The sequence below is a fragment of the Echiichthys vipera genome (assembly GCF_963691815.1).
Source record: "Echiichthys vipera genome assembly, chromosome: 7".
Lineage (NCBI taxonomy): Eukaryota > Metazoa > Chordata > Actinopteri > Perciformes > Trachinidae > Echiichthys > Echiichthys vipera.
The window spans coordinates 25,082,832-25,191,604 of NC_139832.1; the positions used below are offsets into that span (position 1 = coordinate 25,082,832).

At 40.5% G+C, this 108,773-nt stretch overlaps 3 protein-coding genes across 8 annotated transcripts; 1 reads left to right on the forward strand and 2 right to left on the reverse strand.

Annotated features, from left to right (window-relative positions):
* Positions 1–26,625: 26,625 nt before the first annotated feature.
* Positions 26,626–29,238, reverse strand: olfm4l2 (olfactomedin 4-like 2). The gene is made up of 5 exons (XM_083917514.1): positions 29,124–29,238; positions 28,776–28,934; positions 28,256–28,468; positions 27,927–28,059; positions 26,626–27,646 (listed from the first exon to the last, which is right to left on the reverse strand). Exons 1-5 carry the CDS (start codon positions 29,151–29,153, stop codon positions 26,793–26,795), a joined length of 1,389 nt encoding a protein of 462 aa, XP_083773640.1. The 5' UTR covers positions 29,154–29,238; the 3' UTR covers positions 26,626–26,792.
* Positions 29,239–32,174: 2,936 nt separating this feature from the next.
* LOC310948878 (olfactomedin-4) lies at positions 32,175–38,234 on the forward strand. Its single transcript, XM_083916160.1, has 7 exons — positions 32,175–32,287; positions 32,437–32,562; positions 33,552–33,770; positions 34,914–35,070; positions 35,419–35,646; positions 37,150–37,318; positions 37,548–38,234. The coding sequence occupies exons 1-7, from the start codon at positions 32,234–32,236 to the stop codon at positions 37,984–37,986; spliced, it is 1,392 nt and encodes a 463-aa protein (XP_083772286.1). The 5' UTR covers positions 32,175–32,233; the 3' UTR covers positions 37,987–38,234.
* Positions 38,235–40,205: 1,971 nt separating this feature from the next.
* On the reverse strand, positions 40,206–96,828 carry ndrg4 (NDRG family member 4). 6 transcript variants are annotated; one of them, XM_083916866.1, is made up of 18 exons: positions 96,694–96,828; positions 71,292–71,382; positions 67,919–68,074; positions 63,991–64,029; positions 52,509–52,614; positions 49,496–49,616; positions 49,128–49,190; positions 48,428–48,488; positions 48,225–48,311; positions 48,067–48,123; positions 47,864–47,967; positions 47,596–47,652; positions 47,183–47,234; positions 45,204–45,251; positions 44,729–44,764; positions 44,549–44,600; positions 44,276–44,314; positions 40,206–42,293 (listed from the first exon to the last, which is right to left on the reverse strand). In XM_083916866.1, the coding sequence occupies exons 2-18, from the start codon at positions 71,367–71,369 to the stop codon at positions 42,139–42,141; spliced, it is 1,311 nt and encodes a 436-aa protein (XP_083772992.1). In that variant the 5' UTR covers positions 71,370–71,382; positions 96,694–96,828; the 3' UTR covers positions 40,206–42,138. The 6 variants fall into 6 exon arrangements, with proteins under 6 accessions (XP_083772992.1, XP_083772991.1, XP_083772994.1 ...); XM_083916865.1 differs by having other exon boundaries at positions 67,919–68,077; XM_083916868.1 differs by lacking the exon at positions 67,919–68,074.
* Between the last annotated feature and the right edge of the window lie 11,945 nt (positions 96,829–108,773).

Genomic DNA, 108,773 nt, shown 5'->3' on the forward strand with positions numbered 1-108,773 from the left:
TGAGCCCTGCAGGGCTCCCTGATGGCCTGGGGCTCAAAGTAGTTGTCTGCCTTGGCTACTGGCAAGCGGTGCCTTTGCTCAGAGGAATTGCTCCAGAAGTGGATTCAGTGGATGGGTCAACAAACACAGGACTGTCACCCAAGAGAGTTTGTGTCTCACATGCCACTTTAGTTACAAATGTACTTACTTATTCCTATACAAAATCTTTTTCTAAACGTAACCTCGTTGTTTTAAATTCACAACTTTAACCACATATTTAAAGTAGCAAAAACAGTGGAGCGTCATGACGCCACAGGGTTCAGACAAAGCTGTCTGTGATGAGTCGGGATAATATCAGGTTGCAGAAACCCTACAGTAAGCCCCCTACATCAAACTGTGCATTAATGGACATACAACCACCTAACTCACAAAGAAACCAAAAGGATCTGTAAATTATTACTGTAAAGTTATATACATAATAATACAATAACCAGCACTGCATTATTTCCTAGGGATTAAATCTTTAGTGTTCTAAAGGGGTGTACTGGTCAAGTGTAAGGAGTTCAATTCACCCAAATTACTATTGGTGTTGATTAATGGGCTGCTGGATAGAAGGGTCGGACCGGGACACCACCGGGTCACAGAGGAAGATTCAGTCTTCCTCTTCAGAGTTTTTGGGCCAACATTCGTCATTAATCCTGAACACAATTGAACTTTAGCCTGACGGTACTTGTGTTATAGTCTGGATGGCTATGTTTTGAAACTGTAATTTCAGTATTCTAAGCTACAGGAGTCTGTTTGTTATCTGCATGACATTAACACTGGCTGGCTCGATCACAGCCCTAGCTCACAGTGGCGCGGTCGTGGAGAGAAAGCTTTTTATTTCTCCCTTTATGATAGACAGACTGTGTCATTTGAGATTATGAATCATCATCATCCCAGATAAAACCAAAACTCTCCATGGATTGACACCACTAAAGGTAAGAGCCAAAAAAAGTCACCCTTTAAATGTCAGTTTCCTTCTGTGTGAAGTGCAAATAACAAAACAGTGAAAATAACAACAAAAAAACAGAACAAAACAAAAACATGAAAAACGATTGATGATCTGTGTCTAAACATTGATCACAGTGAACACACAACAGTATAAGATGTTCAGTCATAGCTCTTTGTCAGAAGAGATGCTGTCAGTGGATGTGAGTGGGTTTTTTGAAGATAACATATCAAATAAAGACTTTTCAGAGCTCAACTTTGTAGTGAATTCACTTAAAGCAATTTTTTTCACCTTTCCGGCATTATTACACTTTCCTTATAAAATCCTAAAATGCTCCTAATACGCATATGACCAATCATTTTTTTCGGCTGGCTTCCTGTCCATCATCCATCGCAGCGCCCCTTTCAGTTGCCTACCACTGTCACTGCTTCTGAGTAGGGGATGGGGAGCGTCAGAGTCAGGCAGGGGCAAAAGGGTCGGAGGGAGGCGCAGTTGTTCATGCTCAAATTTTCACTAAGTGCTGTGTAACATGCCAGAAAGATAAGAATCGCTTTAAGGTTGTAACTATTCTGATGAAATACGACACAGACTACAGTAATGACAAAGCCGTGTTGACTCATCTAACAGTGTCGATCTTCAGACAGACACTTAAACAGATGCATCACTCCCTCAAAGAGCCAATATATAAATTTCATATGCAAAATATCTGTTTCTGAGCCGACGTATGTCAGGGAGAGATAAACATCTTGTCAGTCATAAGCTGCTGCTCCACTTTGCTCCTCTAATGTAGTCTATTTATGTAAGTGGATTTAGCGGGGTTTAAATGATATTAAATACAGAGACTGTGTCATAGTTTAGGATTTAGTGAAATGAAAATCCTACAGTGAAAAACTGAATATAGGTAACATAGTAAAATACAATCCCTTAACTTGTCAGAGGGAAACATATGAAGCAGCAGAAAATGACTCAGCAAAAGACAACTCGACAAAGTTACAAAGAGACACATCTGGCAGAAGGCCTGGTACCTAAATAAATCCCAGAATATATTCCTAGGAAATGAGCCTTGCTAAATTACATGTTGCATATGACATGACTGCAAAGATGTACAACTTTTGCCCCTCTATGCGTTTAGTTGGTAAGAAGAAGCAGCAGCGATATAGAGACCTACAAGTACGTTTATCATCATGTTTCACCTTTCATAAATCACACGCAGGGTTTTCTTATTGTTTTTTTTTTCACCTTTATTTATTCGGGGGGGGGGGGGGGGCACTGAGAACAATGCTCTCTTTTTCAGGAACACCCTGATCACATTCACACAGTTACACATTCACACATGGAAGCTGCACAGTACAACCGCAGTCTGCTCCGCTGGCCACTGAGCAGCTCCACTGGGGATAAGGATCTTGCTCTACGGCACTTCAGTGGTGGTAATGGGGGAGGGGAAACACTGCTTATTAACTTATTATTCACTGCTTATTCACTGCAATAAGACCTAAGAGAGAAATAAGAGAAAACAGTCATGAGAATGAAATTCATACATCACATTACACAACTAAATAATGCTTTATTTACAGTAGGTGTGTATTGTGGGACACTGTATCATGTTAGTGCATTGTGATGAATCATGTGCATGTGGATTTCTGTTTTATCACTGTGTAAACAGTGTGGACCTCAGGGAGGCAAAAAATAATGGACATTTTAATAAACAAACTACTTTGGCAGTTGATCAATCACTGATTATTGGATGGGATGGTTCCAATTTAACATAACTGATGTGAGAGTGCTAATGTTAACTGATGTGAGAGTGCTAATGTTTTTGAATTTATCTTTTATATATATATGGATAAAGCTGAAATGACATCCAAAAATACAACTGTGGAATATCCTGTAGGCATTTAAGAGTTAAATCTCATATGACTGGATTACTAAAGTGAACACTATACATGTGAAATATTATATATAGCTGAAATACACCTTCACCATTGCAGTCTAAAAGCATCATAAATGTGTACTGAGTAATCAGATAGAAAACCACTGAAAAGCCCTACTGAAAAAGGCGAGCTCATATTTTCTTTCATTCATCGTTGTGAGCTAAATTTGGTTTTGCCCAAGCGATGACATCTTGTTAATTTCATGCCAACAAAGCACCTTTGAAAGGAGCTGTGAGATGGTGAATACAGACAGGATAAAGGAGAGGGAGGAAAAAGCCAGAAGCTGTCTTTGTGTTGTTTTCCCCTCCAGTGGTAGTAAGGATGGATGTATGAGCCTCCTACGCCCTGTCGACTTTCATCCCAGACTGTAGGGCAACTGGAGTGACTTCACTGCCCAACAGGCTTCATTTAATGTTCCTACAGGTGCACCATCCTGTAGGTTCATAAGCATTTGTGAAATGTTTATGGTCACACAAAATAGTAGAGTAATAGAGTAGAACACTATTTTCCACTAAACTATGACTATAAAAGAGTACTCCACGGATTCATCATCATATCCTTAGCACATAGAAATCAAATAGGATATTAAGGACATTGAGCCGTTTGTTGTTAGTTGTCATGGTGACAACACACATAGGTGGGGCCGTAAAGTGTGTCACGGCTCGCTTGGAGGAGAGCAAACCAACGCAGGTGTGCAGGTCAGGAGACCGTTAGATCCAGTGGCAGTGGGTCGACTCATATTCAGTCCAATGCAGCATGAAAAAATAAGCGGCTCCAGCGAGTCAGCAGCCAACCAGCAGACAGCTGGCTAGTAAGCTAGCTTGCTAATTCCGCCATGACCCCACACAGAAAACGAGCCAAGCAATGCTGTCACTCATCTGGTGATAGTAATGAGTTTCCTGCATGGTGACAGAAGTGTGTGGTTGAAGTCTAAGTTATTATATTCAAGATTTAAAGTGTTTATTGTCATCTGCACAGCGAAGAAACATGTTTACCTGTACAATGGAATTCTTCATTTGCTGTCCACAGAATGCCAAACAAAGTATAAAAAAGAAAGAGAACTATAAAAATACAAAAAAAGCTATTTTCAAAGGCAGCTTATTTGATAAATAAATAAAAAACACAATATACATAGTTTTATGGTACTCATTTAGTGGCTGGCTCTAGTAACATAGACACTGCTTGTTTGGCCTTGTTACTGCAAAACCTCACCTCCGCGACATTCCGCAAATCGGTTTATACAGCACAGATATGATGCGTCATATTGAATACCTACAATAGAGCTGGCACTAAATTCAACCCAAGCTGTTGCCTAGCAATGCAATTTCATTGAAAATATGTATATATTTAGTTGCATACAGTTTCACCTAAATAGCCTTTTATCAAGTTAGAACAATCAAACAACAGACAGACAATCAAAATGATATGACAAGTGGATGAGCTCATATTTACTGTCCGGCTACGTCCTCTTAACAATATAAACTCAGACAGGAGCAGCCTTCCACTATTATATTAACCAGACGGCAAAACATCTGACGAATTAATGTTCGGATGGAGAGGAAAAGACAGTCGCCTTGAGAGTTTGTTCCTATGAGATATTTGAGATTTGAGCCTCCTCAGCAGCCCAGCAGACAGAAATATGGGAGATTAGAGGAAGAGAGCTGTAACTATAAATTTGGGGCAGGAGGGATTGTGGGGGCTTACATCATTGTGGTTGGCTGATATCTGAGTCAGATAGTGTCTATGGTGATTTTCCATGCAGTATATGAGCAGCAGCACCTGGCTGCAGTGAAGGGCTGAGGGGATAATCCTTCACAAGACAATCTACTCTGTCAAAGAAAACCGTGTGACATGTCAAAACTCTGAATTATGAAAATTCTCTGAAAGGAAAGGATTGGACCAATATATCTTCGAATGCTAACAATGTCGGGACTAGGACAAAATAAGATAAAAAAAAACTTTAATTTACTGATAATAATCAGACCAACTCTCTACATGTTTTCATTTTTCATTTATTTCAACTGCATGGGTCAATACATGAATATCCACGTGAGCAAACAGGAATCGAACCAAGGTCCCAATATTGACATTTTTTTATTCAATATCTGAATACTTTCCCCATCAGTGGGTGAGTCATGAGTGTGTCTTATTCATAATGGTCATTAGGGCTTCAAAATAAGTTTTAAAAACCCATTAGTGATGCAGCCTGCGAGAGAACAGTCTTCTTACTCGCATTTATATTTTTGACCCACTGTCTCTGTCTCTGCGCCCTCTTGCACCAGGTGACAAATCTGGTGTCATGGGAGCACACGCAGCTCATTCCAAAAAAGTCCTGTCTGGATAAAGCTGCATGGATATCTTAATGAAAAAAAGGCTCTTAACAAACAGACGCAGCCAGCCATGTTACATAGTCTACAGATTACCTGGCTTTGATAGGGTCAAGCTCCCAAAACAATGGATTCGACATTTCCCATATTGCTCCTTGATATGAACTTTCCATTAGAGCAGATATGTTTTAAATCAAACTGCAACGTACAGTAATTTCCTGTATCTGTGTCACGTGTGTTTCACCACTGCCCCACCTCTTTAGGAGACTAGATGTATTGATTTCAATGTGAGAAGTGAACATGAACACATATTATGACCAAACATCAACTAATGCTCAGATAGCTCATTTTTGTAATGCTAATCATTGCTGTTAGCTGTGTAAATACATTATGGTAGCAAGAGAACATATAAATAAATTAAGGCCATCCTCCAACACTTTCAAATAAGACCATGCCCACTGAGAGGACTGAAATTGTAAATCATTTCATTCCATTGGCACAGCTTGAAATGTGCAATCTTTAGTATAGGGAATCTTTGATTTGACCCTTCCTGCCTGCTAAATGCCCAGATCTTTCAGGCTGAGTAGTACTCTGACTTGTAACCCGACCTTTATGTGTAAAGTGGTGGTGAATAGAAAAAGTATTTTTCTTTATCCCATCCGTTTGCATACAGTTAAAATGTCTTCACCAACAGGATTTGTGAGGGAGTTCAAGAATATTTGCAGCTGCCAAAGCACGGCATGCTTTATTGGCATGAAATAAACAAGATGCCAGATTGTAAATGTCAGACTGTGTACTGCGGGATGACTGGGAACACTAGCCTACTTTGATGTGGTCGAAGGTGGGATTTCTATATCAGCCACCTGTCTACTCCTGCTCAGCTCTGGCTAGTGAGGGTGCGCTTATTATATAACAGGAAGCTCTTTACTATCAAAAAGCCATTGCCATCTGGCTGGGAGTCAAACTGAAGCTTCTTGTTAATTTTTTAATCCACCACCCAGCCTGACAGTGAGCTGAGAGCAGCATTTGTGGCTCTGTTTATGTGGCGTACTGACTCAAGAAATACCGTGAAGTGCTTTTACATTCTTCATTGATGGTTTGTGAAGTGCAGACATCTTTTTAGAAGGCTGTGACACACACACACACACACAAACACACACACACACACACACATGTACGAGCGTAGGCAATGAGCATTGATGGCAGTCCTGATGTCTATTTAAATGCGTCCGTTCCGCGCAATGGACATTTAAAAAGATGCCACCAAAAGGTTTGCGGTAGTTTGATGTGGAGAATAGAGTGCACCCTAAATTACTAGATGGCTGATGGTCCACTGTTGGTTATATAAACATCTATGTGTGTGTGTGTGTGTGTGTGTGTGTGTGTGTGTATTTGTGTGTGTGTGTGTGTGGGGAGAGAAATACCATTGGCAAAGTTGTCAAGAACATATTTGCTTAGTAGCTCATATTCTGGCCACAGAATACAGCCCTGTTACTCTCGGATTGATCATCAGAAGAAGTGCAGTGCAGATTCAAGATGAGGAAGTTAAATTCAGTTCAAGTCAAGGAGTGTACCTCGTTGTAAAGACAGCCTCACTGCTATGGTTTTGTTTAAGAACGTATATCTTTTGCTATGTTTACACCTGGTGTTCACACTACTCTGGTGTTTCCAGGCCCCTAAAACTGAGACATGTGGAAACGCTGCTGAACTTGTTTTACAAGTCCATGGGGAGTTGAATTTTTTGCATTCTAAAGTTTTTTGATGTGTCACTCTTTTCCCAATGCTGAAAAGGGGTTGGAAATCCGTCCAAAGGAAAAGGGGACCAGATACAGTACATCATCATGAATAAAACATGGACTTTCAGTTAACTATAGTAAGGGCAGGTGGAAGTGTGCAGCTCACAGTAAAGCAGACAACCAGCTGTTTAATCATCACACTCTATCTCTAGTGTACCCCTCCAAACTCTTATAAAGTAAAGTATCACTTTTACTACATCCTCATGCACACCACACTCAACAGAGGTGCTGTGCAGTTGCTAAACAGCTGGCAGACGCAGTTATCCCCCCGAAAACATTCCAGCAGTTCAGACTTATTTCTAAGTCTTTAGAAGAGCCGTGCTGTTTTTACACAGAAGTTTGTCAAGGTGAAGCCTGCCTACCTGATGTGCTCTGATTTCTCCAGTAGTCATTTGGTCCACAAAGCTGCTTTCGATGCCCAGCTGCTGCAGCTCGCCTCATGAGGCTGCTGATCCTCTTACACACAGACTCCATGCACACACACACACACACACACACACACACACACACACACACACACACACACACACACACACACACACACACACACACACACACACACACACACACACACACACACACACACACACACACACACACACACACACACACACAGTGTTTCCAGGTGTGTCTTAGTGTCCTAACACATGGCGGACCCTCAAGTACAATAATGTTATTAAGATGAAAAGTGAATTATCATTGTTGGCTAAGTAGAATCTGGGGGCTCTCAGTCCTCTGTAAGGCCCCACGGTTTAGTCCACTCATGCAATATTTTGACAGGATACAGGAGGGGCGAGCTGAAGATTTTTAGGGGACTTACGTGCTGGATATTCAAGTCTGCAGGTACCATTTTGGATCTGGTATCCAATTTTCCTAATGCCTCCATTCTCCAAATGTGATAACTGTGCTGAGGCCCAAGAGCACTTCCAGGCTATGATATATTTAATGAGAACAACAATAATTTAACTTAAATCAGGCTTCTAAAAGGGGAAGGAAACCCAAAAGGGAAAAAGGAAGCAATCTAAGGGAAGACTGCTGAAAAAGTTTTAAAAGAAAGGTGAAAGAACACAGCTTGCTAGCCCTTTTCATAGTTTATTATTGATATGGTAATTGAAGCTCGAGAGCATGCTCTTCGCACAGTCAGCGAAACAGAAATCTATGTGGAGCAAACTGTGAATCGTTCTTCAGTGCTTTCACACAAAATGCATCCAATGCACACATTTCCCAAAATCCATGAAATCTTTCTCAGTAACACTCCACCACCTGCAAAACACTTGTGGCCAATGCAAGAGAGAGGGAGTATGAATGATTATACAATACATGTTGCTGTTTGTTTTGTGATTATATTGCAATTCATTTTTTTGTTTCAACTTTACATATATTCTTTGAGTAAAATTAAAAGGGCTGACACTTTAATGTGTTAATTGTGATTAATTAATTACAGAAAAAATAATGTGACACAAAAAACGTGACACATTAATTAATTAATTATTAATTATAATGCACAATTAATTGCAATTTATTTTTGCACTGTGTGGAACATTGCTCATTGCACGAGTTCCCGCCTGGCCTGTAATACTGACGCACAGGACGCAACACGAGAGAAATGAAACCGATGAGAAGCGAGATGAGCTGTTGCCGGGCTCAGTGGGTGGACATTTGAGTTCTAAGAAATGACCAAGTGGAAACACGGACAAGGGCACGGCTGTGTTAAAGTTGTGCAAGAAAGAATTCACCTCCCACAGAGCTCTTCAGCTTCTGCTCCCACCCCAATGCCAAACATGTTGCAGCTAACTTTAGCACGGAGGGACTGTCATTAGTTGATGGATCATATATATCAAAATCCATTTAATTGAAAAATGTTGCTTCTTGTTTCAAATATTCATATGCGATTAATCGTGATTAATTAGTTACAAAGCCTCTAATTCATTTTTAACCGTGTCCCACCACTAAAAATGAAGTATGCAAAGTTTACAAATCCAAAGATATATACACACACGAAATAAAGGAATTTGAAACATTCTAAAAACATGATGATATGAAATATAAACATATTGTGTTATTCTAATGGCGTTCTATAATGAAAAACCGGATTTATGTAAAAAATGATTCAAAGTCCAGAGATAAAAATGTATCATTTGATTATTATTAATCTCCCTGCTGTTAGTGTTTTTAGGTTAGTGTGTTATGAGTGGGTGTGTTTGCTGAGTTTACAGAGTTTGAAGTGTTTTGGTGGTTTGAGTGACCTTTATAGGTGAGATTAACGGTTTGGCCAAGATGTATGTTGGTGAGGCAGGCTGTACGAAGTCAGCACTGACTAATGCTGAAAACTGTAATAAAGCAGCAATGTCCTCAGTTTCAGAACCAGCTTTGAAATGTTGAAAAATGTCACAGCGAGCTACTGGGAAAAAACGCTGCTCATACTGATGATTTATAGCATGGAAATACAACATCTCTTCTGTTGGGCCCAACTCTGATCAGACTTTATTGACACTGTCAAACCTGATTTGAGTTTTGCTGTTGCCGCGTGTAATCTCATCGCGCTCTGCCCTTAGAGATTTCCTCCCAGAAAATGAAAGGAAGGCAGCTAACTCTCCCGGCTCACTGTGTTCACTCTGACTTTACTGGAACAAAAACAAATATTTGACACAAGGAGAGATTACAGTTTTTTCCAATAGCTAAAACACAATTTCGCAAACTCATTAAAATACTTAACACAATTCACAAAAGCACACACCCAAACTGAAAAATACCACATATATCCTGCAAAATAAAGCACTGCAACCAAAACTACATATACGTAGCATTATCAAAATCAAACTTTTGCACTAAATGGCACACATTTCATTCATATTCACAACTATTGTGCATAAACAAAAGCACTCTCATCTTTAGTATGCTTTGTCATAAAACTAAAATAGCAAAAATTGGAGAGAATTCTTCAGATTGTTCACATGCACAGAAATATTTGCAGATACAGACACATGCTTTTCAAACATTTTTATTTTTCACCGAATACCATATAGTTACATTATAAATGGCAGTTATATGAAATTGCAAACATGTGACTTTATGTCATGTTGTTGTGTCTAGTGCAGAGAACCGTGTTCAGTGCGTGTAAAGTGCCATTTTGAATTGCAAAATATGTTTAAAGCCGAAATTCTGTTTCTGAGACTGAAGAGGTTTTGCTCTCTGTGTGTCAGTTTAAATATTTGTGCTATGCATGTCATTTTAGTGTGTTGGCAATTGGAAAAAAATGTATTCAAAAGAATGTTCTTGAGAATTTCAAACAAAATATCAAAAAAATTGATTTGTGTAAAAATATAAATGTTCACTCTGATAGTGCGACAGGAATTTTAGTCCCTCTTGTTCTTTTGTGTAGAAAAGATAATGAATTAACCAAAGGGAATATAGAAAACATCAACAGATATACAGGTTTGTAACAGCAGACCACCCTCACCCAACAGAACTCATGTGAACTCTCCATCTCGCTGAGAGTCTATGAATGAATAATGTCTCTGTGGTAATGTGTGGAGCGGCCTCCCGCTGTTGGCTGATGGAAGTCCTCGTCAGAGACGTGAATGATACAGTGCTGACCTCAGGGGAGCTGCAGACATTAAACAGGACTGAAGGATAACTATGATTAGATGATAAAACGGGCAAATGAGGAGGGATGGGAGGACCGGGATGTGTTTAACTACTTTCGTATGAGCAAACAGAGCCAGTGATTAACAGTAATGAGACAAGAGAGAAACAACAGCAAACATGTTATCTGTGTTAGCTGTCTAAATGATTTAATTAAGTCAAGCATTTTTCATTTTGGATCTAGTGTGCAACTGGAGTTTGTCGGAGCTGGTATTTGTCTCATTTTATCAGACTGTAGCATCAGTATGTGTGAAGTGTAAATATGTGTGTGTTGCTGGAAATACCCTGTGCATGCTGATGTTATGCTAATGGACAGGAAGAGCGCAGCAGGGGCATCCTGGAGTTTGCCTCTCGTGCCAAAACCAGCTACCAAGAGGGACTCTATCAAGATTACAAGATTAAAGAGGCGTGGAGCCAATCCACTCCCCAAGGGCTCTCACTCTTCTGCCCACTTCAGCTTATCCCTAATAACGGACCCTTTGGTAAAGGAGGCGGTGGGGTCAAATTGGATGCTGACTGTCAGCCTACTGTGTATTTAGTATGGTGTAAATGGTTACTCATCTGCCTAATTTATCTGCACTTTATACAGGGTTCTGTAATCTGTACAGGATGTCATAGCACTGTCTGGGTGAATACTCTAGTTCTGATTGGCTACAGGGTGTCCATTAAAACGTGATATAGGACTAAGTAGTTCTGGTGAAATTGTCGGTTAACATTCTGTAAATGAAGCAGAAAGAAAATTTGAATCTGTTGTTTACAACACTGAGTGTAGTCCTGCAGTGCCTCATCATCTGAACACACAGGATGGTTACTGTTTACACTGCCCCTCTGAATTGTCACGCTGCGGGGAGGTCTTTCATGTATTTGTTTTTTTTTTGTCTTGTGAATTTCCTGTTTTATTTTGAAAGATAATTCTCCTCTCGTTCCAGGTCACTTGCTCTTCCTCTTTTGTCACCGGTCTGACGTCATTCCCTGATTCCCGATTCCACCTGTGGTTCCCCTTCCCTCAAGTGTATAAAGTCTGTGTCTTCCCCCCTGTTCCGTGCCAGATTATTTCGTACCTTGTGTCAAATATATCCAGCGTTTTTCCCATAGTCTTGTTCATGCCCTCGAGTTCATTGTTTCCACGTTCAGGTGATAGTATTTCTTGTTTTTCAAGTGTAGTGTTTTTGAATTCTCGTTTTTCCATTGTTTTTCCCTCCTGGTTGGAGCGTCCTTGTTTAATTACTTATTTTGTTCACTTTGTTTTTTGTTATTCCTCCTGTACGGAGCGACTTTATTTTGTACTTTGTTTTATTACTGACGACTTTCGTTTTGTTCCTCCTGTGCAGAGTGATTTTTTGTTTGTGGTTTTTGCTCTGTGCCACGTTCTTGTTGTCAAGGAATAAATTCAGTTTTGATCTGCGAACCTCCGCATCTGAGTCCTCTTTCCTGCCTGGGCCTGACATAAATCTCACATCACATTCGCTGTTCAACTCGTTACTTCAGGCTGTCGGCCGGGCTAGCATGCATAAACATTCTCTGTGCAAATCTTGATCTTGATTTAGGGCTAAATGACATGGCTGGATAGCTAACTTGTGAACCGAACACAATGCTATTGGATTTAAATTTCTTGCTAGCATAATGTTAGTGTTAGCTTTCTGGCTCGTAGCTGAGGTTCTGTGAGCTGAGCGGACTGGAAATAGCTCTCATTGCCAAGTATTATCTAACGTCCTATTTATTGGAGTGGTGAACAACGTTTTCATTACATCTTTGGCAATTGTCCGTGATATTAGTGTGTAGATGCCCTTCAAGATGTCTTATATCAGGAGTGAATGGACTCCAATGGAGGCAACAGTGGCCTCCCCGCTGACATTCAGTGAAAATTCAAAATTCATCAGGGGCATACTTCCCCCAACCAATAAGTGAGCATTTACACCTCAATAGCCAGAATGGAGAATGAGAATGTATCTCAATTTAGCGGCTAACACTTGTCTTACAGTCATGCTTCAGTGCCTTGTAGAAGTCGAAGCTGAATGTCCGCACTTACTTTATACTTTATTGTGATGGTTTCACTGTGAATGACTTATTGGTACACAATCCCTATTGCTTCCATGCACAAATAATATCCTCTGTGCAAATCATATTATATACACTCAAACTGTTTGTCTTCTGTGTGCAGTAACAGAGGATGAAAGCCCTGCTCTCTTCTGTCATCAGCAGGGGGCACAGGGATTATATTTTGTAAAGGGGAAAAGCCTGTCTGTTGTGCCTCATCCTCCTATACATAAAACACTGATGCTGATCCAGCTGCACTGTCACACACTGTAGCAGCTTAGCTTCAGGACAGGAAACACACACACACACACACACACACACACAAACCACACATTCTGTACAGACACAAGAGCACTCAGCATGAGGTTAATGTCCTACTGTGGGACTGGGACGGGGTCTCTATTGGACAAAAAGTCCAGCTAGAAAGCTACATAGAAATATTTTGAAACACCATAAGACGCAATCTTGCTTCAGGACAACTTTCTATACACATAAGTTAATCCAACATGGAAAATATGATATGCAAAAATACTGAATACAATTGTTGACTTTCTTACCAGGATTTTGATGAGAAGTTTATTTGTAGTACATTTAGTAGAGGATGGGAGATAGTAAGGAGATTAGCTTCTGGAGATAGCATACTTTATTTTCCGGACTACAAGTCACACTTTTTTTCATGGTTTGGCTTGTTCTTAGGTGCTACTTGTATATAAAAATATATAATTTCACATGTTCGTTATTTTCACACTGACAGCCGCGAGAGAGCGCTCTAGGCTTGTGTGCCAGTATCTGCTACTTCTATTACTCCTGTACCACTGAAGATAAAAATGGTAGTCGAGTAGCAGCAAGAAAGTTGGGAGGGACTGGGGGAAAGCGGAGGATAGTCTAACTGCAATAAAGAAAACAAAAAAATCGAATCACGGGCTAAAAGCTAGATGGCCATAGCTAGAACAACAAGTTTACAAATGGGTGCTTGAACAACGTGCTGCTGGTAGGGGTTTGTCAACGGTGCAGTTACATCTCCATGCCCAGGTAGTTGCCAAGGCGATGAATATAAATAACTTTGCGAGAGGACCTTCTTGGTGTTACAGCCTCATGCAACGCAACTGCCTCTCTTTCAGAGCACGGACCCAAAAATGCGACTTATAGTCCACTGCGACTTGTACATGTTTTATAATGTATTATGCAATTTTTTGTTGGTGCGACTTATACTCCAGAGTGACTTATAGTCCTGAAAATACGGAACACATGACAGCAACGACATCCTCCATACACATTGTATCTTATATACACCTTCCTCATACCAAATTACCTTATCATTCAATTTTGCAAGCAGCTTATAACAACCCATATTTTTTTAAGGCAGCGTAGTGGGTATAGTAATTATTGTGAAAACAAACAAGGAAGTGAGGTGACATAGTATAAGAGTCTTAGGGCGTGTTTCCACTGCGTGGTATGGTTCGGTTCAGTACAGTACGGGACACAATTCACTGTGTTCCCATTATAAAGGGGGCCGAAACAACAGACCCGTAGCGCTTTACTGGGGAGAAAAGCCAGTGTTGGGGGCAGAAATGTCACACCACAGGAAAAGTGTCGCCACAGCTCCACAGGTAGAAATGCTATCAACATGGGAAGAGCTGTTCTCATCACAAGCAGAGACATTAGTGCTACAGAAACAGTCAAAACAGTTAAAAGAAACTGCAGCAGGCAAAACTCCATCACAACAGGAGTGGAACAGGCCCATGTAGAAACTTTGTAGGCATATGTCAGGTGATGTAACTGGAAATACCATCATTGTTAGTAGAAAGGTCCCATGAAACTAGTGATGGGAAATGCAGGATCTGAATTGTATGGATTCCCAAGTTTAATCTTGGTGATTGTTTTGTACCAAAATGCATTTTGGGAGTTGTAGTTGACTTGTCACATATGTAAGGTAATAGTTTTTATTGTGTGTATTTTAAACTCCCAGTGTTTTAAGTTGTATGTCTGCTTTTAGTGTGTATTTTTATTTTGTGTTATTGCATGTTGTGTACACTGGGAGTGTGTGTGCTTTTATTTTGAAACAACCTTACTCTAGTGGTGACACTCCCAAATGCAATCACTGCACCTGGGAGAGATTGGGAGGACTTTAAGAAGACACAGAGCAGGCGAAAGAAGAGGGGGGGGGGGGGGGGGGGTGTATTCATTTTCACTAAACACCTTTACTTTAAATTACATAATTTTCATTTTTTATAACTCACATCATATACTTCTGCGTTACAGACTTTTTTACCAAAGCGTTTTTTTTGTTGCTGTTTTTTTACCCTGGCCTGTATGTATGATATCTGATCAAAGAACCAGATATGTATCTGTTGTCTTGATGATTTAACACCCAGCCTAATATTGTCGCCTTATATTGTCTTGAACTAACCTGTCTCTCGCCAGATGAATTTTGTTCCGTCTTGCCTCTGCCAAGCTCCATTCATCCATCTGGGATTGCTCACTAGGAGAGGTGATTTAGAAGGCTGGGAAAAATATTTGCATACGATTGGATAAACCACCTGTCCGTCATCTTTATTGATGTGCTACTTCAACCGCTCACAACGAAACTAACCCGCGATGCTGATGAGAGTGACGGTGAGATTGGACAACACGGATGAAATAGCAGCATCAATGTGGACGCCTGCTTCCTTGATGCAAGCCGCCCTTCTCTGAATCAAAACAGTGGCTTTTCTGCTAAGTCACATCTATAAAAAATCCTGCCCGGTGGTCCTGATTAGCTCGACCATTTTTCAGTGGTCCCTAAATCCCTCTGCTATGGAGCGGTCCCAGACTGATGAGTGGAGCTTGGCAAGGCAGAACGAAATTCATCTGGTGAGAGTCAGCTTAGTCTTGAAGTACTTACTTCCAGAAGCTTGGACACCTGGAATGACTTTTCCCACTTCACAAATCCATTAGTGTGAGAATGCCATTAGCATGCTACTGTCGTGTGTAGAAACTCTGTCACTGTTGATTAATGTGCATCTGTAAAATATTGTTGTCAAACATTAAAGGAATGTAAGACTCACAATGAGAATTTAAAAAGTGTGTTAATCTGGAATCTAAATTAATCACCTGCCATGTCACTTTTTCCAGTTGGCATATTCAAATGCAGACTGCATTTGAAAAACAGGGGTTAATGTGGTCATACAAGAAACACACACACACTCTCCAACAGAGCTGTCTTCACACTGCGAGTACATAAATATTTCTGTTTTTAGCAGCTGGTTCAGCAGAAAGTGTGAACGAATGGTCAGAGTCACTGGCAAACACGACATGAAAATAATGCCCGTCTACAGTAAAAAAACAAAACATTTTGTGTGCTAAAGCTGGTTTACTCACAAAAGTTTGCGTTCCACTAAAAATGTTCCTCTGTTTGAATGTGGTTGTTATTTTATCCATTTACTACAGAGTCTCCACAGTCTCTCGTCAGATGGCAAACATCTGTCAGTATTTGTTCAGCAGAAACAGGATTCTGAATTATGGTCTAAACTCAGAGTTTTAGGAGTACAGTAACTCATTAAGGAACATGTAAGACAACACATTTTGAATGTAAATCCATCACAATTACACAGCCGAAGATGATGTGTGTGTGTTTAATGGGTGTTCAGCATGAGACACATCTGTGACACAGTAGCACATTGTGGATAAAAGAACAAGTTAAACAGTAAAACTGTCCACCCAGTGTGTGAATTAACTGACACACACGCACACTCCCTTTCCATCCACCCTGTCATTTGAAGCCATAGTGGTGTGCTCCTTCCAGGTTTTGCTTGGAGCAGCTTTTAAAAAAAATATTTATATCTTCAAACTCCAAGAAGCCTTGTCATTAGAAGGCCTCATATAGCAATGAGGCTGGTTCCACCCACAGCTCCACTCCCACACCCCTTTCTTTCCACATATCCCTCTCTCATCAGGGCCAGCACCTTTGTGGTGTTGTCTTAACAGTGCTACTGCAATGTTATATTTAACAAGTTTATACAAACACAACTGCTGTTCTATTTTTAAAAGAATATTAATTTGGTTATAATTTATGTGCGAACGCAATGTACTACAGCAAACATTTGGCTGTGCCCTCGTAGATTTACAGCCACATTCACCATCTAGCTCCCTCTAAAATAAATCCAATAAACTGCATGAATTTCCTAACATATGCTCTTCCCTTTATGTAGCTTTGAGGTTGTTAAAACTGAATGAAATATACATAGATTTGAATATTTCACGATTTGAGCCAACTATTTTTAAAGAGACTTGACTTGCTCTAACTAAGAACTTGACTTGCCCAAGAAAGAATGACTAAGGACTTACTTGAAACCTGGATCAAATGACTTGAATCACGTGTCTGCCCTCTCATCTGTATGAGAGGTACCGGGTGAGCCTCAAACTCCGCTGAGGGAGCAGGTCGGGGCGGATGATTGGGTCATACACGTACCAAACTTTCACCGAGAAGACTTGCCCAATCCCATGTAAAAGTGAGACTTAATTACATAACAGACGTAAATATTAAAACCCAACTGAATCTTTTCCTCAACCTACCTAAGTTTTTGTTTGAATTCACAATATTAACCACATGTCGGCGATTGGGTTGCAATCCCTCTTTCAGCCATTTCTTGGTCTCTGAATTTTTTCCCTTGGGGTTTACATTCCATATTCTAAGACAAATTTGCATCTACTCCATTTCAAGGCTGGATTATTAGTTATAAGTGTTAGTACAGCTGTCAGTAGGATTTTGAATGAAGTTTTCATTTTTTCTCTTGTTTCTCTCCTTCTTAAACGCCAAGTTTCCTGCACCACCTTTCTTGCGGGGACACAAGAATGAACTACTTACTGGTGCGCAATAATTCTTTACACATGGCTTCTTTATTTCTATGTTTTTAGTAAGATTAATTATTATTTGGATTGATTTCATATGAGCAACCTTGTATTCATCCACTGGTTTGTTGTCATCATTTCCTTTTAATTTAGATGATTTCCAAAATGAAACTGAAATTTTAAATGCGTCGAATTAGGGGCTTATGTGTCATTTACATCAGGGCAGTCCCTGATTTTTAAATGCATGGTGGCAGTAAAAATAAAATATGGAGGACGGTGCAGGAGGAGGAGGGGACTGGGAGGAGTTGCAGTATTTGAGGCAGGAGGTGGAGGTAAAATGGGTGTGTAATTACTCTCGTACTCTCTTAAATTAGAGGGAGGATACTGCTGCCAACCTCCTGCTGGTGCCTGATGTCTACACCAACATCCCTAAACCACTCCTTTCCCTTTTATTCCTCCTCTCCTCCCTTCTCCCCGGAATATTACAGAAACAATTTCTGAGCCGACCATGATGCTATGGGAATGTTTGAAAATAATTTACATTTATAGACTGCCGCAGTAGCTTTTCATTTATGGATGTGTAATAATATGTGTAAAAGTTTTTACATCTGCACCTCAAAAAAAACAAGGTCTCCTTATAAACAGGATGATAAATTAATGCGGCATCGACTTTAATGTGTTTTTTGAAGTCAGTGGAGGAGAGAGTTCTTGGTGAAGGAACAGCAAGGATAAACATTTCCTTACAGACTCAGGAATACGGTGCATCATTAGCATTCATATGGAGTATTTTTTGGTCGCCTGGTGAATGAAAGTCCAATGTTCACTAAGTCATGGCTGGATCGCTGTTAAGCTCTTGCTCACCAGCTGTTTTGGTGCCAGGCTGGTAGTGTACTACCAGTATATTCCCTGAAAATACCTGCTTGCTATGGTGATTTGCCACAGGTCAGATGTTTTCAGAGTTGGGTGGACAAAAAAGTCTGATTTTTTTCCAATCAGTTCTGGTTGTCCTACATTCAATGCATATCAGATCACTGGCCATGTGACTGCTGTGAGAACGGTCATATAAGAATTCATGTATGTCTTTCCACATACTTCATAGAGTGCTGCAGGAAAACCTGGAAATTAGTTAGTATTATTGCACTTCCAATTACCTTGTCTAGAAGTCAATGGGATTTTTCCATAGACTGTATACAAAAATGGACGTAGCCTCTCCACCAGGACCTGTTCTCTCAACTTGATCCTTCCTTGAGGCAGGCAGTACCTCTGCCTCAAGGAAGGCAGCGATAGTGAGCAGCCTGATAGCCTGCCACCAGCCAGGTCACGGTGAACTCTAACCCGTGTGCAAAAAGTAAACACAAGAAGTGTGCTGTGCGACGCTGTAGAGCTTAGCGACAAGCTGTCATTTCTCGCCCTGAAAATGGAAGATTTGATATCTAAACTAAGACATTTTTCAAAGCTGGACTTTCAGTCAAAGCAAGAAGTCATTTACAAGTAAAGGTAAGATATACTGCAATAAACAGTGGCACTGGTGTTTTAAAATGGTTTTCAGCATCCTATTCACTCCTATTCTCTCATCCTATCCTATTGGCATCCAACTGTATGTTTGTAAATCTGACTTGTGAGTCAGTGCCTCCCCAACCCCAACCCTCACTGCACGTCACTGTAACAGCCCTATGCAGAGAACCTTGTTCAGCTAATTTTAGCTAAGCTAGCTTGCTAATTCCACCATACTTTGATGGAATATACTTTTGTTCTGTACTTACAGTATACTGTAACAGTGCACTATGTTACAGTCTACTGACATGTACTGTACTTTACTTACAGAATACATGGCTGAACAAAGTTATCACAAAGCACTAAGTCATCACAAAGCACTAAGATGAAACAGTTTACTCATTTAGCAGCTGGCTAGTTAGCTAGCTTTCTAATTCCACTATGCTACAATTCTACACTGGTTAGAGAAAATGAGCCAAACCTCGGGCTGTTGGCCTGCAGAAGCACCAGTCCCCTCCGCTTCACTCCCTGCTGCTAGGACAGCAGTAAAGAACCTTCAGTTATCGGCTGTTGCCACGGTTACTACAGCTGTGCTAGCAGCTGCCACATACCTGTCGAAAGTATGACGTTTTTTGTTGTTCCCACACACATGAAAGGGGTTTCAGGGCAGAGATCCATTCACATCACAGATCTATTGATATCAGATATGAGTCACCTCAAGCATGAATGTGAACAGCCTAGGCAAAAAGAAAAAAATCATAATTGAGCATTAAGCCCTGTAATGTGAACGTAGCCATACATTGTTTATATAAAAATATTGACTATAGTGCAGCTTTAAAGTTGTACATGCATAACCTGAGTAGGCAGGAAGAGGAAGCTTTTGTTAGACTCGCTTTGTTATTTCCCAGAAGCAGTACACACATATCAGTATCTGCTTATGAACGTGAAAAAAGAAAATACAAAAGCACTAACCTGGAGCAATTCAGAGGTTTTTGTGCAAACAACAAAAGCAATACATTTCTCTGTCTTTGTCTCTCTCTCATTCCTCGTCCTCTACACTCCAACACCCCCTCACACCGCAGTCTCCCTTTTTCTCACATTTTCACATCCCTTCTATCACATCCACAGTTATTACTACTGAAGACTGTCATGGAGGGAATTTTTGTCTTCAGACCATGTTGATTGTGTATATACATAGAAACAGCTGCAGGTTGCATAGTAAACATTAGGTCTTGATCAGTTTTTTCCCCTGGGAACATTTGACAAGATTGGATTTTCAAATATGTCTGTCAGAATATTTTAGCAATAGGAAATGTCATATTCAACAGCAAGTCGGCCATCTTTGAAGGATAATGAGTGCCACTGCTGGCTGCTCAACTAACACGTAACGCTACACATTGAATAATATTCTGGTAATGAAATGTTGTATACAGTCCAACACAAAGGTAGGCTAATGTTAGCCTATATGTTATTTTGGAAGATGAATTATTCAGGATTAGCAAACATTTAGCAGCTAGGACATGTATTTTACCCAAGTTCAGTGAATTCAAGTTTCTCTCTTTCTCTGAACTAAAACGTTAGCTTAATTCCCTCGTAAGCACATCAAAACACACTTCCTTCCAACTGGATAGAAACAAAATGAAACTCACCAAATTGTGAAAATAGGCCGTCTCTAAACGCTGTCTTTCCCCGCTGTCTGAGGAGCAGCTGGGGCGCAGAGCGGCGACTCATTCATCAAAGGCAGAGCATTACATTAGCTTAATTAAATGACAACAACGGCTCAAAAAAATCAGCCTCTAACAAAAAAATCAAACCTGTGATGTACTCTGCCATTTCTGATATACTCTTCCAGTTGCCAAAAAAGTCAGCGCTAACGCCAAAGACCAGATAGGCATCACTGACAGTAACTGTAATGGATAGCAAGCTGTCGTCTCTATATTTCTAAGGATAGATTAAGGCAACTAACTGATCACGGCTATATCTACCTTTATATTGGTATTTGTCTTTCACATGTACTTATGGATTTCTGATGATGAACGTCTGACTAGACCAGTGCTGGATAATGACAGCTAATGTAACTCATGTAACAGTACTGTACACTATCCTTCAAATATGGCTCCGCCGCCCAAGAATGCTCTGTGATTCCCATTCCCTAAGGGACAACACCTCCATGGACGACACGTCAGCAATGTCCAGCCACCAGTGTTGACTCAATGGAGAGGAAACTCATTTTCTTTATCCTCTTTCGTTAGAGTGTGCGCTGCTCTGTTTCCCCTGCTTCTGCCAGACTAGACATTTTAGCAACTCAAATATTTCTTAAAGCCAAAGCCTCTCGGGATGCAGAAGAGATCCATTCTTATGGGTTAATTAAACTTTAACACAACCAAAGGACCTCCATTAGTATTTAGCTAAAAAAAAGTTATTAGTCTAAAGCTGAGTATGAAAACCAAATGTGTATTTGAAGATCTACTAAATGCGGTCTGATGAGTAGAGGTCACATTGGTTTGCAAGTCAAAGTTGAGTCACAAAAAGCCATGAAGATGAGGAGCTCTAAAAATCTATAGGGAAATGTTTGAAGACAAGCTCAGTGATGTTATAGGATAAGGCTAGTGTTGTTCCAATTCCCCTCTCTGCCCAACACAAAAAAGGCTAAATCATTTTCCAAAACAGTAGGGCATTGTAGTTTTCAGCATTGTTTTAGCAGTCACTCATTAACATACAGATGATGTACAAGGTTGCCAACAAAAGCCTACCTAAAAACCTGCAAATACTGTTCCTAGACAGAGAGGAGGGACACAATCTTAGACGGAACATGATTTTCAGGCGGAGAAAGATACAAACTACGTTCAAATCCTTTACCATGTCGGTCACAGGTGTCAGACAATGGGAAGATCTAGATGAGGAGGTCAAAAAATCAGCAAAACTGAGAGAATTCAAAAAGAAGTATGTAAATATGACTATTAACCGTTACAGGATGACCCAGGATGAGGGCTGCTAAAGGTCAAAGGCAGGAGTCAGCAGACACTGTGTTGAGACGGCAACGGAGAAAAAAATAAAAAACACTTGTACCCAAACAATTACTGACACTGAAAAGCACAGAACGAGGCAAATGTCATCGTGTGAGTAAGCTAACTCATGACGGACTAATATGCACACTTATGCAGACACACACATAGTTTAACTGTCTAGAGCTAGACTGCAGCTCTGATTTCTACCTGATGTTGAAACATCAAATGTCAAATGTCATAAGAAAAATAGTATGATGAAGATAATGTTTCCTGTGGTAACAGGGGCGGGACTAGATAAGCTTTTGTTTCTCCTGCTTTCCCTTTCGGACATGTGAATTGTATGATTTAAACTAAGATAATGTGGATGATGATTGATCTGACTGACATGCTTGAAATAAACAAATAGATAAAAACATATTTGTTGCTCCAGTGATTTTCTACGGCAATGTGGGATTTAGTTAAAGCAAACTACAGTGTGTGTGTTCATGGAAATAAAGGAACAACAATGAGCTCTATGGCACAGAGGAAGATTTATCAGGCTGTGATACGCACACAGTAATTGATGGATAGAGAAGCAGTTCAGTGTTAATTGAGGTCTTTTCATGGGATTTGTTGACAATGCTTTGATGTTTAGTATTAAATGTCCACAAGCATTGTAATAAAGAGTTATCAGAGATGATATTTTGTGTTACAATATTTGTTACTAATCAATAACAGCAGATGGGAGTTTTTAGCTGAATCCCTCTGTCACTGTCTTTCTTTCACTTTCCCCCTTCGAAACCACAGTGAATTCAAGCATGACAAGAGTTCTTTGGAAAAGTCAGTAATGGTGTGCACACTTGCACTGAATTAATTTTTCACACAGGTGTAACCACAGCGTTATGACATCGCAGACTGCAGCAGACTCTACCACCTTCATAAGTTATTCATGTCCATGTAAATAAAAAAAATGAATTTCACATGAATGAGATTTTAATAGCATTTCCAAGGACGCTCCTTATTTAGCACCTCTTAGCTCAAAAGGAAAGAGGAGCCACATACGGTGATGGATTTACAGTGGCCTTAGCATATTATACATGCACATATTTCACATAAGTGCATGTGTATGAAATGCTGCCGATGGCTGCTATTACACGGGTACTAAAGGCATTGACAGAATATGAAAAAAACAACATATTCTTGAGTGGATTCATGCTTCTGAGACATCCTCAACGGGTGGACCTACTGACTCTGGTAATGGAAAAAAACATGTAGTCTGTGTACAGTCTGTCACACAATGAAAGTATCTATACATTGCATATTCTTCCAACAGCTAGATGAGGAGTGGTAAGTGGATTTGTACTCATATAACACCTTTGTAGTCTTCCGACCACTCAAGACAATCCTACACGACTTGCCACATTCACCCATTCATACACCGATGGCTCAGCCTTTGCAAAGCGTTTTGGGGTTCAGCTGGGACTGGTGGTGCTGGGGATCGAACTGCAGATCTTTAGATTAGTGGACGACCCTCTAGTCACAAAGAACGATAGAGTTGTGACTCTGCTCAGTGACTTCTGACTGTTTTTGAGACATTTACTGTTTAGTGAGAAAACTACAATTCTAAAACTGCATTAATGACCTGCTGAGGATGAAAGTTGAATTATTACACCTAACAAATATGATACTGTTGGACATAACAAACGCATACTAATTATAAGCCATGCTAGGCGTGGTTCTATGGGTGGCAGTATCAGTTTGTGGGTCCATCACTTGGTCCAGACTGCGGTATTTTAATTACATTTGGATGGATTGGTTAGTGATCGGTGGATGAGGCTTCATGGAGCTTCATGAAGCATATTCCTTATTTCCTGAGCCCACTCTATGGTGCACTTGGTTTAAAGAATAGGCTCAATAAATGTTACAGTATTTTAGTGTACGTTCAATACTTTTATGAACATAGAGCACATTTAGTGGGGCTCAGAAGATAAAGAAAATGGTTCAGATAAAGCCTCATTTGCCCATTACTAGTAATTGTACATTCATGGTCCCCACAGGATGAATTCTCTGACTTTGGTGATCCTCTGATGTTTCCTCTGTTGACACCAGCAGATTTATGTCTCCACAACTATTTAATGGATTGCTACACTCACACTCCTTTTGATTCAATTCCCTAATAAAATTTTTTGAAATTTGAATTGTGTCAAAACCACAAAGTCCTGCCATTTAATTCGGCAACAGGGCATTCTTCTCTGCTGCAGCACATGATTTAAGCCGATAAGCCTGGCTTATTTATTTATTTATTTTTTTACATGAAACCCTGTCCTGGTGCAGTGTTAAGGAACAGTCCTTACTGGTAATCATTTCTACTTGATACCGGCTGTGAGTAATAATGGCTGTGTGCATCAGATTGACTCATAAATGTGACCACTACATATTTATGGGTAAAGGTGACGTGATGATGTGTAAAGGGGAAGCTGTCAGGCTCATCATCATCATGGTACGATTCTGCCTTGGAGACAAAACGGGATGGACTTCCTGGCAATAAGTATGAGGATGTGCTCTAAGTGGTCAGTGGAGCATCAGTCCACAACAATCATGCAGTTCTACAGAGAAGCCTATTTACTTTGCCTGAATCTGCTAGGCAGCTGAAGCCTTTCTGTGTGGAGCCAGCATTTTCAGTCTCTCTCTCTGCAGTCTTTCCATGGCTAAAAAAGATGCTGCAGCTTCCTTTTTGGTTCAGAGAATAGCAATAAGGAAACACGCTGTACCTGTGGAGGGGGAATTGTAAAGAAGGAGCGTTGGAGTTAGAACCAGTGTGGTATTTGTCATGTTGTCATGTTTTTTTTTAATTGTTGCATTGCAACATTTCATACTCATTTTATACCTTGTTTCTTTATGACGATTTTTTCTGTTACTGGTCTGTTAATTTCTACAGAAGGGGACTGAGTAGCAGGATGAGAATAGAGGATCTGAAGGTAAAAATGATGACTCTAAAGGTTACCAAAATGTCCCAGCATATCATTACAGAACATGTAGATCCTGCCCAGCCTATTTTCCCTGTACAGAAACATGAAATCAGCCTGACCACATACACGACGCAGAGTAGACCATTAAGTTTTGTCCTGAGCCAGACGGTTACTGTTTGGCTTTCTTGAATCTGCAGGGCAGCAGGTCTGTCATTATGTGAGCAGAGCTTTGGGTGTGTCGGAGAGGCAGCCAGCCAGAAAGGGAAACCAGGCCACAGCAGTGCAAACATCTGTCCTCCTGACTTCAGTGTGGGATCACGCTGCCCCCTATTGGGCACAACTGGTACTACCACAAACTGCCCAGTGTTTTTTTTTTTTAAATGTATATATTTGTTTATTTGTCAGGGACATTGCAAAAAACACTGTAACAGGTTACAGAAACATGATACAGGTGTATTGCATGTATAGTTCTAACTCCTGTTCCCAGTAAGGCTCTCTGTTTAAAAAGATCAATGCACAACATTATACCAAAAGTACTTACACCAGTTCATACAAGCTACTTTTGATTACACTCACTCTGTGTGTCTTTTTCTCTGTGTAGCTGGCAGCACTGCTGTTTTTGAGTGTTTTACAGTAAAGAACCATAACACTTTAAGAAATACACGTGTTTGCGATCAATATCAGGCTTAGAGTAGTATTACATAAAGTAATTTTCTAGGTGTTGTCTCAGCATTGCAGCGCACTCTGGTGGTTCAAAGGCTCATTACTGTCTATACCTCTAGCTTCATCTGTACTGAGTCGATGAACATAGTATCCTGAGTATGATCTAAGTCTGAGTCTGAGTTTAATGTAGCCTATGAGCCTTACCCTACTGCAAAAATATGATTTCACTGACTCTTATTGTTATCAACATATGTACACACTTATACAGTAAACCCAATATGAATGTACAAGATCAGCAGATAGCATAAAACCACTTCTGGCAGTCCCAGTCTTTGGACTTGGATGTACTGTTAAGAAGAAAAAAAAGTTATCTTAAAGTATCAGTAATAGTACAATGCAAAGTAATAATAACATTTCATTGTTGGTGCTAATTAAAGTGTAATGTATTTGCATGCATCTAAAATATTCTATGCTGCATCATACAGTTAATGATTATAGGTTCCTGCATATATTTTGTGTTTCTACTTGAACATGGTTACATGCTTTTAATGTTCAAAAGACACTTTATAGTTCTCATACTGCTCATGGCTGCAGCACCTGTATTCACCCTCTGTCTAAGACACTCTGATGCAGCGCCTGTCTCTTTAAGTCCCCCCTCCCGAAAAGCCCAGTCTGCTCCGATTGGTCAAAAAAATGATTTTCCATCGCAACCGAAAAAGCACTTTTTTCAGAATATACTGAAGAACTGGCTCGCTATTGGTGGGATTTGAGAGGTGACAAAGACTGGAAGTTTTGTTCCGCTTTAAACGACTGAAAGATGGATGGAGCTGTGTATCGCTATACACTGTGGGAGTGTCTGCATGCTGCGTCTGGAGCATAGACTGTATAAAAGATATAAGATGTACTAAAAATAAGAAGAAGACAGAACAGATTTTGAAAAGCTTTATTTACAATGCGATGAAAATAGTGAGCTTGGGTTTTCTAACAAACAAATCTACTTTATGTAGTCACTGTAAAAGATTATTTTGAATGCACGCAGATACGACAAATATTATTGCTTCTCTAAGCCTCTCTACTATGTTTATTTATTGTTGGAAGTGTTATGTGACATTGTTAAAATTTTCCAGTTACATCAGCCTCAGATCAGAAGTGGGCCTGGTAGGCCAGCAGATAGCCATCATTGTACATGTAGATCTGCTTGTTGGTGGGGTTATAGCTTAGGCTGGCCACTCCTTTAGCTACCTTCTCCATTGGCAATGCTAGTGAGTTGTCCTCTTTGCCTGTTGCTGTGTCGAAGGCGTAGAACACCTCTTCGTGAGTTTCGTCCATGTAACGTGTCGCGTATAACACTCCGCACACCATGAAAGCATTGCTCACCGCCTTCTTGAACACCCTCGTCTCCCATGTCTGTGAGACATTGAGCGTCTCTGCCTCGCTGTCCCAAATTAGCCGGCTCACCACTAGATTACCATGGTTACCAACGGTGGCATAGAGGGCCCATAGTCCCCTCTCATCGGCCTCAACATCCACATCACTATTGACACGGCAGTCATAGTAACAGTATGGGAACTTGTTGTTGATGCCCACGCCTGTGCCTGGAAGTGTCACCCGCTTGACGGTGTTGCTGTTCAGGTCGTAGCGGCAGACATCCGCAGAGCGATAGCAGTGATAGTAAAGCGCTTCACCATGTAGAACAGCACTGGGACCTTCAATGGTGTTAGCGTGAGTGTAGGATGGTGCGAAGGTAAAGTCCTTGTGGTTGGTGGAGGCCATGAAGTCTTCATAGGTTTGGTATACACGCACAGTGTTGCCATAGATGTTGCTGTTGAGCAGAGACTGAACCCAGTAGCTGTTCTTCTGCCCCTCACTGTCCATCTGGGCCTGTTTGCCCCATGAACCAGAGATGTAGCTCTTACCATAGGGACTGATCTTAGTTGTGACAGGATCTGAAATGTTGGAGATCAAGCCCTTGAGGCAGTACCTGCCCGGGTCTTGGTCTGGAAACAGAGAGATGAGAAGGTGGATGAGAAGGTGGATATACGTTTCTGTGAGTTCACAGTTACAACAATCTGCTATGTAGTGATATAGTGGAGTAGTGGTGTCCTGAGCAGCAAATGAAGTCACCAGAAAAAAAATGTGGCCATTGTATGTATCTGCAAATCACAATGATATTAAAAAGTTTGGCATCCTCTAGTGTCACACCAGGTGTTCAACGAACACCCAATGCTCTGGATGTCATCTTACGTAGTATAACACACACAGAGCATAGGTACTTACTTCTGAAGTCTGTGGGGATGGACTTGCAGGACTGAACGCCATTCTTCAGGTAGCGCAGTTTCTCTTTGACAGTCTTCATGTTAACTGTGTTTGATATTTGCATCCTGTCTACATCAGTACGTAGTTTACCCACCTAACACACACACACACACACACACACACACACACACACACACACACACACACACACACACACACACACACACAAACACACACGGGCAGTTAAAAAAATGTACATAGTTATACCCATGACATTACACTACAGGCAAACAGTTGCTCGCTCTGTAACTTTAGGAATCATTTTAGTGTCACTCCATGTTCTGCCGTACCTCTTTGGAGAGTTTCTGTGTCTGGGCGTTGTTTAACTGGCTGTGGACGGCACCAATGTCTGTCTGCAGCTGACTAAGCTCCTGGCCTAGCCGTTGCATAGACAAGTCTGTGTACAGGCCTTGGTAGTGCAGGTACTGGTGAGGCTCCAGACGATCAGTCAAATTCCTGATCTGAGCCTGGATCTGAGGAAGACGCTTATTGGACAACTCCACCTTCAAGAAAACACACACACAAACTCTGATGCTGTTTCCTGATAACTGAATATGTTTTCAGGATTCCAGGTCTGATTATATTATATAGTTCTGAAATGTTCTTCATCCCCTCATTTATCTGTGACGGTCACAAAAACATGCAAGTCAGGTGAGATGAAGTGCCGACAGTAAACACAATCAAACGGAATCAAAATGACACATTATAATAAATGCTTCTGATCAGTTTTGATCTGAGGTGGAACTGGACCGGTCTGGACCCAGTCTGAATGAATTACCACGCTAAAAAAATTATGCTGGCCCTTCTCACCTTTTCCTGCAAACTGTTCAAAGATGTTTCACAGGACTGAACCTGCTTCAGCACGGCCTCGTAATGCAGAGCAGGGAACGACCACAATGTGGAGTTCACCTCACAAACACATGAGCCATCCTTCTTCTGGCCCGACACACGCTGAGCCTGGCCATTACCCTGCAGACACACATGTATTAAAACACTGATGTTGTACAGTACATGGAAGATTTACAAGAACAGTAAAGAAACTGCACTAACAAATAGAACTCAAAGAAGAAATGAAAAGCCTCGGTCTATTGGCAAAAGGTGCTATATCTTCCACTTTTGTTGTTTGTTCCTATTTATAGGATAGAAAGAGTAACTCACTGGTGAAAGCAGCAGAAGGAGCAGCAGCATGTTTACAGCTGTAGGGATGATCAGTGGACTGACCAGAACAGGAGCTGTTAGTACTGAAATCAACACCCCTCCTGTTCGCGTGTCTTTAATACACTCACTCACAACAAACACACACTTTCCTGACTTGCTTCTCATCACTGATGAGTCACTACAGAGCCATGGAAGTGAAACTCTTAAAATGTGAAATGTTTATTTTCACAGCAGTTTTAGTTCACCCAGGACTTCCCCGTGTTTTTCCCGCTTACTTAATACTTTGGTCACAATTTCCACGTACAAATAATACAGTTAGGTAATTCATAATCTAAGCAAAATACTGAATAACATCTCTGCACACAGTGTGTAATCGGGTGTCAGATGGCAGAGCAACTCAATTAAAAACTTCTGCACACTATAACTGACTATTATTGACTATCACGGATCATTTCATGTTTGTAGTAAAGGCAAATAAATATATATATGTGATGTTTCAATCTAAATGAAATTCATATCCTAAGTAGGAGGAAAACAATTATTTAGCTGTTGATTTGTTGATTTAATAGTTGTAATAGTAATTACTACAGAGAATTCATGAGATTATGAATATTAATAAAAGTATTCATATTCATATTCACACATACATAAATCAGAAAATGAAATACCTGCTTATCACAACTTGTTTATCTCTTCAAACGACACCAGAGCCCTGTGCTGCTGTTAACATTGGTCCATGTTTCAGATTTGACAGGGTTGGCAAACAGGTCAAACATACTGTAACTGGAAGAAATTTCGTCATCCCAAAAAATTCAGTGAAAAGCCACAGTAAGTGGTTAGAGCTGGATCTTATCTTATTCACGCACAGCTTTGTCAGGAGTCTTAAGTTTAGCCACTCAACTGTGCACTGGCGTGCTTAAGTGCCTTCTAGAAGCCAAAACGTGTGCTTAAGTGCCCCCTGGGAGCCAAAATGCCTGCTAAAGTGCCCCCCAGGAGCCAAAATGTGTGCTAAAATGCCCCATGCGAGCCAAAACGCGTGTTAGAGTGTCCACACGGAAGCCAAAATGTGTGCTAAATTGCCCTCTTCAGTGGCGAGGGCGTGCTATATGTGCCCTTTTTTTTCCTTTTCACTCATGCCCCTCAAAACGCCACTGCAACTAAAGTATTTTGCACATAACAGTACAATGTTACTGTTCTATGCAGACCTGCACTAAATGTCGTGTCAAACGACACAAAATACAGCATTAAACATTGCATTTAAATGTTTGCGTCTGTCTGACTGTGGAACTTCTACAGCGGTCACTTTCTGTTCCTCAATCCTGTTTCCACATCCACAGATTGTGTGTGTGCACCACTAGATCATGTCACGTTTCCATCACCACTTCCCTTCAACATTTGGCTTTCACTCCCATCAACAGGACAGTCAGTGCGGCCTATCTGATGAGCACTGTAAAAATGTGAACTGGAACGTTTGTCTCTGATGATGCAGGCTAAATACATAGGCTACATATACACATAAAGTAGTTGATATAGTGAGTATATGTATTATTATTCTTAGTATTATACAGACATTCATGATCCCCACATATAAAACAGTATTTAACCGGAAGTCACTCCCTCAGATTCAAACTTACAGGAATGTGGTGGCCAAGACATCGATTCATCTCCACATCAGAAATAATAGTTTAATATTCAATATTTCTTTAAATATATAGCTAATAGTTTTTCAATATTTAAAGAAAAAAAGTTATTTGAGGGAATATCAGAAATGCTCAACAAAACCCTTTTGGTTTCTGATTCCTTTCTCAAAGGAGAGCACAGGACAGGGGATTTACAGAGCAGATATGTATGCTATTATGAATGAGAAAGAGTCTTCATAAAGAGGGCAGCTCACCATGTCATGCACAACAAGATGAGTACAGGCAGAGGGATCGGTAAAAAACCTCAGTACTCCATGGTTAACAGAACTGGCAAAGTAGGGGTGTCATTGACCAGACTAAATGAAATATTGATATCATGTTAATAATACGATTAATAATAATAATCCAGGACCTCTTTTTAATTTGATTTATTCCCCTCCACATACCACACTCGTACTATGAGTAGTTCATATGCCAAAAGGAGACAAAACACACACAAAAAGTTAAGGATGTTTTCGACTGATTGTGTTATTTAATTATTTCAAATTTTCTATAGATAGTGCATTATTATCATAATTGTGAGTTATTTTTGCCGTGATAATTATGAAGTATAAATCTGATAGTGGCAGTTCTAGTGTGAAGACATGTTAGTTTATAACCTCATCCATGTTGTGATAATTACTAAGTTGTTGTTATTTGAGGAGATAAACAAGTTGTGCTAGGTATTTAATTATGTGCATACAGTATGTGTAAAATATAACTTTAGATTTGTTTGATTTACATAATAACTTAGCAGGACGAGCTGTTGTCTTAGTAACTAATAAATAAACAAATACAGTACTAATTACAGGCAACATACAGCACTCTAAACATCTTATATAAGTATTTTCATTGTTGATAGTTGAGTGTATATACAGTATATTAGTAGTAATTCAAAATGTCATTAGTCACATCTAATAATAATAAACTTTATTCATATAGCACTTTTCATAACGTAAAATGCAGCTAAAAGTGCTTCACAGAGAAACAAAATCAATAGCACAGATATTAAAAACTAAACTTAAAAAAGGAGCGAAAACAATACAATAAAATCCTAGAGAGATGAAAACATGCTTTTAGTAATAAAAGCAAGTTGACAGTTTTAAGATGTAAAAGCCATAAAATGAAAGTATGAGACAAATAAGAATGATAAAAGCTAGAAATAATTACAAGCAAAACAATATCAAAACTAGAAGCAAAAGTAATCTGTCAGTATCAAGATTTTTCCTTCACCATATCGACAAAACTCTGTGTTGTTGCAATCCCAGTAATCCCATGGAGGAAGTGATCACACACATGCTGAACACACACCAACCACACACGCACATGCACTTACTCACATGCAGAGGATAGTTTGAGTGTTCACAAGGGAGGAGCTGCTGCTGCAGTCACACACTAGTGTTTTCATTCAGCTCTTCTCTCTGATCCACCATGAAGCTGTGCGTGATCCTTCCACTGTGTGCTCTGCTCACGCTCACCAAACAGGTAAGAAAACACTGGGAATACAGTGCTACTATTTCTTTTTAAATTTGACTGTAAATGATCACACGCTGCACATTTCAAATGTCAATATATTTACAAAAGGTATGTAGTGTTTTTTTACATGCCATGTTTAATATTCATGTTTATTTCAGTCACCTTCATCACCTGAAAAGTGTGAATGTGAGTTGACTAATTCAGAGAAAGCATTCCCTCATGACAAACTAAGCACAGTGGAGGACAATGCGTCGAAATGCAACAGCAACGTCACTCCACAGAAGGTAAGTATAGATTGTAAAGAACACAAGCTTCCTAAGCAGCTGTTATACTGTCATACAATGATATTTATAATAATGAATGATCAAATGCAATCATTAATAGTATCTTAAGCATGTTAATGCAAGTGCAATACGTTTATTGGTGCAACAACTAAAGTTATTAATGATGTTCATGTCTTCTTCATAAGACTGCAGTTAAAAGGACGGGATAAAAAAAAGTCAATGCATGTGTTTTCTGTTGAAGTCCAAGTGTTGTCATCATGATTAACTAGGCTTTACTTTTTCATGACTTTTTCATATTTGTAGCCCCTCAAATAAAGTGGTGACATGGTCTATTTTTAACACCGATAAATAGCAGATGATAAATGATGATGTATAAACCAGATGTTGCCGAAACAATTACAAATGCAAATTGGATCATCATTTGTGACTCAATTTCAATGATCAATACGACTGAGGAATAGAGAAGTACCATAGTATGTATCACATAGTTTTAGGTAAAACTCACAAACCATTTAAGAAACCTTACTTATTATACATATTAATTTACAACCTTGAATTGCTAATTAGCCAAAAGTACCGTGTATTATCTATGCCACTCATGGTTAATGCCTAAACTTAACCATCTAACCTTAATCACTCATGGTTGATGCCTAAACTTAACCATCTTGCAAGACTTTCACAAATGAGTTACCATCTAGACAACAAGATAATCATGCTAACAACACTGGATTTCTACAGACTGTGCACTGCTGTGAATGATCCATTTTTGTGCTGTTAACTACAGACTTACCTATGAAGAAGCCATGATCATGATTAACTCAGAAACCATGATGATTGAGACTCCTTAGGTTTCCTCACTAATTAAATTGACGTATTGTTCTTGCATTAACTCATGTAGAATTATTATTAATTCTACATTCCTACATATGCATTCATGGTGATTGAGACCTAAGTGATGTGTGAGCGCAGTGTCGACCTGCTCTGTGCAGACTATGGAGCTGGAGAGTCTGCTGCTGGGTTTGGAGCAACGTCTGCCCCGTCTGCAGGAGGATGTGTCGATGCTGGAGAGGGAGGATGATGGAGAGCTCTATGCAGTTCTCAGCCTGCAGGTGATAGAGAATGAACTGATGCAGATCAAGCAGCTCATTGACAAGCTCAACAGCACTGCCCTGGGAAACCAGCACCTAACTACTAGCACCACTAAACAGGTAGATTCAACAACCAGCTGCTCAACACTGACACCATTCAAGAAGGCAACGCCTGTCTGTGTGCAAGTCTGCTCAGACTGTAGATTAGTAGTATATCATAATTTAAAGGACCACCACTGCACTTTTTCTGTAGATTTCTTCATAGTTAAAAGTCACGTCATGTAAGAATATTATGAGAACTTTTCACTTATTATATTTACACTGTCAAGCACTAATGAAATTAACTTTCTCCTGGTAGTGTTGCAATCAATGCCCTTGTTTCTTTCAAAGAGTATTCCAGTTATTTTGCTTTACACCACCATTGACTGATCATCACTGACTCAGGATGGACAGTAAAAAAAAGTTTCAGTAGAACCATATATAACTTCTTTTCAATTTAATTCTTCCATCTTGTCAAAATCTGGCCACTACATTACCTACAATGCAACGCACCAAAAGTTTAGTCTGATATTTAGGGGCGTTATTAAGTGGCTATAGTGGCCTGGAGCCTCTGGCCTCAAGCAGAAATAAGGACAAAGCTACAGAGGTCTGCTAAACTCACTTCTTTATAACTCCACACCTCAAGATTAAGAGATAAGAATTTATCTCTTAATCTGGATCCTCATTTTCAAACTTGTAGTCTCCAGCCCCAACCACAACCAACCTTTGCTGCCATCTGGTGGTATCAAGACACTGGCAGACAGGTTCTATAATCTTACTACAAAGTAGACATAGTAATTTGACTGTAAGCTGAGTCCCCTGAGTCCCCTGTTGACTTGAATGCATCACTCAGAGCTCAGCAGGTAGGTATGGAGAACTTTATACAGTGCAGCTCTTATTTTACATAGGTACACATACACATTTCCTTTAAAATTTCCAAATTGTTTCAATCTTTATGTTTAATTGCAGTTAATATCTATTATAATTCAGCGAAATAAATCCATATGGGAGCTGTATTATGAACATAAGCAACATATTAATAGATAAGCAACATATTGCTGTCAGTTTGGTGGTGGTGAGGATGGAAATGGATGGGTGAAATGTTTTTCTTTATCAATGTGTAAGCCATTCAAGTTTCTCTGATCACACGTAAAACTGCATTCAAGGGCATTCATGTTTGTAAAAAAAATAAAAAAATATTGGGGTGTCTGTTCTGGTGCTCAGTTGCAGGATCTGAGAGCAGAGATGAAGGAGCTGGAGACGTACGACAGCATGAGGGTGGTGAAGACACAACAAGCCAACCAGCGTCTGAAGAGAGACCTGGACAAGTGCGTAAATGGACTGGACTACCCCACAGTCCAACCCCCTCAGCCTCCACCTGGTATGTGCCAAAACCACACTAAGCACCAGAGTGAGAGAGAGAGACCACCTGACAGATAAAAAATTACTCCGGTGTAGCAAATGTTTTTTCTGTATTATTCATTTATGAGCAACTCATGATGACTTGCTTGATATTCAACCTGAGCAAAATCAAATGTGCCTTCAATTAGGGTCGCTCACAGCTGTGAAGGGCCTTCCTCACTAAGAGCTAATGTAGCGTATAAATGAACTGTGGGAAGCTCTAGGAATTATTCACCACAATTAGGCAGTAATTATCAACCAGTGGACGCCTTAGTCAACAAGCTGTATTAATGTAGTGCAATTTCTCTCCCTTTCTATTTTTCCTAAGGTAACTGTTCCTACGGTCAATTTCTGAACATAACAGGACCGAGGGTATACACAGCAGGAGAGTACCCTGGCTCTCACAAGTATGGAGCCTGGGGTCGGGATCCCAAACCAGAGGAGGGGAAGGAGAGCTGGTATTGGCTGGTTATGTTGACCTCCAGCAACAAATTCGCTCACTACGTCCGTCTCTACTCTAGTCTGAGCTCTCTCATTGTCGGGGTCAGCGTACCAGGTAAAGAACTGTTGTACTTAAGATATAATATGTAGAAAGTATTGCTTCATTTTAACACACAGCACCTGCTTTCCTCTCCGGCCAAGAGATGGTCAAGTGACCTAGAGAGTGAATAAAGTGAGTGAGCTCCGTTTAGTGATGACAAAGCAGTGAATCAGAGGATTAAGACAGTATTTTATGATTGTTTCACGGCGATTACCTTTATAGCACAAATACTCACTCATAACTTCAGAGAGTCCTGCTAGAAGGTGCTGCACTGCCGGATTATAAATAAATGCAGAGCTTCACTTTCTCTGTTTTTGTGTGTGCTGCTCACAGACACACTGCCAGATACTCTGCGCGTCAGTATCTGATGCTGAGGGGGAGGGAAATCACAAAGTGGCGATGTAAAATCAGAGCACTGCTCACCCTGCGAGCTGTAATTGGCCCACATGAATAGACACCCCCACACTCTTCTAGTGGGTCATAAGAAATGACAGGTGGGGACTGTTTTCATTGCTGGATTAATCCACATTAGGTGGTATAGTGAGTATTTGGGGCAGCAGGACAGTGTTTGTGTGACTGAGTTCAAATAAACTACAGTGTGTGTGTATGTGTGTGTGTGTGTGTGTGTGTGTGTGTGTGTGTGTGTGTGTGTGTGTGTGTGTGTGTGTGTGTGTGTGTGTGTGTGTGTGTGTGTGTGTGTGTGTGTGTGTGTGTGTGTGTGTGTGTGTGTGTGTGTGTGTGTTCATGACAATGAAGGAACATTTCCGTGCAACAGTGTGGTGTTTTTATAATTAGAAGGATCAGTTCACTGTTGATTTGGGTGGATAGTGGGAAAAATATACAATATAACCATACTTATCTTTTGAAGATATAATCCATAAGATTTTCATCTTGTTAATTGTCTGTTAAGTCCCTACTGTATCTATTAAAGAGTGAGTTCAAACAATGGTGAGTGATCATGTGACCCACTAATGAAAGCACTTGTTGCCTTTTTACTGAGTATTACAATCTGAGTGACTGTGGCGACATTCCTTCTCTAAATGTGAATGTTAGTGACGCTGCTCTACAGTGATTGGTCTGCCCAGGTGCAGCTCATCACTATCGGTTATGCTGTGTTTCATTGTAATCGGAAATCGGGACTTTGAATCCTCTGAGTCAGGCTTGTAGTAAGGGCAGAAGTGTAATAGGAACATGAGTGTGTGTATGGATTTAAGAGGGTAGCATATAGGGGACGAATTGTAAGTAGAGGGATGAATGTGTGTAAATACAGTTTACAAAAGCGACCTTGAATGTGACAAGATGGAGGGCTCTGAAAGAACAGGCTCGCCTGCAATTACATCTTATCACCAAAGAGGCCGCTAGAAACAAGGTATCTCATATCTCAAATGTTATGGATTATGACTTTAAAGAGCGAGGCACAATACTATATACTAATATTATTGATTGCTTTCTAAAATATTACATTTATTACATTTCTCCCTTACCTCTTACTCATTCTTCTCTTACTTTTTCTGCCAGGTAATGTCCAGATCAGCCCCTCTAACCCCACCACCAACACCATCCAGGGTCCAAATGTTGTGCTGTATAGAGAGGCGCTGTATTACAACTGTTACAACCAAGATTCTGTCTGTCGATTCAACCTCACCACCAAAGCTGTTACCAACTTAAAACTACCCAAAGGAACCAGGTCCGCTGCTCCATCTTTCTCTTTAAGATCATTATTTAAGTGGATGTTCCTGTTACCAGAATAATTGCCTCGTTTCTACAACAGCAACAAAAATGTTGCGAAATGTTCCAAATTTACATGAAAATGTTTAATACTTTAGTTTTGTAATAACAACAAATTAGGTAATACAGAAAAAAATCAACACACTGTTTTCCAAATGAAACACCAGTTCCTTCCTCTGCTTCTTCAGGTATAACGGTAAAGGTAATTTCTGCCACCTTGATGAATGCTACCCGTACACTGACCTGGACCTGGCGACAGATGAGTCAGGCATCTGGGTGATCTATACCACCACCCAGGACTTTGGTAACCTGGTGCTGTCCAAGGTGGAGGAGGGTGAACCGCCGACGCTCGGCCAAACCTGGCGCACCTCTGTCTACAAGCAGGGGGTGACCAATACCTTCATGGCATGCGGCGTGCTCTATGCAACACGATACGTCAGCAAAGAAGTGGAGGAGATCTTCTATTCGTTTGACACCACAACAGGGGTGCAGAGGTTTGACATTGGCATCCACATAAACAAGATGTCTCCAAACATTTATGCCCTGAACTACAGCCCTGTGGACCAGATGCTACATGCCTACTGTGACTCCTACATGGTCTCATATAAGGTTTTGTTTAGCGATTGATGCTAACAACATTTTCCATAAAACAATGTATCCAAATAATGGTTGTAGTTATAGTGAACAGGTAAAAATGCCTGTAAGACATTATATTCAGTATATGGTATACATGGTATTTTACATGGTAAATTCAGATTAACGTACATTTGAACTGCAAGATCTTTCTGTAGCTGATTTATATCTAGAGTGTGGAAACAGTACCTTAGGATTTCTGAGAATCAATCCTTCTGCATAAGGAGGGGAAGAAATGTTTACCCAATAATGTTAAAGCTTAATTAAAAGTATTTTAAACATTTTGAACTATGTGTAGCCAATATCTCTCATCATTGGGTTTTATATCTAACAAAATATGGCTTTATATTTCTACACGGCTTCCAATTTAGCTGTCAAATAATATGAATCTCAAAAATCCATAAAGATGTTTTATTTTGCTTATAATGCTTATACCATTTATACTGAAAATAGTATGACTGAAAATGATCAGACACTTGACTCACAAAATCTGACATAAAGTCTTTATTTCTTACTTGTTACTTGATCAGTACATGGACAGAGACAGCTTACTTTTTATATTTGTTTGTATATAATATATTGAAACTTTACATTACACATCTGAATGACAGCAAAGTAGGTAAGAGTCCTTCTACTGTTGTGAATAGAAACAAGCTAACAGGGAAGACTCCCACAAAATGAAACAACCAAACGAGAAAAAAAAGAACTTATTGCTCAATACAAATCAATAATAATGGCAGTATGAAGACCAAGAAGAATAGTAGTAGTACACATGAACCAATATCATTTTACCAAGATGAGGTTACACCTTATTGTTGCCTATAAAAAAAGAGAAACTTCAAGGGAAGAGGAACAGAAATATGCTGAAGTTTTCTTCACAATACAGTAGTGTTAGAGTGTTCGCTTCGGATAACCTGCTCTATAAATAAAAAGTATCTACAAGTGCAATGAGGACCAGGGTCTATATAAACTGATCCAGTGCCAGCTTACAGGAGCTGTCGACTTTCACAAATCGCTACTGAACTTCACTATTTATAGACCTGGAGGAGGAACAGGAAGGAGCTGGGTTTTCATGTACAGGGTTAAACGTCAAAGATGTTGGGCAGGGATGGAAGTGCAAACCATAGTGAGGGGTTCTGAGAGGCGTAGGTTTACAATACTGTACAGCACTTCAAAAAAGGACAAAATACATTCAGGAGCCCCCCAGGCAGTTTGGATAGAAGTCGTGTAGGAGGAAACTGTAGAAGTATAGATGGCAGAAAAGAGCTTGGTGAAGAGAGAAAACACTGAAAGATAACCGTATACGCCACTACATGCAAACTTCAGTGTTCATGAAATTCAAATTGAGGTGTTTGATCCGACTGTCTAATATCTTCTCACAATCTCTCCCTTCCATACGTCAGGATCTTACCCAGAAATCTATTACATTTACTGGATTCAAACAATACAACAATAATCTCTCTAGCTTCATTAAATTCACATTCGTTTACATTCATTCATTCATTCATTCAGTATTTTCCAGGTCAGAATCTCTCTCTATGTACTGATCTGTTCTCTTCTTCTTGTCTTTAAAAAAAACATATTCTCTTTATCTATCTGCTGGTCTCTAGGGCCCCCTGGTGCTCAACAACACGACTAACACTACTAACATTTTAAAAAGTGACTTCAGCTGATAGCCCTTTAGGTTGCGACTGGGTTTTGCCTGTGAGAGCCGGGGCACCATGTGATTTTTTTTAGGGGGGAGGTTTTTTTGTTTTTTTAAGGTGGCTGGGGTTTGCCCTACATTCCGAGCTTGGCGCCCAAATGGCTCCAAAAAAGCCCCGCCTCTTACAGGCCTCCTCAGGAAAGCGCACACCTCAGCGATTGGAAGCTACGCCCCTTCTGACAGGGGACCAAAGGGTTTTTTGTAAAACTGGAAACAGGAGAAGGTGACTATGGTACATGAATACTGTACATTACTAAGTCAAAAAAACAGGGGACCCCCTCTCTGATCGCTACTGACAAGGTGGTCCAGAATTATAAGAGATAACAGCACACAGCCTCACTAGTCTAAAACTATACTGATATACATTTACTATACTAGTGAGATTATGGTTACACGTTACATCAAAACACACACTGACCACACTGCAATGGATTCTGTCTTGTGTGAATGTTGTGTATTCATGTTGTTTCTTTGGCTTAGTTCCCTTACAAAGCACAGCCCACACAGGTTTCATTTGTGTGTGTGTGTGTGTGTGTGTGTGTGTGTGTGTGTGTGTGTGTGTGTGTGTGTGTGTGTGTGTGTGTGTGTGTGTGTGTGTGTGTGTGTGTGTGTGTGTGTGTGTGTGTGTTTTTAGGTTGGTAGCTTTGGTATATCTACGGTGTGGGGCTGGGCACTGTAAGGGAAGGCTGCTGCAAGTTCTTTGGTGGTGACCCGGAAAGAGCTTGTTGGGTCGGCCTGGTCCTGCCTCGGTCCCCCTGGTCTGGTTTGGTTTGGGTCAGAGTGTGATTGTCATGTTAAAGACCACAAAGAGCCGACTACGGCTAGAACCACATCCATGCACTGGAGTTACAGACTGATGATGGCGGTTGCAACCAATGGCTCTATTTAACTAATCACACGTAAGGTGCTAATGAAGAATGCCCTAATGCTAGATAGATACTACTCAGACACGAAGATAACTTTCACATTTACATGCATATACATGTTAATAAATACTTACTCTAGCCTATATTCATGTAGTGGATTGGCCTAGAAATGTGAGATGACACACATCTTAAAGCTGCACCCAGCAACTTTGCACTTATGAGGCTCCAAATGCCAGTAATAAGGGAAGATTAAACTTCAATAATCAGTACTGTGACATGTCATGTTCACCACCCTGGCCTGTCCTACAGCATCCCACCTCATGGAGCAGAGCTTTCTCTGGTTAGGCCTCTTTTGAAGTGCTTTTTAGGAGTCAGATTGATTAAGTGCTTCAGCTTTGCTGCTACATTTGCTTATATATTTATATCAATCAATTTGTGTTAATTCAATACTAAACAATGGATGGACTCCAGTGGCTCACAAATCAGATTGTCATCTTGCTCAAAATCAAGATTATTCAAACACAAGACTGGTTGTACTTTTTCCATATCACATACATATTATCATGATAAAAGCACTAACAACGAATGGAGCTGCACAATTGTGCCAGCTAAGCTCCCTGGTGGTGTAGTGGCTAGGTCTCGGTGCACTTACGACCTGAAACGAATATCACTTTTTTTGCATTCTAAGTGTAGTTAACGAGACATAAAATCTTACCAAGTGCAGCTTTAAATCAGCGTGATGTACTCTAGCTATGCTAAAAAAAAGCTAACAACTCCTCTCTAAGCACTACGGGTGCACTCGGCTACAATGGGCTGCGTTCTGTTGTCTGTCAAATTCTGGACACACCCTCTGGCACGCCCCAGTCACTCAGAGAGAAATAACCATCTCTTACAAAAATACACAGAGAGAGATACTCGCATTCTGCCACACAACAACAAAATAACACGCCGCTTGCAAAATACTGATGCATAACACTTTTCCATTATGGCACCAACTAAAAGTTCTGTTTTCCTTGCTATATCGTGCACCTTCATCCTTTCCATATAACATTTTTAACAGCAGCAGATATCGGATATTGCTGTGTGGACTGTTGACAGACAGAGTTACTTCCTTTTTTGTGTGGAGGGGTGCGGTGGTGGGGGTGCAGGAAAAGAATGGGGAGACAGTCAGCGAACACAAGAATGACACTCCAAGAACAAAAACAGTTGCCTAAATCTTTAAGTGCTGGGCGACAGGAGCGGGTTTTATAGGGTGGGTGTTTAACGGTGCGGTTTTAGTAGCAACACATATGGTATTTTACAGTGGAAGAGGGAAGAAGATGGCAGACAAAGGGATCTGGAGGAGAGAGATGAGGACAGAGAGAGCTGTCTCCACCTGCTTCAGGACCTTTCCTTTCTGTTGCTGTCTCATTCTACCACCTACCATGTCTGACTACGGAGAGGCAGTCACACCTTCAATCGTTCACATTCTCCTCATTCACCCTCTCTCCTTTCAGTCTCCATTCCCCTACGTCTTGCGACTTTCCTCTCTCCATCCCTCTACTCCCTCCCTCCCTCTTTCTATGGCTGGCCTTCTCAACAGGACACCTCCATGGTGTGGGTGACAGCGCCGACTCCCTCGGTGCTGTCGGAATGGGTGCAGGTCCGAGAGCGGGAACCGTCGATGGAGCTGGCACTGGTCAGGGAGGCCGTCCTGGATCGAGCCAGGCGGGTCATACTCGCGGAGGGCACTGGGAGTAAGGCAAGATTAAGAGTTCAGCATTCCATTTTGTACAAAGAAATGTGTGATCAGTTGATATTGTGGAGATGTTGGGAGCACATGCTAATGTGGACAACTGAAGAATTTTCCTTTTTGTAGGGAGTGAGAAAAGGCAGCGGTCCGGCTCACACAACAGCCCTGAATGGTTGGGGTTGTTCATTAAAGCTGTCAGTACTGAACACTGAGACGCAGTGTCAGCGGCATGCACTTTGTGTGATATAATGCTCAATTATCCTAGAAGAAGGTTATTGTTGTGGAATTCTATTAATTTATGTATCCATTATTAATCCATTCATTAATTGTATAAGGCATGAATTAAGATTGTTTTTAGTCTAAATGCTGTAGCTAAGGTCAAGAATTACGCGCCCAGCTCTATTTATTAATCCTGTTTGTGAATATGTTATGTATGTCTCTTTAGTCAAAAATTATAATACTTCAGAAAAAAATCAGTAGGCTTCATGCAATAATATAGTGTATTATTAAGGTAGTGTCCAATAATTATTTCTGTTGGTAGGTCATTTTAAAGCAGGGATGAATCCACAGTTTCATGTTCCTCTACAGCTGAAATGGTTACTTTGCCTTAAAGCTGCGTTTATTGATTTAGCATTTATTTGGAGTCATGTTTTTGGCCACATGACAAATGTAAATCCAACATTCACTTTCCCTTTAGCTCTGTTTTGGTCTCTACCAACTCCTGAGAAAGTATCAGGAGTTACTTAATGTTCTGTACATTTAGAACATTAATATCGAAGCCACCATAGATATTTTCTATGTAAAGATTAAGTGGAGTAATCCTAATCAGAGAAGGAAGTCACTCTCCCTGTGTGTTGTAATCTGAGCTTGTCTGGTCTGACCATGTGTGCGTGTTAGTGCTAGTGGCCTTGAAAAAACGTTGCTATTCCATGTATTTGGGAACAGCCTGTGAGAGGTGTGTGGAGGCAATCCCAGCCTCCTTTGTTTGAGTCCATCTTCTTTAAGATGCTGAATGCTCTACTATGTTAACCAGCTTGCTACAAATGTTGATCGTCTATCTTGTGGTGTTTGTCGGAGTGTACTGTGGGTTGATCAGATCTTTTTCTGATGATAAAAAATAAGGTTGATGAAAGTGGACATTGCGGGCCAGAAAACCAAAACAATGAGCTTCAAAAAGGCTAAAAACAGGTTCCAGGCCTGCAGGGAACTGTAGAGCTGAGGCATAATTAACTACGGGTTCATCACAATAAATGACCCCTTTTACACGGAACACAGTCAGTTGATCTATTGTAACAAATATTGATTAGTACAGCTTAAAAGATTTGAATTTCATTTGTCTGTTTTGAGTTCTAGCATTTATGCCCTGACAGTAATACAACTCAAGAATACCTTGACCATGATTTGAGCATAAAAAGTAATTTTGTTTTTTACGTGTGTGTATACTAGTCATAGTAATTAAGGCCACATCTTTAATACAAAAACACTGGCTCCAGCTTTATGTAATGCAATTTATGTAGCTTTAATTTGTTAAGGTTCTCTTTTGATTACAGGAAATAGATTTAGTGTTCTGTTGGTCATTCTCCTTTAAAGCCTAAACTATTACTTGTAAACGTTAGTACGTATTTAAAGACAAGATCACTGGTTACAAACTTAGTCCAAAAAACCGTGCTCAAAGCTAGCTGAAGGCCATGCAAAGAGCAGTACTGGAGATGCAATGGCAAAGGAATGGGAGGAGGGGTAGTTAGGGCAGTATATTTTTCCTTGGGAGGAAAAAATATTCTTGATAAAACAATGATGGGGTTTCATGTCCTTAGGGCAAAAATAAATAAATACTAGAAATGATAGCAAAAGTAAGGATTTCATAACAGCCCAAAAGTATTGTATTCATAACCAAATTAAATTAAAAGAAATTTGAAAAATGTCATCGAACAGGGCAGCAATAAGAGGTCAGAGGTGAAGGGGGGGGGGGGGAGGAAGTACCTGGCCCTCCACTCAACCTCCGATCCTTCACATAAGCGACTGAGAGAACGGGGCAAGGGAGACAGAGGGCAAGATTAACACAGCTCATGTCCCTCTGCATGGAATATCACAACACACTCACACACCACCACAATAATACTGCTGCTCAAATAGGCTTTTTTTTAATAAGAAATCACTGAAAAGGACAAAGACATGACAATATACTGTATATAAAACCTCACTCACTCACTCACTCACTCACTCACTCTCTACAGTCTCATTCTGGATACTTACTGTAGCCCATTCCCTGCAGGAAATACTTGAAGGCTTCAGTCAGCTTCCCAGGCTGGAAAACAACACGTCAGAGTTCAGTTTCACTGATTTTAGAGCTAACAATGTCAAATATGGGTGATGCAGTCATCGACTGTCTCATTTTTTTTAAATTTTATTGCATGGCAGCCTGTTGTGTGTTACCTGTGTGAGCTGGGGAAGTCCACCAGAGTCAGCCATCTACCACGAGAGGAGAGAGCAGCAATTAAACAATTAGACAGAACAAAGACACCCTTGATCTGTGCTTGCCTCTGTACTGCTAGCAACTCATGTCTTCATACCTGTCGTTGCATCATATTTGGTGCAAATTTTATGTCGTACAAGTTAGCTGTAAAATAATCGTATTTGAAGATGACAAGTTTGTGTGTACTCCAAGCGTCGAATATGTAATTTAATTTCACCATCTCCAGTTTGAGCCTGACTGAAGACCTTTCTTGCTTGTAGACATACTGTCTGCTTTTAAGTAAAGGTCAAAACAATGGAGCATTCATTAAGCATCATATAAGGATTATCATTATTTTTGTTTTGTGTATGCAAAAAGTCGATCTCAATGGAAATTGTGCACAGCCATCAGACTTTTTGTGTAGTAGCTGCTAGTGAGATGAGGACAAACGGCTACCTTTAGGAAGGTGGTGTTGGTTGGGTCCAGTTTGGAGTTGCACTCGACCTTGAGGAAAGAAACAGCAAGTCGATCTGAATGAGCCAAAAAACTGCGGTAACAAAACATTTGTTATTGTTATGGAGCGTTAAAGACGGTCAGGACATGGAGAGGAACTGTCGATGCATAGTTTATAATTAAAGACAGTCTGTGTGTGTGTGTGTGTGTGTGTGTGTGTGTGTGTGTGTGTGTGTGTGTGTGTGTGTGTGTGTGTGTGTGTGTGTGTGTGTGTGTGTGTGTGTATGAGTGACCCAGATACTGCAGTGTGCTGCAGAAATGAGTCACTTCTGCCGGCTGAGAGCACAGCCGCAGTCTGCACACACAGACACACACACACACACACACACACACACACACACACACACACACACACACACACACACACACACACACACACACACACACACACACACACACACACACACACACACACACACACACACACACACACACACACACAAACATACATGCACACACACACACACACACACACACACACACACAAACACTCAGTGGACAGATGTGCACAGACACACAGACACACAGACACACACACACACACACAGACACACACACACACACACACACACACACACACACACACACACACACACACACACACACACACACACACACACACACACACACAGACAAACACACACACACACACACACACAAACATACATGCACACACACACACACACACACACACAAACACTCAGTAGACAGATGTGCACAGACAGGCAGGCAGACAGACAGACACACACACATAAACACACAGACACACACAGAGTAGAGAGATGTGCACAGACAGACAGACAGACGCACACACTCACAAACACAAACCCACACACACACACACACACACAAACAAACACACACACACACACACACACACACACACACACACACACACACACACACACACACACACACACACACACACACACACACACACACACATATAACGCATGAGCACTCAGTGTCACATACTTGTTTTTGCTCTGCGCTTTAATCTTTAATCCTTCACACAGATTGCCAAATTACATATTTTATATGGACACCTTGGAAATGCCTGTATTTTTGTTTATTCCCACCAATTATTTTCTTTAAACTCCATGTGAGTGACATGACATGCAGAATTGCAAGTCGGAAACAAAACTGTTGAAATGTGTGAATCACTCTACATATTCCAAGTGTCTCTGCTGACTGTATATAAAGACATATGTCATATCAGTTGGAGCAAACACAGCAGCCTTAATATCAGCATATAACACCTCCCTCCATTCCTCTGTCACTTTCCATTTCTCCATTTTTCTCTCTTTCCAGGCCATTTTATAACAACATCCCTCCTTCATATAACTATCTCATTCCTCCGAAAGACATAGGAGTGATTCGTTTTTTTTTGAACTCGCAGCAGACTAGCTGGTGCAGAAGCAGAAATATCTGGGCCACTATAAACTAGAAAAAACCCTAGAGACAGAGCGAGGCCATCTGGCCTCTGGAGAAAGCTAACACACACACACACACACATGCACACGCGCACACACACACACAAACACACACACACACACACACAGTATCAAATACATGTATTACACACACAGACAGACACGCACAGCGGGTGCAACAGTTTTGCAGAGAGGGTGAGGTCTCTGCTGGCTGACCTGTTTCTGTGACAAACAGTCACTAACTGGGTTTAAATGCCAAGTATAGAACACTTAATTTACAGTAACTGTAATGGTTCGCTGTTTAGAGCTTTAGATGGACTATTCTTTTTTAAAAGCAGGAACAAGCTATCTCATTGGGAAAGTTAGTGGAGTGAGCTAAAGAAGCAAGATAGCTGGTGGAACAGGTGTTACAGCATGATGAGACAAAGAGAGAGGTTTTCAGAGTGAATGGATAAAGGAGGAACGATCGAGGAGAGATGATGGACTCACCACTCCCTCCTCAGCCGGGGCGTTGTCTCCCACAACCAGCATGGCAGGACACCTATAAGGGGACAGTTAGATGTTTAGAGGAGGAACTGAAGGTGGACTCATTCTGACTTAAATCCAAATCTGGGATTTATGTGGAGTTTTAGGCGAGATTTTTTACAGCCTGGTTATGTTATGTTATTCTGTTATATAATTTAGATTAATTCATTACTTGTTTAGCTTATAGCTTGTCCAACAGTCCAACCCCCCCCCCCCCCCCCCCCCCGTATTGGGTTTACAGTACAGTGATATTAAGCAGCAAATTCCAGTTGTTTTTTCCCCTTCATAAATAATCAAGACCGTTTATCCTGGTTAAATAACTGGATTATGCACATTTGTTTGATTTTGTTTTAATCAAACTGTGTCTGCAGACTTACTTCAGGGTCTTGGCGTTGAGCACCGTCCCACTGCGATTCATCTCCAGGTCCCTCCGACTGAAAGAGACATCATGAATGTTATAATAAAATTTTTTCATGTGTGTGTGTGTGTGTGTGTGTGTGAGAGAGAGAGAGAGAGAGAGAGAGAGACAGAGAGAGAGAGAGAGAGAGAGAGAGAGAGAGAGAGAGAGAGAGAGAGAGAGAGAGAGAGAGAGAGAGAGAGAGAGAGAGAGAGAGAGGGACAGAGAAGGAAACTGCATCTCTCCACCTGTTGTACATGTTCCAGAAAAGCTGCAGGTTGAACTGGTTGACGGTGTTGTTGATCTGTTGCCGGTAGCTCTGCACCAGCTCTGTGTTGTTCATCAGCTCCTCCTGCAGACAAACCCACAAACTGGCTCAATATCTACCTGTGACAGATATTTTGTATTTTGCATATATTTGGGATATTTTATTCCCAGACTGTGAGCCCACCTGGCTGAAAAGATGTGGCAGCACAGTATCTGGCAGAGCGCTGGTCAGGCCTGACAGCTGGGGGAAAGACGAGGAGAATGATATTGTGAGCAAATCAGGAAAAGCAGGCCTTGATTCCTACTTGTATATGAACGCACTATACAGTTATACACAGGTACCTTGGTGGCAGCCCAGTCGATCCAGCCTTTGCCATTGGGGTCGATGTTGAGCAGAACCAAACCCTCCACCATGTCAGGGAAGATTAGCTGAGAGCAGATGACAGAAGCCTTGCATTAGTAGTGCACTCTGACTAAAAACGACCCTGAATATGTGACTGAACACATTCTCCTGTACAGTGTAGGAGAATCAGGGTGTGACTTACAGCAAACTTAGCCAGAATGTAGGCTCCAGCTCCAACTCCGATCCCAACGATGCTCTTAAATCTGAAACAGATCAGACGGTAAACCGAAACAGATTTGAGGAAAATGTTTTAAAGAGAAATAAAGATACACTTTCATTAATGCGTGAAGGCTACATGGATGCAAATATACAGAGTGCTGGCATGCTTATAAGATGTTACAGAACTGTTGACAGCAAAGATTAAAATTCATGCTAGTGCAGAGCCGAGTGTGGTTCTGTGGCTGGTGTATGCCCAGGCTAAAATTACATCCTGTTGGCAAAGAAAAGTCTTCACTCAATATTGCCTATCTGCAATCCACTGTTCAGGAATCAAAGAGGCTGGCTAGAAGAATGAAGCTATGCTTTGTTGAATGCTTTAGAAAATGTGACGAAGCCTCCTGTAATTGACTGTTGGACTGACACATGTTCACTGGTTTGGTTTTGTTTATATTTCAGTAAAAATAAATATTTAAAAGCACTTAGTGTAAAAGAGAAAGTTGAACAGATAACAATGCTGATTCTGTATGTGAATGACACAGATGTAATGGAGTTTTTTGCAGCAACACTGAAATGTCTCGTCTTTGCTGGCAGTATAAAGAGGACACGATGCCCCTGCAGATGGCTCTTATAAAACATTGTCTGTGTCGGCTCTGTGAATAAATGTGTCGTTTAAAAGCACCAACCCAAAGTGCTGCACCACAGTGGGCAGCATCCCGGCCAACTGGTCCATAGTAGGGTACTGGTACCTGTGGACAGAAAGGACACAACTTCTGCTCATCCTTGCTTCACATGCTGTGTGTATGATCAGTGCATATAAGCATCTGTTTCGACTTGTACTTGTACATGATCATCATGCCTCAAATCATTTATAAATACTTGAAATTGAGATGGTAACTGCAGCATCATCTATTCACCAATAGGCTGGCCACTAGATAGCTATTGCACATACATAATATATAATATAAATATAATGATAAATAATTATCTATTCATTAGTGGTTATCAAGTGTTTGCGTGTTCGCATTTCTTCTTGTTTGTGTGTGTTTCGTACCCCTGTGGCAGCTGCGACGCTCCAATCTGCTGTCCCGGGGCGTCGACGTGGCAAACCACAAAGTGCTTGGTGATCTCCTGCATATCCTCATTATTGAAGAATGAGTTGAAGCACAGCTTGTCTGTGGTAGAGCAAGGGAGGATAGGAAATAAACAGAAGTAGCATGGGGTGAGAGGATAGAGAGATAGGATTGAAGAAACGTGGCGGGGGAGGTATAGGGAGAAATCAAAGGGCAGTGCAAGGAGGAGGAGAGGGATGAAAGCAGAAGAATGTGATGGCATCAGATATGCACCACCCTCAGACAGCACCTTGAAGGTGACCATCTGTGCAACTGATCGCGTGCCAGAAGGAGAAGGTAATGACTCTTTTTGACAAATCTCATACGACACTCATCCACCTCCACTTTCAACAGAGAACTGAATTAATTACTTTATACATCGTCTTGCTTTGCCACACCCCACCCCTCTTGAATGCCGCAAAAATCCGGATGCACGGTGCCTCTGAAAAACATTTTCACGTAAGGAGGCAAGCCCTGGCATTCAAATTGCTAATTCTATGCAAAATACTGCAGAAAATTCTAAAGATAGGGGTCGATATAACTACTACATGACTTACTAAAAGAAAAGACCTCACTGGACTTACTACTTTACTTTACTGGGGTAAAAATAATTTAAACATTTTGTTTTTCATTCTGCCTTCCTACCAGGCTCTTGAATTCCATATTTAAACATGTTTGAAGCATGTAACTAACTAAAATGGTCTGTCCTATGCAGTTAAATGAGAATTTTAATGTGACTATGTATATATCAGCGCTGCCATTTTGGCTATGTCTCTCTCGCTAAAGATCGCTAACTTCAAATACGTATTAACTATCCTTTTCCTCTCTGTTCGTCCATGACAGGAGGAGATCCTGGTTATTTAGCAATAGCCAACCTTAGCACAAAGACTGGAAGCTGCTACCCAGCTCTGTCAGGAGGGAAACAAATGCACATTTCACCTCCAAAATTTACTATTTAAATGCTGTATCTTGTTGGCTAGCGAGTAACTAATACATTTATACTTTTGCTTTCAGTAGCATTGGTGTGTTGTCTGTTTGCATGTGAACCATCAGCAAAACACAGCACATATTTACAGAGCAGCATGAAAGTATTTCTGAACATACAGTATGTTTCGTCATTGGGTTTATTTTTCAATGAAGGGGGACTATAAGGGACGATAATTAAAGACTTAGACTTCTCTTTATTGATCTCTTTGGGATGACTCCCGCAAGGAGGTTGAGTGAACCCTAGAGACTTCTTTCTAAAGAAGAGATTTTTCTTTTTGAACGGGACTCACTGAGGATTTCGCTCAACATTTAGAGTTCTATTTCCTGAACTAATACAGAAGATTCAGAACATTGCATTCAGAAATAGCTACATGTCTAATGGATGTCAGCTCTGTATTTGCCCTGATCCCACTGGCTCTGCAGTTGGCCTACTTTCAGCCCATGCGTGTCAGACTTGGTGAAACAACATAGTTTCCTCGTCAGGCTTTAACTGAGCCGTGTTAACTAACGGGCCAATTAGCATGACAACTTGCTCAGAAAAAAAAAGCAGTGGAGGTCGGGGAGGTGAGTGCTTAATCTGTGCCACGGTCGGTGCTGGCTCCAGCTATGTGAGGACAGAGGTGAGAAGTTTCTCCCATTTCCTCATCAGTATGCACTGAGTGAGTGCTCATCGTGTGCACTCCTACTGACTCTGTGACCTACTTTCTCCCTCCGTACTTTCCTTTTTGTCTATCTTATCTGCTCCTTTAACCTCTTTTCTACTACTTAAATCCCTTCTTAAATGAATTCTCTTTTCTCTTCATTTCATTTTCTCTGTTTCCACTCCCTACTGTTGGCTTGCTCTCTGCACCTGTGGGGAGGGAGGGACCGGCAGACCACTGCGTCATTTTATATCAGACAATAAACTCTCTACCAATTTTCTTTTATGTCCCTCGCTCTCCTGCTCCTGCATGGTTGTGCGCCACAGTCGAGTGATTTAGTGACGGACTGTGAATACTAATAGGCTTGTGGTTCTGCTGCAGCGGCAAAATACAAGTTATTGTCTCATCTATTAGTCTTTTACTGTATATTCTAGAGTATGTCTTAAAACCATGTGCTTCCTTTCTTGTTTGTTCTTCATTAATGTATTTTTTATCCTTCATTCCCTGTGTATTGCGGTGTATGTTTTTATTTTTCTAAATGAAACTGGATATCAGCTTGATAATAATAATAATAACAGACAGGAGGAGGACCAAAAAAAGGCCAACTAAAGCCAGACATCTGCAGTCAAAGCAGCAGTCAGCAGAGCAGCGGATCATGACACGCCATCCTCCACATCCCCACCATTCCTCTCCCACCTCCACCCATTAAAGCAGCACGGCTGGCCCCGCCCGCCTCCCTTCCGCAGGATGGGGATGTTTTTCTGACCTACATTTCATCGATGACTCTCGCACACCCTTTAATTTGCCTCCTCATTTTGTCCTATTTCTGTGTCCGCTCATCTCACATTTACACAACACCCCCACCTCAAAGTCGTTATTTCTCTCTCTTTGTTTTTAGCTTTGCTCTTCATCTTTTCATACCCATCCTCTCCCATACACAGGTTTTTCCCTTTATTAAATGATTGGTGGCCACTCCATCTGTATTAAGGTCTGACATAGAGATCATGTGGTGAATTTGTAGAATAACATGAACATGACAATCAGGACTCAACTTTAAAACTTCAGGTGAAGGAAGCTGCAAGTGTGTGTGTGTGTGTGTGTGTGTGTGTGTGTGTGTGTGTGTGTGTGTGTGTGTGTGTGTGTGTGTGTGTGTGTGTGTGTGTGTGTGTGTGTGTTAATGTGAAATAATGATGTGGTAGAGAGGCCAATTATCACCTCTGAAAAGTGCAGACACACCTTGCTGAAAAGCTCCGAATATCTGTCAAATCACACACACACACACGCACACACACTAACACACACACACACATTTTTAATGGATACTCACGGTTAAGTCCCACGTCGTGGTAGGTGAGGATTGCAGGCTTGTTTCCTTTGGGTGCCCCGCGGATCACCACATGCAGCATCCCATAAGGGGTCTCGACATCATGTTCCTGTTAAACACACAAACACACCCTCACTCACCTGCTGTTCACACACAGTCAGCTGTTTCAGTAAGAACATTTGCACCTGAATCCTCTCAGAGGAAGCAGATTTAAGAAGGAGATGAAAAACATTGATCCATAGTCTCAAGTGTTTCATATTGTCAATGTGTTCGTGGATTATAAACAGCTCCTAATCCAACCTGCTTTTTATTGAACTTCAGCCAAATGTTCCTTCACCATAACATTAACAGCCAATCTATAAAGGATTGCTCCTCAATAATCTGACCCTGTTACAGCTTTCACAGCAGAACGACAGAGGTGCAGTAGCTCAGTAACATGGCAAGAAGGTCTGTAATTAGTGTACGAGCACAATGAATCCTGACAGTTAATGACTGGACGTGAATGGATTTAACATGCCATACTCTGCAGTCATTAAGTAGGAAATGGCTGTTAAGACTGTAGACTGTAACATTTCAATGGCAAAAAAGGAACGCATAAAAATGTCTTTGTCCAAAAGAGAAGAGACGTTTTAATTAATGTTATATAAATGCAAGGACTGGAATAATATTATTTAGCATCTGGAAGAAAATGCTATGATATATCAGAGATATAAAACTCCTACATATAAGACCCTCCCCCAAAAATGGGAATTGGAAAGATTAAATGTGGAAGAAAACAACTCTTCTTCTTAATTAAATTGTAATGATTCATCTGACTTATGTTGGAGGCGTTTTAGCTTTTTGGGGAAAAAATCAGAATTTCCCCATCAAAATGCTTGAAAGGCATTTACTCCTTCTAGCTTATTAAAAATTCCATAATCTATGCATATTTGAAATGTGTTAATTTCTAAAATGTTCCTGTTATATATAAGATTTCTCCTTCTTCACTGCTCATTCTCAGTGTTTGTGTACTGGAAGTAGTTTCTACATCACACAAATGGAATATTTTACCAGGGCCGACTTCCAAACTAGTTGTGATGTCACAAATCAGGTCCACTCCTTCAAATCAGATTTTCAATGAGCACAGAGAAACGTTCAGCAGCATGAATATGTCAGACTCTGCACATACATCATTCTGCATTGAAGCTGCAAAAACATCCAACTGTAGGAAGAAGAAGAAGACCTACTTTTGAGTGGGGGGGAACTTTAAGGATTTTGCCATAAAAACAAACACGGTGTGGTTAACGCCACAACATGTAAATAATGTAAACTTTATGCAAGTGCCCCCCCCCCCCCTATTTTTGAATCAATACAAAGATCAATCTGACCATCAAGGAAAGTATAACTCATAAAAATGAAAAGCAAAGTAAGGCCGTATCTTACAAAGTAAATGAAAAGAATAAATGGTAAACTAACACGTGAACCAATATTTACCTCACCTATACAGTAAGTAAGAACATTTCACCATACCACAGCAGAGGACAGAAATCTTGGAAATGAGGATAAAATCTCTTAAAGGTAATGTACAAAAAGTAGAAATCACTAAACGTTTCATACTGGCTCCAAACAGTTGGCTTGTTGCGTATTTAAATCTCTCATACAGTATGTCCCACATTTTGTCAGCATCCGCTGGTCAAATTCTGAGCCAGACGCACTCAAAATGGAGGTAGGAGATATATTACCATTAGCTGCGCAATGTAGGTGTACACACACACACACACACACACACACACACACACACACACACACACACACACACACACACACACACACACACACACACACACACACACACACACACACACACACACACACACACACACACACATACACACACACACACACAAAGCAGAGTGGTGTTGAGGCTAATTACGCCTGGTTTAGGCAGTCAAATGCACTGTAGCCTCTTTATTGATGATGCTGACACTTCTGTCAATATACTCTAATTTAAACCACACAAACAGTACATCATTAGTGCCCTCCCCTCACCACATCTTAAACTATTCAGACTGAAAGAGTTAACTGACAATTATCTGTCAGCCTGCCGCTGTCAATCTACAGCCTCTCTCAAAAGCTGTCTGCTATTCCTAACTTAATACACATTCCCTTTGGAGTGAAATAAGCGACTCCCAATGACTCACAGATACAAACAGCACTTATGGATGCAGCCAACTGCCAAAAATCTTCACAATCCGCCTCAGCAACACTCATGCCGCCGGCAGTTATGAGTTAATCCAGTCAGATTATCTCTCTATTATCTCAGCATCAACATCAGTGTTATCTGCACTCAGTATTCTAATTTGAGGCAGTTACTGCATCAGGGGCTTTGTTCACGTCAACAGCCGATTTTCAGCGACTGGACTCTGGTGAATATGAGGAGGCATTTAACAAATACCTGAGCTCCTGATGACCTTCAGACGACCAGGAGGAAAAGACAGACAGGAATTTACAACATCTCTTGAAGGACGTGGAAATCTAGCTTTCAAAAATAAGACACTGTTTTTTTTTCGTGCTGTGCAGAAACATCATTGGATTTGATTTATTTCATCGTGACCTTAGAGCATAAAGCAATCTCTTCCTTTCCTCACACACACACACGAACAAACACACACACACGAACACGCACAAACACGCACACACACACACACACACACACACACACACACACACACACACACACACACACACACACACACACACACACACACACACACACACACACACACACACACACACACACACACACACACACACACACACACACACACACACACACACACACCTTTACTCATCTGTTTCAAGGTTGCCAAAATGGATGATACTGCAGAAGGATTATCACTTCTTCCTCCACACACCCATACACACACACACACACACACACACACACACACACACACACACACACACACACACACACACACACACACACACACACACACACACACACACACACACACACAAACAAACAAACAAACAAACAAACAAACAAACACACACACACACACACACACACACACACACACACACACACACACACACACACACACACCCACACACACACACACACACACACACACACCCACACACACACACACACACACACACACACACACACATGTTTTTATCCGCAGAGGTATGCGCATTGGTGCATTGCACAGCATCTGTGATGGCGAGCTTAAGTGTGTCAGTGGGCCAGAGTCAGAGAATGACCCATCATCTGAGACTGACGCTGCAGTTTCTGCTTCTCAACACAGAATATGAAGGCAGAACATATTCCATACAGCTACATCTTGATTGATTGATTTTATTGACTGCCAACAAAAATTGGTTCAGATTAATATTACATTTTTCTTTGCAAATAAATATACTAAATTTAACATTTAGAGGCAAAAACAGGCAGTTCAAAACCAATCAAAGACAGTTTGTAAAGACCAAGAAATGTATTCTGACATTTTTGACACCAGATCAAAATACAGTGAGTCATACAGACTGTGTGAACAAACCAGACACAGGAGTATACAGCTGTCCCTCACACTCTCCTCCCTGCCACTCACCCCGTCCCAGCACTCAGGCATGGCTCCACAGCAACTGTACTCTCAGCCGAAAAAGAAGAGCAGGGTGCAGACAGGCAGGTGAGCAGCCAGGCCTCTCCTGTTTTACGGGACTAGGTCCTGGTGAGCACTCGCTGTAGGACAGAGAGCTGGATGGTGGTTGCTGCAGATCGCTGCAGTGTCTTTGTCTGCACGGCACTACTCCCACCCAGGCTCTTTAGCTCCTAGCTGCTGCCGCCCTCCTCCCCTCCTCCCCTCCTCCTCCTCACACTCTATAGGTCCCCAAGAGAGGGTGTGGGGCAGGCTGGAGATGATTTGCTCAGAGTGCTGCATCCCTTGCACAGGATTGGTCGGTTGTCTTGTCAGTCTCTAGTCTGAAAGCACCCTCTCTCTCCCTCTCTCATCAGCACCATTGTACTAGTTTTGATTTATTTCTGCTTCCCTGTTTTCCTGTTTCAGCGACCTTGTTTTGTTTCAGTCCTTAGACAAAAACAACACAACTGCTGTTCATGAATTATCAATGAGACCTCTACTGTAACCCCGCAGTTAGCGAGGACATCATTTTATGCAAACAAGAATTATTACGCCTTGATTTTTGAAACAGCCTCTTCACTTGTCTTTAAGGAGCTGAACTCAACATTCAGAGCATCAATATAGCAGCAAACAGCTATCTTCTATGTAAAGATACAGAGGAGTAATTAGCTTCCTGAACAGAGAGTGAAGTCACCCTCCCTCTGTGTGTGTTGGAATTTGAGAGTCTCTGTTGTGTGTTTTAGTCTGGCTGTGCATGTTAGTGCATGTGGCCGTGAAAAAATGTGGATATCAAACATATTGTTGAACGGTCTGAGAGCGTTGTGGAGGAAATCTCCTTTAAAATCTATTCAAACTGAGCAGGAGTCAGGCTTCTCAACAGAAATGACACGTCGCACTTGTTTTAGCCTCCTTAAGGCCACACCTGCATCAAACAAGGCAAATTGTTTTGTCAAATCAATGGGATCAATTAGTGACTCACTGGGGAATAAGTGAATCCACCCAATTTCACATTCAATTGGTAAACTTTGGTGTAAACATTTTTGCATTTGTAACACGCTGAATTTCTAGGGAATGGAGAGACGGAGATCTGGCATATCCGCTGCTCGCTCTGTTAGCATGTTAGCAGGTAGCTTCCATTTTGTGAAGATGTGTGGAAGAGTTTTGCTGATCCACTTTTTGGCATGACTGGCCCTTTACACCGACTCCCAGTATGTTTTAGAGTGGATTTTTTGAGTTTTTATTTTGAGTGACGTGGACTATGTGGACAAGGGTCAGTGAGGAGGGGGAGTTAGGAGATCTGGATACAGTGTTGGAGGTGGAGGTCAGAAAGATATTTAAACCAGGACAGCAAGTGTAACTGTGGACGATGACACTGTCTTTTCATCGCATTTAAAGAATTCTGAGATGTAATTACAGTATATGTATGTGTTGTTAGCCCTCTAGATTCAGTGTTGGAGGCCGACGCCCATTCATTTCTATGAAAGCTGCTCAAATACCAAGATGACAGCACTACTTCTACATTGTGTGGCCCATTGAGCAGGCGCGCTGGTTTAGCAGCTGGTTTGCAAACTTGAATGGGGATTAAATTATTAAACCGTGCAGCTCTTCTAGACTTATCAAATGTATTCGGACCGAATAGATCAAATTCTGATGGTCATTTTGCGGGGGTTGTGATGCTCAGTAAAATATATCCACAGATTTTCTGACATCTGTCTCATCAATGGTAAAAAGTCTTTTTGGGCCACAGGGCATCATATAATGTTACCGCTGCAATTCCCCCGTTTGGCCACTTTGTCAACATGGCTTCACAGCCTGACGCACTTCCTGTGGGCCTGTTTTTACCAGTGACTGCTGATTTCTTCTGTTCTTATTCAACTGATGCTCAAGGGGGGGCTTTGTCTTTGTCAGTCTGGTTGAACCATTGTACAGTGTTTTGTTCTTGTACAAAATAAAACCATCATACAAAATAAACTCTCAAGAAGAGGACTTTCTATAACCTAAAAGCATCAAAGACCGTTCAAATGTATGCTACAGTCAGCTCTCTAGTGTGTTTTGGAGTTGCATCCACCCACATCTACCTGCGTTGTTAGATCAAGGAGAAAAGGGATGAATCAATATATTACTGCATAATCCTGCCGTTTTGAAAGTGTAAACGTTTTTGCCAATTCAAATCTAACTACACACCTAATTCTGATCTGCTAGCTAGTAAACCTGCATGCATACAGTCGAATGTGGTTTAATCACATTCAATTAACAAGAGATCAATTAACTATTAACACCTGGAGATAGAATTAGAAACTGGCTCCTTGCTGATAGATGAGAAGTGTACGTGCATATTCACACAACTGTAATGGTGTCACAGCAACTATCATGCAGCGCACGCACACACACACACACGCACACACACACACACACACACTCTCTCTCTCTACCTGTTCTTTCCCTCTATCCCCGCTTTTCTCTCTCCGTCTATCCACCCTGTCCTGTTGAAAGAAAGCTTGGTGTGCTGACTCAACTTGATACACCACTCTTGCATTCCCTTCCTCTCTCTTTCTGACTTTGTCCCCCTTTCCTCCGCTGAAGCGATTAACTTTCTCCCTGCTGGCTCTGCATTACATCTACTTTACAGTCTCTGCCAGCTGGTATTTGATGAACGGTGAAGGGCAGGAGGGAGTCTGAATATATAGAGTTGTTGTTGAGATTGAATGATATTACAGTATATGCTGTATGACAGTACCCTCTCCGGTAATGCTGCCATTTCCTGTCATGTTTAATGTTCTGTATGCAGTGGCATAACAGGTACACGCCCTCCACACACACACATACAACCCAAAGCCTCAACATTATTAATTAACCCTAACCCAAAAATAAAAAAATAAGCCTCAAGATTATTAATTAACCCTATTTAAAAAATCAATGCAGATTTTGTTTTTTATATTGAATAGAAGTATGTCATAAAACTATTGTTAAGTTAAGTTCTTTGTTTCTACTATATGAAGACAGCCACATCATCACTTTTAAGAGTTTTCCAATTGAGCATTAAACTCCTATAACACTGTTTAAAAAGGATCAAGATAGAGTTTTACCTAAACTTACATTACCTACAATGCAAGATACAGTATGTTGCTGGGTTGCCATCTGCATCACTTGGGCCACTTTTTGAGACTTTCTTGAGTGTAGTTATGGGTAATTATCTCTCATGATATTCATCTATAAAGCTCTACTGCTGGAAGAATAGTTTGTCATTGTAGAGATTATACACTTTATTTCAGAGAGGTCGATAATGATCACAACAAAGTCTGGGTGCAAAATATGGAGCTGTAACCGGCAGGTGATTAGCTTAGCATAGCATAAAGACTGGAAGCAGGGAAAACATTTCATACATCTAACAACGCCCGCACATCAATTATTAACATATTGTGTTTGGTCTGTTTCATTCGTACATGAGGAGAAATGTACATGACATTTTTTTGTTTTACTTTAAGGCTCCTTCTTGGAAACAGTCAGTGCAGTGATTTCCTATTTCCTATTGAAACATACCTCATGTGTTCACTAAATCATTAGTAACAGCATACACAAGCGTGTTGGCAGTGTGCAGTCTCTCTGCAGTCAATACTGTGGAAGACTGAGTAACCTGAGTATGTTGGTCTTATAACCTTAGCTGTCTAGAGCTGCAATTACGGCCCCATTACTAATATCAGGAGCAGAATTAATCAACGAACCCGAGAAATTTATGAAAATTAAATCTCAACATAATTATCTATGTTTAACCAGGGATAGTATTAATATAAACAGTTTGATTTAATTAAAATGTCAAAACTCAAACTGCATATGGGGAAATTTGATTTTCATATAATATACAGCATACAACACATCCTCAGGTGGATAGACGGACATGGAGCCCAGGCTGCCTTTCCAGGGAGCTAACGTTAGCGATCTGCAACTGAGGTATAGTTTCAGCATCCTGAACCTGCTGTCAGTCAGACTCAGACTCAGATGGGGAATATGATGTGAGAATGGTAAGTGTAGTTAGCATCCTTTCTGTTGTTTGTTAGCTTGTTCGCTTGTAACTGTCAGTGGCTGACAGCTTTGATGGCAGTGTGTTTTCTCTCTGTACTGACAGTCCACTCTGAGCTGGAGGTTTCAGGTTTCTTTGCTGGTATTGTGTCAAAGCCATGTACAGTATGGTTTATGGGTTAGTGACTTTCCAACTAAAGCTTCCTCGAATACGTCAGAGAAGTGCACAGAAATCTCCTACAGGAGAGGAATATGAAAACACCTCTCTAGTGACCGAATTTGCTCGGATACAAGTCCCTACAGTCACTGTAGATCTTTAATTCCTCAATGCTTTTATTGAAAATGCATTCTGCTGATGTGTTCATACTTTGTTTAGCTATCAACCCTTGAACTCTCTTTGTCAAAAGGTGAGCTGCATGCTTCTATATGTGCAGTTTCCTGACAACCTTACCAGACAATTTCACTTTGATAGGCATCTTTTGAGGATAAGATACTTAACCTGTCAAGGTTCTATAAATAACTACATGACTGAAGTCGACAATCTAAGGAGTCTTAGCTCTTTAATAAGAAGCATAGAAGAAAAAGAAACATAGAAGGTTGATAGTTCTCCCCAGTAACAGTGTAAACACTTTGAGCTACACCCACTGTATGAAAGCTAATAAAGCAACACCATATACTAAAAAAAAAAATAGTCTGTATCATAATAATAGCATGTTTCCAAGTATAGAATTAGACAATGCTTTTGGTAAAATGTCAACTTTTATAGTGTTTTAGTTATAAGTCAAGAATGAACTCCATATATGATATCTAGGCAGAATCCTTTATCTCACAGACAGCAAGCAGAAACAACACTGCTCCTCAAATCCGCTGTTATTTTTTGAGACCTTGAAGTGTCAAGTTTAAGTGTGAAAGAGAGGTGTTTCATGAAAAGCGTCTCATCCCTGCTGTCTGACACTCAGCACATGTCTAATGATTAAAATAAACCAGCAGATGTGTGAAGCTTCAACTTCTCTCTAAAACAACAACCAATTTGATGTTAATTAAAATAAGTCGATCCATCTGAGGACGGCACGGTGATGTGGTGGTTAGCACTGTCACCTCACAGCAAAAGGGTTCCTGGTTTGAATCCCGGCTTGGGCCCTTCTGTGTGGAGTTTGTATGTTTTCCCTGTCTGCGTGGGGTTTCTCCAGGTTCTCCGGCTTCCTCCCACAGTCCAAAGACATGCACGTGTTAGGTTAATTGATGACTCTAAATTGCCCGTAGGTGTGAATGTGGATGTGAATGGTTGTCTGTCTCTGTTTGTCTCTATGTGACCTGTGATAGACTGGCGTCCTGTCCAGGGTGTGCCAGATGTCAACTGGGATCGGCTCCAGCCTCACAACTGCGGTTGAAGATGGATGGATGGATGATCTAATTGATACAGTGTTTTGTGACAATATAAAGCTGTGATTAACAGCATTTTAAGAGCAGCTAGAAACTTCATCTCATCGTCATCATCACTCAGCGGTGGGCACCCTTAGTACAAGACATGTTCACACAGTCAGTTCACACTGACCTGCCAGCTGCAGCAGGCAATCCCACCCATCTAATTAAACCAGGGCTGCTCCTCACATCCTCATCAACAGGGGAATGAAAAGTTCGTTTCAGTGACGCCACGCAACATTTGGTATGGTGGCCAATTAGCTTGCATTGGCCCCAGTCCAGGGAGAAGCTGGTCAGGGTTTTATAAAATGTTTTGGTTTGTAGCTGCTAACTTACAGCAGCAACACTTTTGCATGCATAACCAGCAGTTAAAATGCTGCTCATTTCATATGTACATGTAGAATTACAAAACCACAACCAAGCTATTTTTTTCAAATAATACGCCCACGGGGCGTTTTGAGGGGTACAGAATGAAAGTATTGCTTTTCCATAAAAATATATTTAGTCTGAATTAATATACTAAACATTTTTGACAGGTTTGTCATTGACTTCCTGTCACTTTTACATTGCTAGAGCCAATAGAGTTGTCTAATGCGGGTTGCCAGGGTTGTCTGTTTGGTGCAGCTACTGTAGGCTGGCACCGGATGAAACAGAGTTTGCCAAGTTTGCGTTATTTGGAGTTTGCCAATAATATCTGTCCTAGCAGCTGAGTGACCAGAGATGGGCAAAAACACGAGTCAATAGTCCCTAGTAAACCAATTTTACCATAAATTAGCTACAGTAGGCTAATGAAGGGAAAGAAGGTGGTTTAACCCAACTACTGGGATTATTTTTTGTTGTTGCGACTATGATCTTGAGACACTAGATGGCGGTGTTAAACTCATTCTCCATATTCAACCTTTAATGGTGGTCTTTTAGACACAAAAATACAATATATTAAAGATAAGATATAAGTTAGCTAATTAGAAAGTGAGCAGAAACCTCTGGATCAGTGATTCCCAAAGTATGGGCTGCAGCCCCCTACTGGGTTGTGAAAGTACTGCAGGCGGGCTGTGAGAGGTCATTTACAATAAATGATAAAAAAGTTTCAGTTTTGTAATTAAGTTTGAATTCACCATAAAAATGAATTATTTAATATTAATATTTTAAAAAGTAATCCAAACTAATAGAACAAAGCCATGAGCTTTAAATGATAAAGTGTTATTCTTCATTATCTAACCTATTTTTGATCTGGAAAGGGAAAAGTGTCGAGTGGGCCGCAACATATTCTTAAGACTGGGAAGCCCAGTTAGATACTACCACTATGTAACTACATACTAGTACTAGATATGCCTTTTGTTTTGAGACAGAAGTTATTTTCAAAGCTGAAATTAAACTCCAAAGTGTGTGAGAACTTGCCCACACACAGTACAAGTTAACTTTGAAAGCTGTTAATCTCAGCCAAGTGATCAATCAATGCCTTCATAATTTCTGCAGCCTTCTGCCTGACCTTCCTCTGTGCCAAACGAGACTCTCAACCCAGAGCCTGTCTGTTGCGGATACATTTATCAAATGCATGAAATACGAGGATATATAAGATAAATCTCTCTGCATCATTTTTGTTTGTAAAGTTAAAATCACCAGCGGAGTCTTGTGACTGGTCCGCTTGCTCCATGTAAATGCCTCTTTTCGTTCATGCTCGCATTCACAACACAGCTGTATCAATGTTATATCAAATAAACGTACTAATGTTAACAGCTCTGGAAGGTTGGAAAATTGGCGGTGCAGACTTGCCTGGATATGAATCCCTGCTCTCATTCATGTCCCTCCACAGTTCAGGGAAAGACTGCATGTGTGAAAGGGGCTACTGATTCATTGCTACCAATCAGTCACACTGTCGATTACCATTTATTATCTTGGCTTATCCTAGGCAGGCCTACCCCACCAATCCTTGCATTATGGGCAGGTACACCCTGGACAGGACCAGCATGTCTTTGGATGCAGGCACAAGGAGATCATGCAAACTCCAGAAAAGGTGGCTAATGGATTCAAACCGAAGGCCTTTTTGCTGCATTAATAACTCCACCATTCCTGCCACTTTCTTTTTTTTGCTGCATAGTCTTTAGGAGCACATTAAAGTCTTACTGTAGCTGAGGTAGCATCTTGGAGTTGGCAGTTATTATCATCTTTGTTATATTTAGCCTTGTGAAATTACAGATATGTATCTTCCACCGTCCTCTTTTTCTTGTTTCTGTTGACTCAGGCAGGCATTGTTGTTTACCCAAGTGAGCAAGTGCGAAAAGATGCCAAACAAAGAAAGATGAAGGATGATCGATGGTGAGAACACAAAGGACGAGACGCGCTGATAACAAAAGAGGAAAACAGAGAGAGAGACAGGGAGAGAGAGAGACGCTGACTCAATCCCTACAAACAGCAGATCATACCTTCCAATCCCCGGGCGGCATCAGCTGGTCACAGCTCTCCTGCAGATAAAGACAGGAAAATAGAAGACAGAGAGAACAAATTTAAAATAAAAAAAAGATAAGTGATCTGAACTCACACATCAATATTCCTCAGGCATTAAAGTGTGCTTCCATTGTTGGAGCTGAAGGCTGCTATGGACTTACGTTGGTCCAAAACAGAGACACGGAAAAACACAGTTTCCCAAAAGCACCTTGGCAGGACAGTGTGTCATGATTAACTGTCTCTGAACGAACAAAGAAATGTATGTTGTAATTTAAATGTAGCATCAATTGCTCTCTTTATAGGTACAAAAGGCCCACATATTGGTTGTAAAAATTTTACTGTATGCATTTGAACTGCCTTTTGTCCCCATTAGTCAAGCTCCAGAAACACTGGATCCTACATTTCCCATAATGCAGCAAGATAATGGCTTTCATCAGGCACTGGTAAACACCCGTGTTTGTAACACAGACTCTAGACTTTAAATGTATGTGTTGTCTTCAAGCCCAAGGTGAGATAACCCTGAGGATTATTTCATTTTCATGACATCATCAAGGTTATTTTGTCAATCTTCAAAATGTTTCCATCAGAGCCATAGAGGAAATGATACAACTGTTTCCAAAGGCTGAGTATAGTACTCTCCACTCCCCAAACACATATAGGTAAATTTAGTGGCATGCCCTTCTAAAAGCAGCATTCTAACCTTACACTGAAAAAAATATAATAATAATACTGACAAAGTCTCTGCGACGTCACTTGGACATTTAAGGAGAGCCAAAATGAAGCTCAGAGTGGGCATCTCCCTGCGGCTCCGGCCGTTGCCATCTTGGCAGTGTCTGACTCCGCCTGCTCTCAGCGAACCCAAAAATGGGTAAAGAGGTGGAGCATGGATGGAGCTAAGGAGGAGCGAATAAAGCCTACAGTTTGTGACAACCACCTGTGACAGCACCCACCCGTCACTCAAAGCGACACGCCCTAAATTATGCAGAATTTGTTGCCTTTATATCATTTAAACAGGTGAGTTATATAAAATTCACCCTTCATACAATTGTCATTAGTGGGGAAACTGACTGTAGAGACCAAAACTGTTTACGTACCAGGCTGTAAGTGTTTATTTTTCCTGTAAATACGGGCATTTTAAAATGGGGCCCTATTGGGATCGACTTGGACTCAAGTGGCCCAGGATTTGCAGTTTTCGTGTTTGTATCTTTGCCGCTTGGTTTTAACACATCTTTTCTTAGTGCCAAAAGCACCTGCTATTATTTTATCTCATTCTAGAGAGACAGTAAAGATAATTTACTTAAGTGCAATCAGGAGGCAGGGAACAAATCAGCAGTGATTGTTTAAATACAGGATGAGAGCGAACACAGAAACCAGATTCCCCAACAGCAAGTCTCCTCAAGTGTCATCCACATCTGGAAACAGATGCTGGGCCCTTTTTTGTCATCCTGCAACATTGAGTCAGAATCCCTGTGAGCCAATCTGAATCCTTGGCTGACAAAATAGATTAAAACATTTAGAGACACTGATTTAGAGATGACAAGCTGGCTTTACTAAGAAGTGACAGCTGTGCCAGCGCCAGTCAAAAGCTCTCCAGTGTTTGAACACTCTGAAGGTCTTGTCAGGCAAAATATTGGATAGTTGAAGAAAACATGTTTTATCTGGCGGTGCTTACTTTTTGAGGAATCTGGTCTTAAATCCACATTTAAGAAGAGATGTATTGACATAAAACAGGTTTTAATCCATGATTACATGCATGCTGATGTGCTGAAAAATGACACATACTCAATAACATTTCTTTTTGTCATTTTTTAACACAACAGTGAAAGTCCACCGATCCTAGTCTGTTATTTCAGCACATGACATTCAAGAGCGTATTCCTGCTCTGCTGCCTTTGTAGAGCAGAGCAGGAACATCTGGAATTAAAGACGTGTACACACCACTCAGAGCTGTCAGACGGTTGGTTTTCACACTGCTTCCTTGTTAAACATGCACATGTAGAAGATATTATTATTCATGATAATGTTTCAGAAATAAAATGATGACAGGATTAAAGATAGATACTGAAAAGGAAAAGTGGCGGATTAAGGAAGGCGGAAAAGAGTTATTGGCAGTGATGGCTGGAAAATAAAGGACAGGATTGTGTGAACAAAGTCAGATCAGGGAGACACCTAAAGAGAGAGAAAAAGGTCACTGAATCAACAGGACCTGAAGCTGCCCTATAAGAAGAATCTGGCAATGTCAAATAATACTGAGTTGTTAACTGAGTTTCCCTTATATTGGCATCACCTGAGCATCTGAAGATGTGAGAGGGAAGAAATCTACTAAAGTGAGAAACAGAAATGTGCATTCAAAAGGGCAACTTCAGTCCCTGTTCATTTCAATCAGATTGTTTTCAGAGGGAAAATATTAGTGGTGATAGAATGGTGGTCGGACCAGCAGGTGGCACTCTTCTCTTTCTATTTCCTATGATAGTGCATGTACAGGATGTGCAGCGGCTGAGCTCTGGGAAAAGTTTGAGCACCGTGGAGCCGGAGTGTGTACTGTAGGTGGTGACCAGATTAAACGTGACTTGTCATTCTTTAGAAAAATGTGTCCCATTTCGTCTTAGAGATAAAGAGAGCGAGTCCTCCTTCAGACAAGATTCTGCCCACGTGATCGTACCAGCTGTGTATTGTCTAAGGCTGAATAGACATAGGGTGGTGTGAAGATCCTGTTGGGTGGTGTTTGCTGCAGAGATGTTTTTCTTCCATCTCTGATCTCAGAGTCTCTGTATCTGGAGGCTGGTTTTGTGAATGTAGATTTTGGCCTAGATTTTGGGCTTTTCAAAAGGATCGCTGTTGAAAAGCAGAATTAAACTGCAGCACTAAATTTAGCAAGTCCAGGAGGATCGGGGGACTGACTTGATTAAGTCTGATAGATGCTATGGAGATGCCCACAGGGGTGGGACGTGTCTACTGAAAACCAATTCCTGGAAAACCAGCTGGTGTGCGAAATCGAAGGCTGCTGTATAAAAATATAAAGCTAACAAGAGATGGGTTATGATATAGAGGAGATGATGGTTAGTGTTAAGTATTGCTGTTTTTGTTGTATTGAAATCCCAATCAAGTACATGTAATTCTCGCTATTGCCCATTATGTTTCTGGTGAAGCAAAGATGTTACTATTTGGTTGATGAAGGTCACTGAACTACGGAGGCTTTTGAACAGAGTGTTAAATGATCTATGTCTCCTGTGTCCAACAGTTACAATGTGCAATAGAACTGGTTGATGCATTATCCTAAGGAAAAGACACCAGAATGTAACTAAGTAGTAATTATATTTACCCAAGTACTTCACTTAAAAATGTGCAAAAAAATCTTTATTTATACTACATTTTGGAGGGAAATATTATACTTCTTACTCCATTGCATTTATTGGAAAACTTTAGTAACTGTGTGGATTCAAATTTCATATCAAAATACAACGTATTGTTATAGATAAAATAACCCAGCAGTTTATGAAGGAGTATTTATGTAAATAAGGTATGGTCAAAGATGAATTCTTCTTGACTACAATTTCCAACACTGCAAGTCACAGTTGATTGTGTTTACAGCAGTAATGACATGTTTTTTTCTAACGACATGTGTGCTTCACCACTGTGCAGACAGTGGGAGTCTTCTAATAGAGGTTACCAGCAGTGGGCATCAACATTTGGGTAGATACAACTTAATAAAAACGTTGCCAATCCTCTGTAGAGCTAAGACCGTATGACAAATCTTTTTCTTGAGATTTCTTCTCATGGTTTCCTAAGTTATGACATTTCAAGTGTCCGTTTTCTGCTCCCTGATCTGTGTTCCATGGTGTGAGTGTGTGATACGGTGTCCTGGCTGTCACATGTTTCTCCTTGCTCTGGTGGTTCTGGTAGTTACCGAGAAGACCCCGCTGGTCCGACTGCGGGTCTGGCGGAGCCAGTGCCGTGCGATGACATGCCAGCGGTGATTGGGGCGGCTGGGGGGAGGAGGTTGGTTAAGGGGCACAGGGCTGGTGGGGCACGGTAACCCCCCTGATGCCTCCTCTCCTTTATCCTGCTGTGTTGTGAAACAACAAACACGCATTATTGGGTAACAGCCGAGAAGACAGAACAGCAACATACAAAAAACATAAAAATGTGATGCACATTCATTATCCATTTTCTGATGCAGTGATTATGGCGATCTGAGAGATGCATTCAGTGATCTCTTAAGCCAGGGACACTTAGCTTGCATTGCCCGGGGGCCACTTTTGAAAATAACAGGAGGTAAGGGCCACAAACTACAATAATGTTTATCAGATAAAATTACTAAACATTAAAAGGCCCATGACTCATCTTTCTTTGCAGTTATTTATTTCAAATTAACCAAGTTGTTAAGTCAGTTGTATGCAGGGGCATTTCTAGGATTTGTAGATGATGGGGTGTCCGAGGGATCCTCCCCTGTCACTTTTTTACAATATAGAAATATATAAACAAACTCTACTTTGATGCTTTTAAAATGCACTCTAGAATCTTATTTATGTACAAAAAGAACTCCAAGTGTGAATCAATGTGTTTTATTATGGATTAGAAAATGGTCAGCGGGCCAGCAAGCACCTCATCTGACCCGCGGGCAGTAAGCTGAGTATCACTGCTCTGAGCCTTTGAAGCTCAGAATAAGACACTTTTGACCCCACTTTGCTTCATTTCTGTTCCAGCATCACCAGAAAGGTCAAGGTGAAGTCCTGTAGTCTTCCTTTGACAGGAACAGAGGGACAGCTTATGGGTGGAGACCTACTGATTGCAACTCTAAACAAGGAATATGCTGCATTCAAGCCTCGTGGGAAATACTGTAAATATGCACAGCAGTTTACAGGAAAAGGCTGTTGCTGGTAATTTCAGGGCGGTAGCCATGATCTTCGATATACTGAGGTCATAGTCCGAGCTCTAGTCCTCAGGCCCTGCATGAGATCCTGGCAGATACCAAAACAAAAGTATTTTACTTATTTTAATTAAATGAATAATAATAATTATTATTATTTTAATCTTTGTTACATTTATTGAAGGTAACCTGTCTTGGTTGGTGCACTATTTGTTAGTCTATTCCCACCAACAGTAGGATTTGTGCCTAATACAGACAATAAATACCTGAAAAAAACGTTGCGACATAGCGTATATGTGATGGAAAACTACTTTGGGACTTAATTTAACTTAATGATTAACTTTGGCTTTTTCACCAAAACGGCTTCATGCTGTTTCATGAATGATGTTTAAATTAAAATATCCAAAATGAATGGAATCATGTGATCATATATTACTGTTTGGAATATGTGGACATCAAATGCATCAACATCAGTTTACGTCTCACTTTAGGCAGAAAACTGAATAAAAGATGACATCTTGACACTTCAAATCAGTTTTTATCATCAGGACATCTCTGCCCGTATGACCTGAATGCAGCATGACTTCCAGTGAGTCAGACCAAAGTTTTAGCAGTGCTTTGTGCCAGGAGGTGATCACTCAGGAACATCGCCAGAGCTACAGACTTTAAATGAGCTGGAACAGAAAGATAAAAGAGCGTCCCGTTGAGTCACACAAACATGTCATCGATCGCTGCTGCAGCAGTCGATGGCCCAGATTATTTACATGCAGCGAGTTGTAATGAGCAGGGCTAATGACCTTTTGCTGGATGAGCTGATCAATAGCAGAACTATTCATCCATATTGATGCAAAGCATATTTAGGCTACTTCTATTAAACTACTGAGTCAAAAAAACCTAAGCGACTGTATCTCCCTGGTGCCCTGTTTCATTTCTGACACACGGGCCAAGTGAGTCATGGCCAACATGTTTAGTCAATCACACAGATTCCTCCAGCAGAAAAAAGAGGCTTGTCTGGACCAGAAGAATGCTCCGCTCTTGTTTATGGTTGGTTCAATATGTTGTTTTCATGCTATTCTGGGCAGTAATGATTTTTCTGCTTGTTTGTTTTCCACAGTGATACAAACAGCCTTTGTATAAATGGTTATTCAGACCTCCCATTCATTGGTCTTTGCTGGAGCACCCGTATTACCTTTGTTCTTCTCCATTCACACTGAGGCTGTCACAATACAAGAACTTTAAACAACTATACCATACTAGTATCAAAAAAAGAGTCTTCGGCACAAAGAATTGGATTTTTTTTTTTTTATATAAGCATCCCGCACACACCCACTCAAAGCAGCTCTGCTCGATATCACTTTGTGCTTTGAACTGATGGTGTCAGTGGTATCGGAGCATTGCGATAACAAAGGTGGAAGTAACTAACATTTGACGGGGCGACTCCACTGGTTTCAAAAAGAAGTCCATTTGTATAGATGTTAATGGGAAAATGAGCCTACGTCTCACTTGATGCATTACCTCAGTTAACATTTTCTGAATGAGTTTATCTCAATCGTTAGTTTCAAGTCTTTTTCAATTCAGCATGATGTTAACTTTTTAAATTAGAGAAAAATAGACGATTGGATCAAGTCGAGAGAACGGACCTCCTTCAAAACGATAGCCCACAAACCAGTGGTTGATGTCACAGCCTACGCTCTGATACCAACAAAGTGGATTTTCCTTCAAGTTGTTGCAAAACATCTATGCAGCTTTGGGTTGCTTATTTTATAGTTTTGATTGATTGACAAATGATTGTGATTGAAAATTAGACTCTTCCTGGCATAACTCTTGCCTCTTAATGGCTCGCCTCTCTCAAGTCGATCTGGCATGTCTCTATCATTTCTGTAACGAGTGGCTCTCAAACACTCAGCCACAACCTGTTGCTTGGGTAATGGATAAGTGCACATGAATAAGTGGCCATTATGTAACTGCCCAATGCCTATTCTCTGCTCTGTTTTGGCTTCTGTCTTGGTTCTCTACCACTCCCTCTCAGCTTACATGAGCTTTCATCTTTTCAGAGTGTTATTATCAGAGTCATGGTTGGATGGAGTTCATTCATTTCCTCCACCGCTGGTAAACAAGCACATTGTCTAATTATAAGCCATCACAGCTAATGAGCGCAAACAACTCTCTGTCTTAATACACCAAGAGTTTCTGAGTGGTTCATCCTGCACACAGTCATCAGCATGTGACCACCAAACAGAGAACACACACACACACACACACACACACACACACACACACACACACACACACACACACACACACACACACACACACACACACACACACACACACACACACACACACACACACACACACACACACACACACACACACACACACACACACACACACACACAGATCCACTGACCATGTCTGAGTCGGCTCCTCGCTGCTCTGGCAGCAGCGGCTTCTCCTCCGTGAACTGCTGCTCCTTCATCCCCGCCATCCTGGACAGTAACCTGCAATCACCATGGCAACACGCACATACATCTAAGGTTACACTATTATTTCATCATGTCTGTTTGACCTTGGTAAAAAAGAAAAATCACAATGATTTGAATTGCTACCAGTATGTTACATGATGAGGGTAGTTCAGTTGCAATAAATGGAATGAAACAGTCCTTCATGGAGTAATTTCACAAATCCACATTAAGTGAAATTATGGAAGGAAGATCGCTGATTAAATGTTGTACTGAACTGAAATATGGAGGACATGGAATCAAGATGGGAATTTGTTACCTGCCTGGATTTTTTAAAATATTTACACAACAACAACAAAAATACGATTACAGTACATATCAGAATTTAGTGAAAAGTCACTTTAATATGAGTTTTTTTTTATTGAACTCAAAAAACTTTCAGACAATGGATTTTCTTGAACTTTAATATTACAAACAAACAAATAAAACATCAAAATAAATAAGATAAACAATGTTGTAACAAACTTCCACAGCCTACTGAAAACTAACAACCATTTATTCAATATATTAGAATAAAAAGTAGACCAAAATAAACTGGATTAAATATGTTGTACTGCACTAACACAACCTTCTGTAAACTCATAAACGTATATTCAACATTTTGGTCAACTAAATCATCATATTCCAGTCCGTAACTCAGTGAAAATAGGCAAAAGCACACCGCTGTAAAGGACAGGGGTGCGCTGTCATAAGACAAAACGAGAGCTCTTCTGTGGAAGCCAAAAACGTTTTTGGAAAATGAAATCAGATTCATCGCTCCAATATAGAACCTGCTAATTTGATCTTGTAAAGTGTAATGATGCATTCCCTTCCTAGTAAAACATTAGAAATCTTCTTTTTTGTGCAATTTTTGTGATGCATTGCTGGGTTTTCTCCGGGTACTCCGGTTTCCTCCCACAATCCAAAGACATGCATGTGTTAGGTTAATTGATGAGTCTGAAATTGCCCGTAGGTGTGAATGGTTGTCTGTCTCTGTTCGTCTCTATGTGCCCTGCGATAGACTGGCGTCCTGTCCAGGGTGTACCCCGCCTTACGCCCGATGTCAGCTGGGATCGGCTCCAGCACCCCTGCGACCCCGACCTCGGGATAAGCGGTTGAAGATGAATGAATGAATGAATTGCTGTGTGTCTTGTGTTGGGCATGTTTGTTGTGTTGTGTTGTGAAAAAAAAGTGCTCTATAGCACGACTAGAGGTAAAAAAACAAAAAAAACACAGTTTGTAATCATGCTTGGATTTGTACACTCATGCTCTTGTGGTCCTGACATGAGTTTGATCCACCTACCAAGAAAGTGCTAATGCGTGACAAAGGCTGTATTTTTCACTTTTCAGCACCAATAAACATGTCACACGATAAACTGTACAGACATAGAACATCTTTATTGTCAATGTACAAACAACTCCAATACCCTTTCAAAAATCCATTCCTCCAAAATGGAGAATGACCAGTCAAAAGTTCAAATTAAATTATCTACAAAAACACAGTTAAGTGAAGTTCTGCCCTGGTTGTTTGCCAGATGACAAAGACACACTCAAAATTGGAGTCGACATAGATGCTTACTGACCGAGACTGCATTTGGTCTAGTTAAGCTGGCTTTTTGTGTTTGAGGGCAAACACACACACACACACACACACACACACACACACACACACACACACACACACACACACACACACACACACACACACACACACACACACACACACACACACACACACACACACACACACACACACACACACACACACACACACACACACACACACACACACACACACACACACACACACACACACACACACACAAACACACCTTCTCAGTGGTATCAACACACAACACCTCTCTGCCTCTTCTGTCTCTCTTGTTCCACCCTTTTTTCTCCCTCCAACCTCATTTGCCCTCTATTCTTTTCTTTCTCTGCTCTCTGGCAGTTGTTCAACACAATCTGTGTTTTTATCTGACGTCCTTAAAGAGACAAAACCCAGATGCCACTTATAGTCACTCCAGCAGCTGATGAGGTGTGTTTGTGTATGTGACTGTAAGTTGTCAGAGCCTCTACTTACAAGGGAAAATCTACGCTTAGAAACGATCCACATCCCCCAAGGACAGATTTTTAAAGTAAAGCTCCACCTTTCAGAGCTAATATGTCACTCTGTGTCACAAGGTGGCTGTGCGCACAGATAGATTTGGACAAAGCCCTTGTTTCCAAATGAGCTGCATTTCACACTGGTGCAAATAGCTCCAAAGTAGACAATGTACTCAAATGAACCTGATAGCTTTGTTCATCCATCCAAGGCTTTTAAAAAATATCCAAGGTAATGAAAACATCTTCTGTGGCCACTTGGCTATATAGCTGCTAAATGTTTCACAGTGCAAGCTAGCTTTTCTGTCACTAGGCCACTTTTCTTCTCTAAAATTGGAACGATATCTTATGAAATGTGACATAATATTTAACACTGTGAAACGACGACTGGAAGTAGATCGAGAAGGTTCAGACATTGACTTTGTTAGGATTAGAGAAAAAGTCATAGTTTGGCTAAGTGCTTCACTCTTTCTCTATGATCCTATTTGAATTTAATTTCTGATTTATTTTTAATATTCAAATAATATCAACATTATAATGCTCAAATTATTAGCTTAATATTTATATGTCACGGTGTACCTATCAACTATTGGCATGTAATTGTAATGTCCACTAAGGGGCGTTTCAACATTACGAAATTAAGCTTGAGGCAGAAAAGAGGTAACGTTAATTCTTGCCTGTTTTAGCTGCGGCTCTTCAGACTCTAGATCACTTATGCAGGCCCATATCAGGTGTTCTCCCGGGTTGCTTATGGTATAATGTTCTGTGAGTTCATCACAATAGGTAAACCATTTCACATTTTATAAATAGAGTTTTAATAGTTAGATTGCACTCTAAGTGTTATGAAGTTCACTGTCCTGCCTTTGTTTACAAGATGCATGAACCATTACGCACTGGTGACTGGAAGCTTACACTCATTTCAAACTGTGTTTTCAGCAGTTCAGGTCATTTATCATTAAGCTGTAGCTTCATCTCGGTAGGAGAAGGAGGAGATCAAAGCAGACCAGGTCAGAGGGGGAGATAAACTGATTCATTACATATTACATTAATGGTAAAATGTGTCTGTGGACTGTACTCAGTAGTGTTGGCCTTCACAATCCAAATACATTTATCAGAATTAACTAATCTAGTTGAGATGTCACATCTCAACTAGATCACCAACCAATACCATGTTGTGATATGTTGTGTGCAGCTGTATTTGCCTCTCAATAAAAGAGCTCCAGCTCCCTTAAGCCCAGTTCCGACCAATGATTCACAACGCAAAGAAACTTTTAGAACGTCGCAGGTGAAAGTTGCAGCTGTGTGAACTGTCCCATCTCGTCTGGACTCAAACCGGCTGATGTTGTCGCCTTTGATTCAACTTGTTAAATCACCAGCAGCTGGTTTTAGAATGTAACACACGTCACCTTTTGCAACAGCCAACTAAGTTTTTAAAGGCTCAATGAGCGTGTGTGAGAGAGAAAGAGGGTCAAGGAAGCAATACAATGAATAAGGAGAGCGGGCACTGTATTCCAGAACAAAACAGTGAATCATTGGACATAAAAAAAGGTATTTTTGCTGTGTTATCACAACTAGAAACTCCGCTGTAACAAGTATCTCACTATCTCTGATCTCATTTATATTTTTAGAATGCTACAAATTATATCCAGCTGCAAAAAAAGCCTGAAATGTTGGAGGTTAGAACAGAAGTAAATAAAGTCGTTGCTATGGAGATGATACACCGTCTCCCCTCTTCCTACTGGTGTGAACTGACAGGTTTCAGAACGATGCGGACATGCAAGTTGCAAGTAGTTGCAAGATACAACTCGTCTCGTTGCAAATCTTTGGTCTGAACTGGGCTTTACATGTTACACTTTGTAACTTCTGTTTCTTTGGCAATGCTGTGCTCATAAGAAGACGACCGTGGAAGAATCAATGACTGCTCAGATCAGTGTGTGCGCTCAGGGTGTATTCAAACCAAAGTTTTATATTTGTATATTTTTCTAAATATAAAAGATCACACTGGTGTTTTCAACAAGCACACATGCCATTCAATATTGTTTTTCTTGTCTCGTCTCTCCTCTTCTCCTCCCCTCTCTACCTCCTCCCTCGTGCTCTCACCTCCCCATTGTGCCCAATTTATTAAATGGGTGAATGTGACCTTTCTGAGGCCACTGGAATGCAGCCACGAAGAGAACAGAGACCAAACAACACCAACGCTCTTCCTCCTGCTCCCTCACTCTAAAGCTGCCTGTCTGCTGTTTTCCTCTGCCATCACTTAACTTGATTATCTTCACCACTTCACTAATCCTTTATTTTCTTACAAAAAACAACAGTGAAATGATTATTTAGGTCAATATTTTTCCTATGCTGTATTTCTTAATTGACATGCTTTTTTTATTGATATTTTTTTTACAGTTGCTTTACTAACATCTGATATCTGGAAGCTCTTTTATCGCAAACAATCCTCTTTTTACTCTTCTAGTGTGTTGGACTCAAAAGAACCGTCTGGTCTGGGCTTAACAAGTTTGCCAAATGACCCAACTGAATTGTCCACTAAGCCTCGTCTGTGTTAGTTACTGTTGCTATGCCTCTCAAGCTTTCTGTTCTCTGCCTATTTATATTCAATTTATGTTTCTTTTCTTATTTAGATAATGTATTTACAAAGATGAACTGTCCTTTACTGCCTTATCTTTGATTGATTAGTGTCTCCTGACTATAAATTAAATATAGATTACGCAAACATTCATCCAAACTTGCAGTGGAGGTGGAGATACATTTAGGCCCTGAGTTTTGGCAACAGGTACTGTATTCCTTTCAGGCTGCATACAGTCCTAAAAACCTCCACAGTCTATAATGGCCTTGAATGAAGTCTGGAAACACTCAGCACACCCCTGGGGGCTGCTCGCCGATTAGCACTTTGGTCTGTGTATATCTGATTTTCATCCTCATCTTTCCTCTCATCTGGACTATGGTGTTTGGACAGTGAGAGGACACTGTTAAGAGAGATTTTAGTACGAAAAGCCACCTGTAACAATAACAATGAGGACAAAAACTATTTTCGAACACCCCCCATCACAAGTAGAAATGACGCACTTGCCTTTATATAGATCTGCCTATGGATTAAACCCAACACAGTTACATCCAATGAGAGTGAACTTGTATGACTGACACCACAGATAGCCGAGAAGTGACTGTCAGGACGATCAGGTCAACATGCCATTGGCCCTCCACTTGATGCCCCTGTCCTGCATGGTAAATGAGAGAAGACAAACTTTGATGCAGTACTACTAGTACGTGCTCCAGGATTAAGGACCACAAAGTCCGTACGAGGTCAGGGTGGTGGATGGGTCAAACAAACACCGGACTTCCACTCAGTGTCCCATGTGTCACAGTAGTTATGTTACAAAAGCAGTGCAGTGACGAGGTGGGATGAGAACTAATTGTAGGCTACTGACGTGTGAACAATAACCAAGGCTGGGTTTAATTGCAATCCATGTGTTTACTTATACAGAACGTTAGTAGCACTTTGAGATTATTGAATTTAAAGTGCAATACAAAAAATGTATTATTATTATTATTAGTATTATTATTAAGAGGAGCGTAGGGTGTGCGTTGCCAAAGTGTGGTCGAACAAGAGAGAGAGGCAGTGGGTGTACTCAGAGCAGACAGCTGTTGGCGATAGGAGCAGACAAGAAATTAGCGGGCACACACACACACACACACACACACACACACACACACACACACACACACACACACACACACACACACACACACACACACACACACACACACACACACACACACACACACACACACACACACACACACACACACACACACACACACAGTCTGTGAACTGTCTAAAGCTGGATTTAAAAGAATTGGATGATCATTGAAACACCAGCAATCACACTTACACACACTTGTTTGAGAGGTAATCCAAAGAAAACGAAGACTATACCGCCCATCTTCTCTATGACTGAGCATGAAAGACTCATATAACACAAAAAAGAGATTACTTCCTTAACCTTATTTCACTTGGATAAACCCTTGTATCTTCCCTCCTTGGGTTTCTTGCATAATCCCTTTCACTGCTTTATAATTTTGCCTCCAGAATCATCTGTGGACATCATGCTAGGTTATCTCTAAATTTGTATTATTTTGAAAACATAATACAACATGTAGTACTTTGTCTATGACTGCATTCACACACATACATCATCATACACCAAATCAGGTAAACAACACAAACAATACTGAATACATTTGACCATTTTTATTAAAGTTGTAAACAGTAAACATGCATTGGGTGGAGGTTTAATGAAGGCCTTTTCAGAAAATTGTCATTTTAAAAGCTATATGAGAGTTTGGAAACTAGTTGTAGAAGTGATTTAAAACAGCATTTATTGATTTTTATTTTTTTATTGTCACTTGTTTATTTTTTGGCCTATTTATTATTATATCACATGCCAAGGTCACTCTCCTTTTAATTCAGTTTTGTTCTCCACCACCTCCAGAGGGTAATATCTCTAATATCACTTGAGCTGCTTAGCTCCACTATGTTCACCAACTAGTCCCTAACTGTGTTAGCCGGGGCTGTGTTTATGTACTGAGCTAAAGAGGATTAAAAGCTCACTGCACAGTTGGGTGACAATTCTCTGTGGATTCATCACTATAAAAGATCGCATTCATATAATATACAATCACTTTATATGTATTTGTAAAATAAAAATATTTAATAGTGCAGTTTTAAATGTAGAGGTAGAAATATTGCTGGTTTTACAAATACCTCTTATAGAGCTACTCGCTGTAGGTAAGAGAATAAATGTTTTTTTTTCCACCAGGCATGTCTGCTGCTCTTGTCTTGGCATTCTCTGCTGTGTAATATCGGCTTGTCTAAATCTCTTTTCACTTTGCTTATTTGTTGTTTTTTTAAATATTTGTTCCCAATGTTTGACAGTTGTTTTTTCTCTCCTTCTCTCCTTCTCTGTCTCTCGTCTAACCCTATCTGTCTTTTGTTTTTCCTCATTCCACCCATCCCATTCCTCTTCTCTTTCTCACCAGCTCTATTCACTCTGGCATGCTAATGTAAGACAGCTGGTTGTGAAATCAATTACCATTGCATTACACCGGCTATATTTGGCCTCATGACGCCACTGCTGCTGGTGGAAAGAACCCGGTGCTGTCCTTCTCTCATTCAATGCTTTGTCTAGCGCATAACTTTGCATCCATCCATGGAAAAGCACTTGTTGTTTCTATAATAACTGTAAATGTTTAAATGTAATTGTGTCTCCTGTTAGTGTATCTACAGAGTGTGTGAATGGTGGGTAATGGTGTGGATTTGTGGGTCTTTAAATAGTCAGCCTGTTGATCATTTGGTTTGCAAAATTTACAATTACCTGTTCTGTACAGATAGGGATATGGACATAGGTAGTAGGCAATTTGAGAGGGGATGCCAACCCCATTGTTAAAAATTTGACAAAAATGCATCCCCCTTGTTAACCTACCACCCTCCGTCTTCATCACTTAGTACAAGAGAGAGTGCAGCACAGAGGGGTTATTTAGTTGGATACGTTGGACTCATCTGCCTGTCTGATCTTTACCTGACTGAGGTTTGTGCAAGTTTAAATCTACGGCCCCAGCCACGGCTGTGAAAAATCAAAAGCCTAACTGTGTATTGATGAATCCATGGCGCTGTCCGTGGTGCTGAAGTAGCAGACGCATTTGCAATTATGACGTTTTCTCTTAAGCCAAGCCCTTCTGTCAGCTTGTCTTGGATTTTTAATATTCTCTAAACTATATAGCTAAGAAAGTGCAGGGGTATTAAACATACAGGACCAAAGAGTAGCTCATGGGGCGGTTTGCTAGTCACGACGTCCCCTGTTGACAGAGAAGTTAAAATCCTGCCTCCTCACCCTCACTCACCTGGCCAATCGTTGTGTAAAGTGGCCATGGTTGTTGGATTGACAGTTTTCGGAAGTTCCTAAAATTGTTGGACGTAGCTTTCCTGCTGGATCCAAAGCATTTTATTTAAAGTAGTGGTTCCACAACTGGTGTCTGGACCCAGGCTCCAGACATGTCAATATTAGATTTGCACATACTAAAATCATAGTAACACACTTACTGGATATTATAGAAATCTAGCTTGTATAAAACTAGTCTAAAAATCTTTTATAAAATTCCTCACTCAAAAATAGTACACTAGTTTGTAGACCACACTTCTGTGTCCCCTCAGCCTCTGTGACCAGCGTTTCCCCAGGTCAGTTAGCTCATCCTTGTTTTTCCTGCAGTCAGAACATCACTAGTTTATGTATAAAAGAAATTTCAGAGGATCATAAAAGTGCTGATGCTTCATCAGTAAGGCTCTATCTGGAGAGCTACCTCAACTTTGGTTTTATTGAAGGAAAGGACACGTCTCGGCCAGAATGTTTTGTTTGTGGCGAGAAGCTGGACAATGACATGCAAAATGAAATGACACCAGTAAACAAAAAAGAAGTCTGTTGGGGGCAGTAGTGTGGCTACAATTCATAACATTTTACATTTAGATTTTACATTTTACAATTTTACATTTATTTATTGCCTCTATATAGCAGCTTCATGTAGGCCTGGTAATGGTAATGTAACTTTTATGATATATATTCTTTACATTATCATATACTGTAAATAGGTAACATGTTGGCATATATGTCAACATTCTTATATTCTGTCATTTCTCCTCCCCTGTGCAGTGTTGTGTGTTGTACCTGGTGAACAGAATTGCCAGTAAAGCCATTGAGTTAAACAGTGAAGCAGGTGGCCATTACAGTCCACTCTCCACAGTGGAGAGCCTAACTTCAAAGCCTATTTATCCCTCAACCAACTAATGTCAGGCTGCCAAAGTGTCAGTGGGTGCGATGTTATTTACAGTCTTGTTTTTTCGATGTCCTCTCTTTCACGAAGCCACACTGCCAAAAAAACAAGCTTTTTGTCTTGTCAAGTGGACTTTTTTTTTGTTTGGGGAGAAAACTGTACACTTTTACAGCTTGAGGAGAACAAAATGGACCTATCCTCTTTTCTTTTCTCTCCCTCATTCCTTATTGGCTCGGCCCAGACATAGTTACCATGACAACCAAGCTTAGTCCCATTGAATCTAGCTCACCTCTCATTCATTTTTTATTTTCATGTTACATATTATTTTCCCACTATCTTTCAAGACCAAAAAATCACACATCTTTTATATTATCATGCGTGTTCTCATCTGCTTCTTATCGCCAAATTTACAACAATTTTCCATCTCTTCATTTCATACTGGTCATAAAGCAGCAAAGGCAGAGCTGCCACAACATGTAATGCTCTGCATTACCATTGTATTAAATCATAGATTTGGCATTACTACTCCCCCTCCCTGCTCTGCTGCTTTCAATTACACATGTCCTCTTTTGTTCTTCATTCACACATACATCTTGCCAAATTACACCTTTCACAGGCGCGCCATAGTAACCTTTTCTCTTTTTCCTTTCTCTTTTTTCTTTCCTCCTCCTCTTCCAGGTCATATAGGGGTATGAGACACCATTTTGTATTGTCTTTGATTATTACGTCTGTGACGCATAGAGCTTTAAAACCATCAGCACTGTGACAGATACAGTGACCCTCACATCCAAAACGACCTTTACACTCGTGCTTTAGAGGAGAACATGTCATCACTGAGCTGAATGTTGATTTTCTTTTTTTCTTCAAAGTAGACATTTAGCAGTATTCTGTTTTGTACACTCAAATAGGGTAGAAGGCCCAGTATCTAGACTATGTACAGTGTATGTCTACTGTATAAATGAGTGACACCATTTGTGTGTTATGTACAATAGAAGGTTTGGAGACACATGACAGTGGAGCACATTAAAGTGAAATTCCACTGTAAAATCATCCCAGGGTCTTTTTAGGTAAATACACTCATCAAATAAATCTTTTAGGCATTTTTTTTTTCGTGCATGAAAAATTAACGGAGAAATCTGGGACAGTTGCTAACAGTCGCTTACAGCCAAATGCGGCTAGAACGGATTAGCTTAGGGCGGCGAGTTGAACGCATTTAAACGTTTTTTTTAACCACTAACACTGCTCAAAATAACACCAAACCCCTACAGTAGCAAGATAAGAGTCCTTACACATTAATCGAAGCACCAACAACGTAGTTAGTAACATCAGAGTTTATTTTGAAAGACTTACCTACTTGACCGGTAGCATCTCCTCTCATAGTAAAGTCCATTCAAGTAGATTACAAATGCAATCCAAAAGGAGACCATTGATGATTTATTCCAGCAAGACAAATTAACGTTGTAGTTTGATAGTTTGGTGAAATATAAGTTAATAATAGAAATGGAATAGTTAATAATGGAAAAGTCCCACACAACTTTCCTGCAGCGCCGAAACGTCACACGAGAGGTCAGGGGGCAGTGGGCAGAGAGCTGACTGTTAGCGCCTGTCAAGGATTTCTCCGTTTGTAGTTTGTGCATGAAAAAAAATTGTCTCTTTGGCTTATTTGATGAATGTATTTGCCTAAAAAGAGCTTTGGATGATTTTACACCAGAATTTCACTTTAAGGGGATGTAGGGACATTAAAGAGACTTCACTTCATGTCAGACAGGAAATCAATTGCACAGTCATGTGGAGGGGAAGCATCTGAGGTAATGTACAATCACTGAATCGATACCTGGAAACCAGGACAGCGCAAAGAGACAGGGGCAGAGAGAAAGAGGGACAGTTGGACAGCAGGGGGACAAATAGGACTAAAGGACAAAAACCTGTTAAATAGTCAACCAAGCACTGGTCAAACAAAAAATAATTTGCGGACCAAAAAGTCATTGTTCGACACATTTGGAGCTTTAATAAAAGCGCTGAAACTGAAAATGTGTTGTGGAAGTGTCACATTGAATGTACTTTCCTTTTATTTCTGCAGTTTGCTCATATACCAGAAAAGCTGCTTTGTCAACAATTCCAGCATGTTGAGTAGAATGCTAGGGCTCACCTCCCTTCTCTCCTCCAGCTCTGTCAGGCTACAAGGGTACGGATTCTATTCAAGTGGATTAATTAGACATATGGCTACCATACTTCAGGGAAGATAATAGGATAAGAGGGAGTGACTCATAAAATTCAAGCAACAAGGACACAAAAAAGAAGCTGCAACAGATACGTTACCCCAGCCAGAAAATGTAAAAAGAAATGCTGTGAAATGAACTGCAGCTTTGAAGCTCGACTTCAACAACTCACAGCTTTTTATGAAGACAAGTAGTTAGTGTGCAATTACTGTGGTTAATAGCATCTGTGCTTGAATGGGTTTTTAGCAACATGGCTCCCTGGATGGGAGTGTTGTTCTGTCGTTAGATCCGCCACTTTGGTTCAGACGGACAGATCTCAACAGCTATTGGGCTGATTGCCATGAAATTATATACACCTATTCGTGGAGCCCAGAGCATTTATCAAAATGTTGACTTGTTCAGTGGAACATCAAATGTCTGTTGACATGTTGTCTAATTATTTACTTTCTTGAAATAACCCAACAACTATTGGGTGGATTGAAATCTTGTACTCATGTTCCCTTTAGGATGAATTGAAACTTTGGGTATCATCTAAAATTTTATCTAGCAATATCATCAGGATTATGACCAAATGCTTGCAAAACTTACGACATTCCCATCAGCCACCGCTTTGTGTATAGCGCTGATTAGCAAATGTTACCACTGTAACAGGGCTAAGCAACATATCGATATATTGAAATGACTGTAGAAATGGTCTTGGATTTTGGATGACGTGATATCGTAAAACGGCATAATTGTTGTCTTTTCCTGGTTTTAATGTCTGCATTACAGCAAAGTGTCTAAGTCTAAGTCTAAGTGATGTAATTTTCATAACTTAGCAGACTGCTCTAGTGGTTTCATTATTTGCCTTCATCCACTTGGTCATTATTCACATTACTGATGATTATTTACCAAAAATGTCATTGTATAAATATATTGTAAAAGCACCAATAGTAAACAATACAATATCGTTGCAATATCAATATTGAGGTATTTCGTCAAAAATATTGTGATTGATTTTCTACATATCAGCCCCATGCTAAGCTCAAATGGTGAACATGGTAAACATGATACCTTCCAAACATCAGCACATTAGCATTGTCAGTGTGTAAAAAAACTCCCTGTCCCTGAGCACAGCCTCACAGAACTGCTGGGCTGTTACAGCACAGACTGGAAATTGAAATTTGAAAGCCTGAAATCAATAAAACCCTTGTCTACTGTAGTTCGGATTCCAGTCTTCTTCACTGAGCACTTGTCTGACTTGATTTCATGGCAGTGTCCCTTGTGTAGGGAGGTCAGAACTTAAAATTACTAAATAAATACTTTATAGCAGCTGCTTAAACAATACTTAAAAATAGTACAGTAACTTTGTCGAGCCACTGTATGAGACACTTTATGTTACTATACATCATAAAAACTGGAATGGGATACTGTACTCTTTATTCCTTCAGATGTAATGGTCTCTTTGAGTTATAAAAAGTATCAAATATTTGATGTCTTTACTGTTTTATCAAACGTGATTGCTTTATGAGAAAATTAGTATGAACAATTTTGTGTTGCTTCTGAAAGTGGAGCAAAGCTTTAACTCTGACAGGACACATCATGCTTGCACTGGCTAATCGTCATCATGTTTCACAATCAGTGGCTCATTCATGGCGTCTGCTGTTCCGGCTGACGAGCAATAGCCATTCATAATTGTACAGATACATAGCACGTCCATTAGAAGCTGACACTTTTCACTATTACAGTGTGCAAAAAGTGCAAAAAGGTGTAAAAATCTACACGCATGCTATTTCTTATATCGGCTGTGGAAAACCCAAACGGACTAAGATACAGTATGTATATTTATATCATAAAATATGTGATGAAAAGGATCAAATCTAAATAGCAGCAGTGTATCTCATCATCTTTCCGGGCCTTATTTCCTCTCTGATGACTTGATGTCTTTCAGCTTTTTGTGTTATTAAACTAAGTGGATGTGATTCCTGGTGGAGCTTCCTCCAGTGAAACGGAGCAGAGGCATTAATCCTGACTGACATGCCCCGACATTCACTTCTACATCATCCCTCCCATCACCATCATCCAACCTGTTGGTCTGTTCGGTTGCACACACATTCGTGAACACATACACCCCCTGAGATGTATCTTTATACCCCTTCATGCAAAAACAAAAGAGCTGTAACACTACAAGTGTATTTAAATCACAGTTAGTAACTGAGCTCTCTCCACCATTTTAAGTGAAACCTTTAATTATTTATAGCTGCTGAATGTCTAGAGGAGTCTTCTGTGGCTGAGAAGCTTTCCAGAGCAGAGATATCAATGTCGGAGTGGAGGATTAAATATTAAATATCAGCTTTCAGCTCCAGACTGAGCAGCCGTTCTCTTCTGGCATTTTTTATTTTTTGTCTGATCTGTCAGATGAAAGCTCCATGTCTCTAAAAAATGTTACACACAGCACCCGAAAAAATCAGCTTTACATGCAGTAAGAAAAGCAGCCTCATTTTTGGATTGCAGGCTGTGTATTTTTGCAATCATATACTGCATTCATGGAATACAGCAAGCTGATCCAGGTAAAACAAAAGAGAATTACAAGACTACAAGGCTGCAAAGGGAGTGTCCAGTCACACAGTGGTGTGCTCACACTTTTGACAACACATTCCCTTTAGAGCTCTATTTGTGTCTCAACTCTCAGTGGTGGCATTAGATTTGGGGTGTGAGAGGGCGCCCCCCCCTAAGGGTCTTAGCCAGGAGGACTGAACACTGAACTTCTGTAAACTCCAGTCTTATTCAACATTTACTAGGAGACTTGGTAGATCCAAGAGTTTTAAAGACCTATTTAATGCTACCTGAAATTAAATTTGGGACCAATTTTAAATCCATATTAAAAGGTATAATATGTATATATATGAGTGTGGCGGTGTCTGCATCTGCAGGGACCCTGCAGGGACCTGCCATTTGCCTGGATTTTCTCTTTTCTTCTTAACCTGTAGCATCTGTAAGACAACGAATGGGTTGTGAGTACAATGTGGGGTTTTATACGCTTCACCTGCTCCTCTCCCTGTCCTCTACTCCAAGAGCTGGGTCTGTGTAGCAGAGTGCTGCTGTCGGTCACTTCACTCATAATCCGACAATGAAGCACCTTCCAGCAGGGTTGTGTGTGTGTGTTTATTGGTGCTTTAAAACATAATAGCCATAAAACATTACATAAAATGACATTCCATTCCTCTGATCCACTGCTCACCGAACAGTGCTCTCTCTCTTCATTAACTCTCTAGCTCAATCGACTACGCTGCTCGCTCGCTCTCTCTCTCTCTCTCTCTCTCTCTCTCTCTCTCTCTCTCTCTCTCTCTCTCTCTCTCTCTCTCTCTCTCTCTCTCTCTCTCTCTCTCTCTCTCTCTCTCTCTCTCTCTCTCTCTCTCTCTCTCTCTCTCTCTCTGACTAAATACAAACTGTAAAAACTAGGGGAAAAATAGACACAATGGAGGACATCAGCAAATTCACTATTTAGTAGCTGTTCAAGAGCCTGATCATGTCACATAATATTCATCTGCGGATGGAGTCAGTTTTTATGTACTGCAATTGCTCTGAAAAAGAAACACAAAATTACACAACAACTGGGCAAATTCCAACTGCTGCTGAAAATCATGTGCTATTATTGAAAGCTCAGCTACTAAAAGGACCTTGTGGAGAGAAGTAAATCAATACCATCATATGCCAATTTTCACTTAGATCATGTCATGAGGAACTGATCATGTTAATATTTTACAAAATTCCTTAACTTTATTGTCTGGTCTTGAAGCTAAACATAACACACACACAGACGTGTATATGAAATCCTTAAAATGTAATGAAACACATAAAACCTGTAAAACCTGCACTTGCTGGATTACCAACGGGCAAAGTGGACAACAGTTCTGGGGCCCATTCCCATAGGGGGTTCAGGCTCACAGTGATGAGTTATTTGTAGCTCTGAGCCTCTTCTCTGTTCTGCTGCCTAAATAAGCAGAAAAAGAGGTTACCATATGTTCTGATACAAAAACCAATAAAGGGAAGGATGGAAGATTTTTTTAATTTTATCAAGGCGTCATGAATGGAATGAGTTTGCATTAACTGGGGAACCGGGGGGAAGTAGGAATAAAAGCCTGTGTAATAAAAGCCTGGTTCTTTTTGCTGGTTAGGCCACAAATGGAGACTTTATCTTTTTGACCACAACTAACATTTGTGGGCTCATGGTGATAGCAGTAAACAAGTCAAGTTATCCAGCAACATCTATCTAAAGTTGGGTAGCAGCTAGCATTAAGCCACCATAAGCTAGTGTTTTTCAACTTATAAGAAGAATGTGTCTTTCAAAGTGACATATTCTCACTGTAGGTGTAGGTTTTTGTTTGACATATTTTATACTATGGTAAACAGTTAGTAATACATTACATTGGGGCATAGTTTATTGTACTGTTCATAATTTTACTGACATTTACATTTGTGATATGTTCTGATACTGGCAAAATATTATAATACTGACTGCAACTATATCTGACTATTTTATACAGGGAGTATCTAAGAGTTGAAATACAATGTAAAACACAAGTTAGTTAGAAAAGTTGGATTTTGAGTTCGATGTCTGTATACTTGCACCAGCAGTGAAGACAACCTGCATGCCATGAATAATTCCACGCATAACTCAACTAAATCCTGCTCTGATGTACAACCTAAAATATGTTCCCAGCTTTGCAGGAGTGTGTTGGTTGGATGAAGAGCTGGCGCTGACTGAAGTGTGAGTGAACAGGTGTGATTAAAGTGAAGCCCACTGATGTCCATGTTTGCATATATTTACTGGCCTCATTAATTCCACCTTATGTAACATTTTCACATAAAAATGTCTAAAAACGATTATGCCTCTGTTATATATTTTCTTTAGTTGTGTCATTTTCCCAAATGTTTCAAACAATATGCAAACCCAGAGAGATCCATTTATTCAATGGCACTGATTGGTTCTTTCATTACCTGATATTATATACAGTATGGAAGTAATGTTACAACCAAACCCATTCCTCCCGGTGCTGAAAAAGTCCTAGAGGAGACACTGACATGAAATATTGTGATATTGTGGTTATATCTGGCTAATGATAGCTTGCATTAGAATGTCATGATATAAATAAATGCTACTAAACATTACGTGAATGCAACTTCAATATATCGTCGGTAGATTTTCACCGCAATGGTGGTTGACAATAAAGACTACAACTCCCATGATCCTACGTCACAATGTCGTCAAAAAGTCTCTTGTCATTGTATTGATAGTGAGACAGAAAATTCCACATTGAGTCACTGGGGTGGACTGTTGAGAAAGCCGTCCGTTGGCCATTTCTCCTTCCTTTTAATCTATTTTGCAAGGGCACCATTGCTGGATCCTGGGCTTAGTGCTACCAAAGACAAATGCGTTTGGTTTGAAGAAATCTAAATAAGTAAGAACATTTTTTTCCCTTATACCAGAATGTTAACTCGTGTGGAGATAGATCTGGCAATGCAAGACTACACCTAAAGTCCAGTGGTCACTGAGCACACTTTTAATCATCACCTTGCTCCACACAGGGGTGTGTTCACAGCTGGAAGAATTGCTTAGCAAATTCATAGGCACTTGTACTAATGCTGAAAACCTGCACAATCCTATGTGGCAACAAAATGGAAGATGGAATTATTATTCCCTCCACTGTAGCTCTTATCTCCACCATTGTGAAAACTCATAATCTAAACCGTAATACCAAACTAATGACTGTCACCACATGAGCTACACCCGAATTCATGTAGTTCCTTCATCAAATCGTCCTCTATCTGGCAAACAGAGACATCTTATTTTCGATGGATTTAATTCCAGGAGGATGTTACCTGCCTGAATGCATGGTGCTAGCTGTTGACTGGTGGGCTGAACCCCTTTCCAATTAAGGACAACCTAAATGCTACATCCTACTATATTCCAGTTAACAGTGTTAACTGTGCACATAAAGAAATGCTTTTCCCAGTTTGTTGTGGGAGGACTTGACTGACCCACAATTCGAGATCTTTTGGGAGGGGGCAATAATACTGGTTGCTAATTGGATAAACCATATGTCTATCATCAACATACGGGCCAAATCAACCAATCAGATCAACAAAGCGTATGACGTACTAGTGTCGAGGCAAAGCTCAGAAATTAAAACCATGTCGTTAAAGGATATTTTACGTTTGTGTTATGCAGATTAACAGATAAAAGGCCCAATTTCAGGTGCCTGGACCATATTCCAACACAAGGCGCCAAGGGAAAAAAGCATTAGCGAGCGGCATGCTCAATAGCTGCGCTCATCTCATCCGCGGAAGCCACCATGTTGTTTCACCACTGAACAGTTGCTTCTTGTTCCGTGACACTTAAATCCGCCTCAAAACCATAGCTGATTGGTTTGGTCTCTTACGGCAAACTTCTCCAAATTGTCTCTGCCGCATGTTACCAGACTGATCTGCGAGTAAAATACATGTAGTTTGCCCCCTCCAACACTTTGAAGATAAACTGGAAGGTAATTTCCAACATTGTTTTATATCACCAACAGTGTTGCAACATCACTAATGCTTAGTGAGTTATAGATCTGCCTTGTTACTATCACCTCGTCTTTGGGTTAGAAAATATTATAATATAAACATCCACCTCTCACTAGTTAGCCCAGTTTTTTATGAACACGCATCACTGATCACTTGTGTCTTGAGGTGCGGAGACATTAACTTTTGATCTACTTTGTACCATCATGATGGCCACCAGCCACAGCCAAACACTACATCTTAGCCTTATTCACAAACATTTACACACCATGACTTATATTTTTTCTGGCTCAAGCTGAATGGCACAGTTGGCTTGTCCACCAGCCTCTCTGAAAAATGCAACCAAATGTCCATTCTAGTTGGTCTGTTGCTATGGTCTGCCCACAGGGCTGCAGAGTGAATGCCAGCAGGACAGACGGGCAGACTGTGTGGTCACCAGCAGTACACCGACGGGAGAGGGGAATGTTTGCCGTACTCCTTCCTGAACCAAACGGAGAACCAGATGTCAAGGAGCAAAGCTCAGTGGAGCATGGAGCTTCCTTTGGAGACACATGACTGTTTTACAGTGTCCTTTAAAACAGGTCATAAACCCATAACCCCAACAAACTGTCACATATTTGATTTCTGACTAGAGTTGGAGGTGTAAGGACAGAAACATGGTCAACGCAAGTATATGGGTGCAAATGATGACGTAATGAAGTAAAAAACTAGTGGTAGGACACGATTAAAAAAAATGCGTTGTTTATAAAAAAATAAAACAGTGCTTAGTACGGTATATTCAAGAAAAGTGGAAACCTAACATTTCAAAAATATTTAGAATCATATCCTTGGCATTAAATAAACATCCACTTTCTTTTTTTGGTGACATTTTAGGGGAATCTGAGCTTCCCTTGAGTGTAAATCGCCACTGCTTTACACTCATTGCACTAAATTTTAGCATTTATGTCACAGTATGTTAACACAGTAGCTTTTGCTAGCATCAGCTGTAGTTTTCCTCTGGTTGTTGCTACATCATTGATACTGAGGGGAATTTGACAAGGTGATACAGAAACGCTACATGTATTTTTTTCAGCTTGGTGGGTTCTCTCCAGGCTACTATTTTGTTCAGTACGAATAACACACTAATTAATGCACTTAATGTCACTTATTGAGAAAAGATCACATTTTTATTTCAGTACCAATCTGTAATGAGTTACAATTCGAATCTGCTTCTTTCTCTGAATTTTGCTTTTTGAATGAATAACAAACTCAGGAATGAACAAAACGCAAAATCCTGTTCCTACACATTATATGAAACTGTTGCCCCTGGTATACCACCCTCCATTTTAATAGCATTCCTCCATTAGTGACCACAGCACAGACAGTCAATAACCAATACGTCAGCAGCAGCATTCACTCACTGAGTGGATCCCCTTTGCTCTCACACAACACGACATCGGCTCCGGCTCTGAACACAGTCTGACCATGACATTTTTTTTTTTCTGCAGTGATCACGTAAACACAAAGACTATCCACCTTTTTTGACACATTCAGGAACATTTATACTACTCTTTATTGCAGTTGCTGAGTTGAAGATAAACTATATTGCATACACACTAGCACTTCATAACAAATATGTAATAAAATGCAAGCAGAGATGTGAGGAAGATGCAGTTCCTTCAAGTCTGAGACAATCCCACAGGACAGCCAGCATCCAGGCTGGCATTTCAAAGGTGATGGGCAAAACTAATAGATTACATACACATTGAGAAAAAAAACTGTGTGATTACAGGACATGCAGTTATGCTCCGTTTCTTCAATGTAACAGTGATATGAACCAATGAGGGTGGATGTCAAGTCTTGTTGCTGTTGAGAATCCAAAAACATACAAGATTTGGTCTAATACAGGGTGTTTTTGGACTCTAGATTGTCGCCTGGCATTCAGGTCGGATGGGGGGCCTACAATGAATCATGGAACTAAACTTTCAAAAACTATCAATATGAGATCAAGATATTTATTGGTACACCTGACTCGTCAAATGGTTTGCTACACAGAACCATCTGAAAACACAAAGCCATGACTTGTGATCTTGTGGTACCACAGGAATTCAACTGCCATACAAGGTAAGCTATTGGTAACCCTGTTTTCAAATTTCCTTATTTACTTGAAAGTCTGGATCTGACTCAGTGCAGGCACATTTCAAACCACTTAAATGCAAAAAGAAAAAAGATTACTACAAGCTAGCCTCTATGTAACTACACCTAAATTGTCCCAATCTAATAGTCAGCTGTGCTCCTTAGCTCTCATGACTATACGGTTATATAAAAAGGACAATTTTTGTTAAGTTTTAACAACCCTTTGGCATACAGTTGTATGTGACTCCAGATTTAATGGATGCTTTTAAGGGTATAAATGCAGTTCCCAGAGATCTATTTACATCACTAGTATCACATTTGAAGGGCAACAATATGCCATTTAGTAATTAATCTTAAGTAGAAAGGGAAACTTGACAGCATGGGCAGTGTGTGCAGATGAACAATGTTTATTTATGTGTCATTCGGTGGATGTCTGTAGATCTTGCATGGTTGAACTGGGAGCACGTTTAATTCTGAATATTATCCACAACTTTATTGAACGTAGACTTTTCCCATGAGTCATAGCAGCAACAAAGAACAATAGTGTATCGAACTTCCCGTTTACGCTAGCCTGTAGCTTTAGAGCCAGCATGTTACCAATGATGAGCAGCTTACGTCTGGGGTTCATGTAAAGCTATATATTATATTGCACAGCGCCTCACATTTTAGATACATCCAGGTTTTATGAAAGTAAAGTGTTTACTAAAGTCAACGTTGTCTCGTGACTTGGTATGGTTTAATGTTGAGAAGGCATCAGTGCGGACCGTGGCAGGGTCACATACTCGCCAAGCAATGGATGATATTCACGTTATGAAGACAGTTAATATTTCCATTGGTTTCTGCTGAGAGTACAACAAATATCCAAGCGAACGTTTCTATCATAAAGTTTTATGAAGCCACCCACACCTACACATCTGTCTCACTGTCACCAGTTAATCCAAAACCGGTTAATCCAACACATTTATGGGCAACAGGTCTCGCGGATGGGATAATGTTAGAAACAAGTCCCATTGATATAATCTTCTCGTTTTCACATGTTGTTTGTGCACCCGACAACGGCACACATTAAACCACTAGGAGCCATTACTACTATACTTTTCAGTTGTTTTCTTTCATTTGTACCGCGGCTACCGCTTGTATGCTAGCTTCATTGGGTTAAACTGGAACTGCGATACCATAAAAGGAAGTGTCGTGTATCATGTTTACCACCACTAAGAGCTCTTGGAAAGGTGTGAATAGCAATGCTCTATTTTCCTCAAAAATATGGCCTCATAGCAACTGTTTCGGTTCTTAATGTAAACATAAAGAGTATTAGCTGCTGGTTGAAAGGGTTTTGGAAAGATAAAAGCAGACATTTGAAATGTTATAATGCAGTCATTAACATTTTTTTAAACAAGCCCCTACAGTCATTTGAAAATGTGGTAATAGCATTGTGATGCAGCACCAGTCTGAATTTAATCTGATTTGCAAAGGAGTCAATGGACTCAAGATGTCTGGCAAAGCTAGATGACAGGAAATAAATCAATATTTGTGGCATCTAGTTATATATATATATTATAACACTGCAAGGGTGAAAAGGATGAGCTGGAATAGTCTCAGTGGCACAGTGTGTCACCTGGAATAGGCTGCCACCAAATGTTGTTGAAGGGATTTTCAGTTTCAGGGTCTGGCTTTGCTCCCAGCCCAATTTCAAGTCTCTGGTCCAGTATGTTAGAATTTAAAAATGATTTTTAAATCCATATTTGTCAGATGAGATTGATACTGTTGCATGTTTGTCTAAGAACTAGATGAGGAATTCTCGTTGGAACTGTTGCCCACTGCTGCTGAATGAATATGTGAAACACTGGACTGACTGATTGACAGAATGGAACGGATGGACGGAAATGCCATAGATAAATCCACACAGGCTGGGTAAAGGAGAGACCTGTGTGGCACGGTATGGTACGTTATGTAGGTAGGTACAGTGGCTTCACGGTCCTACGTACATGGTCTGCAGGAGGCTCTGTGGAACCGTGCAGCCAGCCTTGGGAGGGAAGTTCCAAAACAATCCAGGCCCCATCTAGCAGTGGGTATAAAAATACAAGAGACAAGATCTACTGTACTGGTGCTGGTGCATTGCAGGTGCAAAGGCAGTAATACGATTCACAGAATTATAAGAGAATACTCCATGCAATAAAACTACACAGAACAGACAGGGTATCATTAGGTAGGGGAGAGAGATGAATAGGATCCTGTGGAAATGGCCATTCATGACAAGGAAGAGAAATGTGAAGGTTAACAATGAATAGAGGAAGACTGTTCTGTGATTGCACCAGTAGTTGGTAAATCTTATAATCAATAAAAAATCCAGCGTGAGTTCTTTAAAGCTGCATTTATTAACTGTTAGAAGCCTCTAATAATGGTCAAAAGACCAGCAACAACACAGACTGTAATTTACATAAATAATACTGTCGTCTCATTTCCCCATAGACACAACGAAGCTAGCTAATTACTGTAGAGTAGAGATTCAAGAGAAACATCTAGCAAAGGGGAAATGTATCAGCATGCAAAGCACGGTAAAACGACACTGCTTTTCCAGTGGCAACACTTGCAGTGCCAACCCTTGATTGTTGAAAATGCCAGTGGGTGGAGTGGGAGGGGGAGAGGATGAGAGAGGAGTTTGGGGACTCAAGGAACAAGAAAGGTTGTTCCAAAATAAAAGAACAGGAAACACAAAGCAATCTTGCATGCAAGAAATCTCAGAAACTTCTAAATCGCAGGATCCAAGTATTGATCAGCAACTGTATAAGGATCATATTTGGATCCTTTTCTTCCAGAGGACAGTTAAAACCTCACTTACTGACCCAAAGTGAGCTGAAATATTCTATGAATATACAGTACAATAACAATTTCCCACCATTTTTCAACATGCTCACATACTGTTCACCAGTGTATTCAGCTGTCAGTCTTTTACAGGGATAGTTTTTCTTTTTTTAAAGTGGTGATGTATCGATAGTAGATAGTATAACCTACAGATGATGGTTAGCACACTGTTAGTTAGACAGAAGTATCAACACAAAGGAAGAAAAGAAATGTACTGCTGTGGACGGGGGGGACAGCTAATCTATAAAAAGGCACACCTAAAAAAAAAAAAATCCATATCAGTTTCGGGACTACATTTTAAAACGTATTCTTATGTAAAAGAGCAACTGCCCAGCACACTGAATTAAGCTACAGATTAGATTTTAGGCTCAGACTTGCCGCAGTTTATGGAATAAACAAATCTAAAAAAAAAAAAAAAAAGAAGAAGAAGAATGAGCGATGTAAGCAACAATGAAAAGGTTATCCCTTTATGAGCCAAAGTAAAAGAAGAACTTTTGCAGAGGGAGAGTGAGCGGCCGAAAGCACAAGAAACAGAGAGAGAGAGAGAGAGAGAGAGTGCTGTCAGACAGCAAGGTAAAGCAGCAAAAATATTATAAAAATGTAATGTACATTTAAACTGTAATGGATTATTTAGTTGTGCATTAGGGGTCTAAACTACGTTTTAGTTGGGGCCCCTTTCCACAGCAGTACATTGCTTAGCTTCTGTGTCAGTACTCCTGCCTGCTTTTCCAAACTGGCGGTGTGCTAATCATCACCTACTTAAGGTAATACACTGTAGACTAGTACCTCATACAACTACACTTCAAAAAAGCCTAACTATCCCCTTAAGTCTCTTAACAACTTTCAACATTTCAGAAAACCAGTCGTGCTGTCAAGCTTGCATTCCACTCTAAAATTTAAAGCTAACCAACCAGCTAGTTAGCCTACTATGCTAAAGCTAGCCCTGATTCCTACTAGATGTTAGACTACTTTTCGTTAATGTTATTTCAACACCTGCTGAGTCACTTGCTGTGACTCGTGTCTTCTGTCTCTTTTATGGGTTATAGTAAATAAACAGATTGCAATAGGAAGTCCTGTAACATCAGCACTCCATACGTTACCCGCTCATTGAGACGTATAAATGGAAACGACAATATACAATAATACATATGGATAGCTGTCACCGGGGAACACTAAACTTCAACGTCTCGTAGTTGGTAAATAGTTAATAATAAACTCATAATCCTTGATACAAATATGGGCTAACTGGAGCGGGGATGCGCTGCTGGAATGAAAGTGGGAGTATATTGCTCTTTGTAAATCTATTTATAAACCTCGAGCTGAGAAAAAGACCCGCTCCCAAAGGGAAGACAGGCTCGTTTTCAATGGCTGTTTCATGTGCCGAAGGAGCAACACAGTAGTGGGAAATGAAGCCAATATGTTTTATGGCTTTAGAAAAACACTTCATGTAAGGAAACGATAAGGGGGGCTAAGTTCTGGATCCTACAGGAAAATGATGTAAGAGGACCAAACAAAAATGGGACATTGACAGTGTCGCCCATACAAAGGTTTTGAGTGGGATACAGCAAAATATGTACTTTGCTACATGTAATCTGTCTAGTTTAGTTACCCATACAGGCCCTTTGAAAAGAAATATAACATATGTGAGTGTTATGAGGTTTGTTATAGATGTTCCAAATAGTTACAATTCACAAATTTAACTATACAGATAGAATAGGTTAGGCTTTTTGACATATTTAAGTGCCTCATTGGGTCTTTACTTTTTGAAAGCAGTAGGCAGCCGCCTTCTCTTTTACCGTTATGCGATCATGCATTACAGCCGCAGTCTTTCAGGTGTTGCCAGCAGCATTCAGCAAATGTAGGCAGATTGGGTGCACCGCTAACATAAGCCTGCATCAAATTCAATCAACTTTTATGACTTCCACCTACTGTAGTCTAGGTTCATCAGTCACTCGACTCAGTCTGCTGCAAACCATACATTATTTTCTTTAGCACATACCGCCCCCTCCTCTCTGCAGTTATATGCCCCTTTACACTTAGGTCTGTGGTGTTTACTGAAAGTGCAAAGACTTTTTCTTAAAGCAGCAACTTCAACACATCAACCGGTCTTAGTATTTCCCTGTAAATACAGATATATTACAATATAAATACACTGCCTTTCTGCTCAAACACATACTAACCATTTTAGTCTTGTTGCTGTAGTGTAAATGACGCACTTTTTTTCCTGCGGGGACAATAAATTCAACCTGTCGCGATGCTATTCACTCAAATGCAGAGGCTGGGGATGGAAGTGTGTGTGTGTGTGTGTGTGTGTGTGTGTGTTTGTGGTGGGGAGGGCGGGGGAAATAAAGTATAGAGGAGTACAAAGCCTCAGCAGCAGTATTCACACACATCGTGCCAAAAGACTTGTCCTCATTTTAAAATCCCCCTCTTGTTCCTCTAACAACATATGGAGAATAATTCTTACTTTCCTAGACATTTTATCGCTCATGTCAGCTTCACAGAGACTTTTAGCCTTGATTTTTGTAAAAAAAAAAAAAAAAAAAAAAGACATTTATGGACAACTATTTCACACACACATTCTCAGACAAGAACGGTTCAAAATCATGCTCCACCGGAAAAAGCTTTACTGTACCTGTGGTGTAGTTCAGATCTTTTCCAGTCGGTACAGTGTGGTTGAGCTGTTTTCTGCTCGCTGTGCTTGTGTGTGTGTCCCTCAGGCTGCTAAGGATTGGAATAGTGTATGTTGCCGAGTGTGTGTGTGTCTGTGGCCGCACTAAATTAAATGAGAGGGAAAGGGAGAGACACCAGGGAGAGAGAGGGAGAGAGAGGGAGAGAGAGAAAGAGAGAGACAGAGACAGACAGACAAAGTCTTCCTCTCTCTATCGCTCTTTCTCTTTCTCCCTCCCCTTGCTGATGATAAACAGAGAGCACGTGGCTTCACCAATGATGCAGTACACTGATCATAGCACCCAGAAGGGAGATGAGCAGAGGAGTGACAAAGGGAGGAAAGAAGGGGAGAAATTACCTGACGGAAAGGAGTAGAAGGGGGCAGATACTGTAGAGAAGAGGAGAAAAAGAAAAAAAAGATATAACCTGGCTGGTGTGTATGTGTGTGTGTGTATGTTTGTATTGTGTGGGTTCATCTTGTTTTTGAAAGCAGGACACTGCACCTCTGAGTTTGCGAACGTAAGCTTCGAAATTACTCCTGCTTTTTGGATTACGCAGACGAAATGGGAATAAGTTCATTCAAATGTGAAAGAAAATATCCTTTTTCAAACATCCAATTCTGACACAAAATGACTCCATAAATGCTCGCAGACATCCTCACACCCACTCCCACACAGGCAGACCAACACAACAGCCCGCAGGCAACCAGAAGAACTGTTGTCTGGTTTAACTTACCGTCAAAGGAACAGACCATGTTTGGGCAACTGGGGCATGAAGTGATGGGAACACTGATCACTGATAACAACATCATGTATTTAGCTCTGGCAGATTGCTGACTTCAGCAATCCATGAAAAAACCTTAGCAGAGACTATACTGAATATAATATGACATGTTGTGTTAATAATGGGAAATATTTTAGACCTCTGGAACTCTCTAGCCCCTTTCACAAAGGCACTGCAAACTTGAAATTCTCTAGACATTACCTGGAGGGGCTGTATGTAGAAACATAAGTGTGTCACACACTAGTTTTTGTCGACTGGTTTAAGGTTAAGGCTCTAAAGCGGCCCTGGGGTGAGCTTAAGAGGGTGAAAATGAGGAAAACACACATAAGGGCTGCTTTCAGGTACCAGAGAGAACAGGTTGAGATAGGTTCCCTTAGCAGATAGCAGGTCACTGGTAGCTTAGCAGCATAGCTCGTTTCCTCCACACACGAACTTAGCTATGGCCCACAGCAATCTCCATCGTGTTACTTCAGCTCAGTTTAGGTTGTTGTTGGATCGATTTCTGAAAATAGAATGCAGATATCCATGAGCTGGAACGATGTGAAGTTTTGGTGTAGTCTGAGTAGACTACATTAGTAGACTAGCATTTCTAAGCGGCATGCCCCTTGTGTCACTCCCACACTTGCTTCTCGTTGACATCTTTTAGCGTACACAGTGTAACCCCACCTCCAACAATCCAACCTCAATATGAAAACAGCCCACAAAGAAAGTATAGAAAAGAAAGAGGAACAAGAAGGAACGTACTCCAAAATATGTCCAAATTAGTCGTACCGGGCATTAAATGGAGTTTACCTTCCCAGCTCCCTGGTACAAAGAACCCATGTGTGAATACAGCTGCTCATCCTCCAGTGTATTCATTGAAAGAGAGCAGGCATGTTAATGACATTTCTATCACGCTGCGGCCAACACAAAAGAAAACAAATATTCAAGCGTGAAGAAGAAGGGTTATTCTCATGAAGACAGCGATGAAAATGTCTAACTGGAGAGACAACGAGATTCGAGAACATCTGGCAGTAAGAATCCATGCTGAAATCAAGTTCAACTTTCTTTTATTATCACATGGCTAGGCTGGTGGAATTAGTTTCAGTACAGGTGTAATGACAGAGAACCACATGTAGCAAGAGCGCAAACATAAGACATTAGTGCAAAGAAAAAAAAAAAACACAAAAAATATACAGTACAAAACTCCACATCCAATTACAATAAGGCTAACTTTTGTGAGTTGCTCGATAGCGCTGGCTTTGTGAAGAAGCTGCGGTTAAAGTGTCCTGTCCTGCCTCCCAGTGACCTGTACCTTCTGCCGGAGAGGGGACGCTGAAAATGATGGTGAGCTGGGTGGGGAGGGTCATCTGTGATTTTGATTGCTCATGAGATGGTACGTTGTGTGTATGTAGTATGGAGTTCAGTTTTTTCTTTATTGTGTGTTTCCAAACCAGACAATGATTAATAGTGGCAGGATGCGGTGGATTATGGCTGTAGAATTGGACCAGAAAACCCCTTACTGTGTTTTTTGTCTCAGGAAGTTTAGTCTCTTTTGGGCTTTTTGCATTTTATGTGTGGCATTGAGGTCACATTTCAGGTTATTGCTGATCGTGTGTCCTGGAGCTTAAAGCAGTCAGTCATTATAATTGGTTGGTTGTTGATAAGGATAGGCGCCTTAATGGATTGTTTTGTTCTGAAGTCGATGATCATTTTTTAATTTCAGGCCTTTTTCTGTTCAGAACTACACCAGTTGACTCACCTCTCTACCTCCTGTTTGTAGGTGTCTTCATTATCGTTTGAGATCAGTCCTAAAATTGTGGTGTCGTCTACGTACTTCTGAACCGTGATGGAACATGATGTTTATATGAGATCATGGGTAAAAAGCAAAAAGAGCAGTGGGGAGAGAACACATCCCTGTGGCACCCCTGGGGGGTGAAGTTGAGTCTGACAACTTGGCTCCTGTCCTTCAAAAACTCCAGGATCCATGGTGAGGTGTTAATGTTCTTGTCCTAGAGTTCCCTGAACAGTCTGAGAGGGTGTTGTAGGCTGAAGTGCAATGCAAGGTTGACTGCATCATCTGTGGTTCTGAAGATTCCAAGGAACGGCTAAAGACTTTGTTGTTTGTGACCAAATAACAAACTGGCTCTGTTGTCGCAGTGCAAACTGTGTCACGTCCTCCCTCCTGCATGATGTAAGTGAGAATGCATCTGACACTCAGAATCTCCTGTTGTGCACTACACTTTCGGCACTTGCATCAAATAAGCCATCAAGAGTTTTTTAATGCCTTCGCCGTACTGCCTGAGCTAATTACTGTTAGCCACATCCGGCTGTTAGCGACTCTTCCGGATTTCTCCATTAATAGTTCATACACGTTAAAAAAAACAGTCTCGATGGCTTAGTTCATGTATGTATGTAAGTGCCGAAAAACGACCATGGGAGGATTTTGCACTGGAATTACACTTTAACATGTCCACCTTTCTTTGCTTTAAACCTTTTTTTCAGTTCCCTGTACCGCCAGATGTGGTCGTGGAGGGTTTGGTCTGTGCCATGCTCAACCGATAATGTAGGAGTGCAATTTTCATCACCCTACATTGCTGTTGACAAAGCCTTAATGTCTTTTAGGATTTAGAGAAGATTCTGGGACTACCACGCTGAAACCTGGTTTGAGCCCTATGAATCACAGTTCACATTTTGGCAGCATTTAATACTGATACTTTGATATTTTTAGATATTTTTTGAATATAAACATTTTTGAGAGAAATATGTCTGGTGTTTCTCAAGTGAAAGGCAGTTTCCCAAAGTTGAAAATTTGTAACATTTTGTAAATTAGGGCAGATGTGACCTGGAGGCTCCATAGTGATTTGTGGAAAAAAATAAATCATAATAATAAGTTGCAGGCTGTATTATAATGTGTTACCTTCTTTTCTTTTGGATATTGGCACAAGCTCTCCTTCTGGGCCAAAATGATATCTTGTTTTGCTTGTATTCCATCTAAGACTGTCATGTCATAGATTTCAGTGACTGTTCGTGTATACCAAAATAAAAAGAGCCAGTTAAGAAGTGTAGTGAAGACTGAGCTATTTGCTCTATGAACAGTAGCGAATACATAGAAATAAATTGGATTTACTTGCCCCTATTGTGCACAATCATTGAGAGGCCATTCTGACAGCGCTTTGGAAATCCTCATGAAAACCCTTATCTTTCAGAATTGAGAAACTCAACCCTGTTCTTTTTTCAATAGAGCCATCCATCCATCTGTTCATCCATCTATCCATCCATTCAACCACCCTCGCCCTCCCCTTCACTGCCCTGTACGTGCTTCTTTTTGCTCATGGACAGTGTGACCTACTTAGCACACCACAGTCTGGCTGACGAGACAGCAGCTTCAAACTGATGGAGAGCACTCTCTGCTATCTAACTTGTCTTGATCAAACAGCATCTAACAACAGCTCTGGAGTCAAATCTAATTTGAATGTATTACATTTAAATAAGATGTATGATACTCAATCCTTCATTAGATAACTATATGCCACATTGAACATTTAATATGATTCAGATATCATTGTTTAAGGCACATCTGTGTCACATGCAGCCTTTTTTTTGTTTACAGATTTTTCCCATTTAGAGCATTTTGTGCAATAATTTCATAGCATCGCATTGAAACTTGCAATTAGATTCTATTTTTGAATTCATACCTCTCCTTCCTATATCAAGCATCATCAATCTTGGATGTCGAGTGAATTCCAAGGTTTATAAATTTGGTGATAATGGAAAATGGTGTTACAGTAAACAATTACTTTACCTTCATTTAGTTGTGGCCAGTTATCTATAATCGTTTAAACACAAACTCTGAGCAATGACAAATAACATCCTGCTGTTTATGAGGCATGGGGCATTGAAGAGAAAAGCACTGAATGCCTGTGTGGCGCAGCATCAACTGATGCTGTCATTGGCTTTCTCATTTCATTGTGTCTCCTCTTACTCTGGTCTGTCAAGATGGCAAATTGAATCAGGTGGCTTGATGAATGGTCACAAGGAACATAAAGACTATGAGGAAATAGTCCCTTTTAAAAGCAGACATTTTGACAGTAAATACACAGATGTAATTACAGTCAAATTAAAAACATTAATGAAACACTTACCAGAACATTGTTTCCCCTTATCCCAGAATGTTGACTCATGCAGCCAGACTTTACTCCAGCGCTGACACAGCACCGTAGTATAGGTCTGGCAATTTCTACTTTTAGCTCTGTGTTTAGCTGCTTGCTGTTTGACATTCGGTGCTGGGCAGAAGGTGTGCTGAGCCTTTATGCTCATGCCTTTATGTTGTACTACAATTAAACCAAACCAAGAGTTAAAAATAGGCTAAAAGCTCCTTAGTGCTGTTTTGTAGGTTTGATGACAATTCCCAGTAATTTCTTCAATTACAATGAGCAAGTGCTTTAACTGATTCAGCTCATACAGATGAAAGTTTAAGCACAGTTCAGACTTTCTTCTCTATAATTATTTCTATAATCCATATTTTAAATGTCTCTGTGTGACACAGCACACATGCTATAATGTGTGTTGTCAAGCTGTTGTGTGTGAATATTGTCATTGTTTTGCTGCACTGTAATATCTATAATTATTTGTACATCATCCGTTTTTTATCCCTTAGTGTGTAGAAATGTATAATTGCACTTTTCTAATTGCTTCTGTATATGAAAATATTGTCATACATGCATCTCAGTAAGACTGCAGTAACCACTAGACCATATAGTAGGCCACACTATAGTGAGGCTGGAGTATGTTAACAGCCTGGAATTAGACAGCCACAGGCTCAATCTCTGCAATCTCCCAATGTGTCTGTCAACAGCCATGCAAACATGGCCTGGAGTAAAAGACACCCCACCAGTTCACTGCAAATTGCTTTAAACTACAATGCTAGCGGAATGCATAAATTATGAAATACACTGTAATTTTAATTCAGAGAAAATGATTGCATGCTGCAAATGACATGCATTTTCTGGTGGGAAAAAACTGAAGTCTGAAGGACGAGAGATGAGATCCCTTCATAAACCCTTTAACAGCCGGCAGCGTTTGTTTCTGACATGCCCATCATCATTTGATATATGTTGACAGGTGTCACAAGCTTTTAGATCAAAGTCTAAGTCGAATTGTCTCGTTCACTGCCTGGCAAAGTAGACACACTCTTTCTCTCATGGCTACTTTAACCACTCAACTAACTGAGGCCAGTTTTTCCACTGCGGTCAGAGTCATCCACAGTGATTAAATGTGACGGTTATGTAATGTGAATTAAAACATCATTAACACACTACCAAATATATAATAGTCCAATCTACTGAGAGAGATATTACTCATCTAAGTGGTACGTTACATTTTCGTCTAGAGTTCAGTTCAGACAGTGTTTTTAATGTTTTTAATTTTTATTATGTGTGTTGTAAAAGATTGGAGTCCTAGGGCCTCATGTATAACCATTGCGTACACACCAAAAGGGCGTGAAATGTGCAACAGTGTGTTTTTTCTTGAAATCTGGACTGCTTTTTAAAATCTGTAATTTAAATTGTTTTGGGGGATAAGTCAGGGCCCAGGTCTGACAGAATTAATGCAGGAGGTTGAAAAAGGATTGGGCTAAGACTGCACCCCTGTCTTTCCACATGACTCGTTTGTCTTCTATTTTAACTGCACATTAATATTTTACTATTTATTCACTGCTGTTGTTGTTGATGAGCATCCAAACAGCTCGCTAGGGCTGCAGGAGTATACTTTATGGTTGTGTGTGCCAAATATTGACATGTTAACTTTGTTAGCATGCTAATGCATTTTGCTCAAAGCACTGCTCTACCTAAGTCCAGCGTCACAGAGGCACAGGAATCATGTAGACTTTTTGCTGGTTACAACATATGTACATTCAGCGCCGTCCCTGGCCAAATTGGGGCGTAATTTTGTTATGAGGCCCCCCTCAAAAGATTTAGGACAATTAGGAATTAAGGGGAGACAGCCAGGTCACCAAAACTCCCCAGTTGACACAAATAATACATTTTCTGAAATGTTATCTTTAAATATGCACTACTATCTACTAAAAAATGCATACAGTGCATACGGTCAGAAATATGAATATCGTAAAAAGAAAAATTTACAGAGGGAACGTTGGATGGCTCAGTTTATTACTCCATCATCAATCAATAAAAAAATATATTTTCTCCATGTTTATAAAACTTTAAACTTTAACTCATATTTGTTCAGAGGTGAATGCGGTGAGTGTAGATAAAGGATATTAATAGTAATGTCTGCTTAATCTCCAGTAGCCTGTAAACGGAGACTGGACTTTCTTTCATGTCTAAATAATAGCAGCTGAAGTGTAGCCTATAATATGGCCAATGTTTTACATTTGTACTTAAATTACATACTCACTTTCGAGTGAAGCTCAAGATTCTTTTTTGTTGTATTTTTGTCACCATCTCTTCACCTGCACTGGTGCCAGGTGAATGGACCACAAAGCCAACTCCCTGGCATGTCTGTCCCCACGGTCCGTTCCCATTGATCCAGTCTAAAAAGCATTCATTTGTGCACTAAGGCCACCGGAGCCCAGAGTATGTCTACTGCCAACAGACAGACAGACTGAACCATGGGAAGACTGAGCTGCTGCTGTTATTATTAGTACAGCTCATCAGCCTGTTGTGCTGTTAATTGGTCTCTGTAGATTTGTGTTTGTGTGTGTTTCAGTGTAAAACAGGGATATAGTACAGGTTTTGATGATTGAGCATGTAAGGGAGGGAGGAGCAAGTGAGTGAGTGAGTGAGTGAGTAAGTTAGTGAGCGGTATAATGTTTTAATTGGGATCCTAAAGACAAAGCAGGCATTTTGTTGTCATCCATAGAACAGACATTGAGAGCTGGCACTGAATGCACCATTGCATGAAACAGCCACAAATTTGGTATTAGTGTTAATACGGTTTATTCAGTAAAAGAGTACTCCACTGATTTTACATTGCACTGCTATAACATCCATACAGTGCAATGGTGATGTTAATAAAAGAAGGTCAATATATAATATATTGGAATATTGTAATATGTTGATATTGGTATATATCCAACACAGTCTCACAACCAGCACGTCAAAAACAGACGCTTGGTCAGGGGTCTTTGGCGTTAACTATAGCTTAGTTAGGGACCCCAGGCCTGCCCTTGGCTGACTGCTAGAAAATGTAAACATTGCACATGTTTGCGTTATGCTGTCTCCAACTGTAGCAGCGGCAGACCACGAACCCGCCACTAAAGTTGGAATGAACGTTGGCTGGCTTCACCGCAGTACATTTCAAAGAAACACTGCTATGCAATTCTACCCTGAAAAGGAAAGCCGATGCAGAAGTGCCTTAAACCGGCATTATCTCTAATGTCCAGCAAGGTGCGACTCCACTGGCTTCAATACAGCATGATGTTCATTTTGTAAATTATGGTTCCATTTAGAAGAAAATAGATGTTAATGTGGGCAATGCTTTAGGGCGGGGTTACACGGCAACCTGTCAATCAGGAAAGAGGCTTAGCGATACATGTCCATGGCACGGGGTACATTACAACAACCATGAACTTGTTCTTGGTGCAAGTCTGCCAACTGTCACCCTTTCACACTGTGATTTCACTTAACTGAGACGTTTTGGTCGCCTGAAATGTCTTGGTCAGCATTCAATGGTTGCATCTTTCTAACCAAGCTAGCTACCGCTTTGTTGCTTGTAAATTGAGGGAAACAACCGGCTCTGTGGTACTGCTATAAACAGATGAAGGGTACCAGCTCCAGGGGCTCCTCACTCACCCGCTGACAAAAGTACATTGTATGACTTGCGTCAGTGGGATGAAGATCGGTAAAAGTACCAAGGTGCTGACACTCAATTGCCTAACTCCTGGCTTAAAAACACTAGTCCAAAGTGACTACAATTTTTTAGTCTATGGTTGTGGATAGTTGGTCGGAGTTTATTTGTTTATTTTAACAGAATAATTCTGATTTATAAGTTTGTTTGTCACCTGCATCGTAAAAAGTCTAACTCAAAACAATGATTGTTTCCAAATGTCACATAAAAATCCACCTGGACATCCACAGACTCAATTAATGGAATTCTTGTCAATTGAATGTTATTATTTTGCTAATTGCTTAACCTTTGCTAAAACCTCGGTGTGCCACCTGAGCTCACTCCCACACCCCAGGGTGCCCTTGCAGGCCATAACTGTTGAAAAGTGGATGAACTGCTCTTACAAGGGCTCCAATTATAATGTTTTGTCCAGCTGCATCAGAAAAATGTTACAGTAATGGATGTGTTAAGACATTACTTTCTCATATTCTGACCAAATCTCCAGTGCCAAAACACATACTGGATATGCAGAGGTCTACTTTTTACTGCAACATACTCATGTATGTGCTTCATAGGCATGTTGTTTTGATGATGATGATGATGATGATGATGATGATGATGGTGATGATGATGATGATGATGATGATGATAATGGTGATGATGATGGTGGTGATGATGATGATGATGATGATGATGGTGATGATAATGATGATGATGATGTTCAATATAAGACGTATGTAGTTGTGGTTCTGGTTTGTTTTGTTTGTAGTCCAAGTAGCATCGTTACATGCTGGTAAACAGTTCATATGGAGAACATAAGAGGCGGAATGCAGTGGACAAAAAATAAGCTCTGAACCATTGAGCTGAGAGCAAACTGCTTTTAAAGTCTGATTACAAAGTCGCCTTTGCTTGAAGCTTGAACCAAGGTCTTGTAATGGTTTTGACCGTTAACTGAGTCTAAACTGTCCAACAATCCAGCCGCAGACATTGTCTATTGACTCCAACTCTATCTCATGTCTTAAGTTGCTAATCGGACTGTTTGGTTTGATAGTGGTGAGAAGTCAGGTCTGCTTTGCAGAAACAGTAGAGCATTGAATGAATGTTCTTGTATTGTTTGTAGTAATGCATTTTTGGTTCACTTGGATTTTTCCCTGTATGAAAAGAAACTGAACCTAGGGGAAAACACTCCAAATTTACAAACTCACCAACTGATTCAGACCAGCGCAAACAAACTATATTGAAAATGCCCTCATCATCACCAGACCAACAGCTGATTGGTACCGAAATTGGCAGCGTATCAGTCTTTGGATCATATCACTACCATGCAATCATACACCCCTTTCCAACTATATGTATAACTATTGCATAGTCAGATACTTCTATCACCAAATAGCTGCCTATTTTTTCCTTCCGGCTGCTTGCCACCTGCTACAGATAATGAAGCGAGGCTTACAGCCTGTTGGACTCCCTCCTCCTCCCCCCGCCCTGACAACATGGCATTGTATGAGCTGTTGCTCTTGTGCCAACGCAGAGGGGGGCTGCAGGGGAGATAATACTCATTTGGAGAGCATAGCGGGGGTGTTGCTTCAGATACAGCTAATCCTAACACCTCATCGCCGAGATGTGGCTAGCTGCTGCAGTGCTCGCCTCCGCCGCTCCCTCTCTCTTTTCTTTCTTTCTTTCCTCTCCTTATTCTCTCCTTTTTTGACATGATTCAGTGCCTCTCCTGCTTTCTTTGTTCTGATGTCTAAGCCCTCTTCTCTTCTGCTTTTTTTACTACTCTTAAATTTATCCCCTCTCTTCTGGGACATGAGCAAAAGGGTGGGGAACTTTTAAGAGACAATAAGATAATAGAGGATTATACGGTAGATAAGGGAAGTTGGTTAAAAAGAGGAGAGGAGAGGAGAGGAGAATACAGCACAGCAGGAGAGGGATGTAACCTGTATGTTACCTGACCAAAATTACTTTTTGTCTATTATTGTAGGTAAATTGAACAGCAATTTGAATACTTCACCTGTTTTCCAGACATTTACAGAACACACAAATGCATGGAAAATAATCAACAGATTCATTGACTATGAGCTTGCATTTGTAGCTTTTTATGCTAATGAAACTTAAGACCACATTTCCCATAAACCCGGTTGCTACCTGCCACAAACAGGCATAAAGCCGGCGCACTAGAGGCTTCAGCCACCTACGTCCGATATAGTGCTCTAGCTAACTTGTACAGGGATTCTCAAATATTTAATTGTGTGGTTCTAGACTTTCCAAATGTTACCGGAAAAAAAGGATCAAATTGGCCCTCGGAGGTATACGTCAGCCAGATGGACGCATCTTCCTCCCCCAAACGTCACGTCAATGCCCTTTTTTGGTAAGAGCAAATGAGGCTGAGTCACACTCTGACAAGTTAGCAACACATAGACGAGGATGATTGGACCTTACCGGTGAGGCTACGTCTATTTTTTCATACAGTCTACGGTAATATCACATACTAAACCTTTAACAAGCCAAGAGAGCACACACTGACCTGACAGTGTCTTTGCACATAGAAGCTCTTCACAGCTGGAATCATAAATCAATAGGTGGCTTCTGTGCAGTGGCGTGCACAGACTTTTTGAATGGCAGGGGTGAAAAGGAAAAAAAAAAGGCACATACAGCGCGTCCTCACCACTGAAGAGGGCACTTTAGCATTTGGCTTCCAAGAGGGTACTTTGACACGCATTTTGCCCCCCATGAGGGCACTTTAGCACACGTTTTGGCTCCTGGATAGCACTTTAGCACACTTTTTTCAACAATTGGGCCATGAGGTCCCCCTCCCTTGTGCACACCAGTGCTTCTGTGGGAATCAGCAACTTCACAAAGTAATAATTTGAGCAACAGACAACCATAAAAGTACAGAAGTTAACTTAAATTTGTTAGTCATTTGGAACCTTGTAAAATAACTTCTAATTCTTGTAATTCAATCCAGTGATGTATTCTAATGAGAAAAGCTTGCGTAAGTTGTGGTTGAGTGAAGATGATAAAATGTTAATTGCATAGTATGGTGTACTGGTGGCCCTGCTCAGAATAGAAACGCCGGCTGCACAGTGTCTGCACAGTGGGAGAGTGGTGAAATAAGTTGTAAGGCTGGCTTAAAGATACAGGGCTAAAATATGAATGCAATGAAACAAAATAGAATAGAATTATCATTACAAAAAATATGTAGATGAGAGACAGACAGAATTAGAGTGGGAGAAAGAATAAGCTTTGGCCTCCTCTCAGCATTTTATTATGTACACGGTTTCCAAACAAATACCAAATGTCAGACGCCCTTAAAGTAGACAGAAGCCAGGCAGCATTAGTGTCTTGTATGTCAGCTTGCTGGACGCTCGCCCTCAGTCTGCCCTTTGCTTCAGCTAAACCTTTGGCTGAGATTGCCCACCAGGACCCACATAC

Bases quoted from the DNA above. Each gene is read 5' to 3' on its own strand.
- olfm4l2 (XM_083917514.1), bottom strand. From the start codon at position 29,153: ATGCTGCTGCTCCTTCTGCTGCTTTCACCA. The intron at 28,060-28,255 runs GTACGGCAGAAC...TGTGTGTGTTAG, and splicing joins CACAGAAACTCTCCAAAGAG to GTGGGTAAACTACGTACTGA. The intron at 27,647-27,926 runs GTAAGTACCTAT...CTCTGTTTCCAG, and splicing joins CATCCCCACAGACTTCAGAA to ACCAAGACCCGGGCAGGTAC.
- LOC310948878 (XM_083916160.1), top strand. From the start codon at position 32,234: ATGAAGCTGTGCGTGATCCTTCCACTGTGTGCTCTGCTCACGCTCACC. The intron at 33,771-34,913 runs GTAGATTCAACA...TCTGGTGCTCAG, and splicing joins CTACTAGCACCACTAAACAG to TTGCAGGATCTGAGAGCAGA. The intron at 37,319-37,547 runs GTCCGCTGCTCC...CTGCTTCTTCAG, and splicing joins AAACTACCCAAAGGAACCAG to GTATAACGGTAAAGGTAATT.
- ndrg4 (XM_083916865.1), bottom strand. From the start codon at position 71,369: ATGGCGGGGATGAAGGAGCAGCAGTTCACGGAGGAGAAGCCGCTGCTG. The intron at 48,489-49,127 runs GTTGGTGCTTTT...GATCTGTTTCAG, and splicing joins ACTGTGGTGCAGCACTTTGG to ATTTAAGAGCATCGTTGGGA. The intron at 47,235-47,595 runs GTAAGTCTGCAG...GTCCCCTTATAG, and splicing joins CTCAACGCCAAGACCCTGAA to GTGTCCTGCCATGCTGGTTG.